Genomic DNA, 121,896 nt, shown 5'->3' with positions numbered 1-121,896 from the left:
TTTCCTATTTCTGCTCGCTTTTATTTAATTCTGATGAGGAGGTACATGGTTTTGAACCATAGGAACTCCGTAACTTTTAATCATTGGCATTGGTTTAGTTAGTTTGTTGTTGTTTTAAGCGTTTGTTTAGAAAACTGTAGCGAATTCGCGGATTAGCTTTCTTTAGCTGTTCTGAATTAAGTTGTGTAACGTTTGAGTAGTTAAAAGATAACTACTGTGAGATATTGTAATACTGTACGAATATCTGAGAAAATTTAAGTATTTTTTTTATTTATTTGTGATAATAATAAATCTTGTTCATTTTTCATCAGACTTGTGCATTCATTTCCTAACGAACCCGTACGCAAGCTACAATATTATACAAATATATACTGCACTTATTATATTATGTACATAGTATATACTTAATTATACACATTCTTTGCTATTGCTTTGCACGGTAAGTTATTTCCTCGAATGATTTTAACTTAATTAACCGATCCCTCAAGGCAAGTTGAAAATGACATCAAAAACTGCAAATTTTGAATTAAATATCCCGCTCAGTTTTTGTCGTACGGGAGTCAAACTTTTAATTTATTTTTTCATAATGAGTATAAAAATTTCCAAGAGTAAGTGTAGGAACCGGGAGACCGGGAGTTAAATTTCGTTACTTGTCGAAAATTACGTTTTTTATTTCTAAATCTGACATAGCATTTAAAACACTTCTGTAATGGGAAGATAATGACTAAAACCAACGATTGCGGAAAAAAAGGACAGGTAAGGGGGATGGATATATATGTAATATATATATATATATACTGCCAATTGCAATAAAAAAGAGAAATGCACGAAGGTATATTATAGCAGTCCTATGTACAAAATTTCAACGCTCTACGGCTAGTCGTTTTTGAGGTATGCCCATGCATATGTCTACATATATGTGCACACATACGTCATATACTAATGTCAAGACAAAATCCCTTTTGAAACCATTTTGCAATCCCTTTTTTGGGGGAAAAAAGGAAGAAATGGATTCGGTTTATGTTATTACGGCCAAGTCTTGAGGAATATCTTCCTGGAGGAAAGGGATGCTTTCGTAAAGGTCTTTCTAAGGGAAACTGATTTGTATACACGTTACGCATGGGAAAAACTACGAAGGCCCATGCAGCCAGGCCGTTCGGGGGGGGATTCCAGTGAAATATTGATAATAGAATTTTTTCGCTATTACGATACTTTCTTTACTTCGTACAAAGAAATAAAAATCTGATGTGGACACCACATGACTTCCTTGTATGGAATATTAAATTATACGCATTTTTTCTTGCATTTCGTTTAAACTTATTGGATTTAATTAAATCTACTTCGACGACAGCGCATAAACCACAATAGAATAAATGCATTCTTTAAAATTCACTCTCTTTGTTTACCATAGCGACACTCTGGCGCTAGGTTCACTTAACAGTATTATATTTCGTTCATATTATAACTCAGAATGCACAAAATTTATATCATTTAAAGAATTATCTAATCGTTGCCACGTGTTCTATCCGAATGCTATAATAAAGCTAGAAAGAAATTAAGCAAACAAAACAAACAAACAGTTTTTCACAGACGATTGATTCTCATTCAATTAATTCAGTTCTCACTTCGCGATAAGGCAAAAATACATAAAAACTCAAAATATCCGTATTAAAAATTACTAATTATTAAAAATTAAATTATTAATTATTAAAACTTAAATTATTAAAAATTAAGTAAATCTTAAACACTTATTTCCTCGAAAAAATTCCAGAAAGTATTAAGCATGATTTAATTCGCAATAATAAATGTAGGCGTTATCTTTATTCTTGCGAAGCTACGTTTCTCTAGACTGGCAACAAATTCACTACTCTGCTGTTTCAAATGTAAACAAGCAATGGCCGCCATCAAAAAAATTATTAGGCTTAGCGGCACTTAAACAATTTTAAAATTGTTGATAATTCTAAAAATATTGCATACAGATTTACTAAAGGCATAAAAACCTTAACCGGAAGATAAGAAAAACATATTTCAATCATTTTTAAAGCAAAAAATGAAAAATGTACTATTTACAAACATATAAGAGTAAAGAAACTGAGATCACTGAGCCGGGTAACAGAGTGGATATATGTACGTTTGGTGCGGCCGATTGCAACCAAAATACGAGGTGCACATCTACATGTTATAGTAGTCCTATATACAAAATTTCAACGTTCTAGGCTACTCGTTTTTGAGTTATGCGAGATACATGCGTATGTACGTACATACGTTCGTACAGACGCCACGAAAAATTCTCTTCAGAATTCATTTTAAAGCAGTTTTATAATTTTTTGGGAGGAAAAGAGTCTTTTATTCTGTCCCTTACGCACAAATATCACGCAAAAACATCGTTAAATTGCATTCGAAAGCTGTCAAAATGGATATTTTCGTTGAAATATGCTGCCTGAAACTTTTCGCGATTACAATACTTCCTTTTTACTTCGTACAAGGAAGTAAAAAAGGGAACTTTTAATTTCATCCCAAAGCTTTGTTTTCAAACAACTACTACGTACACAATCAATTAATTCATTTTATGTTGCAGGATTCAAATATTTAACAGTGCTTAAGAGCCTTTTTATAACGTCATTGATCATAATGTCATATTCTGCCAATAATTTGACATGAGATAAAAAATTATCTTCATATGTAACTGAGGTACTTTCTTTGTGTCCGCGAAAACCATTGTTAATTTTTGCTAAAGTTATCTGGATTTAATCTCTCTAAAACTAATTGAAATTGATTTCATCTTTTACAGATTTTTCCAATATCAGCTTGCGATATGATGAAAACTTCCCACGCCCTCTTTTTTTTTTTTTTTTTTTTTTTTTTTTTTTTAGTCCAAAGGGGCTTTGTCCCTGAAGGACTATTGTTTTCGTTTTGCGATTTTGCGTCGGACTCATAAACGTCGGTTCACTTTTCAAACTGTTGCCACAAAATGTTAGAGTCCTGCATTATATTTGAAGAAATTAAATAATGAAAAATCTGCATAAATGATTGTCTATTTCTCGCATTGTGATAAAACAATGGTACATAGAGCCATCGAATTTTGAATGACGAAATCCTACTGCGAATATGGGCATCTGAAATCCCAAATTTGGAATTTGTTTTATTATAGATTTTATATTTTGTAAAACTTTAACAAATTTTTGTTTTACAAACTCAATGCTTTAAAAGCGAGAAATGGCAACGTTATATAGAAAAAAAATACTTTTATCTCCAGCTCGCGGGACTGTGTATATCGGAAATTCTAAAGATATGCTTAATTTAACATTATTTTGCGATATTGCTCTTGAACTGAATTTTATGGTTTAAGTGCAAAGAACATGATATTTAATAAATAAAGGTAACACTCAAAACGTTAAAAAAACGCCCCTTTGGACGTAATTTAAAATCTGAAACATTTCAGATTTTTTTTTTTTTTTTTTTTTCCCTTACGGGTAATGTTTGCTAGTACTGTATTCCTGTCGACAACATCTGTCCTTATTTGAAGTTAACTAAAAAAGATCACAATAGTCATTATTAAATTCAAAGGAATAACAAAGCAAAATCTAAAACGGAGTTATTAATAATTGGATAATGAACAGAAGAAAATGATCTGCTGTCTTGATTTTGAGGATAATCGCTATCTTTTGGTCCACAAAAGCAAAATTTAAAATAAATCCTTCCTTATCTTTTGTATGAATTTCTGGGTAATGACCAAAATCGCATGGATATCTTTCATTTTTTACATTTTTGAAATATTGTCTGACTTTCATCACTGTTTATGACTGTAACTAAAATAATTTCTTCTAGTTCGCTTTCTTCAGTGATTGCAGTCGAAATATTTTCTGGTACATTTTTAATTCTTAAAATTATAGTTGAACAATCTGCTGCTGCATTTAAATGTTTGTAAATTTTTTATGGCTGTTCCTGTGAGCTCAAAGTTGACGCCTGATATTTTTCTTGACTAGAATTTTCAACTCCGAAGATCAGCAATTTTTATTTTCTTCATTGCCCATTCAAAAGCATCACATTCTTCTTCTTCTTCTTTCTTTTTTGTGCCCCTTAAAGCTTTCTTCTCCATGTTATAAAATTTTTAATTTTCTAGTTTATAAATAAAAAGAAATGTTGGAGTAAATAATTTAATTCATCATTTAATAAATCAAGAAGAAAATGTTAATAGTATCATTTAGTATTTTATGGCTATTTAAAACTGCATATTCTCTATCGTTTCTTAAAATCATGAGCAATTTATTTACATTTATCTTTACGTTCATTTCCAATCTAAACATTAGTTTTAATAATTTATGTACTCTTAACATTCCGTTACCTATCATCTGTGCAAGCTAAAATTAAGGCAGTCTTATCAATATAGCAAATTTCCACAAGTGATCAAATAATTAAGACCACTGAACACTAATAGTTTAGTGACATTTTTGCTTCATATGGTGCGTTCTCAGTTATTGAAGAATTCAGGAGAGATATAGTCACCAAGAAAAAAACAATGTAGATTCTAATAATGTACAATTATTTACACTTTCCGAGGACTTTTATGTATCTTAAATCCATCCATCAAACTAGCATTATCATAAATGATTATTTTTTAAATTGCCACTATGGCAACCGTTTGAAATAAAGATTATAGTAATGATATCTTCATAGAGTTTTAAAAAGTTTTTTCTTGTTAACAGTAAAAAAAAAATCTGATGTATACACCACATGACTTCCTCGTACGAAATATTAAATTATCCGCATTTTTTCTTGCATTTCATTTAAACTTATTGGATTGAATTAAATCTAATTCGCTTACAGCGCGTAAACCACAATAGAATAAATGCATTCTTTAAAACTCACACTATTTGTTTACCATAGCGACACTCTGGCGCTAGATTCACTTAACAGTATTATATTTCGTTCATATTATAACTCAGAATGCAAAAAATTTACATCATTTAAGGAATAGAATTATCTAATCGTTGCCACATGTTCTTTTCAAATACTATAATAAAGCTAGAATGATGTATAAAAGAAATTAAGCAAACAAAACAAAAAAGAAACAGCTATACACAGACGATTGAGTATTTCTCATTCAATTAATTTAGCTCTCACTTCACGACAAGGCAAAAATACATAAAAACTCAAAATATCTGTATTAAAAATTACGAAGTAAATCTTAAACACTTATTTCCTCGAAAAAATTCCAGAAAGGATTAAGCATGATTTAATTCGCAATAATAAACGAAGGCGTTATCTTTGTTGTTGTGAAGCTAAGTTTCTCTAGATTGGCAACAAATACACTAGTTTGCTGTTTCAAATGTAAACAATCAATGGCCGCCATCAAAAAAATTATTAGGCTTAGAGGCACTTAAACAACTTTAAAATTGTTGATAATTCTAAAAATATTGCATACAGATTTACTAAAGGCATAAAAACCTTAACCTTAAGATAAGAACAACATAATTCAATCATTTTTAAAGCAAAAAATGTACAAAACATATATAAGAGTAAAGAAACTGAGATCAGTGAGCCGGGAAACAATAAAAATATATTTATATACGTTTGGGGGTGCGGCCGATTGCAACCAAAATACGAGGTGCACATCTACATATTATAGCAGTCCTATATACAAAATTTCAACGTTCTGAGGCTACTCGTTTTTAGTTATGCCAGATACGTACGTACGTAAGTACGTACGTTCGTACAGACGCCACGAAAAATTCTCTTCAGAATTCATTTTAAAGCAGTTTTATAAATTTTTTGGAGGAAACGAGTCTTTTATTCTGTCCTTACGTACAGATATCACGCAAAAACATCGTTAAATTGCATTCGATAGCGGTCAAAATGGATATTTTCGTTGAAATATGCTGCCTGAAACTTTTCGCGATTACAATACTTCCTTTTTACTTCGTACAAGGAAGTAAAAATAAAAACGTAACGTAAAGTTTAAACGTAAATTTAAAGTATTTTATATTACTTTGGATGAATTTATTTATTTAGAATTTTTAATGCGTTTGTACTCCTACATTGCTCTGCCGCCATTGCCTAAGTTATTTAAAAAATTTTAACTAGTAGGAATTAATTAATTTCAGTCTCTGAATTTACTGGAATCCTTATTAATCTGCTAATTCGAGACTGTTTAGGTGCTTTTTTTTTTTTTCATTTATGTTCAATGTATCCTTTTTAACATTGGGGAACATTTTGTTTTCTTTTGCTAGGATAAAGGCTGGTTTTAACCTATAAATTGCTACACTGATTTTTTTTAAAATTTCAGTAGCGAAATATTTTGGTGTTCTTTCAGTCACCAAAAATGGCCTTTCATAAGGAGGTTCGAGTGACTTTCTTACTCTGTCTACTCTCACAAATATTTGAGAGCAAGTTTTTAAGTCCTTGTGAACGAACACTTTTTGTGAAGTTTATAGTGATTGATCTTGGTCTTATAAATTCCATTTGCTTTTAGGATTGTTTACGAATGCTTCTGGAGTTGTAAGAAGAGAATTTTCTGTGAAAATTCATCTGATAGTTTTATAGGTTGCCCATAAACCATTTCTGCTACTGCATTATTAGTATCTTCTTGTATTGCAGATCGTAATCCAAAGAGGACAGCTGTTAAAATTTCATTCTAGGCTAGGATGTTATGGGCCTATAATATGCTGCTTTGGGTAACCTAAAAAGTCTTTCTATTTTGCCATTACACTGTGGATGGTAGGTTGTTGTATTATTACGCTTGATACAGCAGATTCTTGACATGTCATAAAATATTTCGGAAGAAAATCCACGGTCTGTTACTATTTTAGACTATCTCTTACTATTTACTTACTTCCATGCAAATTTTCTAATCTAATTGCTATAGAAAGCTTTGGCGGTGGTACTGCCAATATATTATTTAACGGAATTACTTCAAACCAATTTGTAAGTCTATCTAAGCACATGAGACAAAAACATTTTCATTTGATGGGGTTTGACCCTATTACGTCAGTATGAATTTCTTGAAATCTTTGAGTATATTCTTGATATTTTCCAAAAACTGATTTTTTCTGTCGAGAAAATTTATTTTTTGACAAAAAATATATTCTGGAGCCCATCGTTGTATGTCTTTTTTAAGTTCTGCCATATGAATTTTGAAGATATAAGCTTTAATGGTAATTTTATTTCTGGGTGTGAATATACATATACTGTAGGGAAATTCTTAACATGCACCCATATAGCACACTTAGTTGCTGTGAAGTTGCAGTGACATCCCAATGTTATATTTTCGTCACATTACATTTGTGACCACGGTCCAACGTCGCAGAAATGACACATTGTGATGCGGATGCGAATGTCTCACGGACGTCACAACAAACATTTAATGTAACCACAAGAAATTTCTCAGTTCCCCCTACCCTGGCCTTTCTTGACCTTTCTCACGTAATTCTTCTTTAATGGAAGGTATTCTTGCGCTCTGACGTTGCCCTCTCGATTCATTGTTAAGTTTCAATAAACCGTCCTAAAAAATTATTTTTATGCTAATTGCTTGCAATTTTAGTTATTTTTTATTAAATGTATTGACAGTTTATACTAGAGTGTTTTTATTGTGATACTTAGAAAACGTTAAATTATATTCTGTGGTGAATGAATTCACATTCTACAGTATGTAGTGCTATCAAGAGAGGCTGACCAGAGTTTGTTGCCTGCATAGCGTTTGTTTGTGTTAAGAACTTTCGCGCAACCTTTTTTTTTTTTTCCTTCAGTTCCCTCTGTTCACGGAACATATCTTCACTGCTAAATTTTCAGGTAAGCATTGTTTATTGTATACTGATATGAATGATATCACGAATAATTAATTCATAATAATAAAAGCGTAATTTAAATGCTATGAATAAAAAGAAATAATAAACAGAAATCGATTAACTTTTATTTGTATTACAAAGAGTGCGGAAACAAAGGCATTATCAAAAGTTTACTCTCATTTTTGTCTTACTGCTAAGAAATTTTAATTTAATGGGTCAATTTTATTTGGTTTTATTTGGTAGACGTAATTCACTTTTTGTTTTATTAATGCTAAAAGGTAATGTGAAAAATGAATTTATTTTATGCATTTTACTGCACTACGTTCATCATGCTCTGCTATTGTTCAAAATTAATTTACAAAATACTTACTTACTTCCATGCGTGGTACTTCATATTACAAATGATGCCATACTTCCATAACCAGGTTCTATGTTATATATAACATTTTTTAATTATTATAACTTTACAACACTGACCTTTACTACATGTTTAAAATTTATTATATTAGATCCTTTCTTCCAGTAATTATGCCACACTTTGAATATTTAAGTTATATTGTTAAAGTAACCCAATTTCCTTATTAAGAGATTTTATTTGAGAAAAATATCTCTTAGGTTAGGTTATTTGAATATGGCAAAACACACGAACTCTGCTTACCTAACAGATGCCTTTATAGAGGACTTTCTAAAGGAAAATAGCTTGCATTCACTTTACAGATTAAGAAAAACATTAAAAACTAACTATGCAAATGTATTTCTTACTGGAGAGATTAAGGTTATATAATTATGATAATTATTTTTTAAGAAGATACATAAATTATTTAAACGATAACAATATAAAAGTAACGAAATTACATTTTATCGTTACTTATATGTGAAGGAAGTTAAAATCTTACTTGTGACAAAAGAGTGTAAATTAATATTAATTTGTCTCTAAAAGTACACTTGTGACAAGAGAGTGTAAATCAGTATTAATTTGGCCACAAAAGTACAAGTTACTTCATTTTATAAAGAAACTGAATTTCAAACTGTATTTAAAAAAAAATTTAACCTATTATAGAAAATTTTATAAATGAAATAAAAATTACTATTTATCGAGATATATACTTAAGCTTCACCGATAAACTTTATTCGAAATAATAATTTTATTTTAAATTAATATATTTCACTTCTGCAAACAATATATTTTATTTTGTTATTATAAACTTAAAAATTACATCTAACACTCTAATTACGTCTAATTTAATTATCTAAACTTATGACATCTAGTTTTGCTGTAATGTATCATTTTCAGAAATAGGCATTGAAAAGATACTAATTTCTGCAATCGTATTTGAAAAGCTTAGAAAAATTAAGAAAGAAATCTTTCACAAAGGAATTTAAAAATTTCATTGTGATAACTTGGAAATTCGCATATTATAAAACACTGATGAATTAAAGTAAAGTCTTTGCCAAACAGGGGAAGAAAAACTGATTTTAAGGTAAAATATAACTTCATGGAATTCTTTTTATTAGGACAGATCTCAATTCTTTGCCGCATTTAAATAAACAAATAAATTTCTTCGGAAATTTGTGTATAGCAGTAAGCTAATTTCTGGAGAGTCAATGAAGAATCTGAAAACTCTTAATTACTCCGCTTCTTTTTACTCTAAGACGAACAAATATTTTAAATAAACAAGTTTAATATTTTCGTTATTTTTGAATTTTAATTAGTTTAATTTCGTTATTTTTGAATTTTTTATTTTGAATTTTTTAATTAGTGGATGTACTTTTAGTTTCATAAATACAACCAATTTCCATTTGAACTTAAGTAAATAATTCAAATTCGGTTTTAATTGCTTAGATTCTAAAATGAAAGGCATATGTTTTCCTACTTACTGTGCTAAAAAAGTAAATAAAAAAAAAAAAAAAAAAACTATTTTTGATGTTAAAGAAATCATATAATCTATTTCTCTTGAATTTAAAATATATTAAGGAAAATGTTTACTTAATTCCCGTCTAGTAGAAAAACAATAAAATCAATACTAAAATACAGTGGATGGACAAAAATATGGAAACACCTTGTGAAATGCATATTTGAAAAGAAAGATTGATTTTAATGAAATATGTAGGTGGCGCTGGCGTTTTTGACTACTGACGCCACCTAGACAACTTCGTAAATGTGCTAAACAGTTCAGTTGTTGTCGGAGTACTGTTATGTGAGGTTTTCATTGCATTATGTCAGAGTTAACAGACTTCGAACGTGGGCAAATTGTTGGAGCACGTGTGTTAGGTGCTTCCGTAAGCAAGGTAGCCGAGGTGTTTAATGTTTCAAGAGGTAATGTATCGAAGATTTATTCAGCATATTTGAAAAGCGGAAAAACATCATCTGCTAAATCACAGCGCGAACGAAAGTGTGTCCTGAGTGATCGTGACAGACGATCATTAAGGGCAATTGTGACGAAAAATAAGAAGACCACAGCTGCAAAAGTTACTGCTGAAATGAATGTTGTGTTACCGAACCCTGTGAGTACCAAAACAATTAGAAGGAAGCTTCATAAACAGGGAATTGCTGGCCGTGCTGCAATTGAGAAGCCACTCATCAGTGATGCTAATGCCCGTAACAGGAAAAGGTGGTGTTTAAGTCATAAAGCCTGGACTATAGAGCAGTGGAAGCGAGTAATATGGTCTGACGAGTCTTCTTTCACATTGTTTCCCCCTTCTGGCCGAGTTTACATCTGGAGAACGCCATCTCAAGCCTATAATACAGACTGCTTGTTGCCAAGAGTGAAACATGGTGGGGGTTCTGTTATGGTTTGGGCAGCCATATCGTGGTTCGCTGCTAGCCCCATGATAACTGTGTCAGGGCACATGACTGCCAAGACTTATATGAACATTTTGGCCGATCAAGTTCATCCCATGGTACAAACTTTGTTCCCCGATGGTGATGGTGTCTTCCAAGACGAGAAAGCCCCTGTTCACACAGCTCACATTGTCCAGGACTGGTTTTCTGAGCACGAGGATGAGTTGTCCCATCTCCCCTGGCCACCACAGTCACCAGACCTGAATATTATCGAACCTTTGTGGTCTACATTGGAACGGAAAGTGCGTTCTCGTTATCCACCGCCAACATCGTTATCTGAACTTGCCACCGATTTGCAGGAAGAATGGTATAATATTCCCTTGGCAAACATACATGAACTGTATTTATCCATTCCGAGAAGACTGCAAGCTGTTTTGGATGCCAACGGGTTTCCTACACCATATTAAGCAAAGAAACATGTTTTTTTTAAAGGTGTTTCCGTATTTTTGTCCAATCCCTGTATGTATTGATGTCTTTGTTGACACTTTACAGCTTGAAGTCATTTCTGATTTTAATAAGAAAAATCAAATGAAAACTTTAAAAAGAAAGTCCAGGTTAAATAAAAAATAAATACTTAAAGAAAGTACAACATCAGAGCTTTTTCATCAGAATTTAATAACTGAAACTAATCTCATAACCGCTTCTCCTAAATATTTTTCTTGTCTCCGAAATCCTTATTTATGCTGTGTTTGTGTCCCATTACTGGCAAGTGCCTGATTCACCCAAAAATGGTATGGCTCTGTACAGATTCATTTAGATTCATTTAGATTAATTTAATAACTTTTTGAAAGCATGTATTGTAAAATATAATACTTTCATATTATTTAAATCAAATAAAAAATGAATCATGTTTACATTAGACGAGAAGAATACCAAGAATGTGCGTATCTGATGCTACCTCATATTCACCTCAAAACATATTTTCCGATTCCTCATCTTTGCTTTGTAAAGCCATATTAAAATAATTCCAAAAGCAACGTTGCAATGTGACGTCACAAAAGGAGGACATTAAGCCATATCTACAAATGAAAACTTTAAAAAGAAATGCAGTAAAAACTGCATTTCATGTAGAATATGGAATAATAAAAATTTTTCCATATTCTACAACGCCACTGCAACCGTCACAGAGTGACACGTTTGCAATGTCACTGTGCTGCAAGATCAGTAAAATACTTTCTTATACAAAATACTTAGGATATTTTAGAAACCTTGACGGTGCTCTTGGGGGTTGCTGTAATGACAATACGCATCCTGCAAGGCGCCAAGAACAGAGAATATGAATTAATTTTAGATCTAACCTGTCCTAAAGGCACAACATACACCCCCCGCTACTGAAGGGTTACTTCAATAATTTCGTACAATAATACTCATAATAACATACAAAATTTTATTATATCACAACCTTACGAAATACAGCAATACAATAATAATCAGTTTCCAATACAAAATTTTATACACAATAGAAGAATTTTCATAATGAACTAAGATAATTAAATAACTTAGGAAGCTTTCTCCTGGGGTAATATTGTAATTTCTGTAATCCCGCACTTAATGATACCTCTTGCTGTTCGAACTCTTATTACTCTAATCTTACCGTCAACTCCAATAAAAAATCTTGTACTGCGCCCTAATACCCATCTACTGACGAGAAATTCATCCTCCTTATCTAGTATCCTTATCTCCTTATCCAATTTTAATATTCGTTCTATCTGCCTTTTATTTTGAACTCTGTAGTAGTGCTATAAAATAGTCCTTAATATCAGTTGTACAAATGAGGTAGTGCTTTTCCGCGTATTTCCAAACCCTACCCTAGAGCTACTAGAGATAGTCCTTTATAGTCTATCTCTAGTAGTCTTCTTTACCCTACCCTAAGGCTACTATAAAGGATATCTCTAGTAGCTCTACCCTAAGGCTCCTCTAAACCAGGCTGAATCACCAACTTTTCTCTCTTGGCGAGGGAGGGAACGCGCTACCAATTTTGGCGCGTTTATCGCACACGCTGGCTGAATGTCTGCTGTTTTTTTTTTTAAAGATTTATTTTATAGACGCGCGGCATTCAGCGCACATAAACTTTTCGGATAATTAATTAATTCTCGAATAGTATATAGACGTTTTCACTTAAATAAAAATTTCGCGTATATTTTGTAAACATATTCAAAATAAATTATTCTTTAGATGTTTCAGTTTCGTTAGCAGACTAAAATAAATAAGATATGAATAAAAACTTTCAATAGTGTCAAATGGGGAAATAGTTAAAGCGTAGAGTGTGCAAATAAATTTATCTTAATGACATTTTAACAAAAATTTCCATAAAAACACTGTAAATTCATACTAAAAAAATAACTTAAGAATATGTTGTCATTTTAGTCTGAGGTATATGGAAATAATTGTGCAAGACTCTGAAGAAACACTTTCTTTTAAATGTGTGAAATATTTCATAACATATATGGAAGAAGAAAGTACAGCATTCTGTGTTTTGGATGACTTTCACCAAATGTAATATAAATACGAACTAGAAACCGTAATAAAAAGTCCTTCCTCTCCAATCAGATCACCTTTGTGTTGCATTGTATTTGTAATACTTCTAAAAATCCAATTTTTACCTAAATTAAAAAACAGTTATTCCATAAAAGATAATAAATTTGAACGTATATAGAATGAATTTTGTAATTTGAGTTATGTTACAAAATAATTCATAGTTTATATATTTTATTCTAATAATTTAGATAAAACCTGTCCAATTTAAGAATGTGTGTTAACCACATTCTTAAATTGTAAAAGGACGACTTAACCACATGTAATTCATTTCAAAGCATAAAAGAAAGCTTATTTTTTATTTTACACAGCAACAGCATTTTCATGCAGTCAAGTTTTTTTAATTGTTAGTTATTATACATAATACTTAATTTTTAACACATTCTTATTAGAAAGCATAACTAAGAAACTTCTTTTTAAAGCCCCACAGTAATTGCAAAGAATGTCGTTAAATTTACAAAAGTATTGAAGATATATTGAACAGCATTATAACAAGAAACTACTGTACAAAATATGTAAATTTAACATAACTTCTTTTTTAGTATTTGCATAGTTTCCTCCAAATGAACCTTAATGGGAAGTTATCTTGCAAAAATTTAAAAGTATTAAAATGGCCCCTATTTAAGATGTAACTGCATTTATAATTATTTTGTAATTGTGAATAGATTATATTATTGCAATTAGATTATGCACTTACAACATAATTGCATAAAGTAATGAAATTAAGAGTTCACAGATACAATGTAATATAATTACAAAGCAATTATCTAAATTGTAATTATAATCACTTATTTAATACCACAATATTATTACAATCACAATGTAATTTAAATTGGGTACTACATTTGTATACCCTCCACTCAAAAGGAGGTACTGATAAGCCTGGAAGTTATTATCAACAAAAAGCCTGTTCAGGACAGTTTGATGACAATTTCCACCGGGCGAAAAGTACATTCTTAAGCCCAGGCAAATCATGACAATAAAAATCATTTAGTCTCATGATTCACTATATTTCAAACCCTAAATTTGAATTCTGCACCAAATTATTTACCTATATTTTAATATACCTTATGAATTATTAGAAGCGATATGGCAAATATCTTCTAAAAATAACTGTAAAATATTTGTATCCATTAATTGATTCAGATACACACTTTTATTATTTAAGTATATCAAAATAACAGTTTCATGTTCCTGAAATACAAAAGTTATGAAAAAAGTTAAAGTAATATTCTTAGAAGCATATGATATTAGTCACCAGCTGCAAAACAGTTAATTTTTTGCCCTAAATACAAGTTTATTACACAGTAGTCATATGTGTAACTTAATAACATGGTATATAAAAAATTAATGATAATAAGTTTATCAGAAATGAATTAATTCTGCAAATAAACTTTCTGCATTTGAAAATTTTCTACACCTGAGGGGAGGGAGAGATCTAGTAAAATTAGATTTATTATAACTTCAGTTGGACCAAATACCTTCTCTCTCTATATATATATGCATCACTAAAGAAATAAATAAAATTATCATGCTTAAAAAACAGATGTACCATACCAGTTTTTTTCCCCTTGTTACCCTTTACATTGAGAAATAACAAACAGTACAACGCTGAAAAATACTATCTTTGAAATTTTATTTAAATGAAGAAACACACACCATCTTTTTATTTAAGCATTACACTTCAAAAACAGATACACATACCAATTTATTTTCACTAGCCTTTATACTAATAACATGCCATATAAAAATGAAAAGAATTATCCTTGAAATTTAGATAAAATGAAGTAACACAATGAAAAATTTATGCACACGGACATCTTTTTTCTATTGCATGTTGTCTGACATGATCCACAAGTGCCTAAAAATGTACCCAAGGAAACACATTTCAAAATTGTTTACAGATTAAAATTCATTCATTTCATACCAGTATTATAAAGATCATGCATGAAACAAATCTGCTTTCCCATACTTTTAAGTAAAACTGAACTGAAATTTTATACTGGAAAATATGCTATATTTCTATATATTAGAAACAAGAAAATAATACCATAATAATATACTCATAGCCTAGCAGAAAGTAACATATATAACATCAAACACAGAAATTTATATACTCGTAGCCTAGGAAAAAGTAATACATATTACATAAAACACATAAATTATTTAATATAAAACATACATACCTTCTAAAATTATTTTACTTTTTGTTTCTTATTGGCCGATGCTGATGAATATGAAACGTTATGGGCTCTTTTGTTGATAAGATGCTGTGTAAGGCCTTTGCATCTAGTAATAAAAAAATTATCAATAATTACTTTCTTAAGATTACAGCATTCTGGCATGGCCACATGCGTACATTTATCAATTATTCTTTCAACTAATTCTTTTGTGATGGCTGATTGTAAACGAAGGAGTACATCTTTACATTTTTGAAATTCTCGTTCAGCTTCCCTACATATTTGATACATTCCTGAAGAGATGACCTTCAGTCCACCTTTATTGCTATGTTTTGTAAGAATTGTGCAATGCTCGGGTATGTCAGGTTCCAGCATGTCCTCTGAAATGGTCATAGCTGTTTTACAATTTTCACATATGCTTTTTTTTTTCAACAACTTATTATATATGGCTCCTGCGATGTAATGTATATCATTTTCTTCCACAGCTGGGGGCAAGCGACGTTTCACTGCCACTGCAGAAGAGGTAGATGGCACTACAGAATTGGAGATAGGATGCAAGACCTCCTTTCTGATAGCAACCTCTAATTCAGAAGCATCAAAGAGGCTGTGGTCACTTTCAGAACAATAATTTGGATTATTGATATCTGAAATGAACTGTGATAGGCACACTAATTTCAGTGCTCTCTTGGCTTGCAAAGCAGTAGGCTTTGCACCCAACTTTCGTCTAATCTGTGAAAAGGCATTTTCCAGCGCATCTTGTGTCAACCTGCCTGGTAAGAAAAATGTAAACCCCTCGGAAAATAATTCTTTTGAGAGTTTCACAACACTCAATGTGCTCATAATAATGCCAGTTTGAAATGGCTTCCATGCTTTCCCAAACTGAACAGTTTCAGTCACATGAATGAATTTCAATAAAATATTAAATTTCTCATCTTGATTTTTGATAGTGATGCCTTTTTTTGGATGCCTTGTAGTCATAATTGTAAACCATTCTGCTACAAGTCTCAGCCACCATGCAGAAGTTAATGCTTCTTTTGCAACTTGGTGTAAAATACCTGCTTTTTCAATAGCAGCAGCTGTTTTTACAGAAAACAATTGCACAGCAGATGCCCTATTCATCGAGGAAAAGTGTGTTGGGAAGAGATGAACTCTGTTCAAGTGATGTAGAGATCTCAGGGCAGCATCTGCTTCTATCTCACTTGACCAGAGTCGTTTCACATACACTGAAGATACTATCCTCGATGGCAAGGCATGCTGGTGGGGAAATTCCTCTGGTAATATTATAATACTTGAAAGAAATGTATTTCTCATATTTTTAATGAGATGTGGTACATCTGCAATACTGTGAATGAAAACATCAGGTCCTCCAATGTTGTAATTTGTCTTCCTATCTCTCCTAGAGACAGACACATCCAATGACGACCACATTGCTCTGTTATTGCTTCCCATATCTGAAACAGAGGCTCTTACAGTTAAACCTATTTCTGTAGCTGCTACTACAGTTCTATGAATTAAATCTTTCATGTCAGAACCTGATGTTGAAGGCCCTGTTAATTCATTGGCAACAATCTGTTTCCATGATGTTTTAAGGCCTCTAAGCATTACAATAGTGTAATGCTTAGCTTCCTAACGTAACATTTCCAATGAATGACTTAGACGATGTATCAAAATCTTGATATGAAGCTATTTCCATTTCGTCAACTAAAAGGCAGCAGTTCCTATCAAGAGCATCCAATAAATGAACTTTTGTCTTGAGGAAAAAAAACAAATTTTCTAAAATGCCGAAATTAATTTTTATGTCCCTAATCCTCCTGTTCAAGGTACTGTACGATGGTGCTGGATATCCAGTACTTCTGAGGTAATTATATCCATGTTTGCTCAAAGCAAATCGCATCTTCAGTCCTTTTATAATGGACTTTTCTGACCAGTTCCTTTTTGACTGCACAGCAAGGGTTCCTACTTGCTCATCGGACAAAAATGATGTCAATTTTGCATCTTTTTCTTGAAGCTGTTGCTCAAGGAATTCTATTTTTTTTAACAACTCTTCATTTGAAGCAGGTAGAGTTTCCTAAATTCAAAAAGAAATAGTAAACATGTTATGCTGTGATTATTTTTTTAAACAATGGTTGACTGAATTAATATATTTGTAATAACAATGATTTTTTCAACAATTTTTTTGGAGAATATTAAATAATTTACCACTTCAGTATTTGGCTTAGGACATCTTACTTCTCTTATCCTCTTGTCAGTTACAGATGGTGGTGGATTTGGAATGCTAAAGAGTGTTGGTACTGCAGTTTTTCTTAGTTTTTAACTATCTTTGCATAGTGACTCAAATTGAGATTCCTCAAAATGATCCTGTAAATACATAAAGTAATAAAAAAAAGTATACAAAATAAATAAAAGTACAAAAAACAAACCACACGAAAGAAATGTGAGAAAAGTGTTTCACACAGTGAGGTTGTGCCAAAGGCAGCAAGCATGAACTGTAAGTAAGTATAGGCAATAAATAAATATGCAGGTAATTAAATTAGGCCCAGTATTATAAAAAACTGAAACAATAAACAAACCATGTCTAACATATCAGCAGCAGCATCTTGTAAGCTTGGGCAGAATTTAATTATCCAATATTTATTTTTTGCCTATAATTTAAAGTGTTCTTTAGAACATTATCCAAAAATTAAATGAAGTAGTGTTTTGCTATAAAATTAAAAACAACTAAAATAAAACTTTATATTTCTTGCTATAGTGCTCTTACAATAGATAAGAAAATATGAGTTCACTTCACCCAACTTTTAAGATACTAGGCCGATAAATACATTTATAATTAGAGCAGACTATGATTCTTGTTATAATTGTAGTAATGTTTATTGCTTTAATTGAAATATTTAATTTTTAATTCTCTAATCATTCAAAACATAGGCCTAATTTCGAAGCACAGTGCCAACATGCATTTTAAAAAGCATCAAGGCCAGTTTAAACGACAATTTTTTAAATTACATCCCCACAGACATATCCAATTAAAGTTATTAAAAACTCTAGAACGTAGTTCAGTAGCTTTCTGAATTTGCAGGCAATTTCTTATTTAGAGATGACAACACAAAATAACGCTTCAGAAAATATTATTTATCATGTATAAAAATCTGCTTTGTAACACATATCAGTAATAACTGTTTATCAATGTCATGAGGATTTAATTTGACGAGATCACATTCTTTAGAAGTATCAAATTCATGAAAGGATTTTGGCTTGGCCTTTGAAATTCATCATTATAGGCAGATTTATTTGATTGTTATGCATGCATTAAACACTACACATGCATTAAAAACACTACAATTATTTTTGAAAAATACACATGCAGTTTCACAAGTTTTCTGTGCTTATTCGAATGTTCTGCATCCATTTCTAAATCTTTACTCCATTGCCAAATTGTATAATACTGTGATTATAAATATATGGTACTTGCAATTATTGAAGTCAGATTATATATATTTTGTCTCATACTATTCAATTTATTCTATTGACTTCAGATGTCAATGTCAAAATTCTGGAAGTTATTTTAACCAAGAAACATTAGTGGGCACCGTGCATAAAAAACTCATCTAACTTTTTAACAATAGTGATTATAAAATAAAGAAAAAAATTATATATCATTCCAACGATATTGCAACTATAGTATAATGTTACATATATCTTTAGCAAACATTCAGATTTTATCTTGACTTTCCAAATTATGATTTGTTTTTTAATAAATTTCAATATGCTAATGATTTTCATGTTACATTAGTATAATTTCCACAATTAGCACAGGAAAACAAAATTTGCGCTTTATATTAGAAGAGAAATTTCTTTTCCACATTCAAAACATCCACATTGGCGATGTTTGGCAACGGGTACATTAACCCTAGACTAATTTAATTATAGCTATTATTACAGAAATTAGCAGATACTTAGGTTATTGTACACAAGAATTTCACTTTACTTACACATTATAAACATCAGAGAAGATATAAACTCTAAATCAAGGCGTAATTAACATTATACTTACTAAGCAAATTTCAGCGCTTGGACCAGGTTTCCAATTGTCTCTTCGGCAATTATTTACCCATATTTTTCTTCTTTCTTCATTTTTAGGGAATTTTACCAATGTATGACCTTTCCGTGAATGATTTGAACAATTAATAGCTGCACATCCGCCCATTTTACACAAAAAAAACACAAAAAATTGTTGCACCGTAACTACACAGCCGCCATTTAATCTCCCACTTGGGATAGCGAATGCCTGATGATTCAGCCTGGTATATAGGAGCCTTACTCTACCCTACCTCCACTTTTCGAATTTTTGACGTCACGGAAATATCGACTAGTTTCACCTGGCAAATAGAAGACGGCGTACCCCACTTTTGACGGCGCGCTTTCGAAAGAATTGTGGTACTGAATAGTATGTTTAGGTGCTAATTGTGAGATTTTCGCGATTAAAATTATTATGAGTGAAAATTTACGGAAAATTTTTAGTGAATGGTTATTGTTTATCGGCCTAGTGTATTTGAGGAAAGAGGAGAATAATTCATTGCTGATATCTACATTAACAGTATGAAAAATCTGGAATGTGATACTCAGTAATAAATGTGATGCATTCATCGCAAAATTCAGCGACGCCAGTAAAACAAACGAGATTGTTCGAAAAATGTATCCAGATCTGAAGTCACTATACAAAAAATTCTATCTGTGCAAATACATCAATTTTAATAAAAAAACACTTATAGAAAACTTCAGATCAAGGAATAAGAATTGCAGTGCCTCTGTGTGCTTAAAAACTACGAAGCATTCTGCAGACTTTTGTGGTAAACTCAAGTTTGAAAAATAGATTTTTTGTATGTCCAATGGTAGCAGGGGAAGGAAAGGCTTGTTCACATAAAAAGTATTGGTGGCAGAATTGATGCAGTTGGTAAAATTTGAGACTTCGTGTTCTAAATCTTCTTTGTTGGTGATACATGGGTTTCCTTGTATGGAGTTATTCAGAATTTCAGACTACAAACTTCCTTGCAAATATCGACCTTGATGTTGGAAATTTAATGGCAACACGTCTAATCTTAGTTTTCTGTTTTTGTTGTTAAAATTTAAGTATGGCTCCTGTTATGCCGACGGTAATTCGGAAACCTTTGTTGTCCGTGCAATGTGATTGGGATGAAGCCTTGAGGTAATAATATTTATAGTTAAATAAATTGTGGGGGGGGGGAACTTTAAATGAATAGTTAATGTAAGAGTTATCTCTGTAAATTTTATTTTGTCCATCGTCTAAAAGGGATAGCCTTGTTCCATAAAAAATGAATTTTAAACCGAAAGAAAATGTATATAGTACTAGGATTATAAGTAATGATCCTGAATTTATGGCTTACAGTCGTGAGTTGGACGATTTTTTGAAAAAGGAACAATTTGTGATAGAAGAACAGATTCAAGATATTCAGGAGACTTTTGTGTATTATCAGATGGTTGTAGAAGATTTAAAGTCCGATCCTACAGGACCAAAAAAACTGATTTTGAAAGCGGCAAAGGAAATGCTTTCTTCGAAGTTGAATAATTTTCGGGAACAAGAACATATGCTGATTTTTGCTTTGAACTGCGAAAGTCGTAAACTTGCTTTTGATATAGATGAAATTATGTTAAAATATGGTCTCATGTAAAATGTAAAAATGGTGAAATTTTTCGTTTTATAATATGCTGCTTATTTCATTGTACATTATTCTTATTTAATTTTGTAGCTACATCGATTCTGCTGTATGAAAGAGAATAATGGTACTGCTTAAATTCGGACCGTAAAGTAACAGAGCATTTTGTGTTTATAAGATGTATGTTTTGTATTAATGATTTATGTAAGATTTACTATGCATTAGCTAAAAAAAAGTGTTATTTGTATGATTTTTTGTGAATAAAATGTTCTCATTATAAGATAATCCAGTGCTCCTTAAACATACTCTTTGGCCATGGGACAGGAAGATGGAGAAAACATTGGAAACTGATTTTCAATCCTTTCTTGGTAAAAGTTTACAATAGTGAGCAATTTGATACATGTGGCAAGTTTTTGATGCCAAGAAGCAATATTTCCAAGATGTCTGTTGCCAAAAATATTGCAAAAATAACAGAAGTAAACAACTTTATTGTTTGTGGCTACATCTCATCCTCACTGTCAGATGATTGCGACACATACAATTCTTTTATGCAGTTGATATAATCCCAGAATGGATCCTACTCTTCCTGATCTCGGTACCAACGACACCACATAGGGCAAACAAAATGCGGAGTAGGACTTGCAAATGACTGCCGAAGACCCTACTTATGCTTAATATGGATCCACATACGATTAATGGTGTTAGCATGAATGTCAATTCCAAACACCTTTCTCAGTACAAATCTGCTGATAGCCATCTGATTGATCCTTAAGCTTAACCAGATGCATTTCTTTTGTACAAAATTAACATTTATAGCGAGAGCTAATTAAACCATCATTCAAACATAAATTAGTTATAGCTTTCTTATCCTTTTACTCTAAATCATGAAAAAAGGAGTATCTTGTCATGCATATTTTTTTGTGGAAGTTACAGGACAATGATTAATTAGAACAAACCACGTAATGAAAACAAAAGGTCAATTAATATTCCAATAATTAAAAATACATGATTTGTAGTATGTGAAAAACGTACTACAAATCATGCAACCCTCAATCATTAAACTAAGAAGTTCCAATCAGTTTAAACTTGAGAAAGATATTGGCACATAACAAAAACGTAGCTGCTCTAAACTAGGGAAACGAAAGTCAATTCTGAGTAACCAGGAAACCAGTACCAGTGTTAGGGCACATTCTTTTACACTATAGCACCTTTCTTTCCTTTTTTCAGTCCTTTCCAAAGGAAAACAAAATTTGGTACTTACCTATTATCGCAGCCACCTTTGAAGAAATCACCAAATCTTCATAATGTGCTAAAGTCTGGCAATCGTGCATGAGAATTCTTCATTTTTAACAAGAAATGCAACCATTTTTGTATATGTTCAGTTTGTTGTATTCCAAGTTCCAGTAGTTTTTAGGAACAAATTGTGATCATTTTTTGTCTTAAACTCGATTTTAAACTATGTGCTTGTGTGATTTCTCTATAGTAGAAAAAACTGGTGTAAAATTTCTGCAGAATACAATTTTTCCTTCAGAATATCTAAAGAAACAATGCTTCAGATCTTCTGAGAATAATCGCCGCAAAATTTCCACCAGAATAAAACAAATCACTTATAAGTAGGTTTGTTGATTCCTTTTGAGATAAATATGTAATTGAAAAATAAAATATTATTTGTGTAAATAATATGTATGTTTAACATTTTTAGCCCAAAGGAGCATTAGCACAGAAGGACTATTAATCTTGAAATGGCATTTTGCATTGAATTGCTCTGAAAGTCTGAATCACATTTCAAAATGTTGCCATCAGTATTATATTTAAAGAAATTAAATAATGAAGAATCTGCATGGATGTATGTATGTTTCTCGTATTGTGAAAAAACAACGGTACCTAAAGCCATCAAATTTTGAATAATATAATCAATCCTCCACCCGAACATGGGCACCTAGAAACCTGAATTTTGAATTCGTTTTGCTGTCTATTTCATATTTTGTAGATCTTTAACAAACTTTTGAGTAACAGACTCAACAATTTTTAAGCGATCAATGGCAACAGGGTATGGAAAAATATATTTTTATTTCCAGCGTGCGAGACTGTCTGTCAGAAAGTCTAAAGATATGCTGTTTTAAAATATTTTCTGTTATTGCTGTTGAATTGAATTTTATGTGGTTTAAGTGAAAAGAAAATTATATTTAATAAATAAAGGTTACACACAAAGTTAAAAAAAAATGCCCGTTTGGACAAAATGTAAAATCTGAAAGCTGTCAGTTTTTGTTTTAATAACAGCAAAAAAAAAAAAAAAAAAAAGTCCTTAAGATTTGCATAACTGCAGTAAGATAATTGTGCTAATACGTAAATATCCAAAGTACAGTCAAAAGTCGTTAATTCGGACATCCATAATCCGGACCTCAAAGCTAAAAACTTTCTGCGCATGCGCCGCGTTGACACATACGCATAGGCGTTTACGCATGCACGTAAGACCTTTACGACTACTCATATGTGTGTGCGCAAGCACAGAATACGTTTTCGCGTGTGCGTTTAATGTATAACGGATGGTATAAGCTAAAATTATCTAATTATCTATTTCAGTTGATGTTGATGATTGCGTTGTTCCTTAATCTTTGAATTGGATCTGGCTTATTATTTTTTGCAGACTGTAAGAGCAATTTTATAAAAGTAAACTTGAACTTTCAATTATGTCAAATAGAATTTCCGATGCTGGATCTCCCAAAGGATCTACAAAACGAAAGTGTGTTTTGATGTCCATCAAACAAAAAGTGGAATTGCTGCAAAAAATGGATAAAGACATGAAGAAGGTGACAGAGAGGTTAGTGAAAACGAAAAAATTTCTATTGACAAGTTAGTCGGTATTCTCGGCACAGCAATTACTTGAACAGCGGAACTTTGTAACTGAAAAAGAAATTATGTCTGTTTATAGAATTAAAGAGAAAGTATTATCACATAAAACGAAGCAACTTAAACAAATTACATTTAAAGAAATGTTTAATCAAGTAAACAAATAAATATTGAGCTTTTATTTTGTAAATTTTGATACCCTTTAGATCATAATTGTTCATTTCATAAATTACGGTTTCATATTTTTAATTTTAGAATTTCTGCATGCCATCTTACCAGATTTAAACTGATGATCTATAATCCGGAAAAATCCATAATCCGGAATCGCCGAAGTCCCAACGAGTCCGGATTAACGACTTTTGACTGTATATAATAAAACTGCATTCCAAAGAATTGCAGAATACATATTAAAAAAAGGAAAGAAAGATTCAAGGATTTTCTTTTATTATTTATTTATTGTACTACTTTTTATAATTTCTGATTATTTCTTTCTTGTGCTCTACCTTTTGCTATAACTACAGTCAAAAGTCTTTAATCCGGACTCGTCGGGACTTCGGCGATTCCGGATTATCGTTTTTTCCGGATTATAGATCATCAGTTTAAATCTGGTATAATGGCATGCAGAAATTATAAAATTAAAAATATGAAACCGTAATTTATAAAATAATGAGCAATTATTATCTAAAGGGTATCAAAGTTTATAAAAAGAGAAGCTTAATATTTATTTGTTTACTTTATTAAACATTTCTTTCAACGCGCGCATGCGTAAAGCATACCTTACGCATAGCCGAAATTAGAAAATTGCAACCAGAAAACTATTTGATTTGTATTCGTGATAATTATAATGACGAGGAATTTGATTTAAATCATATCAAAGAAAATTATATTGAGATTAAATACTAGATTTAGTAAGGAATTATAAGCCGAATAAAATAAAAACATCTGCCCTGAAGATAACGATAGTGCTGACAGATCAACTTCCACTTCATTGCGCGCCGCGACGTCCCTCCCCCGCGCAGAGCAGCGTGAAATTGATAAACAGATTTCCGAACGGTTAGATAAACAAAGGATATGGCTTTATCCATTTTTTGTAGCAATTCGTTTTTTGTTTGATGGACATCGAAACATACTTTCGTTTTCTAGATCCTTTGGTAGCTCCAGCATCGGAAATTCTATTTGACATAATCGAAAGTTCAAGTTTACTTTTATAAAATTGCTCTTACAGTCTGCAAAAAATAATAAGCCGGATCCAACCGAAATATTTTAGCTTTTTACGTCAGAACTCAATTCGATGTTTTTCCTTGATAGCAGCATCAACACAGACTAGCATCTCCTTGTACACCTTTCTGTTGAGGATTTTACCTTTTTACTGATATTATTTATGGATAATACCACAGCAATCCCACCAGATATGAAGCATGACTTTTTAATTGGTCAAATTGCATTTTGCGACACTGCTGATGGGCTCACCTGGTGCACACCAACTCCCTTTTTAGCCTGTGAAGTAAAACCACTTTTCATCACAAGTTACAATCCATTTCCGAATTTGTGTTGATATTTCAGCAGATTAATGCAGGCCGACTACGTCGGTCTTTATCTGCTTAAGTCAGCCAGCAATTGAATTTGTACGTCAAGATTATGCCATGCATAGTGTGACTATTGAATGTAATACTGATGTCTAATTTCTTAGCAAGCTCTTGAGTGGTTGCATACTAAACTTCTTCTACCAGAGCTCTCTGGTTCTTGAATATTATAGTTCTTGTTTTTGAACTTTCGGTACCAAAGTGTGATATGAATACAGCATTAATATCTAAAGCTGTACATATGATAAGGTGATGTTCTGTAGCTGACGTTTTGCAGCAGAACTGGAAGTAAATGATGGTTTTAATCTGGTAGTATGGTAATTCCATTTCAGACACCTTGTACTTAATGATAATGATATTTTTTTACAGATTTCACAACACAGTGTTCTAAAGCAAGTCTCATTCTCTCAAATGCCAAAAATCATTTGACAAAATATGATTAAACTCGCCAACACGAACTGTTTCTGCAGACAATATATAAGGTGGCGGGAAACTTAAATTAAACCCAATACTATCTTATTAATATATAATCATAATACCAACTAATAGAAATAAAATTTAAGGATTCTTAATTGTCAGAATATTTCAGTTCTGTTAGAAGGACTTACTTTAATTTAATTTAAATCTGTTAGGAGATGAGTAATTTAATTTTTGAAAGAAGGTCAACTTTTTGCATCTTTCATCTGTATTTATGCAATAACAGTAGGAGAGTATATAATATACGTAGGGATGACTAATGACTGGCATTTATTCTTATATACATTTTAAATAACATGCATATTTTTTTATGCCAAATTAACCAAGTAATGATTTTTATCAAATATATGATGATAAAATCTAAAATCATTTCAGCCTATATTTCAATTAACTCTCATTGTTTACATATGTATTTCCAATCTGTTTTTTGCTCAAAACCACTTTGTTATGTATCATTACTTTTTTCCCATCAATAAAAATAAAGGTTACAGTAGATTTAAGGGTGCCCCTTGGATTATCGCTGAGTTGTTTCATTTATGGTAACCTGAGTAGTTGAATGTTATGGAAACCCTATTACAGTCAAAAGTCGTTAATTCGAACACCCATAATCCGAAATGATCTATAATCCGGACCTCAAAGCTACAAACTTTCTGCGCATGCGTCGGTTTGACGCATGCGCATAAGACTTAAGATATGGCTGCGAATATGCATGTGTGCAAGTGCAAAATACGTTTACGAATGCACATTTAATGTATAAGGGATGGTATAAGCTAAGCTAAAATTATCTAATTCAGTTAATGTTGCAGAATGCGTTGTTCATTAATCTTCGAATTGGATCCGGCTTATTATTTTTTGCAGACTGTTAGAGCAATTTTATAAAAGTAAGCTTGAACTTTCGATTATGTCAAATAGAATTTCTGATTTATATTTACTAATATGTAAAGGATCTACAAAGCAAAAGTATGTTTTGAAATCCGAAATCTGTTTATCAATTTCAGGCTGCTCTGCGGCAGGGGGGCAGAAACGCCGCGGCGCGCAATGAATTGGAAGTGGATCTGTCAGCACTATCCTTATCTTCAGTGCAGATGTTTTTATTTTATTTGGCTTATAATTCCTTACTAAATGTAGTATTTCATCTCGATGTACTCCGTCTTTGATATGATAAAAATCAAGTTCCTCGTCATTATAATTCGCTTCCGATAGTGAAGAAAGTGACAGAGAGGTTATTGAAAACGAAAACATTTCGAATGACAAATTAGTCGGTATTCTCGACACAGCAATTATAGGACTTGAACAGCGGAACTTTGTAACTAAACAAGAAATTATGTCAGTTTAATAGAATTAAATAGAAAGTATTGTCACATGAAATGAAGCAACGTAAACAACTTACATTGAAAGAAATGTTTAATAAAGTAAACAAATAAATATTGAGCTTTTTCCTTTTTGTAAATTTTGATACCCTTTAGATCATAATTGTTCTTTATTTCATAAATTACAGTTTCATATTTTTAATTTTGCAATTTCTGCATGCCATCTTACCAGATTTAAACTGATGATCTATAATCCGGAAAAATGGATAATCCGGAATCGCCGAAGTCCCGACGAGTCCGGATTAACGACTTTTGACTGTATTATGACGTAATTGGTTGCGTGATTGCAATCAATTTGAATGATGGGAAAAGATTTGAAAAGTGTGTGTCGGATTTTGGATAAAAAGAGCGTTGTTATTTTGTGGTTTACTCAGTAAAATGGCTGAATGTGATAAGATTAATTTGAAGTTTCTGTACAATTTGGAATGAAAGGAAAAAAAGCCTTAATGGACTGGTGTGTAAATGAAGGTTTTATTTAGTAGCCATTATTAAGTGTTCTGTTTGTAGGAAGGAAATGCATATGGTCGGATGATACCGGCACTATAGAGGATATTTTTTTTTACACTTATTTTTGTGAATTTATGTGGTGATGCCAGTGTACAGATTCTAGTTCAGATAATTTTAGGAAGTTTTTGGATGCCTTTAAGAAATTTTGTTTGACTGAAGACAGGGAAATTTGTAAATAATTGTAAGTGGATATTTTCTTTATGTAGTGCCAAGGTGAATTTCCTTTTTTATGTTATTTCATTATTTGATTTAAAATGTAGTTTATTGAGATCATATATTTTTTTGCTGGCTGCTCCTTTGACTTTCTAAGTGAATATAGTAGATCGATGTGTGCATGGACAAAGTCAAGTGAGTGCACAATGCCTAGTTTGTGCAAATCTCTGATTTTTTTTTAAAGTGAAAATAGGTCGATGTGTACATGGATACCGAGTTTGTGCAATTCTTTGACTTGTAATTTTGGATTTGTGTAGCACAAAGATCACTGCTACACAAAGCCAAAATAACTAGTCAAGGAATTGCACAAACTCAATTTCAATGTACTGCCAATTTTCTCCAAAAGGCACCCGTAAATATACTTTTACCAAAATAAAAACTCAGCTTATGAGCTCCCCCCCCCCATATTTTGCAAGTAAAATATAGTTTATAAATGGGCATGCTGTGAAGGATCTAAATTCAGAATTTTGAAAACATTATTTACTGATATGGTAAAGTGCCTTTTAACCATTCATTGAAAAACATGTAACAATTCCCTTGTATGTCAGCCATATTTAGTATTTAGCCGGCCTTACGCTCAATAATTTTTGACGAAAAATCAGTAACATTCAGTTATAAAAAACTATCAAAAGTAATGCTTCCAAATTTAACTATGCATTAAGCACATTTAGATGTTCATCTCTAGAGATATGTGACTTACTCAACCTGTATATTCCTTTGACAAACCGATGCAAAATTAACTCTGTTCAATTCTGAAGAAAAGCTTATATTATATGGTATATCGAATCTGTAAATTACAAGCTAGTTGATGATTAAGCTAGATAATATCTAATTAATGATGTATTAATTAGGGCAGCTGTTTTAAATTTTTAGTATAAGTACTTGGAATGGACTTCACAATTTTATTATAATTGTGAAGGACAAAATGTAATTTTAATACTTATTTAATGTATTATATTTATGAAAAATGCTTAATTTTATTAAAAAGAAAATTTATTATTTTGTAAAATTAAAAAATATTTAATTTATCATAATATAATAAAACATTTTTGAAATTTTGACCTTTTTGTCAGTTTTGTTGCTATTGATTTAATTTTCCTGATATACGTCAGTAAAAACATACTTAATTTTATAATGATATTTTTGCCATAAAACTGCTTTCACATCAAGAAAATGAGCAATATAAAGTGGCAGAGGAGGCACTTTGCATGTGTTTTATTGTACTAATTAACTAACTACAAGCTTTTTAATATGTGAGAAAAGCCATTTGTGTCTATAAAGGATTAAAACAGAGTTGCCACACTACTGGGAAAACCAGAAAAAGTCAGGGAATATAAATGTTTTTGTCAAAATCTTGAAAAGGCAGGGAATTTGTTACAGCAATTCCCTTCCCCCCCAAAAAACAAGTTTTTCGCCACAGTTGGAAGCGTTCACTTTCTTCGAGAATTATGTATCGCGTAAGCGTCATTCAGGCAGCTGATGTAGAGCTAATTTTGCAGCTCCAATCAAATTGTCTTTCAGAAAGGAAAAACAAGTTTCCAGTAACCTCGAGAATCAAGAGACTCACATCCACATGTGAAGTACATGTTGAACTAAAGGAAGTACTTTCATTCTCATATAAAACAAAATTGGTTTGATCCTAGCATATGGCACACATGAGATTTGGCAATATTATGATGAGTAGTAAACAGGTCATTTTAGTGTTGGCGACAATTTTCAAAATCATGCTAAGGGGCCGTAGCGTATACTAGGATTTTATCGCAAAAGTTTTTAAACCTTTTTTTTTAATAAATGCCTTATCTGTCATTTTACTGTAAAATAAAAAAAATCTGATGTGTACACCACATGACTTCCTTGTACGGAAAATTAAATTATACGCATTTTTTCTTGCATTTTATTTAAACTTATTAGATTGAATTAAACCTACTTCGCCGACAGCGCATAAACCACAGTAGAATAAATGCATTATTTAAAATTCACTTTGTTTACCATAGCGACACTGTGGCGTTACGTTTACTTAACAGTATTATATTTCATTCATATTATAACTCAGAATGCACAAAATGTATATCATTTAAAGAATTATCTAATCGTTGCCTCATGTTCTATTCAAATACTATAATAAAGCTCAAACTATGTATAAAAGAAATTAAGCAAACAAAACAAAAAAGAAACAGTTTTTCACAGACAATTGAGTATTTCTCATTTAATTAATTCAGTTCTCACTTCGCGAGAAGGCAAAAATACATAAAAACTCAAAATATCTGTATTAAAAATTACGAAGTAAATCTCAAACGTTTATTTCCTCGAAAAAATTCCAGAAATAATTAAGCATGATTTAATTGGCAATAATAAATGAATACGTTATCTTTGTTGTTGCGAAGCTAAGTTTCTCTAGATTGGCAACAAATCCACTAGTCTCCTGTTTCAAATGTAAACATCAATGGCCACCATTAAAAACAGGCTTAGCGGCAATTAAACAACTTTAAAATTGCTGATAATTCTAAAAATATTGCACACAGATTTACAAAAGGCATAAAATCCTTAACCGGAAGATAAAATCAACATAATACAATCATTTTTAAAGCAAAAAATGTACGGTTTACAAACCTATAAGGGTAAAGAAACTGAGATCACTGAGCCGGGTAATAGAGTAAATATATATATAAATATATTTATGTACGTTTGGTGCGGCCGATTGCAACCAAAATACGAGTGCGCATCTACATGTTATAGCAGTCCTATATACAAAATTTCAACATTCTGAGGCTACTCGTTTTTGAGTTATGCGAGGTACGTTCGTACAGACGCCACGAAAAATTTTCTTCAGAATTAATTTTAAAGCAGTTTTATAATTTTTTTTAAAGGAAAAGAGTATTTTATTCTGTCCTTACGTACAGATATCACGCAAAAACATCGTTAAATTGCATTCGATAGCGGTCAAAATGGATATTTTCGTTGAAATATGCTGCCTGAAACTTTTCGCGATTACAATACTTCCTTTTTACTTCGTACAAGGAAGTTAAAATAGCAACAGTGCATCTAGGCTAACCATTTAATATAACTATATTTTGCAAAATATCACTGATTATTGTAATTCAATTTTTAAGTAATTAACTGTATTTTAATGTTATTTATACCATTTAATGTGGCTTTTCCCCTCTAAATTTATTTATTATTAGTTAATAATACTTTCAAATTTCAGGCAATTTTTGCTGTCATAATCCTGAAACTAATTCTATCAGTATGATGACATACTGTCACGAAATTTAATGCACATATTTTTTACTCATGGATGCTGCTAAATAAATATAAAATACCTGAATTTATTTTAAAATATCAGTAAATATATTTCTTTCATTTTGCTGCAAAAAAAAAAAAAAAAAAAAAAAAAAAAAAAGACATTTTTTAATCCAGATTGGGCAGATTCTAATCGCAATGTTCAGTGGAGAAAACAACTATTATAGTTATACAGGGTGGGACAAATAAAAGTGCCCAGGAGAACAGAGTTCCAAGTTACACAGCAAATGAAAGTAAGTTAAAAGTGGCCCGGGCGAGTGGATACTATTGGTCGTGAAAGTATGCATACAACCATACAATGTGACGCACTTATCATGTGTACGCACACCACGTTATCCAACCCGGTTCAGAGCTTTGTGCGGATTGTGTCAGTGTGAGTTGAGCAGTGCAAAGGTGAAGTTGATACTTAACAGTGCAGCATAGGGTGTTCGTTGTGGAAAGTGACATTGCAACAAAATAGTGGAAACAGTGTGGTCAATTGTTTGCTTATAAGTTTAATGGCGTCAAAGTGCTGTGCAAAGATTAGTCAGAAAGTGGCGTCAAACAGGATCTGTTTGAACAAGTCAAAAATATTCTCAAACGTTTCCGAACACCAAAACATGTGGCTGCAGTTCAGCAGAAAATGCGTCAGAGTCCTAGCAAATCAACTCGACACCTGTCGCAAGAGACTGACATATCACAGTGATATCACATAACGTTGGTCTTGGTGTTGGTGTATTTAATTATGGCTAAGCACACGAGGGCTATCTGCCTAAGGGGAGGAATGTCTTTGTGGAGGACTTTCTAAGGGAAACTGGCTCGTATACACGTTACACATGGGGAAAACCACGAAAACGCCCATGCAGCCAGCCCGTTCGTGGGATTTGAACCTCGGACCGAACAACCAGTGTTCAGCGACTTTATCGCTTGGCCGCTGGTGAGCGATATCACATAACGATTCATTACAAGAAAAAAAAAATTCACATGCTTATCACAAGTGTATGACCCTCAAATTTCAAAACTGCATGCATTACCATCTCAATGAGATAGATGATGGCATTAGCATAACTTATGTGTAGCCATGAGTGGCTTGCCAGATAAACACATTTTTGTATTATTCTTGGTTGCTGCCCACTTTGTTGACATCATCTGTTGACTTTTGTCAGGCCTGGACAGATCATGTGTTAGTGCCTAATTTTTTATTTTGTATTTGCTACTTAGCAAAGTGTAGCATTGGTTTACTATAAATTTTTGTATTATTTAATGGTAAATTGGATTTGAATATGTTTTATGAGGTTTTCTGTATTTAATTCTGAAAATGCAAACATGAATTGCCAATAGTTCAGTAATCATTATTTCGTTTATAAAGCTTCCCCCCCCCCACACACACTTGTTAAAATTTTAGACTGCTGAAAATACCAACAAATATATAATATGTAATGGTTGCCCATTATATATCAGATATGCATGCATTAGAAAACTGTGTCTCATTAAATATGTAAACCTGATGATACTTTTTCTACATTAACTCATATTATCTATCTTTAAGTCTGTAAGAAATCTTACTAAATACTGCACTTTTCATTTTTGCTGAATGCCAAGAATTCTGATTTTGTTTATAAGTTGTAAGTATTTAATGAAAATCCATTTTGAATAGAATTTCTTCTCTCTAGTGAGAAAGATGGTACTGCATGGGTTTCTTGTAAAGAATTTGGTAAGTTCTTTTATTATTATCATGTATTGAAAATTTATCAATAAATATTTATATAACAAATTCTGGTAGAATAAAAATGGTGAGAAAACGTACTTCTGTTTTAGTCTCATTTCCATTATGATTAAAGTTTGATGTAAGAAATATGAAAACCTTTCTATTAAAGCCATACCACCTGGTGTTTTATTTGATCAGTGCATACCCATGTTGATAGTTTTGGCAAGATTGTTTGACTTCTTTAATGGGCAGCAGGTATTGCAAGTTTGATTTGGCTTCTTTAATGGCAATAATTGTTTTTATAAGCATTGCTGTGTGTTGCATCTAATCAAATATTATTATTGTTATTTATTATTGCAATGGGCTTGTGATTTGCTAAGAGATTACTATCCTGTTTCTTCAAGAAAGATATGTCCTAAGAAAGATCATGTCCAAATAATCACTTCATGAAATTAAAATGTGACCTGAAGCAAAAATGGCTCTGCAGTCTTGACAGATACCGAGAAGAAAAGGTGTCCAAGCACAACTTGGTTTGTTGCATTATACATTCTTTTCATTACAGCTAAACTTCATTTACTCACAGTATCACATGTTGACATCGTTTAGTTCTGTGAAGAAAAGCTTACTTCAAGTGAATCCCAGTACAACAGTTGGTTGGAATCTGGAGGTCACTGTAAAATATTTGAGATATGTGCAGATGATAAGTGGCAGAAAAAATTAACAGTTAGGTTTGAAAATATGTTGAAAATATGAACTGTTTTACCATAGCAGACAATTTTGTATTGGCCAACTGCTAGTAGTTTAGCGCAGAATAAATTTTAGGCAGAAGGAAAAATGGAGTTGATGCGAGAACATCATCGTTCTATGATTTTAAAGTGGGATTAAATCAAGAAGAATGCATTCAACATCTATAATTAGCATTTGGAAATGAAGGCCTGTCTTTTGATACTGCATTCAGATGGTTTACAAAATTTCACAGAGGTGACAATTCTCTTCAAGATTAAGAATACAGTCAAAAGTCGTTAATTCGGCACCCATAATCCGGAATAATCTATAATCCGGACCTCAAAGCTACAAACTTTCTGCGCATGCGTCGTGTTCACGCATGCGCACAGGCGTTTAAGAGTGCGCATAAGACCTTTACGGCTGCGAATATGTTTGTGCACATGCGCGTTTAATGTGTAACAGAGGTATAAGCTAAGCTAAAATTATCTAATTCAGTTAATGTTGCACATTGCGTTGTTCCTTAATCTTCGAATTGGATCCGGCTTATTATTTTTTGCAGACTGTTAGAGCAATTTTATAAAAGTAAGCTTGAACTTTCGATTATGTCAAATAGAATATCCGATATATATTTACTAATATGTAATTTGTATCTACAAAGCGAAAGTATGTTTTGAAATCCGAAATCTGTTTATCAATTTCACGCGCTGCGGATTGGAAGTTGATCTGTCAGCACTATCCTTATCTTCAGGGCAGATGTTTTTATTTTATTTGGCTTATAATTCCTTACTAAGTGTAGTATTTCATGTCGATGTACTCCGTGTTTGATATAATTTAAATCAAGTTCCTCGTCATTATAATTCGCTTCCGATAGTGAAGAAAGTGACCCAGAGGTTATTGAAAACGAAAACATTTCGATTGACAAATTAGTCGGTATTCTCAACACAGCAATTATAGGACTTGAACCGCAGAACTTTGTAACTAAACAAGAAATTATGTCTGTTTAATAGAATTAAAGAGAAAGTATTATCACATGAAACGAAGCAACTTACATTGAAAGAAATGTTTAATAAAGTAAACAAATAAATATTAAGCTTTTTCTTTTTGTAAATTTTGATACCCTTTAGATCATAATTGTTCTTTATTTCATAAATTACGGTTTCATATTTTTAATTTTGTAATTTCTGCATGCCACCTTACCAGATTTAAACTGATGATCTATAATCCGGAAAAATCGATAATCCGGAATCGCCGAAGTCCCGACGAGTCCGGATTAACGACTTTTGACTGTATACAGAAAGGCCATTGTCAGCTGTAATCTGAGATGATGTATGTGCCATATGGAAAATGTTAATTGATGGTATTTGCTGCTCCTACCAAATGATACAGAAGGAACTTAATATTGGATCTGCCACCATATGTAAAACTATTCATGAAGAATTACATATGAAAAAAAAAAACAAGTTTGCTGTTGGGTTCCCCATAATTTAACTGAGTGCTAGAAATCCATCTAAAAGATTACAATGGTATCTAAAATTATATCTGAAGAATTTGAGAGTGACCCTTGTAATTACATACGAGTGCTATCTTAGCCTAAGGTTAAAGTTGATGGATGGAGTGAAATTATGGAAATTGGTGGAAATATATTTATGAGGAAAATAATAATGTAGGCTGTGTTCCCCCCACCCCCATAATTGGATTTTTAATGAAATTAGAATATATAATGTTCCTTCAGCTAGTTATTCTGTTTCATCTAATATCAAGCTGTAATTGTGAGGAGAGAAATAAATCAATATATGCCATATGACAGTGAGAATGTGTGGTGTGGCTGTAACCAAAACATACTAAAATATATTTATTAGATAAGCTATTTCAACAAGCAAAGAACAAAGAAGAATAACATACTTAAAAACAAGAACATTCTGCAAGAGATAAGAACAATACATTTAATTTAATGGTGGCTAATAGGCAATCTTGGCAGTTGTAGCTTTCTGTAGAAAATTATTTGTGGCATCTATGCTTGAATAGATTTATTAATTTTTTTAAATGATTTTCTGATGCTAAAAATCATAGTACTGGAAAACGTGTATTGCAATGTTCATTCTATGTTTGTCTGAATTGATATTTTATTTATTGCAGGTAAAGAAGGTAAGCATGGAAAATTAATTGTTGATAATGCTGGTGATGGTGCATCCTTGCAAGCTTCTGAGGGATTCAAAGTTGAAAATGTAACAAAGGTATGTTTTATTTAAAATGAAATGAAGTGTTTACTTGGTGTCCGCTGATAACATTGCGATGAAAACAATGCAAGGCGAAAACATCGTGGTACAAAATATCGTCGAAAATAAAGCAGTTAAAAAACTTCGCAGGTTAAAAATATGGGGGTAAAAAAAAAAGTATCTATAAATCATCGCATGTCGATAACATCGCATACTTGCTTTTTTCAGGCTTTAATAACTGTAAATGAATATTCTGATAATGATTTTTGAGCACAAGAGGGAAAAAAGGATAATTTTTACTTTCATATTTTTTATTAACTAATACATTTTTGCTGAAAAATTAAGAATGAAACTTAAGCACAGAAAATTAATGCAACTTATAGCACTTAACCCATTCAGGACTAGCGTCGCGTATAGGCAATGCAACGATTCTGCTCGTACGAGCCCAGCGTCGCATATACGTGACATTAAAATGGAATGATTTATTTGAATTTTTAAAAAGCCAGTAAATGGAGCTAACTGGTACAGTCAAAAGTCGTTAATTCGGACACCCATAATCCGGACCTCAAAACGAAAAGCTTTCTGCGCATGCGCCACGTTGACACATGCGCATAGGCGTTTACGCGTGCGCGTAAGACCTTTACGAGTGCGCATATGCATGTGCGCAAACACAGAATACGTTTTCGCGTGCCCGTTTAATGTATAACGGCCGGTATAAGAAAATTATCTAATTATCTATTTCAGTTAATGTTGATGATTGCGTTGTTCCTTAATCTTCGAATTGGATCCGGCTCATTATTTTTTGCAGACTGTAAGAGCAATTTTATAAAAGTAAACTTGAACTTTCAATTATGTCAAATAGAATTTCTGATGCTGGAGCTGCCAAAGGATCTACAAAACGAAAGTATGTTTCTATGTCCATCAAACAAAAAGTGGAATTGCTGCAAAAAGTGGATAAAGACATGAAGAAGGTGACAGAGAGGTTAGTGAAAACGAAAAAATTTCGATTGACAAGTTAGTCGGTATTCTTGGCACAGCAATTACGGGACTTGAACAGCGGAACTTTGTAACTGAACAAGAAATTATGTCTGTTTATAGAATTAAAGAGAAAGTATTATCACATAAAACGAAGCAACTTAAACAACTTACATTTAAAGAAATGTTTAATCAAGTAAACAAATAAATATTAAGCATTTGTTTTGTAAATTTTGATACCCTTTAGATCATAATTGTTCTTTATTTCATAAATTACGGTTTCATATTTTTAATTTTAGAATTTCTGCATGCCATCTTATGAGATTTAAACTGATGATCTATAATACGGAATCGCCAAAGTCCCGACGAGTCCGGATTAACGACTTTTGACTGTAATTGTATTCACATGGATTGATTCATACGGCATTTGATCTTCAGGTACTGACATTTGCTTCTGGTTTTGAGAGATTTATTGAAAATAAACAAACTGGAAATCGTGGCTCTTTATAAGTGCGACTGTGAATTAAAGGGCGTTTGTGTCTATTTCGTTAGGATTTTCTTTCTTTCTTTCTATCTTTTTTTTAAATTTTATTTATTTTGAAACTTAAGCTTTCTTGGTTAATTAAAAGGTAACATTACAACATTATTACAGAAGGGGAAAGACTATCAGCATTATCGACGCATAATGCGTCTTGCTTGTATTTCTCAGGAAAGAGCCAGCGTTTTTGTTTCTCTTACTCAATTTAATAGGTCATTATATGTAATGCCTTGAATGGTTATTATATATAATGACACAAGCATTATATTTTGGTATATAATGTATTTACATATAATGTAATTATGTATGATATATATGCTGACGTGATCAGTAATGGATATCCCACCAGTGGGGGTTCTTTCCTTGATCACTTTCCGGTAATCATGGACGCTGTTTTTGATTTAGAAAAACAGGAAGTTTTCTAATATAAACCTGATTTCACACAGTGTTTGAGGATGAAATATTTCTGAGTGTCTTTTGAAGTTTGTGACGTGTGTTGGGGTTATATTTAGTTTTATTCCGTTAGCCATGGCTAAGAGACCTTACTTAAAAATTTGTCCAAAATCACCAGACACTCCACCTTTCCATCTAACTAGAAGACAGTTTCCGAAAATTTACGTCAGCGAAGGAGATAATAAAGGTAAGAGAAAATGCATTGTGTGCGCTAAAACGAAGGAAAAGCGAAAGCATACAACGTATTTTAAGTGCGAAATATGCAATGTAGGACTGTGTGTCGATCCTTGTTTTGAATTATTTCATACACAGAATTTTTAAACTGGAATTTAATTACCTACTGGTAATTCTTGTTTAATTTTTTTTTTTTTTTTTTTTTTTTTTTTTTATATATATATCAAAATGCTGGTTTTATGTGATTTTTTTTTTGTAAAATTAGGCTTAACTTCTGAAAAAGCGCGGGCCAGTGGTGACGATCTATTTCAGAGGGTCCGGTCGCGTGACTGCGCTTCATTCTCCCGTCGCTGGTCCTTAAGGGGTTAATAGAATTTTAAACTGACATAGTGAACTAACAAAGGTCATTAATAAATCATTTTTTATAAATTTTTATTGGTAATTTTTCAAAAAAGTATAACCTAAAAAAGATTAGAAAAAGGAAGGTAAGTAACTATGACCTTATATATAAAAAAATTGCTAAGTTAATTATGAGATTATTTTCTTCACTTTTGTTAATCTAATACTCTTATAGTGAAAATTATTTCTTGTTTTGTTTCACTTTTCTTAAAGTGTGAATGTCGACTTGTTAGTTATGATGAAAGTCATCTATATAATATTTTAATAGGGTTTGTATTTATTAGATTATGCCAAAGCACACTATGGTTATCTGCTTAAGGGGTGGGATTCCTTTGCGGAATACATTCTCAGGAACCGGTTCATATGCATATTATACTTTAGGAAAATCATGAAAATCTTCATGCAGCTTTTATTTTTGTGTTTTAGAAGTAATGTATACTTGCAGTGAACTTTCTTAGTGACTATCTCCCTAAGACGAACAGTAATTTTTAGAAAAATAAACACAGGTGTTTAATCACTATGCAAGTTCAACACATCCACACAAGATTAAAAAGATATGGAATTTTGAGTCATCACTTTAAATTGGATTGCTTACATTTACTTTTAGATTTAGACATTTCTTATTAACACTTTAAAAGTATTATTTAATTTTTCATATGCATTTTATTCAAAAATTTTGCAGTTACTTATTGAACTTTAAAGACAATTTTAATGCTTTTCTTCTGTGTTTCTTAATTTTCAGAATATCTTAATTTATGCATGCCAGAAATCTGTAGTGAAATTAAAATTAATATTTCTGAGTGAGATTCTATTTTGTGGCAATTCTTTGTTCTCAGAATTCTTTGCCTAGCAACTTTTAAGTGACTAATTTTTCTGGTAAATTTTTAATTCAAGATAAAATTTAATGAAATAAAAACTTAATCAAATTTCCCTTATCTAGATTTCAAGGATAAAAACTGCACATATTTTACATTGACTTTTATTTTCAGTGACTGAAATATTTCAAGTACACTTTTTTTTATTTAAATGACAAATTATTTGTAATAAAAAAAAATGTAACATTTTTCTGTATAATTTTAAATGCTTTAGAAACATATGATTTTGAATATCGATCATAGCTAAATTTTAAAATCCGGGTTCGCTTCGTGCATGATTATTTTTTAGTTAAAGTAACCAGAAAGAATATTTTTTCAATGAAATGAAAGTATCAGGGGTGTTTGTGCTCCGGGGAAACCCCGGAATTCCGGGGATTGTCGTTCAAAAGGAAGTAGGAATAATAATGAATTATTTATTTTGATCTGGGTAATTTTGTTTGCTTTGAAAGCAGAAAACGCAAGGTCAGTGTGTGTGGTGAAAACTTTTCCTTTCTTTCTCCAAAGGCAGTGATAAGGCGTGAAAAGGGGGAAAAAACTTCTTTTTTGTTCTTTCCTTATTGCGAGTTATGACTCATTCCCCCGGTTCTCGGACATTCTCTTCTGGATTCTTTTCGGCAAGTAGGCGTGGCAGAAAAAAAAGGGAGAGATTTTGTTCGACCAGATGTGTGATCACGTGACTCTGGGTTCAAAGGTCTTATCTCTCCTGGCGTGGCGCCAATAAGTAGAGAAGGGGGATTTTTCGCCGTATTAGCTATTTATCGTTGATCGCTTCTCAACTTTTTTTTCTCCGCTGTGTAAAATTTTCGTTTCATTTATTGATGCACGTGTAAATTTTTCGTTTCGTTTATTGAAATATTTTTTTATTTATGTACGCAAGAGAATTTCACTATGAAATTTCTCGATATAAATAGTGATATTATATAATTAGAAGAAGGTGTCCGGAATGTATTTAGGTGGAATTGGATTGAACGGAGAAATGGTAATGGGGATACCATCGGCACTTGGTGCAAGAAAATAAATGTTGCTGGACAAGCATATTTTGTTTTTTGTAACTCACTGCTGAAGTATGGTGGGGAAGGATTCAAGGCTTTCACAAATCATTCTAAAACAGTGATGCACATAAAATATTCAAAGTGCATTAGACATTCAATGACTTTAAGTAATTATGCTAATTCAAAAAATACTGATGACTTACTGGGGACTAATGCTCGGCCATTGGATATAGTGACAAGAAAAGCATGCCAAGAGGTATTAATAACTTCGTTTATCGCCGAGAATTCTCTTTCTTTCAATGTAGCTCCCAATTTAATTGAACTCTGCAAACAGTTGAGCCGCGATCAGACGGCACTAAACTCGTTGGAAATGTCCAAGACTACTGCATGTTATAAGATGAAATATGGGCTCACAAAAACTATTAAGGAAAATATCATTAAAACTTTAAAGGAGACTCCATTTTCTCTAAATTTGGATGAAAGTACTAGCAATGCTCAAGAAAGTATACTGGCAATATTGGTGCACTTTTATGACAACAATCAAAATGAAGTTGTAGTTCATCATTTTGCATCTCTAAAGATGGAATCTTGCAATTCAGAAGCTGTTTTTAAAGCAGTTGTTAATACTGTTGAAGATAATAATATTCCATGGGCAAACTTAATTAGTATATTAATGGACTCATGTAACACCATGCCTGGAAAAAAAAGGGTGTTGAAACCAGACTACGATCAAACAAAGCACCCCACTTATTAGATATTGAATACTTATTAGTATATTAATATCTAATAAGTGGGTTATTAGCACCCCACTTATTAGATATTAATAAACTTATTAGATATTGATGGTGACACATGTCACACAGCTAATAACTGTGCAAAAAAATTTGCTTCATGTTTTGATAGATACTTAGAATATTTGTTTGATGACATCTATTTTGATATGAAAAGCCGCAGTAAAAGAGAAAAATTTTTTAAAATCTGTGAATCCCTTGCCATTAAAAAACTTAAGTTCTTGAAGAGACCAGACCATAGGTGGGTGTACATTTTATGTGTTTTAGAAAGAATCAAAGATCTGTGGGATGCTCTTATTGCATTTTATTTTCACTACTTGGATAAAACTGATAAAGGGGATTATTTTTCTTATGTTGAAACTGTATACAATAAAAGAAATATTTCTGCAGCTCAGAAAAAAAAAAAAAAAAAAAAATTGTTGAAGAGGTGTATTCTTGCTTGCATTCCCAACAACTCACAAAGGATGCTTTAGCTCAGAAAAAAAGAATACTAAATGGGTTATTTGTTATGCAAAACAAAACTTTATTGCATATGGCATTATATTCAGCAGTATTACCAGAGTTCAACACATATATTAAATTATTTGAAACAAAAAAACCAATAGAGTGCACATCTTATAATGATTTATTAAAGGTTGATGTCACAAATCCAGAATTCCATCTACCTAGCAAAGTAATATTTACTGGTGCAGAAGCTTCCACTCTCCTGAAGAAATTATCAAAAAATCATCCAATAGCAAAAGAATTCCAAATTTCTCTGATGAAAGCTTATACTAATACAGCACAGCATATGAAACAGAAATTACCCCTTAAAAATTCATATCTAATTAGTTTTACAGCATTAGATCCAGAGCTAAGAGGTAAAACCAGTACAATATTAGCTTTTGAAAAATTATCACCTTTTATGTCCCATATTTTTAGTGATAATGAAAAGTCAAAAGTAGAAGCTGAAATAAGGTATTACCAGAGTGATATTGATATCACCAAAGAAATGCTCTACACATCTGATGAAAGTGGAAATCAAGTCAAGTGTACAATTGATAAGTATTGGTCTAAAGTTTTTAATTTAAAAGATGATTTCACAAATGATTATAAGTATCGTACATTGGCTAAATTGGTCAAAGCCTGCCTTAGCTGCTTCCATGGCCCATTAGTGGAAAGTGCATTCAACTTAATGGATACACTTGTCACTGACTATAGAACCTCTCTTAAGATTGATTCCCTAGATGCAGTGCAGACTATTAAATATGATTTAATGGCTTCTAAAGAAACCTCATGTGAAAAATATGGTTAAAAAAATCCAATGACTGATCCTATTCACAAAGATCTCTTACTGAATATGAACAGAAGTTGGAAAACATATCAAGAGGACTTAAAAACATGTATTTCAGATGAGTCACCTATAAAAGTCTCTGAAAAACCTTCTACATTAGCAGAAAAGCAAACTGCCTATACCTCTGCATGTGCAGTTCTCGAGGAAATTTCTTCAACTGTAAATGAGGAAAATAAAAGTCAACCTTCCTGCAATTATGAAGTTCACCATAAAAGAAAGACAAGCCCACAAACATCAGAAAATAAAAAAAAGCAGCAGAAATTAGATAATTTTTTTTTTAAAGAATTAATTCAGGTAATTTAAAATATTTACATAAAATGTAGTAGTTTATATGTTTGAAAATTTATGGTTATTAATTTTGCAAAAAATGTAATTCATTGAACTTTTATAATTAGGTCATTCAATACATCATAATTGTAATTTTTCATTTCTCTCTCTCCCCTCCCCTTCTTGAAACTTCAAAATGTCGGTAGTAAGTCCGTAAAAGTTTCAGGGGATTTTTTGGGGTCCCACAAGCACCCCTGAAGTATTTAGTGCTTCTACACATTAAATTATTGGAAAAAGATATCTTGAAAGAAGGTATGTTAACCTGCGGGAAAGTGCGTGGGGTGTGTCATACCCCATGCTTACATAAAAGTGGAATATTCCTAACTTGTGAAACTGAAATTCTGTGCTGCATTCAGTAGCTGAGTTTCTAGTTGAGGTTTACTTTCAGAACCGCTTTTTATTTGCCTGTGTGTTTCAGAAAACGTTTTATCAGTATTTTGTTGAAACTGGGGTATGACACACCCCATGCACCTGTCTGCGTAAGTGTTTTTCTGACTGAATAATTAGTTCAGAAATTTATTTTTGGAGTGTAACAGTAAATATTTCTACTTGCAAGTGATTTTAAAGTACTTGACATTAAATTCTTAAAAATTTCTAACCGCATTATGGTAAAAAGAATGACTTCCTATGAATTGGCCTGTGAGATTTATTAGAAATAGTTGAAAGCGATGAAGATTGCATTTCGGAAACTGAAGATGAAACTAGGAATACTTTCTACACTGTTTTGGTTTCGAAAAAGATAAAACATTAATTCCTAATGTTCCTAAAAAAAGGAAAAACTGTTCTTATGCTTTCAACATCATATATCGATCATACTTTAGATGATAGTACTATTGGAGAAAATAAAATGTCAGCAATTATAAGTTTTTATAATATAACTAAAGGAGCAGTGTATGTGGGGGATGAAATGTCAACCAATTATTCAATTGCCAGAATAACAAGGAGGTGGCCAATGGTAATTATCTTTCCTGCACTGAATGTTGCTGTAATAAATGCTTGAATTATATTACATTCAACTGCTAATCCATCAACAGCATTACAATTAATGAAAAAAAGTATTGAACAAAGATCAGAGATTAATACTTTACCAAGAAACTGACGTACTGCGTGCAAAACAAAAGCAGAAGTTTCGACGAAGAATTAAAAACGAATACATGAAATTCGAAACAACTAAGTATGAAAGATGTGATAAATTGCTTTCGTGCCAAGGACAGAAGAAAGTGAATGCAATGTTTAAAATGTGAAAACATTCTGTGCCAAGAGCACATGAATGTATTTCGTTCAAAGTGTAAAGAAATAAAATAAGCATTGTGTATTAGAGATGCAATGAAACTTAGAGGCATGATGTTTATTTTCATTTATCTTAATTTTAACTCTATTTTGGAAATTAATTTTTTGAAACCCAATTATTATTTAGTATTTATAATACACGAGAGCAACAAACACAGCTTTAAAACTAAATAAAACTATTTTTATCGTACTCTAAATATTGGGGTATGTGATACCCCACGTGCCCACTCTAGTAACTTTTCTTAGCACGACTTCCGCTGGGTTAATTTCTATAATTTATGTTTTAAATCAAACAAAAGTATCTCTTTGTTTTAATAATTTTACAAATCTTCTAGTTTTTTCATCTGTAATTAACCATAGTTTTAGTTTCTCAGTTCATAATAATAAAAAAAGATATATTGTGAATTAGCTAAATCAAAGAGAGGTGCGTTATTAGGTAAATGTAGAATTTAGTTTATCCATGTACACCACTGTAAAGAACAAATATACTAATTTCTTGTACATATCTTTTTAATCTTGTGTGGATGTGGTGAACTTGCATAATGATTAAAACCTATGTTTATTGTTTTCAAAAACACTGTTCGTCTTAGGGAGGTAGTCACCAAGAAAGTTCACTGCAAGTATACATTATTTCTTAAAAAAAAAAAAAAAAAAAAAAAAAAAAGCTGCATGAAGATTTTCGTGATTTTCCTAAAGTATAATGTTCATTTGAACCAGTTCCTGAGAATATACTCCGCAAAGGAATCCCACCCCTTAAGCAGGTAGCCGTAGTGTGCTTTAGCATAATCTAATAAATCCAAACCCTACTGAAATATTATATAGCTGATTTTCTTCATAACTAACAACTCGACATTCAAGTAACTGACTGCACTCTGCACATGAAAATTTTAGACACTTTAAGAATAAACTGAAATAAAACAAGAAATAATTTTCACTATAAGAGTATTAGATTAACAAAAGTGAAGAAAATAATCTCATAATTAACTTAGCAATTTTTTATAGATAAGGTCATGCAGTTACTTACCTTCCTTTTTCCAATCTTTTTTAAATTATACTTTTTTGAAAAATTACCAGTACAAACTTTATAAAAAATGATTTATTAATTAACTATGTCAGTTCAAAATTCTATTAAGTGCTGTAAGTTGCATTAATTTTCTATGTTTGTTTCCTTCTTAATTTTTCAGCAAAAATTTATTAGTTAATAAAAAATAAAAAATAAAAATTATTCTTTCTTCCATCTTGTGCTCACAAATCATTATTGAAAAATCAATTTACATTTATTAAAGCCTGAAAAAAAGCATATCTGCAATGTTATCATCATGCAATGATTTGTAGATACTTTATTTTTTACCATGATATTTTTGAAGACGATGTTTTCAACCTGCGAAGTTTTTCACCCGTTTTCTTTTGACAATGATATTTTTTACCACAATGTTTTAGAACTGTGATGTTTTCTCCTATGGTGTTTTGTAGCTCGACGTTTTTGCCTTGCGTTGATTTCTCCACAACATTTTCGCCTGTAACCATTTACTTGACTGTTAAGTTTAAAATGTTAGAAGCTTTCACCTCATACAAATTACAGAAACTTCAATTACCATACATCAGTTTTGATGTTCTTATTAATTTTGTGAGCAACAAAACCACTAAATACTAAAGTCCTGTAAAAAGGCATCCCTTACCTTAGACAAATAGCAGTCATGTGCATTGTCATAATCTAAACTATCCAGTCCTATAAATCTGGCCACACATAATCATTACAGCAGTATTTTATAAAATCAGTGCATTTCCATAAGCTATTTTTAAATTTGCTGAAAGATGGTGTTGTAGAACTTAAAATGCAAAGTAAAAAAGATGTGTTAGCTACATAAAAGAATAATACAAATGTTTTATTTACAGATATGGTATTTCTTTGTTATAGCGACCTCCAATTATATTTCCTGATTTTAGATTTGCACCAAGATATCATCTATGATTTCACCTAGCTCATGAAACACGAATGTAAAAATAAACAACAAAGTATATAATAATAACAATAATACTAAGATGCTGTTTCGTAAGAATATTTTTAAGAATCCTCATCCGTATTATTATTTTATTACATGTAATTATTCCAGTCAACTGCAGCACTTTCACACATATTAAACCGTTGATTACCATTTCATGGACGTCATCTCCTCTGCCCAAGAATATACTATAAATCTAATAATAGTGGTGAATGATATTCTCGAACCGTTGAACCAATTTCCAATACGAGGGCCTTTCTCCTCTTTGCAGTTTTTAACATTGCACCTCCAAATGGTTTCGCCTATCACATGAAGTTTCATGTTGTGGCCATTTTCGCATACTCGTTTGTTAGGTAAAAGACCTCTTAAAAAAATTATATGGCATCCACCTCATTATTCGGTAAATTAAAAATTGATCATCCTATTCACACACACACACAAAATGCAATGAATATATTTTTAAATAAACAATGCAATTTCAAGAACCTCATAAAAAATAAATAATATGGGAACATGTGGTGAGGCCAAAAATGTAACATGGTGCTGATATATGAGTGCGTGCTGAGGTATATGAAGACACATTATTAGCTAATGAGCACAAATCAAGATCTAGCTTGCTATTTTGTTCATCTTATTGCTGAGCGATGTGAGTGCACGTGCTTTCGAGAAATAAATAGCTTTAAGAAATTAGTCTTTTGTTTTAGCTATGTGTGTGTGTGAAAAAGGTAAAATACTCATACAGTCAAAAGTCGTTAATTCGGACACCCATAATCCGGACCTCAAAGCTAAAAACTTTCTGCGCATGCGCCGCGTTGACACATGCGCATAGGCGTTTCCGCGTGCGCGTAAGACCTTTACGTGCACGCGCATATATATGCGTGTGCGCAAGTGCAGAATACGTTTCCGTGTGCGCGTTTAACATATAACGGACGGTATAAGCTAAAATTATACAATTATCTATTTCAATTAATGTTGATGATTGCGTTATTCCTTAATCTTCAAATTGGATGCAGCTTATTATTTTTTGCAGACTGTAAGAGCAATTTTATAAAAGTAAACTTGAACTTTCGATTATGTCAATTTCCGATTCTGGAGCTCCCAAAGGATCTACAAAACGAAAGTATGTCTTGATGTCCGTCAAAAAAAAAGTGGAATTGCTGCAAAAAATGGATAAAGGCATCAAGAAGGTGACAGAGAGGTTAGTGAAAACGAAAAAATGACAAGTTGGTATTCTCAGCACAGCAATTACGGGACTTGAACTGCGGAGCTTTTTAACTGAACAAGAAATTATGTCTGTTTATAGAATTAAAGAGAAAGTATTATCACATAAAACGAAACAACTTACATTGAAAGAAATGTTTAATAAAGTAAACAAATAAATATTAAGCTTCTTTTTTTGTAAATTTTGATACCCTTTAGATCATAATTGTTCTTTATTTCCTAAGATAAGGTTTCATATTTTTAATTTTAGAATTTGTGCATGCCATCTTACGAGATTTAAGGTGATGATCTATAATCCGGAAAAATCGATAATCCGGAATCGCCAAAGTCCCGACGAGTCCGGATTAACGACTTTTGATTGTATTACTTTACGAAGATTGTATACAGATTACTTCCCTTGTACTGTTTCCTCAAGGAAATGTAATACATTTATGATATGTACCATTTGTTATTGCAGTTTTTCAATTTTGCACAGAGAAGGGCTGATGTTCTCAAACATACACAGTGTGCATACACAAAAACACAAGGACAATATGAGTTATATTGAAAAAAAAAATAATAATAATAATTAAAAAATATCTGAAAGGTTTCAGATTTTAAATTACGTCCAAAGGGGCATTTTTTTAATGTTTTGTGTGCTACATTTATTTATTAAATATCATGTTCTTTGGATTTAAACCATAAAATTCAGTTCAAAAGCAATGTCACAAAATAATTTTAAAATGAGCATATCTTTAGAATTTCCGATACATAGTTCCGTGCGCTGGAGATAAAAAGTCCCCCTTCCCTGTAGAGTGTTGCCATTGCTCACTTTAAAAATTGTTGAGTTTGTTACTCAAAAATTCGTTAACGTTTTACAAAATATGAAATCGATAATCAAACAAATTCCAAATTTCAAATTTGGTCTTCCACATGTCCATATTTGTAGGAGGATTACGTCATTCAAAATTCAATGGCTCTATGTATCGTTGTTTTATTTGGTGGCAACAGTTTGAAAAGTGATTCACCGTTTATAGTGATTCAGTGCAAAACAAAAACAATAGTCCTTCAGGGGCAAAGTCCCTTTGGACTAAAAATGAAAAATTAAATTTTTCTGTGGAAATAAAGTTATTGATGCATAATGTGTGTTCTTTTCCTTTTTACTGGGGCACAAATAGCCCCTGAATATGTCGGATCATGCTGCAGCTTAATTTAGAAAAATATTTCCTGGCAGCAAATATTCACATGCAGGGACCAAAATGGCTGCAATTGTTAAAGGAATGTGAAAAAAATATTTTCAGTTATTGATTGCTTTAAAACAGTTCCATTCTACCTCTCTATGCATGGAAGCAATAATACCAATTCAAAACTGTATCTAATCGTTGTTTAATCCAATGTCTTCAGAAATTGAGTTTAGTTGCTTTCTGTTTCCACTTTAGAAGAACGTAAGGACAGAATAAAGGACTCTTTTTTCCCAAATGAAATATAAAACTGATTTAAAATGAATTCAGAAGAGATTTTTTCATGGTGTTACACATGTATCTCGCATAACTCAAAAACAAGTAGCCTCAGAATGCTGAAATTTTGTATATAAGACTGCTATAACATGTAGTTGTGCACCTCCCTTTTTGTTTGCAATAAGCTGCACCAAAAGTATATAAATAAATCGGTTAATCTTTGGATTATGGTAACTTGGCGATTTTTTGGCAAAAATTTGGCAACAAACTCTGCTACAGCAATCCTCTATTTTTTTTTCGCCACCATTTTGTCTTCACGAAGTAAAGACATGTTTCTTTTCTTTTTATTTACTCAACACTTTTTCCAACAATCTGCTAGCCGAATTACACTTATGCTAGAAATTTTATGGAACAAAACTACTTAATCATGACAAATATTAACTGCAAAATTGGGAAAAAGTGCAGAATCGCAAACTCCTTGCCGCGTTTTTCAGAATCGCACATACACAGTAACCATGTACACGTCGACTTATTTTTACTTAGAAAAATATCCCAGAATTGCACAAAAATGGCATTGCACACACTCTTAACTTTATCCATCTACACTGCTATTTTCTCATAAATTACAAAAATATGCACGAAAATGCGGGAAAATTTTGTGAATCTTTAAACTCGGTAGAAAGCACATATATAAAATTACCTGATCGTGAAAAAGTATATACCCTTTCCAAGGATGAACATTTCCACGTATAATATAAATATAATATCCAAAAACTTTTACCTCTAAATTATCTATTATAAACGTCACCAACGAATTTATAACGCAAACATTAAAAATTGTTACAAATACTTAGTGTCAAATATTTAAATTATTTCCATGCACGTTTACTTGCACTGAAACATATACCAAATTGCTACAAACATATAATTCACAAAATAACTATCATTTAATTAAAATATATTAAACCATGTACACGTCGACTTATTTTTACTTAAAAAAAATCCCAGAATTGCACAAAAATGGCATTGCGCACACTCTTCACTATATCCATGTACACTGCTTTTTTCTCATAAATTAGAAAAATTTCACGAAAATGCATGAAAATTTTGTGAATCTTTAAATTCGGTAAAAAGGACATATATGAAATTACCTGATCGCGAAAAAGTATACACCCTTTCCAAGGCTGAACATTTGCACGTATAAAATAAATAAAATATCCAAAAACTTTTACCTCTAAATTATCTATTATAAATGTCACCAACGAATTTATAACGCAAACATTAAAAATGGTTGCAAATACATAGTGTCAATTATTTAAATGATTTCCATGCACGTTTACTTCCACTGAAACGTATACCAAATTGCTACAAACATGTAATTCACAAAATAACTATCATTTAATTAAAATATAATATAATTAAAAAACACTACTTAAAATATAAATAAGCACATACATTAAATTAATAAAAATTAGCTTACAATCCTAATTTCATTTAAACTAAATCATTGCTAATAACAATTTTCCAATAATACCATATTAATTTATTTACTCCTTACATTTAGAACAATGCATAAAAATAATATCCTCAAATAATTAAAAATACTAACTTACCTAATCTTCTTCCGAATCTTGATTACGTGGCGGATAAACTTTTCTTATTTCCCCCGCTAAATAAAAAGCAAAATTCTCTTTATCATAATGCTTCGGAATGGCGCTTTTTATAGCACTCCACGTGCCCTCTATTGTATTCGTATGTGCACCTGTTTCAGGATCTTTAAAATCATACTTATGGTTCACAGCAAGATGTTGAAAACCTTCATCCTCCAAACAGACATATGACTTCCAGCAAAAAGATATTATTATTGTACCAGGTAGAATATATTGCTTAATAAAACTTAATAAGCAATCTTTATTTCTATCTCGCACAACCTTAAAAAAACACTTATTACTACCCCTTTCAATCCCACTAAATACCCATTTCGAATTCACTTTAGATAGGGCCATGGGATCCAAAAATTAACCAACACTATTTCACCCAACACAGAATGAAGCTAAATACGAAATACTATAAAGTACTGCAGATATTTTTCCAGATTTCCTCCCTTTTCTAATTAAAGAACTGTAATTCGTCCATTAATGTCACATGACATATCTCATGATCTCTCATTTCCCTCACACAAAATAATGCGTAATCGGAACTGAGTACTTCTCACATTATTCCCAAAGTCCTAGGTAGTAACCTTTATCGCCTACCAAAATGTCGCCAAACTACCTGTTACCATATTCCAAAGATTAGCCAATAAATCTATACATATACTCACTCTGTTACTTGGCTCAATGAGCTCAGTTTTTATTCTTATATATGGATAAATTGTGCAATTTTTGCTTTAAAATGTTTGAATTATGTTCTTATCTTCCGGTTAAGGCTCTTATGCTTTATTTAAATCTGTATGCAATATTTGTAGAATTATCAACAATTTAAAAGTTTAATTTTAAAGCCTAATTTTATTTTTACCATAGCAGCCATATTTGTTTACATATGAAACTTGGCAAAATAGTAAATTAATTTTTTCATCACCTTCAGTATCTTTTTGCCGAGTCCGACCAAAAGGAAAATTTTAGATTTTGTGCATCGAAAATTCTGCCTTCTTGCCTGCTGGCCGAATTGCTTGTTTTTTTTTTTTTTTTTTTTTTTTTTTTTTTTTTTTTTTTCTCCATAGAAACTAATTTTAATTGTAAAAGTTGTTTTTTTTAATTGTTTTTATGTGTTTCTATATCTTTTAATTTTTAATGAAAATATTTTGAGTTTTTATGTATTTTTGCTTTTCTTCGAAGTGAGAAATGAATTAATTGAATGAGAAATATATCTCTAATGAAATTCGAGGAAATAAGTGTTTCATATTAGCAGCAAATATTATTGCCAGTCTCTCTCGAACAGAGCAGAATGTTTATGAGTAGCGCATGCGCTTTAGGTAAGCAGCACTGAATTGTCTATGAAAGACCGTTTCGTTTTATTTGTTTAATTTCTTTTGTACATTGTTTTTTATTAATTATAGTATTTGAATAGAACATGTGGCAATGATTATCATATAATTTTTTTGCATTCTGAGTTATAAAATGAATGAAATTTAATGCTGTTAAGCGAACCTAGTGTCAGAGTGTCGTTATGATAAATCAATATAGTGAATTTTAAAGAATGCTTTTATTTTATTGTAGTTTATGTGCTATCATCAAAGTAGATTTAATTCAATTTTATAAGTTTAAATGAAATGCAGGAAAAAAGGCATATAATTTAATATTCCGTAAAAGGAAGTCATGTGGTGACATCAGATTTTTATAACATGAAACAAAAAATAATTTCAAAATCTCTATTAATACATAGAAATTGCAGATTTGTAGAAATGTATAATATTGTTAAAACAAATGTAACTGTTATACATTTAGTACAAATGAAAGTTAATGTATCATGTGTGGTTTTTTTATATAAAAAAGACCATGCTTTTTTGGTTGGAAAATAATTATTTAAGGCATTGTCTAATGCACTCTAAATATATATATTATTTCTTTTTACCTCCAGAAATCTCTTACTCTTTCACATGAAGATCCAAACTGTAAATGTGACTTCTATGCACCAAGCAAAGTATTTTCAAATATCCATAAAAAAAGTGTAAGTGTATTATTTTATGTTATGAAAAAGTTAGTATCAATAATTCATTCTGTCTTTTAACATTCCTTAGCACTTTACTCATCTAGTGGGTAATTAAATTATGGGAAAATACTCATGATTTTCTGCTTAATAACTTAAGGATTATGTGCATGTATCATTTTCTGATGTTCCTATGTAATAATTTCATTGCAAGAAGATACCATATATTCCCGTGTATAACATGCACATAAATTTCAAACTATATCTTTAATTTTTAGGTATATTTGCTGTATAATATGCACCCATTTCTTTATGAATAAACCTGAAAGATACATGTGTGATGGTCTTATCTATCGAAGTCATTCATTCAAAGATTTTTTCCCCCACTCTTTTGAACAGTGGTATATTGAATCAACAAGTGATAAGGCAAACAATATATGTGTGGTGGAAATGCTTGAGAGTGCATGTGCTTTTAAATAATTTTCCTAAGAAGGTGGCTTGTATTCAGTGCAGATATGCATGAGAATGTTATTATAGGATTTTGAGAAAAGAGGGACATAATTTGATATAAGAATGTACTTTTGAGTCGAATGAATTCGTGGAATTAAGCGTCAGATGTTTTCTCTTTCTGTAATCATTTGAAGCCGTGATTTTGAAGTGAACATCGGAGACTTCAGTAAATCACATTGCTTTAGTTGAAATAAGGGTGATCTAGTATTCCTTTTGGCAGTAAATATTTCTGCTGCCAAGCTAAACAAGTACATTTCTGATTTCAAATGCAAAGACATTCAGTTTGCAAAAGAAAATGGAAATTATGCTGCAGCAAGTGTGTTTCATGTTGGGGAAAGCTCTATACATGAGTGGAAGAAAAATGAAACTGCAAAAATTAATGTGGCTTAGAGTAAATGGCCTTTGCATAAGAAGTAATGAAATGGCCGACCCTGTAAGAAAGTGCTGAAAACTGGGTTCTAAAAATCCGTTAGAATAGATTAATTCTAATAAGAAACAGCGCATGTGTATTTCCCTTAAAGTGGGCAAAAAGGAGTCCAAAAGGAACTGAAAACTTTAAAGCTACTTTGAGTTGGTGTATTTGATTTATTTCATGAAATAATTTAGTTCTATTGGGATGGGGAGAAAGTTCTGCAATTGTTCTGAAAGACTGGCACAACAACCTGATAAGTTTCCAAAAGTATGTGATTAACCTATGAAGGCCCCCTCCCCCAAAAAATATTTACTGTCATGTATCGCAAAAACGAATAAAACTTCAGCAGTGTTTGGTATGACACAAATAAAACAATTGATGTCAAAGGGGGGGAAGTGGTTCACATAAAAACAGTAAGTCACGAAAAATCTCACCGTAGCATAGTGATTTCATATTTAATGGTACAAAATTAAAACCCATAATTATTTTTTTAAAAGAAAGAGGTTGCTGAAATGCAATTTGCCAAATGATGTTTTCATTTGTGTTCGTAAGAAAAGATGGAGGGCAAAAATGATATATAATTTTAGAATAGAAATGTTTGGCAAAAGCGTGGGTTATCTCATCTAAATGATAATATGAAGAAATTCATGAAAGAATACAACACAGACATGGCAGCTATTCCAGGTAAATTATTATTCAGCCTTTAGATGTATGTATCAATAAACCATTCAAAGAAAATTTAAAATGACAGTGGAATACATGGATGTTAAAAAGTGAAAAAACATTTACAAAAGGAGGCCAGATGCATTATGCCAATCTAGAAAGAGCATGTGAGTGTATAATAAAAGCACAGAAGGAAATTTAACCCATTATTCAAATATTTAAAAAAGAGGGTATATCTGACAATCTAGGTAGAACAGAAGATGATTATTTATTTATGGATCAGAGTAATAATGATGGTGAAAGTGAAACAAAATTTGATGATGTGCCTGAAAATATTTTAGGAGACCAGTATAAGTATTCAAAATTATGACTGCATTGGTATTTGAATATTTATTTATTTACCAGTTAAAAATATCTTAAGTACAGGAAAGAAACATATCATGATGATACAAACTCAAAGAACAAATACATAGTAATTGTTGTTCTGAGCTTATCATTACTATGGCAACTCGCTACTATGCAATGAATTTAGTTGTTGCCACAATATAATGGAAGATGCATGCAACAAACTTTTCATATTATCCCACAATGAAAATTTTGTAAGTTCATAGAGTATGTCATTTCTTTTAAATAAACAGCAATCTAAATTTTCTATGCTTATCTTTCCCTTATTTTTAGGTCCAGCATATAATACACACCTGTAAATTTCAGTCTTATTTTTTGTAATAAAAGTGTGCATTATATGCCATAATGTACAGTATATTAAATTTATAACTGCTAATTTCAACAATTAATTATAAGTAGTAATTTCCGAATTTTGGAGTGGAAAAGGCTTTATTGTATTGTTCAATACTTACAGAATTTTTATAAACAATTTAAATGAATGAACATTTAAAATTAATTTTTGTATATAATACTTTTTAACTATACCAATAAAAGATCTATACTAAGTATAACTGCTGCTTTAATTAAATTTTATATTATTTTATAAATAGGCATAAAATTGTAATCTGTCCAAGAAATTTATGAATAGATAAAAGACTAAAGAAATTAATAAATGTTCTTCATGAAAGTCAGTAACAATGAAGTAAGCAGAGAGCAAGGAAATTAATAGTTTTTCATATGAGAAGTCTATAATAAGTAATTTTATCTCTTTATTTAAAGCCATATGTTAAAAAATACTACTTAACATATTTTCCTATTGACCATGGAAGTTGACAGATTAGACTGAGTTTAGGCGAGTTCCACCAAAACTTTGCCAAGCATTCCAGTGACTCTTTATTTAGTTAGATATAATAACCGATTACTATTTATTTAATTAGTTTATCAAGAGATAGAGGCTTGGGGAAATTTGCATTTCTCTTTCGCGATTGCACAGTGCTGAAGATACATAGAATCCAGCACTTGTAGTAAAACCCAAGAAGATGTCTGTCTCTGTGTGTCTTCCTGACATCCTGGTTAGTGATGTGGCCAGTAGCCATAATTCTCTTCAGTGTAATGCCATGATCTGATGTATCGAATCCTGACATGGAAAGGATCGGTCGAAGATTACTGTGGAAATAGGAAACTAGGTATAGGTCGAAGATTACAGTGGAAATAGGAAATGCTCCAGACAGCATTTTATATGAAGTATCATAGGGAATGGCTGCAGCCAAGTGTCTGTCGATATACCAATCAGTTAATCATTGTTATTTAACTCTGATCATTTCATGTTATGTTTATTCTTCACAAGTCATAGGTTGATATATCCTGTTCATCGGTTATGTTAAGCTTGAGAAAAGTACCCATTAAGTTTATGTTTAACTTACAGCACGTATGCTCATTTGGGTTACAGAAAATGAGGGTTATATAAGTCTAAAAGCAAAGTGTAATTCTTATGAATGTTCTGTGATGTCATGCTTATCCATTGTTAATGATAAATTGCACCATTTAAAAGAGTCAGTGGCAAAATACATAAATCTTAAAAAAAAAAAAAAAAAATAATGAATGCATTTAAATGTGCACATTACATCAACATGTTTTGGCGCATTTAAAAAATCTGCAAAAATATCAGTAGTTAAAAGTAATAAATTGTTTAAGTAATTTTGCATTACCACCTGAAGGATCTGAAATTTAATCATACATTTCTAAAACAAGTACAGCAATTTATTATTTAAGATTTGGTATATTAATTCTTTTAAAAAATTATTAAAATATATGTGCTGAAAAATTGAGATTAAAAGTCATAAAACAGTTAATCGTCCATGATTTTAAACTTTCTCCATAATTTTGGATAAGTTTTCTTTTGGTGTGGGGAAGGGAATGAGTATAATATACATAGCCAGGAAGAAGAAGAAGGAAAAAAAAAAAAAAAAAGGTTAAAAGCAGCAGCATTTGAAAAATAATTCTTGCTAGCGGAATACTTTTTCCCTTGAGTGTACACAGATGGCACTAGTTGTCCAGTATCAGTTCTGTGGATAGGTAGAGTAAGTTCTCAGATGCGTCACAGTGATCCAAACGTAAAGTCTTATGCTGCAATCATAATACCTGCATCACCAGTCAATTAACAAAATTGCTGATATCTGTAGTATAATTTTATAATCCAGAAAATATCCTTTTGGCTTTAATTTATGTAATGATGATTCAGAAAATTATGGAAAATACCTTTCTTAACAAAATATGAATATAGAATATTTTTAATTTTATAAATTCTATATGTCATCTAACTAGATTTAAAATGATAGTCTAGAATCTGGAAGTTTTTGAAATCCAGAATTGAAGTTCCGACAGTTCTGGATCTGGGACTTCGTACTATGGAAAAATTCTGTGCAGAAATTTTGATGAGTTTAAAAATTTTTCATCTGTATTTGGAGACATCAGTAGTTGAGAATAGTAGGACAGTTATAACTTTCAGATTAGATGCAGGAAAGCAATTTCTTAAACATTTCAAGCTCTAAGCACGTTTTTATTCTTATGTTTTCTCTTACTGTTGTTATAAAGTATGTGGAGACTTTGGTTATTACAAAAATTACTAATACTTTAATAGTACTTTGTTCTTATGACTCAAAATAAACAGGCTTTACCAAGAATGATAAGATTTATAAATAGTATTTTATTTATTAATATTTTATCAGTACTTTTAATAAAGCTGCATTTTTGTCTAGTTGTATATTTTGCCATTTATTTTATGAGTTTGCAGCTGTAGATTAAAAATTATTATTATTATTTAGATTCGGAGTTTAGATGTGTCTGGTGGAATTGGTGTTTCTGTTTGTGATGAAAATAAACTTCTTATTTGGGATTCAAATAATGGCTGTGTTCGTGTAAGTAAAATGTAATTGGTACTTATGTATTAGTGCAACTACTTTGAAATTTCGGTGAACTGTTACAGAAGAAGATTGATGATTTATAATTGAAATATGTATATATTACATGCACATTTTACATTTGAATTAAATATTAATCCAAAACATTAAACAACAGATTAATTTACTTTTGGATTTTTGTTTCTTTTGTTCTGGTAAATATTCACAATGATCGCTTTCAGAATAGATTCAAAGTTTCCTTTAGCAGTTTTCCTGCAAAATATTTGTTCCTGGAGAAAATTTACTGCAATTTCTTCTGTTTTAGGCAAATTCCATGAGTGCATATTTTAACATGAGTTTGAGGGAGAAACAATATCAGCATTAAATGTATAAAAGCCTTTGAACTTCGGTTGCAAGAAAAAGAAGGCATACAGAAATGGCCAATTTGGGTACATTTCTGTTATCGGGACTGGATTAAGAAATCTATGTATGTATGTGCATACACACATATACATATATACATACATGAACACATCCATCCATCTATACAGGCATACATGCATATATTTCTGAATCGGGTCCTGATAACAGAAAAGTACCATAATTTGTTTCCTTTAGCAATTTTGCAGCAAAATACATATTCCTAGAGAAAACTTACTGCAATTTCTTCTGGTTTAGGCTAATCCCATGAGTGTATATTTTAACATTTTAAAGCAAAAAATATCAGTATTTATGTATGAAAATCTTTTGAACTTCGGCTACAAGAAAAAAGAGGCATACATCTTTCTACTACTTCTAAGATGGTTGCAATAAGTAATATATTTATTCCACATATTTTGATAATATTTTGAAAAAATTCATGACAGTTATTAATCTTGTTTTTTATATATATATGTATCTTGATATTGTCAGATCTGACAAATTCTAGAAAAATCATACTTATGAATTCAGTGAATATTTTTCTACTTGTCTTTGTGCACTTCTCACATTTTGGTCATTATTATTTATTATAAATGTAGTAGCTTATCATCTGAACATCTTAAATTTTTTGCAGTATTTAAAATATTTTCTGCATCCTTGTAAATGAATTAACATCAGTAATTTAGATTTTATGCTTTGTAGCTCAAATTTGCCAATTACAAAATAAAAATCATTTCAAAATTTTTTATTCTGAAAATTTTATATCGTTGTCTCAATAAGCTAAATCTCTTATTATTTATTCTAACTTTTGCAATTCTTATTAAAGAATCTAATTAAGTTTAGTATTTTTTTTATAATATCTAAATGTACCATTAAGTATGTGGATTTTTTTCAAGAGTGAAAGCCTTTGAATTAATGGAGAGAAAATGAACAAAGAATTGAGTCATTGTCAGTTTCTTTTGTAATGTAAAAGAATCTCTCTTGGGTAACATGCATGCATTCTATGATTACCTTTTATATTTTTAACTTCTAATTCAATTAATTACATTATTCTGTGTTGAGGTGAAGATTAAAAGTCAACATTAGAAAATTCTGAGAATTTATTTCAGTTATGTAAATGAAAGGTTAGTCTTAATGTGGCTTGAATTACTGCAAAGGCGATAAATGCTTATTACATTTCAATACATAATTTCCAAGCTCTTTTCCTTCGGAATGATATTTTACAGAAGTTTTGGATACTGTTGCAAGGATTTTAATTGTGGGATTATGCAGAATTTTGTTTATTAGGAAGAATGTGTTGTTAGGAAGACATCCATTGAAATTACTGTAATCCCTGTTTTTATTTTGTATTACACTGAGGTATTTTTGTGTATTTATTTTTATTTCAAATTGAGATGCTTACATCTGTTTAATTTCCTTAGAACAAAAGGAGTGCTTATTACATGCGATGTTGTCTTATGGTCATTTTGCTAGTATTTACATTCAGTTTGTTCCTTTATGGAAATTTTTAGAGGAAATGTGCAGTCTACTTTGAAATATATGGGCTTAAAACATGGCACTTGAATATAATTTTATTAAATAGATTTATTAAAGCCCATAGTTTGTTTGGAAATGAATAACTATTTCTTTTTTGTTGCTCTTTATATTATGCTAATTTAAGCTGATTTTTTAAAAATTATTTATTTATTTTTATTTGAAGTTGATATGCTTACATCAATTTAGTATAACTAAATATAAATACTAGTAAGCATGAAAAAGAAAGCAATGACATAAAGAAATTTTCTTCGCATTTTTTTAAAAATATTCTTATGAGCAAGTTTAGTTATCAGTAATCTTTAAATTTTATTTTTACCCAATCTGACAGAAGGGAAACAAATCTTGCTGATAGAAAAGGCAGCCATAGTATTTTTTATCATTTCTTTCTATTTTGCATGCAAAAGGAATTACTTTGTATTACACAAAGTAATTATATAATTTTGTATTGCACATTGCTTTCTATCTGTTTTGTGTGTAAATAAAAGGGAAGGGACAGAAGATACGAATTCATAATTATGTTTTTACATTCAGTCTTTCTTTTTATCTTAATAATAAGATTAGATAAAAAAAATCTTGTGATCAGAGTTAAACAATTTTAAGTTAAATTTTTACCTGCTTTTAATTTGAAATGGAAGATAATTTTTTTTTTGTTGACTATTGTAATATGTATGTCATTACATTTACAATAGTCACCTACGTTTAATTTATTGATTCTTGATGTGTTCATCAAAAGAAATGCTTTCTATACTTTCTTTCTATACTTAGCTGAAAGCTACTTGATAATTGCAAAGTCTGGAACAACAAATTTACTTTAACAGTTTTTTCTTTCATGTTGACCCATTATTTTTAGAAAATTGGTGAACTACATTTTGACGTGTATCATTTTCTTCATTTCACTATATAAAGTATGTTTAATATTATTTCATTTTGCTTATTTCTTAACTATCATGTGTTTTTCTCTTTCCCCTTCTTTTGTGTATGGGAAATAAAGTGTTATTGCCTGACTATTAAAAAACTTTCAAAGCAATAATCTTTGACAAGCTGTGGGTTTCCTGTGTGCAGGTAACTGTATGGAATTTATGTGGCATTGTAATTTGCAGCTTTTATGGAGAAAGTAAAATTAAATAAACAGCCTATTAAAAATAAGTTTAATATGTTCTGAAGATAACAGTTTTATTTTGCATATTGGGGGGGGGGAAGTTTGAAACGAAGTCTGATGTATATATTGTAAATTTTATTCCGACATCAAAATGCAAGTTATAAATCTAAACAAAAGCATAAATGTAAATTTTAATGCATAATTTATGCCTTGGTTTTATTTGTTAATACTTATTTTAGTACTTGAAGCTCTTCTTTGCTGAAATTTCTTTACAAAATATATTATTTGTTGGATGTGTGTCATATTTGCATGTCTATATTACTTATCAATTTTAAAATATTTTTACAATTCATTATAATTTTAGGTCAGCTTGATTCAGAGCATGTTTGCATAATATTAAGAGTTATTATCAAAACTGCTTTATTATTTCAAAGCAAAGATAAAACAAAGACTATTGCAATTTCAATTAAATCTTTTGAGTAGAAAATACACTCATGGACAAAAAAATTAGCGCACCAAGAAATAATTGCAGGATCGTAACGAAACTTGCCATGAAGGTATATGTTGGGGAGATATGCAAATGATTAGAAATGCAGTGTGATTGCGCATTACGTATAGCCGGTAGAGGGCGTTGAATCTCGTACTCTGTGGAGTACAAAACAGGTAACCAAAGCTTGTTTGAGGGTGCTGAATCATTTACAAACATGGACCTTATAAGAGATAGACTAACCCAGTGGGCGGGGCACGCGTCACCGACATGTCCGCAAGAAAGAGTAGGGACGATCTGGTTTACTTTAACACTGAAACCTATGGCGTTTGTATCACATAACTCTTTTTAATTATTAAATGTGATACGTTGTATAGTGATGAGATTATGAAAGCCACAGTTTTTTTCCAAATAGGATTTAATGTCTCATTAAAGCACTTTTTACTGCATTTCGCTCATCTTTTTCATGCGTAATTCTTCTAAAAACATCTTTACTTTGAAGCTCTTAAAACTCTAAGCACAAAATTTATGAACTTAATTTAGCTTAAAAATAAACTAAAATTAAATAAGATTGATAGTACGTGATGCTTTGAAATAAATAAGGTAAAATTAAACAAGATCTGTTTTTTTTTTTTTTTAATTATTTAATGAACATTTTCAGGCAGTGATTTTTCAAACTATAATAACATTACAAAATGTTCATATTTATTTGATTATATGATCATTAAATTATTAACATTAAAGTGGATTAGTTATTTTAATAATTCTTAAATTTCTAAGCATAAAATTTTCTAAGCGTAATGAAGGGAAAGAAAAAAGATAAAATAAAAACTAGAAGCACTCAGATTTTATATTACGCCCAAAAGGAAATTTTTTTTTAAGTTTTGTGTGTTACCTATATTTATTGAATATCATGTTCTTCGTCCGTAAACCACATACATTTGAAAACAGCATATCTTTAGAATTTCCACACTGGACATAAAACTGTTATTTTCCATAGAGTGCTCGCTCTGAACTCGTTGATTTTGTTAATAAAAAATTCGTTAAAGTTTTACAAAATATTAAATAGAATAAAACAAATTCGAAATTTGGCCGTCCAGATGCCCATCTTCGAGTGGAGGATTACATTATTCAAAATTTGATGATTCTAGATACTGTCGTTTTTGTCACAGTGCAAGAAACAAACATGTATTCATGCAGATTCTTCATTATTTAATTTCTTAAAATATAATACAGGACGATAATATTTGGTAACAACAATTTGCAAGGAGACACGGACATTTATAGTGAAACAGCGCAAAATGCCGCTTCAAGCTAATAAATTAAATTATCAGTAAATAAAAAAAATCTTATGCAGAACTAAAAATAAATTTAAAAAATAATCACTATAAAATACAAGCAAAATAAACTATTATGGTTAAATACAGTTTTAATATTAGAATTAAATGTATAAAAATTAAGGAGTCAAAAGTGTTTATCACTATGATGTATTATGAAATATAATTGAAATAAAATTCCTTTATAGAAATTGTGCTATAATACTCATCTATAATTTTAAAAAAGCAGCACAATTTAGAATTTTATTCAAAACTTTCAAAAATTCGTTTTTAAATATTTTAATATTTTTTACTTATTTACACCAATAAAAAGCATAAAAATTGCTAGAGAAAATTTCTTGTTTGAAATTTTCTATTAGTTCAGATTTAAAATATAATTTTCTAAAAGAAGTAGTTACAAATTTCCTTACTGCATAGAAAAAGCTAAAGGAATATCCAGCCCTGAAAGCATGCAATAGCTTTAATTATTTGGAAAGTTAATTATGCTTGATAAATATGCTAAATTTTTAAAAATCAATCTCAATTTCAAAAATAAAAATATGTAGAAATTCTAATTTGTGAAATGAGGCGCTACAACCAGCTTTTTCTTGACAATTATACATGCTGCAATAGGCAACCAATGTTAAATTTCTGCAAGTCGTCCCTACTCCTTCGGATGTGATCAAAGTGACAGCCGGCAACGCCTCAGATGAAGGAGAAAACCCGTTTGGGTTAGTCTATTTCTTATAAGGTCCATGTTTACAAAGGAAGAGCTGAAGTAGACATGCCATTACGCGGTGTTCGAAGACAATATGAGCAGTTGTTGCAGTTTGAGAGGGGGAGAATTGTCGGGAGGATGGGTGGTCAGCTAGGCGAGTAGCTCATGAATTAGGCCACTCTGATTTTGTTGTGAGGAGGTGTTGGGACCAGTGGACCCGAGAGATGTTATATACACGAAGACCAGTTGTCGAGAATGCCACCACATCGCAAGAAATGCACGCGTACAGCCAACTGCTTCATCGGCCAGCCACCATCCAGGCAGTAAGCCACCACATCGTTAGAAATGCAAGCATACAGCCAACTGCTTCATCGGCCAGCCACCATCCAGGCAGTAGTAATCCTACCTTCAGTAGGGGCCCTGTGTCTTCTCGAACCATACAAAGGCGCCTGGCTGAAGGACAGTTGGTATCGCGGCACCCATTATGTGTGCTGCCCATGATGCCCACCCATCAACGCCTCCGTTTGGAGTGGTGTCGAGCACGAGGAAACTGGACTGCAGTGGAATGGAACCAGGTCGTCTTTAGCGACGAATCCAGATTCAATCTCGGCAGTGATGACAATCGTGTTTGTGTGTGGAGAGCCCGTGGTAAACACCTCAATCCTGCCTTTGCTGTACAGCGACACATTGTTCCCACAGCTGGTGTGATGGTATGGGGTGCCATTGCCTACAGTACACAGTCACCCCTAGTATTGTTCTGTGGCACCATGACAGCCCAGCTGTATGTTCATGAAATCCTGCAACCACATGTATTGTCACTCATGCAATGGCTCCCAGGAGCCATTTTTCAGCAAGACAATGCTCGGCCTCATACGGCAAGGGTGTCACAAGACTGTTTCCTCACTGTTACTACCCTTCCTTAGCCTGCCCAATCCCCAGATTTGTCTCCAATCGAGCATATCTGGGATCATTTGGGACGACGAGTTGGGCATCCCATGAGTTTGAATGAACTAGAGGCAAGGTTACAGCAAATATGGAACAAAATGTCTCAAGACATCATACAGAACTTGTATGACTCAATGCCTGATCGTATCGCATCGTGGATTTGCGCTAGAGGGGGTCCAACGGAGTATTAACTCCTCCGTTCTTTTGCCTTCTCTGAAATAAATTATCCTTTTTCTTTGATTTTCTTATCATTTACTTATATCAAAGTAGTCATTACGTATGTAAAATTTCGTTTCATTTTGACGACTCCTTCTTGGTGCACTAATTTTTTTGTCCATGAGTGTATATTCCTATCTTTTATATTAAACACTCTTTTTTTAATTAATTTCGTCTCCTACTTTACTGCATTGATTGGGTATCAAGCCCTCGTGTATCATAAATTCTGATTGTTATTTTCACGTTTTCTGCAGCAATCTGTTTTGCAGTAGGTCTGAAAATAATGCTGCTTTATTATTTTTATCATATTTACATCTCTTTCAATCTTTCTGAATTTTTGCCTTTGAATCGCTTAGCATCAAAGAAAGAAAAACAAAAATTATACCCAATATGAACTTTATTCTTTCTGTTTAAATTAATTGTAAAACTCATATAAAATTTCATGTGTCTGAATTATGAGAGGCAAAGTATTTGAGATAAAATGCTCCTTTTTCTAGAAATATCTGCTGCATTATTTATTATATTAACAGTTAAATTTTAAGCTAAGCATTTTAAAGTAGCAGGAATATATTTTTCAGAGAAACTTAGAAGGACATGTATGGGATGTTTATTCCTGTCGATTCTTTCCATCTGGCATAGTAGTCTTATCTGCTGGTGCTGATATGCAGTTGAAAATATGGGCTGCAGATACTGGCCAATGTCCTGTAACACTGACTGGTCATACAGCAGGTATTTTTTCTTACTCTTCATTTTACTGGTAACATAGTTAAACATACCATTCCCAAGTACAAATTTAGTTTAAAGGAGAATGTATATTAAGGTTGAGACAGTGCTTTTTAGAACAGTTATAACTACTGCTGCAAGAGTGTATTTAGTATAAATGTTTTAATTCTCAACTGCTTCATGCATCAATTACATAGATATTCATTTAATGCAATTGAAATTAAATATGTCTAAAAATTTTTATACCATGAACATCTAACTATATTTTAGCATAATATTAAAACATTGTTATTTTCCTTGTACAATAAATGCAGATGGTTATAGGTAACTAGAAAGCCCAATGGTCATATGAAATAATCACTGTTCTAGATATTATAAATTGTAATTAAAATGATTTGTGCAAAGGTGTCTGTTAATTCAAACTGAATTATCCAGGGTAGGCGGCGAGGACACCCCTTTGCTTACTGTCCCATGGGGTTTCCCCCTTCTACTTGCTTAATTGCTTAAAGTAGAGTGCAATGAAGGAAACCACTGGCGGTACATTTCTTAAGAGCCACCGCTAGCTCAATAAATAAAGGTGATTTAAATAATAAAATGTTAATTCACATGTCAAAGATCTCTTTGTACACAACATTTCTTGCGTAGATCTCTCCATCATTTTTAAGCTGGCCTTGCAGAAGACCATCAATTATTTTTAATTTTACATCCATTCTTTCATGAACTCTTGAACAGCCAACATAAAGTTCACCATGACCAAATGCAGGCTCAGGTAAAAAAATGCCAACACGCTTAAGCGTTTGGCCCTGAGACTTATTGGTGGTCATAGCAAAGGCAAGTTTTACAGGAAATTGCCTATGCCTCAATTGAAACGGCAACCCTGTGCCTTGGCAACTTCACCCCATTGGTTAGTACAGTTACGCGAGCAACCAATAAACTATCGGCGACAAACAGACACTTAAGCTGCATATAATAAAGATATTTATTTATTCCATTTTATTTGTTTTTCATCATTGCCGGTTTTTGCCGGTTGCATATTTCTGAATTCTATTATATATAGATGTTAAATTTATTTATTAAATGCACATGCTCTTGTATTTTTAATTTTTCTGGCTTAGCTTTCTCATAATATTTGTCTTGCGCTGCACTGCATGGGGAATAAAACAGTTTACAGTTACACAAGCAACCAATAAACTATCGGTGACAGACACTTAAGCAGCATATATATATAAGATATAAGGTTCTATAATCTGTTTATAATTAATAAATTAACTATTAAAGAAAATTGTATAATTAATATTAAACAGATTAGGAATTAAAAATACATTTTTATTGATTATTTTCTTTAATTTAATTTCTGAATAAAAATTGTCATCATTAATATGACTGTGCATTTATATCTTTTAACATAACAGAAAATTTTTGAAAAATAAGTTGCTAAAATTTTATAAACTAGTAAAGCTAATACAGCCTATATTTATTCCTGATAAAATGATTAAATAAAAAATTGCACATTTTATTTGTTAACTCTACCTGATTATGAAATAAATGTGATATTTAAATTTTTCCTTATTTCTTATTTCAGTATTTGAATATTTATGTGTTTTGATTATTCATTTATTTCATTTTTATATTTATGCTATAACATAAGTTAATAAAAAACATTATTTGAATATTTGCATATTTTAGCTATTTATATATTTCATTTTTACTTTCTTGCAATGACATAAGTTAATAAAAAAGATATTACTAGCCCCTTTTTATGGATTATTTTGAATAATAATTCACAATAAGTTTTTCTCCTGTACTTAATTTTTATTAATTCTCATAATAACAGTGGTATGACTATTATTATGACTACTAGTATTATCAAGAGGATAGCAAAATTTTATACCAATATTGGCATATAATTTATTCAAAAATGCAAATTGTTGTCTTTTTATAGTTTTATTTGTTATGAATTTTGTATTCATAACAAATTTTAGTGAAATTACATGTAAAAAGCTTTATCTAATATAAAATGTAACATAAAAGATCTCAAAAATCCAAAGCTCCACCGAAAAAATAAATTACTGTTTATTAAATCCATTTAAAATTGTGGTAAATGCTTATTTCGTTAAATTGGTGAAATGGCAGTGGTTTTGGTTACTAAATTTTATCCTTGAATTTGGCAAAAAATTGCCAAATATAATTATCAGTTGTCTTATCTGTATGCAATTGTAACTGTATCTGGCCATATATAACTGTAACTGTGTATGCCTTCTAGAATTTTGAGCAATTGAAGGTACTGGAAATTTTTTGGTGGTTAGGGGAAAACTGTAGAAGATCGGAGGGAGCTTCAGTTCTCAGTTTAGTTCAGGGTATTAAGAGATCACTGTGGGAGTTTAAGGCACTTGAGGCTTTTTATATTGTTTTCTGCTCAACGTTCTTAGTAGTGTGAAGTGCTAAATACTGACTGGACTCCGTCCTACTGAGAAGAGCTTTGCAAGTATTTTTGTAGAAAATTCTAAAACTGAGAAGTGTTTCATTTGGGACATGATTCATATGCACGTAACAGTTTGGTGTTAGAAGTGGAATTGAATGCCAGTGACAAAAGCATTGTCACAGGCATTCAATCCCACTTTACCAGTTGCCACTAGTTTTCGTAGGAGCAAATATGACAACTGGTGACAGACTTTGTTGTATTTAAAGAAGGGCCAAAAAGGATGGAAGGAGTCATCAAGTTTGTTAATTCAAGATGAAAGCAGGCTAAGGAAAGATGGAAGGGTCTAGTCTTTCTTCAATTCCCCATATTTTGCGTGAAACAAAAATCTAAGTTTATAAAGGAAGTTCTTAATTAAGTATGTAAGGTATTTATGTTTAATCACTATAATGATTTATTTTGCTCAAAGTTTGACATAATGGATTTATGTGTACACAAGCAATGGTTTTTATTTTTCCATCCTCCAGCTATCACAGACACTGCTATTGTTGATCGTGGAAGAAATATTATTTCTGTATCTAAAGATGGTACTGCTCGTTTATGGGACTGTGGAAAATCTGCGTGTCTTGATATACTTACCAAAGAAAATGGCAATATTAATTGTTGTGCTATTGCTGCAGTAGATATAGATGTTGGTCATTCTGAAATTCCCCCAAGTGAGTTCCTTCATTTTATGAATTGTTTCATGTGATGTGTTTTTTATGTTTAATCCATTTTAAAGTTGTCAATTTTTTTGCAATGGTAAATAACTTTTCTGTCCACAACTAAGAAAATTACTGATAAATTACTAAATTTAAGAGTAGCCCATTTAATTCCTGATTTTAATTTAGCTGCATTCCTTTCAAAGAATATGTACTGCGTTACTTTCATCTGCAATGATCCGCAATGCTATTAAAACTTTTAGGTAATCACCATTCGAAACTTAAACAAATGATTGTGATCTTATTTATAGGCTTTTCGAAAGTGCACATTCTCATTTTCAACTTGCTCCGAATAGTTTCTTTGCTTAGCTGTATCTTGTATTATTTAAAATGTGGTCAGTGTATATAGAATTAAAGGGGCTTGTTACACTCACAGTGATTTGAAGAAAAGAAAATGTTTCTTAATTATTCTTCGATGAAATAAAATTATGTATCGTTATTATCTGCAAAGTATTCAATGTTTGCAAGTTTTTTCTTCTATCGTGTATGTTGTTCATGTGCAAATGACATCTCTGTACAACATCTTAGCCATGATTAAGAAAAATAATGCATTCCTTCTCTCTTCAAGTCATCACTAATAAAAAAAAAAATCTGATGTGTGCACCACATGACTTCCTTGTACGGAATATTAAATTATATCCATTTTTTTGTATGGAATATTAAATTATACCCATTTTTTCTTGCATTTCATTTAAACTTATTAGATTGCATTAAATCTACTTTGTCTATAGCGCATAAACCACAATAGAATAAATGCACTCTTTAAAATTTGCTATATTTGTTTACCATAGTGACCCTCTGGCCCTAGGTTCACTTAACAGCGTTATATTTCGTTCATTTTTTAACTATGTCTATGTCGTTATGCAATTAAGAGGCAATAGGTTTAGTGCGGCCTTTACCAATATATTATAATTTGGGTGTCTTTAATGATGAGTTGAATTCAGTAAGATGGATACTTTTTGCACCTAGTGCATAGTCTCTAGAAAAGAAGTAAACGTGGCGCCATCTTTTGGCGAAAATTGTAAGCGTGAGCGGGGCTGAGACCCGAACTCACGATGTGAAGATCTGTAGCTTGAGGATTTCTGCCGCTCAGTTATGCTTGTCTTGGGAGAAGTGGCAAATCAATCTTCATCTGCAAAGTTCAAAATAATCTCGATGGCTTGAAAGGCTAGACAAAGTTTCTGCATATTTGATTTAGCTGATTTAATTCTCTGAGCTATTGTGGTTATTGATTTCATGAGATAAAGGGTTTTCTGATCTTTGAAAATGTTAATGATTTCTGCTAAATTTTTCTGCAGGTTTTTCTGCTTAACTTTGTCACTGTAAAGTTTTTTAGGCATTTCTTGATCAGTTAGGGCTGAAGCTTGAATGAATTCGTAAGTCATCTTTAGTGGGAATTTCTTGTGGTTTTTCTATCTTCTCTAAATGATTGAATCTTTTTCTGTATACCTTACAAACACAATAAGAAGAAACGTGATTTTCGTGATAGTAAATGCAAGTGGGTTTTTCATCTGGTTTTAATTTACAGGTATTGGATCTGTGATTTTGTCCGCACTTACAGTATCTGACCTTTTTTTAAAGCAGTTATTTTGGGAGTGCCTGAACTCCTGGCAATTGAAACATTGAATGGGGTGTTTTCTGGGCTGATATTTTTCTATATTGATATTGAATCCAAACATATTGTTTAATTGATGAATTTTCTCTCCTGCAGAATTTCTTTTTAGTTCAAGGAAAAATATAGGCAAATGGATAATTTGGTCTTCTGCTTTCTTCATGAATTGCTTTACTTTAATTATAGGGAAGCTTCTGCATTCTAAGTCTGCGTAAATTGCTTGCTCTGTGTAGGATCTTGAGATATTCTTAAGTATAACTTTAATTGAAGAGGCTGAGGAAATTTGGTAGGTATGAAAACTAATCTGTGCTTTCTGGAAATTATCAACTGTAGCTTTATAATCGACTTTGGTGGTAGTGTAAAGGAAAATCTGTCTGGCTTTGATTGTAACTTCAAATTCGTTTTTACATATTTCCCTGAGCATTGTGTCTATTTTAGGCCAATCAACATCGTTTTACAGAATAATTAATAAGGGAATTTTCGTTTTATTTTCTGGGTTATTCTGTGTTGTAGTTGTCTGCGTTTCATCTGTAACTTCCATAGCTTCGTTATTTTCGTTAAGAGTTTCAAATCTGTTATTTTGCGGAATATCTGGTGGTGGGATAGATTCCTTATTTTTCGTTGTTTTCTTTGGAATTTGCCAATCGTTCTGATTTATTGTTTTATCATCTGTTTTAGAATTTGCGAGCTTCGGGGTGTTCTGAATGCTTGCTAAAATTGACTGATTTTATTGAATTTCTTCTTGTAACATTGAATGCATTTCAATCACTGGTGGGGAGGTAAATGTCTTCATAGACTCAATACAGTTTAATTTATCGGCGATTTCGTTTTCTAATTTGAGTGCGAGATCTTTTGGGCTAGTCAGAAGCTGAGTATTAAGATATTCTTGCAAGATAGCTTCTGTTAAATTAGGAAACACTTTTCTGTGTTTGTTAACTACTGCTGCAAAATTTGAAGGGGAGGGTTTGAATTTCTTAGTATTATCGACTATTTTCTAAGGACTTCCTGCGGTTTTCTTTTTTTTTCTCTGGGATTTACTTTTTTTAGTTTAATCGCAAGCTTCATATTATAACTCCATCATTTTTTAACTCAGAATGCACAAAATGTATATCATCTTAAGAATTATCTAATCGCTGCCACATGTTCTGTTCAAATACTATAATAAATCTAAAACGATGTGTAAAAGAAATTAAGCAAAGAACAACAACAAAGAAACAGTTTTTCACAGACGATTCAGTATTTCTCATTCAATTAATTCAGTTCTCACTGTGCGACAAGGCAAAAATACATTAAAACTTAAGATGTCTGTATTGAAAATTATGAAGTAAATCATAAACACTTATTATAAATTCCAGAATGGATTAACCCTTTGACACGTACAATATTATTTTTATAATTTTTTTTAACTAAAAACTCTAGAAATTGAATATTATGATCCTAGAGACAAATAATATATGAATTTTAAAAAAATCTACTCTTGCCCATTGTTCTGTGGGTGGTGGTTGCACTGTGAAACCACCACGCGTCTAGGACTTTGAAACTTAGTGAGATAGTAGGGAAAAAAAACTTACCTTTCTCCGTGTGCGTTTCCAATAAATGATAAAATTTAAGAATTTAAGAAAAATGTATGTCAGAATTGCATTATATATATTTTTTTACATTATTTTAATTATTATTATTAAATAGTAAAAAAAAAATAAACATTTATGTAATTTTTCTATAGCAGTGAAAATATAAGTACTTACATAATAAGGACGTTTGGCTAAATGGATAAAAAAAAAGACTCGGTGCTGTTTTTTTTTTTTTTTTTTTTTGTTTGTTTGTTTGTTTGTTTGTTTGTTTGTTTGTGTGTGTGTGTGTGTGTGTGACACTGTTCAAAGCATGTTTTGTCTTTTTGGTACATGCATAGACCCACATTGCAAGTTTCGCACATGTATCTTCTTCTATGGTGTTTCTTCCTTGTGCTAGCAAATGTATACTGCCTGGATTTAAATTTCACTGGTATATGTCCTGCGTTATTTAATTTCTTTTCATCTGGCATGTGACATTTTTTTTTTAATGTTAATTGGGGGGCAGGGGCTTGGTCTTTGGCTTTGGCACGGATCATTCGTTTCCCATTCATATTTATTTTATTCGTATTTCATCCCAAAATATCCAGAAAATATTTTTAATTTAAATAAAACTTTATGCAATTTCTATTTTTAATTATAGCAAAGTATATTTACATTAAATTTAAACCACAGGAAATAATTTATAAAATCACAATACTTGCTTCTTGCTATCCAGGTAAAAGTAAACATTCCTATTTGAAAAGCAATCAAACGCCATTTTGAAGAGCAGTGGTTTCAAGGCTCGACCACCGAGCCTTTAGAGGACTGGGAGCATTGTGGTACAATGCTCTAGTGGCGCAGTTGTCGTGCCCTGAAACCACAAAGCAAATGGCATAAATATAGATAGGCTTTTTTTTTTTTTTTTTTTTTTTTTTTTTTTTTTTTTTTTTGCAGTTTAATTATTGCAATTTTTTATTGTTCACGATAGAAATCATGATGTGTGATGAATAACTTTTGAAATTTAAAGTTGTTTATACGGTCAAAATTCGTTAATCCGGATAAGATAAGGATAGTGCTGACAGATCAACTTCCAGTTCATTGCGTGCCGCAACGTTTCCCTCACCCCGCAGAGCAGTGTGAAATTGATAAACAGATTTCAGAATGGTTAGAGAAACAAAGGTTATGTCTTTATCCATTTTTTGCAGCAATTCCACTTTTTGTTTGATGGACACTGAAACATACTTTTGCTTTGGAGATCCTTTGGCAGCTCCAGAATTGGAAATTCTATTTGACATAATTGAAAGTTCAAGTTTACTTTTATAAAATTGCTCTGACAGTCTGAAAAAAATAATAAACCGCATCCAATTCGAAGATTAAGGAACAACGCAATCATCAACATTAACTGAAATAGAAAATTAGATAATTTCAACATATACCGTCCGTTATACATAAAACGCACACGCGAAAACGTATTCTGCACTTGCGCACACGCATATGCGCAATCGTAAAGGTCTTACGCGCACGCGTAAACGCCTATGCGCATGTGCCAATGCGGCGCATGCACAGAAAGTTTTTAGCTTTGAGGTCTGGATTATAGATCATTCCGGATTATGGGTGTCCAAATTAACGACTTTTGACTGTCATAATAAAAAAGAAGTCATTTTGTCTCATTGAAAACGAATTTTAAAAGGCATCCGATTTGAAGTACTAAGACTTAAAACATGTATATTTCTGCAGTCATTTTTTGTTATTTAGTGGTCAAAGACCAGTAATCAATTCATTTTCACTCAAAAGTTTCGGAAAGAGGAGAAAAAAATTCAAAAATTGGTGGTTTCAGGGCACGACAACCACACATTAAAGGGTTAAGCATGATTTAATTCACAATAATAAAAGAAAACATTATTGGGAAGCTTACTTTCTCTAGATAGGCAACAAATCTACTATTCTGCTGTTTCAAATGTAAACAAGCAATGGCCACCATGAAAAAAATTATTAGGCTTAGCGGCACTTAAACAATTTTTAAATTGTTGATAATTGCATACAGATTTACTAAAGGCATGAAAACCTTAACCGGAAGATAAGAACAACATAATTCAATCATTTTTAAAGCAAAAAATGCACAATTTATAAACATATAAGAATAAATAAACTGAGATCACTGAGCCGAAAAATAGCCGAGTAACAGAGTGGATATATATATATATATATATATACATGTATTTATATACTTTTGGTGCAGCCGATTGCAGCCAAAATACGAGGTGCACATCTACATGCTATAGCAGTCATATATACAAAATTTCAACGTTCTGAAGCTACTCGTTTTTGAGTTATGCAAGATACTTACGTACGTACAGACAGCATGAAAAATTCTCTTTAGAATTCATTTTAAATCAGTTTTGCGATTTTTTTTGGGGGGGAAAGAGTCCTTTATCCTATCCTTACGTACAGATGTCATGCAAAAACATCGTTAAATTGCATTCAATAGTGGTGACAATGGATATTTGCTTTGAAATATGGTGCCTGAAACTTTTCGCGATTACAATACTTTCTTTTTACTTCGTACAAGGAAGTAAGAATATCACACATTTATATAAATTCGTATAAAAAAAAGTGAAATTCTTACAAGACTTTTTTTTTTTTTTTTATGATTTTATAAAAATGTGATCTTTTTGCAAATATGATCTCTCTGAAATGGCTGATTAGAATTTCAACAAATTGCATAAACCTTATATCTGTATAAAATGACCAGTTTTTGTGTTCTGATATAAGAACTTTTAAGACTATACTTAGATTTGAAATCATATGAAAGTTTAAAGTTATTACTCTTGATTGTCTCAAGTAAAATTATGATGACTATATGTGCAATGTAGTTTAAATACAAGTATGTAACTGTGCATGCCTACAAATTTTAACTAATAAATATATTTTTATCTTTTCTTTACTGATATTAAAAAATATGCATTTACAGAATTTGAAAGTACTTTTATCTTTAAATTAAGTTTTCTCGAAATGTAATTTTCTTGATTGCATGCATAGTTTTCTGAAGTTATTAATTAGAATTTCAAAAACTTTTGACCCATTATATAAACTATGTATGAGTATAAAATGACCAAAACTATTGTGCTTCTTGCATAATAGCTTAGAAATTATGTTTGGTTTCAGTTTTGCATTTTCAAATATTTGGAGAAGAGAATAACTTATTTTTTGTATATAATTTTAATTTTACTTTTGTTCCTAATTTGAAATTTTCCATTATGCATCTGCCATGCATTTTAGCAGGTGTTTCACCTGTAAGCAATTTCTGGTTACAAGAACAGTTTATATATACACACCAAAGCTGTGTTTGGCTTCTCTGTCACAGATGTGAAAATGTGTGGCAGGTGCATAATGGAAAAGTACCCAGTTTCATATCAATGGCAAAGTAATTTATTTTAAATATCTGAAATGTAAACATAGCAAATACAATATAATGGGTATCGAAGTATGCATACAGAATTTCTTGATCATAGTCAGTTAATTATAAAGATGTTAAGTTTTAAATTAAAATTGAAAATTTGATGTATATTTTGATGTTTTATAAGTACTTGACCAATTAGATACATCTTAAATTTTGGTACATTAAAATCATCAAATATCAGACATTAGAGCAATAAAATATTTAATCCCTAATTTATATGTAGCATATTTAGACCCCTGCTGTTTTCATTTCTCTACCAGAAGCATTTAATTTTTAAGCTCCTTCGACCTAATGTGAGTATGAGAATTTAATGACCTTACATTATTTATTTTAAAATATTTGTGTACCCATAAAAATCATTTGAGAAAAAAACACTTTAAATTTACAATATTATTTGTTGTTTAGAAAATAAATATTCTGTAAAGCCTGTGAAATGTTAGATTTCTAACTGGTTTACCATCTTTACTGTTATTTTTATTAAAATAATTTTCTGTTCATAGCTTCAGGAAATCAGTCAATTACTTTCACTTTTGGGAGTTTATTATTACACAATATTAATATGTGGTGATTTAAATTGGGAACAAGATCGTTTGATAGATGTTGATTTGAAAATAGATTTATTTATTGCTATGTAGTATACAGTAAAATAAATCAGAAACATTTACTGGGTTCCCCCCTTTAAATTTCTATATGAAAACAAGGATTACAGAAGTACCTGCTAGGAGTATAATGATAAATTGAATAAAAATGAGGTAGAAAATATCAGTCATAAAACAAAGAGAAAGTCATTTTATTACTGTAAGATTATTTCTAAGGTTACCCGAAACATTTAACCCTTAGTTGAGGACTCAAAGATTTGAGTTTAACTAGGTTGAATGTTTTGGATTTGCTAAAATTTGGCCTCACACACCAATTGAGATAATAAAATTCGATCACTTAAGAAGTATAACTTCAAGTAATGCAAAAGTTTGCATTCTGTACTGTTGGGCAAAACAACACTTTTTTCATCAGCTGACAAACTCCACAGTTTCATTACAATTCCTTACCCCCCCCCAAAAAAAAAATATTGCGAAAACAAATGTGAATCAGAATAATTACTGCCGAATTTGAAAGTGGAAATTTGCACTTTTCAGCTGTGCTCATGCATATTTTTGGGTTGCCAGATAAATATATTTTGCCAGTATTCCCTATTTCAGCAACATAGTGTATTGTGTCCTAAATATGTTTCAGTGAATAAGAGTAATCAGAAAGAAACATCATAACCTTTCAAGTCTTTTAAAAATTGGTGACTTGTTTCTTGTTGTGCTTCATTAATACAGTACCATGAATATGATTATAAATAATCTATGGTGTGCATATTTTAATATTTTTCACATCCACTTATGAACTTTATTTTTACTCAGTACAGATGAACGTGAGATAGCCACAGAAGGAAAGCTTTTATTATTGGGTTGCGAAAGTGGAGTTTTGAAAGGTATTGGATTACAGAGTCGTAAACAGGTAGTTTTTAATTTTGATATCCTGCTTGTCAACTGCTGCTAACATTCTTTACATATTAATATATAAATCTAATCTTGTTTGAATCTATGCATATCACATTTTACAAGTTGAATATTATACGAATATCATTTGTTTATGTGTTAGTCATTTAATTGAATTTTGATTGACATCAGTTTCCAGAAGTAAACAAAGCGTATTGCATTGAGGAACTCTACAAAATATGCAATGGTGGTTGTGTCCAGTGCAGTATCTGCTGCGCATTGGTCCTACTTCTAGTGAATATTTTTAATAATTTGGTTAAGTCACTGTGAATGATGTTAACTATGTTGTGATGATGCTCATTAAATTATCAACAATTGGAAAATTCTTCCACCATTTGTAAGGAATATCTCAATTCATTCTTGGATAATTAGTGTCATTTTGGATCATCTGGAACAAATGGCAGATCATACCTAAATGAATAAAGACGTATAATGAACTGCACTGATGTCTGAAAATATTTTATGTTAAATTCATATATACCTTGGCTCCTATCTAATTTGAAATTTTAAAAAAGATTATGGCGATGATGTTCATATGAATAACTATTATGAGTTAACAGGTAATGCTTTCATCCATTTTTGATTCTAGCAATATGTTGCAATATAAATATATGACTTTAGACTTTTGAAATCATGTTGTATAAAAAATATTTCACTACATTTTCTGATATTTTATTTGTAATCATGAAAGTTTAATTTAGTTTTTGTTTTTTCCCCTAAAAGATGCTAAAGAAATTTATACACATTGAATAATACAAAAATGTAAAAATTAAATATAAATTTCATAAAAATTTGCTGCTACTCAGTCCAGTTTATAAGTTTGCATTATTTTCAAAATAAAGTCGTAGCATTTTATGCAGTAGAAGCATACCAATTTGTAAATGTAAATTTAGAGGAAATGCAGCCTTAAATTGACATCTATTTAAAAAAATGGGAGGGAGAATGACATAGGTCTATCACTTTCAGAGAACAAAAATTAATGTCTCAGGATTTAATCAAATCAAAAATTATTTTAATTTATTACAAACAAGAAGTTTAATATTTTCTGTGTTTTTTCTATATTTTGATATTAGAAATATCTGTAGAAAGTGAATAAACTTAATTTAAATCTAAGTACATCATATACATAAATAAATTTTTATTCATTGAAAATTTACTTATGAAGCACTAATAATAAAAGTCCTTTACATCAAAGCATGAAATGGATTTTGAATGGCCATGGTAAACTATTGATTTGAGCATCCATTCAAACTCTTCAATGCCTGCTGTTTATGTTTATATTATTTTTAAATTAGTCAAACAGTTTTTGAATGGAAAGAAATGTTTTTAGTAATTTAATTTTTTTTTTCATTTTTTAATTAATTTGTTAGTTATAAACCTTAATTCTTGTCATGTGTTTTCTTTTCACCCAGAAATGTGTATTATGATAGACAAATTTTAAGCTTTTTTGGAATATGCTGATTTCCCCCTCCCTTGATGAATAAACAAAGCTTGCTTAATTTCTAGTTTTTTTCTCCTTTCGTAAAAGTAAATGGAATCTAAAGAAGGTGTAATTAACTTCCCCCCCTTTTCTTTGATGACTCAATATATTTTCCCCCAATCAATCCCTAACACAACAGGTAGAAAATAAAACAAGTATAATTATTTACTCTGACCTTGTGCACTTTTCTGGTGAGAGCAAGTGTCACAAGACTGCATATTGAGGAGGAAGATCTGAAAATTATTTATAAATGTTTTAAAATAAATTATCTACTTGCCATAGTTTTTGCTTCAAAATAATTGGATTGATTTATTTACATTATGGCAGTTCACAAGACATTTCTTTGCCTAAGGTAAAAGATTTCTTCGTGGAAGGCTTTTTAAAGGAAAATGGCTGGTATTCGTATTAACATGAAAAATTTCCATGCAGGCAGTCCGCTTTCTGGTATTTTAAGCTGGCTTGAATTATCAGCAGTTTTACCACCTGTAATAATAATAATAATTTTTTTTAAATAAAGCTTAGTTTTTCCCTAGAAATTAACATGAGAATCAGCATATGGAGATTGAATTCAGTATTTAATCATTTAACTGTTTCATTACATATAAACTAAACCCCAAATCTTTTTTGCCTTGCTAATTTCTGTAATAATTTTTTAAAAAATATTTTCTTTTAATGTTCATAAAATAGTTTTGCAGAAGTCTTATATTTTTTACTATAGAATATTTAGGATGTTGTAAAGAAACTAAATCTTTATCTAAATGAAAATACGTTTAAAAGGATGTATTCAAATTATATTATTTCTTCCCTAAAAATAAAATTTAATAGTTTGTTTAATAGCAGTCTTGTCTGTAAAATTTATTAATCTAATTAAATAATTAAGGCTTTGTATTCCTTAGTAACAACAATTTTCTGATTTAATTTGTAAGCAATAATTTCATGTACTGATTTACAGTTAGCATATTAATTAACACTTGTTTACACTTTGCAAGTAAAGCACTTGCTTTTGCCTTATCTCAATTATGTTGTGTTAGTGTTAATTAAAATTTATTATAATTGTAATTAATTTTTCTTTTGTCATAGATCTTTGAGTATAAATGTGATTCTGCCATAAACTGTTGCTGTTTCACCTCATTTACTGCTGTTGCATTTGGCACACAAGATGGAAAAATGACTCTTTTTGATCTTCGTGCTAGGTGAGTCATTTTGTCAATAAAGCAGCTAATTTAAAGCAGTTAAATTAGCGTGCAGAAGTCTCCATATTTAAAAACTAATTTTTTTTCTTAATGTCGTCTTTTATTTTTTGGTACCTAACCACATTATATTTTTTTAAACGCATAATCACATTTCATGTTTATATGAATTTTCAATGCAATTTTAATTCATAGTTTAGGATTTTTTCACCCATTTCTTAATTATCAATTAATTCTTTTCAAAATTATGATGTAGTATATACAGCATTACTTAAAACCAAAAATAGGACTAATAAACTTAATTTAAATCTAAGTACATCATATACATAAATAAATTTTTATTCATTGAAAATTTACTTATGAAGCACTAATAATAAAAGTCCTAGGAATAAAAATAGGAAAAATATGGAAACATGAAATAAAATATTTTTCAATCTATGTGAAATCTCCTGTCATAACTAGTTGATATGGCAACAGTCTGGTGTTAATTCTGCAGTTTTATGACAGTCAGTCACATATGATATATAATGAAAGCGATTATATATTAATGTGTATCTTGCTAAATGTGAGAAATAGTCCGTAATTTAAATTTAGGTACAAATATATACACATAAGTTGTGTAGGTGTATAAATTAGCCTTTTGGGTGCTATGTTTTGCTCCTACTTTCCTCCGTATAAATGAGATTTTAAGGATTTAAGTAACTGAATAGTCAATATCTTATCTGCTTGGCCACTGATTGGCACTACTAATCAAAAATACTTAAGATGGGAAGAGAATGATAAATACATATGATGTGGACTGATAGCAATTACAATTAATTGTAGTTAGGCTCCCCACATATAATCTATAGATCTCACTAAGGGACAGGATTTAAAAGGATGAGTTCCACTCCTTATGGACAAATATGCTGGCAGCAGGTTAATATGTATTTAACTGATGGTGTCTAAGGAAAGATGATGATTTAATACTGAAATGAATAATCATGAATAATTAAATGTATGAGACATTAAAATATATTATGCCTAGAATCTGTTTTGCATTTTGTTTAATTATAAAAATATATATGTATGTATTTTCTCCCCTCATACAAAATTATTAAAAAATATCCTACACGATTTATATGCTCTTTAAGCATTTAATATAGCTTGAAAATGTTCTTTTGTAAGGAAGGAAATTAAATGAATATCAATTTCCTTTGATATATGTCTAAGATTATATAGTAGTTTCTGATAAATTTTAGCTGTATAATTTTTTATATTTTAAATTTCATCAAACTATTTTTCAGGTGTGAAAAAAAAAACACTTTATGATAAGTGTAGTTTAACGGTTATGGCAAAGCCATGAAGGCTATCTATTTAAGAAGGTTGTCTTCATGGAGAATTTTCTGAGAAATTCACTTTGCACATATTCACTTTCCTCATACTCATTTTGCACATGGTGAAAACTAACCATGCAGTCAGCGTGTTTCCCTGGGTTTGAACTCAAACCAGGTCAATCCGCCAGTATTCGGTGGTCTTAACAACTTGGCCATTGGTGGGGCAAGTGCAGTTTAAAATGCATGTGAAGGGATGGAGGGATATGACTCTTTTGTGAAAAAAAAAATGTGGTTGATTAATCATTTAAATTCCAGACATTTCTTGAGCTAAACAATTAATTTCTGATTTAAAAAATTTTTTTTTTTTTTATTTTTATTTTTAGGATTAATACTCTTGTTAAGAACTTATATCCAACTCCTTTAATTATCTTGCAGCATATCAATATTTTCTACATCTGTTGCTGTTTTGTCTGAATTAATAACTATCATATTTTAAGTATTTCTTCTTTTAATTGCTTATGTTACACATAATCACATAAGTAACTTTTATTTACATTTAGATGATTTTTTCTATTTATGTCTCATTTTTTTAAATCTCTTTTTTATTAAGATTTGTAATAATGCTGTCTTGCTATTTTAAAAGCTGATTCATCTTTGAAATGTCTTTAAGGTTACCTGTAACTGTTTGGGAAGAATCTGCATCACCAGTACTTTGTCTAATTTCTGTTAAAAACGGGCTATTTTGTGGAAGAGGTAGTGTATAGCCATTTTATTTCTATTCATAGTGTATCTACCTTTTCAGTTTCAAAGATAATTTATGCTTTAGAGAAATATATATATATATATATATATATATATATATAATATGACTCCCAGTTTACAGATTATGTTTTTATTATTAATTTTAATTGGATAATTCATATATAAAAAAATAATGCTTTCTTGAGAACATTCAATTTTTCCTAAATTCCTGTGTTTATTTTTTGATAAGCTAAAGTTTCTGAATGAAAGCACAGATTTAAAGAGATATGAAATGAACTCCAAATTTTTTAAACTATATCAAATGTACTGGAAAGAGTAAATTTGAAAGAGTGCATTGTAGATGATTTAAAATAATGCTATTCATATCACTGATGTAATATTTTCAACTTTTTCTGTAGAACAGTTAATTAAGTACAGAGTGCATCTGCAGAAATTTAAGACTAAATAATTATTATTAAAATCACAATGGAGAAAGCAGTATTTTTACTTCTTATCCTTCAGTATGTAACCCCTGTAGATCTGTGCAATGTTTGGCATACAGCTCCTTGATTTTTTCACAGAATTTATATTTTAAATTATTGTTTAAGGTCCTGGTCACCATTTTCTGTATATCTGCAGTGTTATAAAGACATCCGAAGTGAGACTTCACTATAAGGAAGAGAAGGTAGACTGCAGATGCCATATCTGTTTAATGAAAGGCCACAGTTAAGAATTGTGATACTTCCTTTAGTAAGAATTGCATTGTGAGAAAGGAACAATGTCAGTGCATTGTTGTGCAGGGAAAAAAAAGTTATTTGAATCAGTTTCTTCATACGTAATGTGCTGAATTTTCTGGACAAGTCTGTCCATTATGTGTTCATAAAATATGGAGTTTCATCATCTGGCTCTAGTGTAAAATTTCTTGTGAATTATTCTTTTTTAATCAAAGGGGGGGATGGTGGTGGAGGTCACCAACATGTCTTAAGATTTATGGAACTGAAATAAACATCTGTGGCTGTAGTTAAGCTTCTCCAGTTATTGATGATTTGCCATTTTGTCTCAGGATCATAAGCAAACACAAAGTTTCATCTCCAGTTACAATTTATTTGGAAAATAAGGGAATTAATGTCTGCCGTTTGGTTCATATCATGACATGTAGAAATGATCTTCTGTCTGTTCTGCAGTGAATGTATGAGGAACAAAATGAGAACAATTTTTTTCCTTCCAAGACCTTTCATGAGGAATTAAAGAGCAGTTCTTTTACTGGAATTAATCTTATTTATCAGATCTTTTCATTCAGTATTCTCATCAGCCAGGATTGCAAAGGACTACCCTCTTGGGTTCATTACTGGCTTCTTTTCATTGATAAAAAAAATATTGATTCATGTTAATGTTGATTCCTGTATGCGTTACACAGCATTTCCGATATCTCTATTGTTGTTTTTCTGCTTTATAGCAAAACTTTGTTACTATTTAAAATCTATATATTTTAACTTTCAACTCTATGACAGTATATGTTTACTGAATCAAAACAAAAAATTAACTGCAAAGAAAATTCTCTCTGTCAACATACATTATTTTAGGAAAAGCAAGTTAAAATGTTATTGCAATAAATGCTGTTAGTTATTTGACAAGTTTGCTGAATTTATTATTATTAGTAGTAGTACTAGTAGTCCTAAAATTTTGTAAATGCGTAAAATGAAAGATATAGATTTCGAAGTATCTTAGCATTTTTATCTGTTTTTAATTGTATTACATTTATCAGTTTATAATAATAAAAGAATTTGTGTGAATTGCTTAAGGCAGTGATAGAAACTCCCTATATACAAAATTTGGTATATGGTTTCTCAAAAGCGAGTCTGCATCTGAAAGTAATTTTATTTAATATTTTAAACTGAAATGATTTTCTTAATAATTGTTTGCACATTTCTTTGCTTAATAATCAAATTAATGTTTTTCAGAGTTTCATTCTTTTTACTGTTTGGTAGATTAGAAAATAGTGTTTCAAATGTAATTTATTCTAAATCTCTAATATAATTCATTGAATTTGGAGTGAATTTTCTAAAATCAGTCAATTTTTTCAATTATCATGTATCTCTTAGAGACTGGAAAGCTTTGAACTTATTAAATTTTTTCAAGCAAAAGTAATATTTCTGTAATAATTAAGTAATATTATGATTTTTAGTTTGTAAAACTCTTCATATAGAACATTCAAATTATATTTATTCTGTATTACACATTTTAACACCTTCGGTTCAAATTTTCTAATAATAATGAATACATATTAATCAATAAAAGTGCTTGGTGAACCAAACATTAATTACCAGTTGAAGCATATATAAATCTGACGGTCCTTTTGGAATATTAGCATGCCACATAATTTCTACTCAAAATATTTGAAGTTCACTGGCATCAATTGAATCATGTACTTTTTCTGTAGTATATTGTTTTAAATATGAAATTTGCATTGAAAATGTGCATAAAATTTATTTAATTCTTATTAATTCAGAATTGTATATTTTAAATATGTTTCAATTCAGTATATTAGTCATAAAACAAGTGATAAATTATTAAGTATAATGCTTTAATATATCTTATTTTACTTTTAATTGGTTTGTGATGGATTAAAAATTTCAGTAGAAACATATGAAGGGGTATTATGAAAAAAAAGGAACAATAAAATACAGATTTGGAAATCAGCTTAAGAGGGACTTGTAGTTATTCACCTAAATACATCATTCAATTTCATATCGTTTAGATAGTCTAACTTTATTGCTATTTCACATTGGGAAATATGTAGCTTGCAACATCCGGAAATTTTCAGTTATATAGCCTCTTTAAAACTCAGAATGATTTAAAAGTGAAAAATACAAAATTTGTTCAATTTTTTTCCAATGTGTTACATTATATTTCACATGCTCACATAAACATTTGCCCCTCAGGGGGCTCACTTTTGTGAGTACGGGTGTGGCAATTCCGAGGTACCCTAGCCCTTCAGGGGATCATCTTCTTGATGAGACGGGTGTCACGATCCTGGAGCCCCAGTGATCTATCCTCTTTTCCGTCTCCTCTCCTCTTGGCTGGAACTTTTTCCCTTTTCTTCTCCCTTGTGGTTTCTCTCTACGGAGTTTGGGGCTCGTTACGAGAGATTGGAACAGACCTTGTCTCTAGTTTTCGAGTGGCAAGAAAACTGCCCACGTGTTTGCCGTGCATGGAGACCAGTGTCGCTGGAAAGGAGGGTCCTGGTAGTTGAGGAGCGAGGTACTGTCCCCAACACACTGCTTGGCCTCTGCTTCAGCTAAACGGGAGGCACCTTAGTCGTCCTCACGGGTGTCAATCGGCTGGTCACTAGTCCTTGTGTCAGTGGCTTGGGGTTAAGCTCTTGAGAGTACCTGCTTTCGGGAAAGCCGACTGTGGGGCTTCAGTTTGCGTATAGGTCTGGCTAGCCCTAACACAGGAATCCGTGTTCCCTTGTTGGGCTCCGTGGTGGGCGGGGCCATCGGACCCGAATTTTTTTTCCTTAACCTCTTCGCGACGGGCGAATCATATATGCATTTCGTACGGACGCATGTGAGGCCCGGGCGGTTCACCCGTGCACTCCTGGAGAACTGGCCAAGTGAGCGGGCAGTGCAGATATGCATTTTAAGCTGAAACAATTTTTAATAGCCACTGTATGGCACTCTGTGTCCATTACATTTAAACTGAACGTAGTTTTAGTATTCTGACCTTCAGATTGTTTATATTCTGGCTGTTTTTGGTATTTTGCTTGTCAGCTGTGGCTGGGGAGGGGGGAAATCGTAATGTAAACAAACGCAGCTCGGCTCTTTAAATCGCTGCGTGCTAATAAAAACATTCTCGTATCTGATTTATATCCAATTCCTTTTTTATTCTATTTTTTTCCTCTACTTTGTACGGTCTTTTAGGGTTACTGTGCGGAGTTTTTTTACGTTTTGCATTGCCTTCAGATATATTTCCGTTCCTTCTTTTTTTATTTAGGAAAGCCTCACCTCCAGTCTATTATGACGGGAAGGAGGCACTATTTATCAGAGGAAGAATACCCTAGTATGGTTAGTGAACCATTTACTAACGCAAATGAGAGTACTGATTCATTTTCTAAGGAGTTAAAAAGTGATACTTTTTCTAAGAGTTACAAGGTGATACTTCTCTGTGCTTCGAAATTTACCACGCTCGTTTTCATTTTAAATTTTGTTACTTCTTACTGTAAATAGTCTTTATTGTGTTCTTTTTAATAATTTTAAACTTTATTGATGGATTTATCAATCAGTATTTATCAATTAAAACTTTAGAATAATTTGAATAGCTCTTCCGAAAAGTATTATGGAAGATAAGCAATTTTTGAAGTATATTTCCATGTAAAATAAAGAAATAAATGTTTTAAGGGCTAATTTTAACATATATAAGAGCTCAAGTAATAATCTAAAATGATACCAAAAATTACGATGCTAGAAGCGAAACTTTTGTTTTTCTGATTTTTGTTATAAAATTAGGCTTAACGATGCAAAACCTCCGTCCTGTACGGTGACTGCCTTCGATTCTCTTCCGTCCCGCACGAGCGTTTTAAACAAAGGTGCGCCGTCGCGAAAAGGTTAAATATGGCTAATTCACAAATTTTTCTGATCAAAGACTTCGAAGTCACTCAAGTCGCTCAAAGTTCTAATTGCAAAAAATCTACTGCAAAAAAAAAAAAAAAAAAGTACGGACAGATGCAAATAATCCTAATAGTAGTCTCCATTTTCTTGTTATGTCTAGTCCTTCTGGTGAGCTGCAAAAGATGTCACCTTTTGTAATAAACAAGTATATTCATTCCTGTATTGGTGAGCCGAGAAATATAAAGCGTCTCTGCTCTGGAGACTTACTTGTTGATATGATTTCAGCCACCCAGTCTGCTTCTTTACTTCAAGTCACCAAACTTGGGCAAGCAAATGTCACTGTGACAGCACATAAGACCTTGAATTACTGTCGTGGTGTAATCTCGGAAATCGACCTTCTGTGTGTTCCCGAAGAAGAGATCGTATCCGAGCTATCTAGCCAAAATGTCTGTGGTGCAAAGCAGATAAAGATGCGTAAAGAAGGTAAGTTGATCGATACGAAACACGTGATCCTTACCTTCAACATGCCTGTTCTGCCGAAGAGTATTAAGGCTGGATACTTAAATTGTCCTGTAAAACCTTATATTCCAAACCCTATGCGATGCTTCCAGTGCCAGCGCTTCGGGCATTCTAAGATGTCTTGTCGTGGCAGCCCCACATGCACCCGATGCTCACAGATTGGCCATGATTCTAAAAATTGTACCGCTGCGCTGTTGTAAGGGTGAACACGCAGGATTTTTTTGCTTGTGCCCAAAATGGAAATCCAAAAAAGAAGTACAGACTGCAAAAGTAACTAGGAACATCACATATGCTGAAGCCAGAAGATTAATCCAAAGCACACAGGTTACACCAAGTACATCTTACGCCAGTGCTCTTAAAATATCTCGTACAGTTGCCACCCAAACTTCAGTTGGTACGCAGACCCTACCAAACAAAACTCAACAGATTACAAACAATAGAAAAAAAGAAAATGCGACCCATCTAGTACAAAAAAAAAAAAAAAAAAGAAAAAGAAACTGTAATTCAAGGCAAACCTAAAGTTAAGACTCAGAAAATAGTAAATAAAAGTAGAAGCACCAGCAATAGCTCTTTTGATGACATAATATCTGAATCTGCGGATTCAGACAGTATGGAAGTAGAAGAGGGTCTAGAAGTTCCCAGGCATCTACTTCCACGAAAAACAAAAGAACAGCACAGAAAGAACAAAAACCATTCATAATGGCCACCCTCGTATCATGGAACTGACGCAGTTTCCACCGAAATTTGCTCGACATCAAAGCTATAATCAATGTTTATCATCCTGTATGCTTCGCAATACAGGAAACAAATCTAAAACCGGAACAACAGGCAAAACTTCGGAGGTTTTCTTTCGTCAGGAAGGATAACCTTGCAGGTGAGCGTGCCAGGGGAGGTAGAGGTCTCCTCACCTCACTGGACTACCCATCAAGTTCCTTTCCTTTGATGACACCCCTCCAGGTTGTCACTACTCAAACAAATCTTGATATTGCTGTTACAGTCGTTTGATCAGGAAGATTTAATTGGTCTTATAGAGCAGCTGCATGAGCCATTTATCTTAATAGGAGATTTTAACGGCCATAGTCCGCTCTGGGGTAGTAAAGATACAAATTGCCGAGGAAGACAAATTGAGCAGATGATCGAAGATCATAGCCTTTGTCTCCTGAATAATGGACAGGATACTTACTTCCATGAGCCTTCAAGGACATTCCACTCTCTCGACCTTGCCATCTGTTCACCATCTCTGTTGCCATTTTGCACTTTTAGTGTCGGATATGATCTTTACAACAGCGATCATTATCCCATTTTTGTGTCTCTTGCACGAAGAGGAGCAAACCCCATGTCGAGACTCCCTCGGTTTATACTGGACAGGGCAGACTGGGAACTCTTCTCTTCCTCTGCTGAGCTCACAGAGAAAATGGTAGATGTGCATATCGATGATGCTATTGAAGCTGTGACTAATACTATTATTCAAGCAGCTATGCTCTCCATTCCTAGAACATCAGGGAAAATACTAAAGTATACGAAACAATGATAGAATCGCGACTGTCATGAAACACTGAAGAAACAAAAAAAAAGCATGGGGAATTTTTCGTAGATATCCGACTCTGCGAAACCTCATAGCATTTAAAAAAGCGAAAGCAAATGCACGAAGAGTAAGAAGGCAGAGCCAGAGGGATTCCTGGATTTCATATGTGTCCTCAATAACATCCTCTACGCCTAGTAAGCAGGTTTGGGAAAGAGTTCGAAAAGCATGCGGAATATATAAAGACCACTCACTTTCCTTTCTGGAAAAAGATGTCCGAGTGATTAGCTCCATAGAAGAAATTGCGAATACTATTGGTGAGACATTTGCTGCCGTTTCTTCCAGCAGAAACTATTCACCTGCATTTCTCTCTATCAAGCAGCACTCTGAAATAAATCCCATCGCATTCAACTCTTCCAAATCTGAGATATATAATACAGACTTTACTATGCTTGAATTAAGGAAGTAAGACACATAGGTCTTGTCCGGGTCTGGATGGCATGTATTATGAAATGCTAAAGCATCTGTCCTGTAAGTCACTGACTGCCCTTCTCACTCTTTACAATAGAGTGTGGAAGGAGTGTACTTTTCCCAGTGCATGGAGGAGAGCTGTTGTAATTCCCATTGCTAAGCCAGGGAAAGATCCAAGGAATCCCTCCCACTATCGGCCAATTGCGCTTACAAGTTGCGTATGCAAGCTGTTAGAAAAAATGGTAAACAGCCGCCTAATCTACTTCTTGGAAAAGAATAATATTTTGTCGTCTTATCAAAGCGGTTTTCGAAAGGGGAGAATTACCATAGATAATATGCTCCTCTTAGAGACATCCATTCGTAAAGCTTTTGTAAGAAGGAGTCACCTTGTCTCGGTATTTTTTGACATTGAGAAAGCTTATGATAAGGCATGGAGGTACGGTATACTTCGAAATCTTCACTAGAGTGGCTTGCGCGGCAACCTACCAATTTTCATTCAGAATTTCTTGAATACTAGAACTTTTCAAGTAAGGATTGACCCTGTTTTGTCGGATGTTTTTCAACAGGAAGAGGGTGTGCCTCAAGGCTGTGTGCTTAGTGTAACTCTGTTCAGCCTAAAAATAAATTCTGTATTAAAACAACTTCCTCCCACCATTTCAGGATCTTTATATGTTGATGACCTACAAATTAGTTGTCGAGGTGCAGATATGAGACATGTAGAGAGGCAGCTCCAGATCGCTTTGAACAGGATCCAGGAATGGGCAAAAAGACAAGGAATACAAATTAATAATTACGTTTTCGAAACAGAAGACTGTGTGCATGCATTTTTGTAGAAAGCGAGGTCTCCATCCTGAGCCTAAATTATACCTCAATGGGTCTGTGATTCCAGTTGCACCTGAAGTAAAATTTTCAGGGGTGATGTTCGACCAAAAATTGACTTACCTTCCTTGTGTCCTAAACTTGAGAAAAAAGTGTATAAAAGTTTTAAATATTTTAAAAGTCCTGGCGAACACCTCCTTGGGTGCAGAGCGTTGGTCCATGCTTTCGCATTTACAGAGCTCTAATTCGCTCTAGACTGGACTACGGCTCAGCTGTTTATGATCCACTCAGTCTTCAGTATTGTTAAAACTAGATCCTGTTCATCATCAGGCTCTGCAGATTTGTTCTGGAGCATTCAGGACATCTCCTGTGCAGAGCCTTTATGTTGACTGTCACGAGCCATCACTCCGTTTGAGGCATGAGGAGTTGTCACTTTTACAATATTTTAATATATTGTCTCAGTCTGACCATCCTTACAAACTGTGTTTATTTGATGATGGCTGTGACCTTTTATTTGAGGCGTGTCCATCCTGTGTGGCTTCTTTTTCTGCCAGAGTTCGTCCACTCATTGAAGAATTCTCCCTGTCTGATATGTCCCCACAAGCAGTACAGCATTTTGAAATCTCACCTTGGGAAAATGCACAAATCCAACTTCTTGACATTTTCCACAGTTATGGAAAAACAACCACTAATGACATCATGTATAGACAAATTTTTGCTGAGCACAGGCATAGTTGCAGGAGTTATGTTTCCATATATACGGATGGATCAAAGTCAGCTTGCCATGTAGGCATGTCATTTATAATTGGTGACCACATGGAAGGCAGACGTTTACACAACGCTTCCTCTGTCTTAACCTCCGAACTGACTGCCATATATTATGTGCTTTTGTACATCTCGACGCTGCACCATGGAAAATTCATTTTATATACAGACTCCTACAGTGCATTGAAAGCTTTAGAATCTTTTTATAGCACCGAGAATCCTGTGATAGTGGATGTCCACAAATTGAATATTAAATTGACAAGGTGTGGATATGAAATTCTGTACTGCTGGGTCCCCGGACATACAGGAATAAAGAGCAATGAGCTGGCGGACATCACAGCGAAATCTGCTGTTGAAATGACTGACCGCCTCATCCCTTTTAGAGATATACGTTGTGTCATCAAAGAGAAGATCAGAAATAAATGGCAGCAACTTTATGACATTGAACTTCATAACAAGTTGAAAAGGGTGAAAGCTAAAATAGAGCATTGGCAAACTACTTGCAATCGTAAGGAGGAAGTTCTTTTGACGCGCTTTAGAATTGGGCACACTAGAGTGACACATAGCTACCTTCTGAGAGCTGAGAATGAGCCTGTTTGTACAAATTGTAATGTATGTCTCTCAGTCTATCACATTTTAATTGAATGTCCATATTTTAACAGTCTTCGTGAGAAGTATTTTAATAGCTGCGACCTTTAATCGGAAGAGAGGTCAATACCAATTTGTTTCACTACCTGAAAGAAACAGGTTTCTATTATTTAATTTGATTTTTGTCCTGAGATTTTATGTTGGAATTTTAATTAATCAGATGTTTTAGCATTTTATATCTATACTGCATTATCAGAGTCATAATCAGCATTTTCATCCCATCATTTAAATATCTTTTTACTTGCGTCGATTTTAAAAAATGTGCTGTTGTCTTTATATTTTTTTCCTTTAGTTTATATTTAAAAAAAAGAATCCTGTGTTTGGCGCATATGGCCTATTGAGCTTTGTGCCATAAATCTACTACCACCACCACCACCACGTAAACATTTGTGAGTTTTATTTCTTCATTGATCATGTTAAGTTCACTTGGAAATGGTATGATATCACCTACTTCACTGCTATGTTGAGTTTTAATATTTGAATGTATAATACTGCTATCCCATGGTCCAAGCAAGTAACCTATTTTGGTGTTATTACTTGACCAAACATTAACATGGAAGTCCCACATTACACATGTAATCTCTAAGTTCTGGAAGTGTAAAGCTACTCTTCACTTTTCCCCTTTCCTTTTCTTCCTCCCATTTTTACATATAGACTTTAGCAATACTTCATGTGTATACTGTAAATAGTGAAAAAAGAATATTTTTTAATTTCTAATAAATAAATTCACAAAATTAAAATTTCATTGTTTATAAGTAAGGCATTTGTGTAAAGTAATTTAATGCATTTTGTACTGATTTATTTTCAGATTTATATGTAATATTAATTTTAAAAATTTAAATCAGACTTCTTTATAATCTTTCTAAAAAGGGTTTTTTTTTTTTTTTTTTTTTTTTTTTTTACTAAGGTTTATGATTTCATTTGGAATTGTGATTTTTATTTTGTTTAAATGAAAATCTGAAATATGAATACTGCTTTAATTGCCAAACTAAGCATTAATACTATATTTGAATTAATTTTATAACAGAAGAAGTATGAACATACTCCAGTTTGTTAACATTATTGTACCTAGCTAATGTACCAGCTTATATATATTCTCTTTCATTTGGTTTGAATCTGAACTTGATTTGTAATTTGAACTTTATTGTTATTTTTAGGTGATGGTTCATGCATTTTTACTGCTTTCAATCGAGATCAATGCATCCAGTTAACAGGACCTGGTTTTGATCCTGTTTATTGCATGGCTTCAAATGGAACATCTATATTTACTGGTTCTAGAGATGGAATCATAAGAAAATATGATGTACAGCTTACATAGAATTCTGATGTTTAATTTCATTTCATTCTTCTCCTTGTATTATGCTTTCAACCTGTTCAAAATATTTTGATCCAGTTTTATTGGTCTAAAAAAATATGTAATAAAGCTCAACTGTATATTTTTATATATCAAAAATAGTTTTCTCCTTTCTTAGAATTTCAAGAAATACTTAGAACAAGAATTATATAGGAACCAAAATGTGCACAGTTTAATCTTGTGTGGAAGAACAAAAGAAATTCTTCTATTGTTTATTCCTGAAATAAAGGGTGATTTCTCTTTTATCATATATCATTTTCATCAGAATTCAAATTTTCACTATTAAATTTTACTATGGATCATCGGGAAAGTTCTGTGGTTTTTTTTTTTTTTTAATTTTTTTATTAATGCAAATGAAGCAGTACAAAAACATAAGCACTATTTTATTCTTTTTTTTGGTCATCTCTCGAGTAGCTAGAATATTCCTTTTTGAGAAAAGTCATGAGGCTTAAAGAACTGATTGAGGTGCTGTTTGATAGTCTACATAAAAATAAATGTAATGGAAGCCATTCAGAAAATTTTGAAGTGACATGAGGAGATAAAAACCCTAGCAGGTGAATTCTATTGAATATGGGGAGTGACACAGAACATCTCAGCTATACTCAACAAGTCTTTGTGCTACATTCATCGAGATGCAGGGTCCAGTATTGTCAAGATGGAAGACTACAATTAATTGATTGATTAATCAAGTTTGGGTGTTTTTTTTTTTTTTTTTTTTTTTTTTTTTTATTTCTGCCCTTAAAACTGCCATTTGGGAGCAGTATTTTTCTGAATATACTGCCTGATTTGGCGACAAAAACTCTTAGTATACAATTCCTTTGTTTACTAAGGATACTATACTGAAAACATTATTTTTTAAAATGCAGCTTATCTCATAATGTTACTAAAGGAAATTTATTTGCCTTAATCCATGACTTACCTTTTCCCATTTTCTCATCTTCAGTAAAGATTTGTTTAAAAAAAGGAGCATCTTTATTTCTTTTCTACAAAGAATTGCCTGCCAAAACTTGAGCAAGCATATTCTGCTCTGTTAAAAGCATGGGGGTAGCCATGCATAATAGCAGCTCACACAGCTAATCTTCTTCAATTGATCATGTACTGTAATTTTTGGATGTATAACATGGTTTTCATCAAAGCTGCTTTTAGTAGTGCCATGTTTACAAAGGATGGTCATCCAGAGCAGACATCTCCAAGTCTGAAATTTCCACACTTAAACTTTTCATACCATCTTCAAACTGTATCATTAGAAATAGCTTTCTGTCTATATGTAGAAGAAATGATATAAGCAGTCTGTTTGGCATTTTTCCTTTTTTTTTTTTTTTCCTTTTTTTTTTTTTTTTTTAATGAAAAAACATTAGAATAAAACTGAGCTTTTGCTTTCTTAATTCTTAACAGTACACAGAAATGAAAATTAGGCTACAACAGTTACATCAATTATACAGCATGAGCAGAAAAAACTATATTTAAACATCTGCATTGATTGGAATCACTCCCATCAGCAGTAACAAAATAACTGGAAAAAAATGCACTTTGATTTGGAAATTTTAATATATTATAAATCACATGAACTCGTTGCATTATAAATTATACAACAGATTAAAATATTATTAGCGTGATTTAGTGACCATCTTTGTTAACAAATAATTTCAAATAATTAATTTTACAAATAATTCAGCCTGAAACTAGGTTGGAAAATAAGCTGCATGCTGAAGATTAAGCTTTATGATATGAATATAAGGGAGTTCGATTTTTTTTTGTTAATTATAAAAATTCTGCAGATGCTCATAATTATCAATTTATTAATTAAATGTGTATTAGAAATGAAATGTATGCCAAAGTGAAGAATAATAGAAAGGTAGAATAATTGGAAAACAGAATAAATATTTAAACGTTTCTTAGTATTAAAATATGGAATTTGTAAGAAAGTTAAAATAACTTCAATGACTAAAAATGGAAAGCTTAATACGGCAATGTATTGCAATAATACTAGTGTGAATTTAGAACTAAAATAATTTTAATTATTTTAGTTCTTAATAAATTAATAAATAGTAATACTTAATAAATTTTTTAGATTTAATAAAGAGAATTGTTTAAATTAAATTAAAACTGTTACCTAAAATGGTAAATTTGATAGTTAAACCTATTCTGCTATCCAAGATTTATTAATATTTATCTAGACAAGAAGCTTACTTAAGGTGCACTACAAATTCGATATTTGATAGGTTGATTATGTATCAGTTTTGTGTATGTCATTAATCTATCAATTTTATTATTCCAAACTGATTGATATATATATCAATGACTAAAATCTGCAACTTGAAAAGTTTTTAATTCTTATAGAGAACAAAAAAGATCTGGCTCGTTATTCTTTTAAGCATCATAAAACTTTAAAACGAGTGTAAAAAAAATTCATTTTTACTTTAGCACATGCCAGACATTTAAATTAATATTTGTTTTGTATGCACAATTTTTACAATATTGATAAACGGAAATAGAGGCTTACAGTCTCAATGACTTTTTGTAGCACTCATCAGCTTGGGAATTAAAGTTCTTAGAAAGATGGGACAGAAAAACGTCGCCACAGTTCGGGGATTAGATAAGAGGGGGATCTTCGATCAATTTCGCGCAGTTCATACCCTACCATTGGAATAGACTTTCTTTCTTATAATAATAGTCTTTCTTTCAAGTAATAAGTAAGAAAGTCTTTTTTTTCTTACTTTTTATTCGTCAGTAAAAAAGGAAATTAATCGATGGTACCACCGCACTGGCGACTAGAGGTACTTTATGTAACAATGGCTTCATTCCTAACACTTTACGAAACCAATATAGAGTTATTTTAAACAAATTTCCTAACTTATTTAAACCAAACATAAAAAATAATAAAATTAAAGAACATGACGTGCAGCATTTCATCGAAACCAAACAAAACCCATGTTCTCTAAAGTCGGAATAATTTCTTAAGCAACGTTGATTGCTGCAAAAAAGGAATTTTATTATATTCTGCAAGAAGTTCTTTGCAGACCATTCAAAAGCAGCTGGTCTATTACATCTCACTTGAAAAAAAAATTCGGCGAGTGCAAGTCATTGAAAAAACGCTAAAAACACAAAAGTAATATTCGACAAATATTTATTAATAATACTAGCAGCTTCGCTGCCAGCCTTCGTCTGGCTTTTAAATGTATTGGAAAATGGCTGAAGAGAACGCCAAACGTTAAATTTAAAAACTGCGTAGAATTTTACTCTGCAGAACAACTTCATAAAAAAAAGTTTCTACGTATAACAAAATTACAATGAAATAAGCAATATCCCTTAATACAAATATTAATTATCCTAATAAATAAATTAACCAACTTCCCTTTGCAAAATCTTAAGAACTCAAATGGTACAAAGGAGGTTAAGAACTTTGTTTCCTAAAAAAATCACCCAAAACTTTTCAATATCTTAAAAACAGTGAAATGAGCAATAAATAACATAAAAGAATACGAAAAACAAAAAATTCTGAAAAGCAAAGTATAATTAATGATATTTTATCGTATATTTTCAAGAGAAAAAAATTACAATGAAATAAGCTATATCCCTTAATACAAATATTAATTATCCTAATAAAAAAATTAACCAACTTTCCATTAAAGAAAAAAAAATCATGCAAAACTTTTCAATGTCTTACAAACAGTGAAATAAGCAAAAAATAACATGAAAGCAACTCAAAAAACATAAAATTTCGTGCAGAATTTTACTCTGCAGAACAACTTTATCCAAAAAAAAAAAAAAAAAAATCAATAAAAATATATTGCAGTCAAAAGTCTTTAATCCTGACTCGTCGGGACTTTGGCGTTTCCGGATTGTAGATCATCAATTTAAATCTGGTAAGATAGCATGTAGAAATTATGAAATTAAAAATATGAAACCGTAATTTATGAAATAAAGAGCAATTATGATCTAAAGGGTATCAAAATTTACAAAAAAAGAAAAAAAGCTTAATATTTATTTGTTTACCTTATTAAACATTTCTTTCAACGCGCACATGCGTAAAGCATACATTTTGCATAGTCGAAATTAGAAAATTGCAACCAGAAAACTATTTGATGTGTATTCGTAATATTTATAATGACGAGGAATTTGATTTAAATCATATCAAAGATGGAGTACATCGAGATGAAATACTACATTTAGTAAGGAATTATAAGGCAAATAAAATAAAAACATCTGCCCTGAAGATAAGGATAGTGCTGACAGATCAACTTCCAGTTCATTGCGTGCCGCAACGTCAACCCCCCCCCCCCACACACACACACACAGATCAGCGTGACATTGATAAACAGATTTCAGAATGGTTAGAGAAACAAAGGATATGCCTTTATCTATTTTTTGCAGCAATTCCACTTTTTGTTTGATGGTAATCGAAACATGCTTTCGCTTTGTAAATCCTTTGGCAGCTCCAGAATCGGAAATTCTTTTTGACATAATCGAAAGTTCAAGCTTTATTTTATAAAATTGCTCTAACAGTCTGCAAAAAATAGTAAGCTGGATCTAATTAGAAGATTAAGGAACAACGCAATCTGCAACATTAACTGAAATAGATAATTAAATAATTTTAGCTTAGCTTATACCGTCTGTTATACATTACACGCGCCTGCGTAAACGTATTATGCGCAGAAAGCTTGTAGCTTTGAGGTCCGAATTAAAGACTTTTGACGGTATATACATAAAAATGACAATTAAATAAGCCAATATCTTAAAAGCAGTGACATAAGAAATACGATGAAAAATTGTTCCCAAACCCATATTTCTAAAAGAATGAAACTATTCAAAATGATGCGATTTCATCAAAAATCTATCAACAACAATAAGAAAGGAAAATTGTTGTCAAAATCACATTTCTAAAGTGAGATGTGAGAAGTGTATTTGGAAGCTTCATTTAAAAAATTTTTTTAAAATGCAAAATATTATCATTTTTCCAAAATTCTTTTTGTAAAAGCAGTCGCAAGGATGAAAGTTTAACGCGTCCAAAAATCAAAGAAAAATAAACTGTACATTTTAAAAAATAAACTTTTTTAGAAAAAATCCCCTTGAAAAGGTGTTAAGCTCCCTTTGTTAAATAAATTCGTATTTAATCGATTTATTGAAACACGAAATTTATTTTAAGTTCGTAAAATAGTTAAGTGCCTACGTTTCACGACGATGTGAAAATGGAGTGTGTAAAGCAAAATCTCGCTTTCCTATAGCCCATTATATTTCAAAATGACGTGATTTCTTCACAAAACATAAAATAAAAAAAATTTGAATTTCGAAAAAATCGCTTCGATGCGCACTGGCTCATCTAGATGCACCTATGTACCTATGCTAATAGACCGTGGGTCTATTAGCTTACGTGCAGCGCGAACAAAAGACACACATACAGACAGACTCTTTCTTTTATTATATGTAGAGATGATAAAGTATGCCATTTTTTCAAGTCAGCAGAATTTTGAGGATGTATTTTATGTCACAGCAGACTTTTCAGTACTTCACTGCATTTATTTTTATGTGATAATATACCACTAAATTTGCTTACGTTGCCAATAGGCAATAGGTTGTTTATTATCAATAAACCACCTTAACAGAAACACCTTACTAGACAGTTACCCACTATAATTTCTAATGACTGTACAAATATTCTGGAAAAACATTTTTTTCCAACCATAAATATGATAAGGGCCTCTCAACAGATCCCTGTTCATAAAGCTCATATTCTGAAGACCGCTATCATAACACCTTTCGGACTTTATAAATTTTGTTATGTAATATTTGGTTCACTTAATGCTGCACAAACCTTCTAAAAGTTTATGAACATTGTGCTGAGAGGCCTAGAATATGTGTTCTGCTACATCGATGACATACTCAATGCTTCTTTGGACATAGAAACACATTAAAAATATCTTCAATTAATCTTCAGAAAACTCGTTAACTATGGACTAACCATAAAGATTGCAAAATGTAAATTTGGTTCAAGAAGTTTAAATTTGGTTTGGAAGTTGAATTTTTTGGTTATGAAATATCAACAGAAGGAATTAAACCTTTTCCATCAAAAGTTGATATTATTAAACAACATCCTAAATCAGAAAATTTTACAAGTTTAAGCAGATTTTAGGCAATGGTGAACTTTTACCATTCCTTCATACTGAACTGCAACAACCGTTGACAAAAGGAGTAAAGAAAAACAGGAAAAAGACTTTTAATTCAGAATGATGATGCGCAGAATGCTTTTACTCATATCAGAAGAGCAATGCGCAACTCAGCAATGTCAGTTAACCCTGATCAAATGGTCAAGAACATCCTAACACATCAGAACTATTCTGCAGTGATCCATCAGAACTATATAATCGTGAAAACAACCAGTAAGCTTTTTCGCCCGATCCCTATCATCAGCACAGAAAAACTGCAGGGCTTGTGATCGAGAATTACTTGCAATGTATCTAGGCATGAAGCATTTTAAACACATTCTGAAAGGATGATCATTTCTGTTTTCACTATCATAAACATTTCACCTTTGCCTTCCAGCAGAATTTAGATAAAGCCCTTCCAATATAACGGAAACTATAGCTGCTCTAACTCTCTAATTGATTATATATTTATTGCAGGGGGGGATTGCCATGCAGGATGAAGACCTCAAGATTCCTAAATCAAAGTCCATTTTCAAAATAGTATAAATTCTTACCCCAGATAGTAGCAAGGAATTTTTTGTGATACCTCCACTAATTTTAACCAGCCATATATTCCTAAAGAATTTCGCAAAAGAATATTTTTCTCTATTCATAACTTATCCCTTCCTGGAATTTCTGGTGACAAGGTTCATTTGGCCTGGCATAAAAAAAAAGTCACTTGTAGACTACAGCAAACCAATGAGCCAGACTTTACAAACATACCCTTTATCCAGCTGCTGAATTCAAAGTTCCAAGTGAATGTTTCAAGCACCTTAACATCAATATTATTGGCTCTAATCTTGCAAAGGTTTTAGGTAGCTGCTTACTATCGTCCATAGATTCACTTGGTGAACGGAAGCTGTTCCTTTGGAAAACCGAACTGCAGATTTCATCACAAATGCCCGTTTCCAGATTTGGAATACCAAAGATGATAACATCTGACCAAGGTCAACAGTTTGACAGCCAACTCTTCCAATCCTTGAGCAAATTCCTACGTTACAGAGCTAACACCACCGCAGCTTATCACCCAAAATCTGATGGTTAATCGAACTTCAAAATCAACCTTCAATCTTTCGCGGCATATGTTCTTCTTGGTATTCGCTCCCCCATTAAAGATTTGCATTGTTCTTCTGCTGAACTTGTGTACGGGACTTTGCCTGAAGAATTTTTCAGTAAATCCTCAAATGTATTCAGATTTTATAGAAAATATCAAAGCGACATCTAAATTCTAAAACAAACTCCAACAACTAGTTATAGGGAAGAAGAGCAAAAAGAAAATTTTCGTAAACAAGGACTTGGAAAATTGTTTACATGTATTCATTTTGAATAATATAATTTCATGTGAATATTTAATTTCAAAAAACATAATCTTCAGCCAGTCTATCTTGGACCGCATTTAATTAAATAATGGTTTAAGAAATTTTTCGATGTGATAGTTTCAGACAAAATTCAAAGTATATACCGATAGATAGACTGAAACTATGTTTCAGACTCAAAGATAATGTAACAACTGATTTTCAGACATGTGAAGCCGAAAACTCCAAAATCTTACAACCACTTTTTAGTAACAAAGATCCTTCCAATAACGTTGGCCCTAAAAACACAAGAACTGGGCAAAGAGTGAGATTTCCTGCATATTTGAAAAACTATGAGGTATAACACTATTACTGGAAAGGGGGGTGTTGACATCGTTTGCAATACTGAAATGCTATCTGTCTAAAACTCTTCGTGTTATGATTTTCTTTGCGTTTAAGTGGCAACAGGTAATGAGTTCTGAATAGAAAATACACATTAGAATTTCTTATCAAAAAATTAAACTCATTATCATTTGTTTCATTCCACTTCTCTCGTTAATAAATTTATTTAAAAAAGTTTGTTCTCTATAGTATACTGTTAACACTTTTGTTCTTAATCAATGAACCTATACATCACTTGAATATGCTAAAAGCCATTATTTTACTAACTTTACATTAGAGATGTCACTAATTATACAAAATACATATCTTAATTATGCATTTATATTAAATTGTATATATGTTTTAATATCTGATGATCAACAACATTTTTCATTCATTAAGTTCCACTTTTTTTAAATATATAACTGCATGATTCAGAAGTCAAAAACATAAATCAGCGTTATATTTTCAAATTTTCACAGGACTAGTTTTGATGGTTCTACTGAACCACCATCCTCAGCTGCGGAAGCGCAAATGAATGAGATAGGATATAATGATCAGATAAGATAAGAAAGCCTGGACAGAAAATAAGCTAGTGGCGCCATCTGTTGATGAAATCAGAAAAAAAACATAATTTCTTTAAAGGCCGAAGGCAAAGATGGATTGGAATTAGAATCGTTAACTAGAACAGAAAGATTTTTTTGAATGTGAAATGCCTCTAGAAAATCCAGTTCTCCAATGGAAGATGTTTTTTGAATAATTTTGGCAGCAGAAAAATTCAAAGTGTGATTTTCGGACCAACAATGTTGGGCAACAGAATACTACTGTGTTTCCTTTTTTCTAACATAACCCAACATTGTTGGTCTGAAAATCACACTTTCAATTTTTCTGATTCCAAAATTATTCAAAAAACATCTTCCATTGGAGAACTGGATTTTCTAGAGGCATTTCACATTAAAAAAAATCTTTCTGTTCAAGTAACGATCCTAATTCCAATCCATCTTTGCCTTCGGCTTTTAAAGAAATTATGTTTTAGATCTGATTTCATCAACAGATGGCGCCACTAGCTTATTTTCTGTCCAAGCTTTCTTATTTGATCATTATATCCTATCTCGTTCATTTGCGCTTCCACAGCTGAGGATGGTGGTTTGGTAAAACCATCGAAACTAGTCCTGTGAAAATTTGAAAATATAACGCTGATTTTTGTTGTTTGACTTCTGAATCAGTATTTGTTCGGTGTGTTATTGTGTTTTAATTATATAACTGCATGTTTACAAAAAGATGTAAAATGAAAACTATTGAAAATAACACAGGAATGTTATCATACTTTATTATAATAAAGCATGTTAAATCTAAAAATGTCATTAATTCTTCTGGCACATTTACAAATACATCTTTGTAAAAAAGTATGCAAGTCACTGGTACAATTTCATAAGTAAAAGCATATAATACTCTTTAATAAAAAGAAAATAATAATTAAAATAAAATTTAAAAAAATTACAATAACACATAAAATGGGTGGGGGGAGAACAGCTGTTGTGTGAAATTTCAAGTTAATGAATTTTTATACAGCATCAGGGAATTTTAAAAAAAATATTGAATGATGATCTAAGAAAGACAAAATTAGTTATTATGATTTAATTTTAAATGAATTTTTTGATTTGGTTAAAAGATAAATCTAACTGCTACTTTTCTTAAGCAACCAATCAAATCTATGGTTAGCAATTTCAAGTCAACAGTACAAGTTAATATCCAATTTTATCACATAATATGCATCCTATTCATTAATCAATATTTAACATTCTAAAATCCAAAGGTTAAAGTTACGCTCAAGTGCCTGACCACACATTTAAAAATGCACATATAAAAAAAATTGTTAGTTTTATAAAGTCCTCCACAAAGGCATTCCTATTTTTAGGCAAACAGCTATTATGTACACTCGATCAGAAACGAGGGAAGGGGAGGGGAGAGTTCGATATCTTCTGTTCTACTAGGCTGATGGACAAAACTCAACTTGCGTTTTTCATGTCTTGAAAGCATGACTTAGGATATTTAACATAAACATATTTTTTAAACACAGCAGGCTCTACTAATAACAACACTCGACTGCCAGTAGCTCTCTGAACGAGAGATTCAAAACCCCCCAGCTTAAAGCTAATTTGTATTCTGGTAAGGAATACAGAAAGGAGAAGTTATAGTAAAGACTTAATAATAATAACTGGTTCATTAATATGAGATACTTAATTGAAATATCTACTATTGATTAACATAACATACAAATCTAATAACCTGGCACTTAATTTAAGTGGTCTCACTAGTGGCCGAGCAGTTAAAGACTGTTGATAGTTTGTTCCACTTATGCAAATAGTCTCCATATATTTTGTCATATTTAAATAACCAAGCCTAATTTATGTGCAATTTCTAAACTGGAAAAAAAAAAAAAAAAAAAAAAAAAAAACAGAAACTCACCAAACCCAAGTATAATGGTTAGAATTCAAGTCCTGACGAATCACAGATTTGTTTTTAAAAATGTGTTTATTATCCTATGTTTATATAAAAATATATTTTTCTTTTAAAAAAGGGTCTTTGATTATAAGTAGGGGCCCTCTCAGTCATGAAATATGGACATAAAACATTTTCAAATCATTTTTATTTGTTGTCTTTGCCGCATACAGAAAAGACAATAAAAATCTTATATTTTACCAAATTTTACCACTGTCAAACATTTTTGAAGTAAGTGCCAGCACATCTTATTTGTATTTTTGACGCATTCAGAAGTATGAATGCATTATGATGCATAATTTTGAAACCAATAAAATATATTTCATTGTATATAAAATGAAATTAAGTAAAATAGCAGAAGATAAAAATTTATTCTTATTAAAGGGGGAAAAATTTCAGCTTTTCAATTCAGTTTTCTTTCTTTCAATTTCTGATTAGTATCCTTTACAAATTCAAAAAATAGCTTTCCATGTATTATTAGTAAATATTTATTAGCCATAATTAATAAAAATGAAAATGAAATTTCCCATGAATGATCCCCAATAAAATATTATTTGGAAAAATATGGTGAAAAATAACTGTTGCAATTCACTGAAGATTACCAGTGAATGAGCGGTAAAGTCACTGAACACTAATTCAGTCCCAGCAAATGGGCTAACTGTATGGGCATATTTGTGATTTTCCCCATGTGTAACATGTATACCATACAGTTTCCCTTAAAAAGTCCTCCACTAAGGCATTCTTCCCCTTAGGAAGATAGCCCTTTCATGCTTTGCCATAATTAAACCAACCAAACCATTATAGATTATAACAAAGTGCATAAACTAAATTTGGCATTATTATCGCTTATAATAAATATGCCCAATATTTCAAAACGTGCCAATATACAAATTCACATGTATCTTGGGAAATTGTGAATAAACAATTGTAATTTCTCCTGGTTAACCTAGAAATACACCTATTTTAAGATGATGGTAAATTAAAAAAAATAAATTATAAAAATATTCAAATTTTATTTGAATTGAACCTAGATTCAAATTCTGAAGGAAGGAATCAAATAAACTTAATTAAAAAAAAAAGAGAGAGAGAGATGTTAATAAATACCAAATTCAATTAACATCAGGGAGCTACAATTTTGAGACCCAAATTTTTAAGTACTTGCATGATTTTTATTCTTTTGGCACTTTAGCATAATTTGAAGCGTAAGATTGAAATATGCAAAAAAAAAAAAAAAAAAAAAAAAAAAGTACTTGCAGAAAAACTCAGATTTTGTGTCAAAACACCTATGTTAGAACAATGCTATATATATAAATCTAATATGTATCCCAAGTCGTGCTTTCGAGATACGAAAAACCCATGCTGAATTAATCAATTGGTCCAGTAGAATGGGAGATTTTTTTTTGGGGGGGGAAGATTTGGTGTACCTTGTCATATTAGAAAATAACATTTTTATAGTTAAGATATCACTTAAGAGGAGGAGGGATTAAAAACATTTCAGACAATTTCACTGACACCTTGAAAAGCAGCCAGACTGCTTAACAACAGAAATAATTAAATATTTTTAAATGTTAAAAAAGAGTTTTGTTAGATGACACAAAACCTAAAATTGTGCTCAACCTGAATTTTGCAATGATACTTTTTATATTCATTAAAATAATTTTATTATATTCAAAAGCAGAAAAACCTTCCCAAGAAAAAATAGTGAAAGATTAAATTCAAAAGCAGAAAAACCTTCCCAAGAAAAAATAGTGAAAGATTTTTAAGATGTAGCCACACATAATACTGAAATTTTTCATTTGAAAATGCATGTAAGTTATGCAAAATACATATGTAAAAAATTTTTAATATGTTTGCTGCACAGCACTGAACAATCCAAAGTATGTGTTAATACTTTTATAATAAAAATGATTTTCAATAGGTACAGAATTAAAAAAACATCTATATCTGTGTAACTAGTTTAAATTTATAATAAATCTTAATTTTTTACAAATGTAACATTTTAAAATTTGATACTTTAAACTATGTAAAATTATAACTATATATAATACTATTTTAGGTAACTATTCAGTCTCTTCAGATGGATTCTAAAATTTTTCTTTACAAAAACAACTACTTAATGATATATAGCTTGCCTAAAATAATTATTTACAACAATATTGAAATAAAGAAACAATTATTTCAAAAACAGATAAAGAAGCTTTCATGTCTAGTTTTCTCAAAATTTAATTAGTCACTTCAAAAATTTAAAAACTGCTTAGATACCATAAATCTAATCTTGCATAAGTCCTTATAAAACCCTTCGGTAACCAAATTGAATGTAATGGTTTCTCAAGTACAGTTTGCATCAAAAACTTTCATTGATTACAGTCACAGGTTTTGCTACACTCAGTATGAAATAACTATAATTCTAGGTACAGATAAAATTGGGCTCTGACAACAGAAGTATGCAATATAAAGTATTATATGAAAAGCATGGTATACCATTCACTTACACGATTACAATATTATTACAATATTCAATGATATGCAACACCCTCTTAGTAAGAAGATAAAATGTTTCATAAACAACATTCAAGTTTTATAAAATTTGCATACACACATCAAATTCTTTTTAATGCTCCAAAATGCAACTAAGATGAAAAATCTGAAAGTTGTTACATATTTATTTTATAAAAAACTAAATCCTGAGAGTTTTTAATTAATTATATTCAATGGAATGTTATTCAATGATTTTAGTAAATTGGTAATTAATATCATTAGAACAGATCTACATATACATATATAAAATTTTTTACTAGACATTTTTGGGAAATTACTGTGAATTTTTCCTCTTATGAAAAATCAAAGAGTACGAAATAATACATGCATAAAACAAGTTTTTTCCCTATAATTTCTGTCATTGCTTCATGCACAAATTTTAATTAGAATACATAAATTCCCTTTTGATAACTCAAATGTGCCACCTTTAAAAAAACTTATAAAAACAGATGAATTGGCTGTTTAATACGGAAAGAGGCCCTGGCAATATCTGAATACTAATTAAAAAAACAGTGATAATTACAATAAAATCTGAATAATAATGTCTTACAGCACTACAAATTAAAAATAATTTTGCTTTAAACCATATGTTTCTGAAAAAATCTTTGTTTGAAAAAAAAAAAAAAAATTCCCTGTGATGGCATTTTGTTCCAGCAAGGAAAAATATTATGCTATAGCTAGGATAAGAAAAAAGAAGCAAATTATAAATATAACTTATTGAATTTCCATAATGCATTTTAGCTTGGAAGATATTTTACATAGTACCTTTGGAGCAAATCAAACTCTCGACCATAGATATTTTGCTCATACATTATGAGAACTTTATTCTAAATAAGTTTATGAGAACTTCTATTCTAGTACCTAAAATGTGTTATATATTTTGCATTCAAACTTTGGAAATCATGGTCTACATTTTTCATACCCTTCCCATAAAGAAAAAATTAGAGATTGTAATCAAAGAATAGCTGTAATACAGTACAAGGTCCAATATCTAGACAACCAACAATAAAAATAAAAATAAAAATAAAAAATCATAACCCCCTTTACAAAGTCTAACAACAGAGAATATAAAAACAAACAAAGGCAGGTGAGTGGTAAAGGTGATTTTTCTCAGACTAACTGGGATTTCTGCATATCACTTATAAGGTATTTCTCCCGCCTTCTTAGCGAGCCTTCGTGGTGTAGAGGTCTGCATGCTTAGCGTGTAATCGAGAGGTCCGCGGTTTGATTCCCGACAAAGGCGGTGCATATTTTTCCTCTTGCCAACTTCCAAAAAATACCTAATGTCTCTACACATTTCCAAACACCTGTTGGCTAGACAGTCATGCCATGGCCAATAACAATGCATTGATTGAAACTGTATCAAAGAACTCTGACTGTACTGATGTTGGTTAGAATCACACTTTTGGTTATGAAGGGAAGCAGGTCCGCACTATGGAATTTCACAGGTGCAATCTCTACACGTGCTAAATACTGCTAACCTTTATCTCTAATTCTAAAAATGTTGCTGTCTTTAAATTCTACTGCTCGGTACCCGTTCTAAATTCTAAAAATTTTCCCTATCCTAATTTTGACAGCCGGTTGAATTTGCAGCAATTGCACCTGCTCTAGACATTGGGGGGGGGGAGTTAGCACTTTTCTCTTTGTCATAAAGAATAATTCCCAGTATTACTGTATCTACATGTCATCTTGCTAGATTTAAACTGGTTGATCTAATATCTGAAATTTCCAAAGTCTTGAAAATTCTGGATTTCAGGCTTTGTACTGTAATTTTATTTTTTCGTTAAAAATTAAAATTTAAAAGAATAAGTTGAACTAAGCATTATTTGCATTAAGTAAATGCAAAAGAGTAAATAAAATTAAGTAACAAATATAAGCAACAAAGTGCATTCTAGGAAATAATAATACACTTCAACCAGTTTAAAAATATGAAATAGAGCAAGAGCTGAGACTCCAATAAATAAAAATAATTCTTATATTATATTTGGGAGACAAATAAAATATTCCATCCATTAAAAAAATAACACAAAATAATTAAAAGATGTACATATTTCAATACTGATCACATGTAAACAAAATATAAGAATTCTATACAATTGATTAAAATACTCAGTTAATTTTTTTACAAAACAGTCAATGTTTTAAGAGTTCAAATGAATAATTTCTTCATCGAAGTACATTTAGGTACACACATTTATTTTTTTTAACTCTTTCAACCAAACGCTCTCCAAGATCTTTTCGAATCTCAAGCCAGGCATAGTTAGAAGATACAGCTACATCTTCCAGTGCTGATTTACAAGATATGAGGATAGTCATGCATAGACCATCATGCTCTGCAGATACACCTGCACAGTGTTCAACAGATAAAATACCATGAGGCTTGTGAGGAGGTGGCTTTGCTCCAAACAGGATCTATACAAAAAACAATGCTTGTAATTCACTCGTTTTTCCAAGTGCAAATAAAGACTGACAGCTTTTGTTAAAAGCAGCATACATTCTAATTGGTTCTTACGAAGTATATGCAATCAAAAATCATAGAAATTAAACATTGCAGAAGATTTGGCAATAGAATGAAAAGACATTTCAGATAATTTATACTACAATAACAAATATATACATTAAGCAATAACTTAGAAATTAAGTTTTATATGAATGTAGCTTATATACTGTGATCAACAAAAGAGAAAGCAGATACATATATGCAGTTCTCTTCAGTAAAGTCAAATTTTAACATAAATATAAATATATGTGTATTTCTCTTGCTATGTAAATACGGTATGCATCAAAGTACATTAAAATATTTACACTAATGCCAACTGAAATAAATTATTAACTTTTGCATTAAATATATGTGATGATTTAGTATTAAAAAAATCAAGTATTTAGCATAAAGTCAACTTTCTTAGTATAAAAGAAACAAAATGTAAAATAAATCATTAAGTCCGAATTAATATATCAATAAAATCAAAATATTTGCATTCAGAGTTTAATATCTATTTGGTTTAATTAAAAAGGCTTAATAAATATGCTATACATTAATAATATGTGCAAAATAAAAAGCACATTTTAAGCGATTTACTATCAGTTAATCTACAATTGTATTTTTCTTACATTAATTAAAAGGATTTAATATTATATACATTACACTTGTAATGTATATTATGTTAATAAACAAGCTATTAAGCTATTAAGTCTTTACTACATTCTGCTGTTAGTATTTTTAGGTAGCTCTACTTAAAGTTCTATTGTGGCCTTTCTTAATATTTAGTCTTAACAGAAAAGTAAATAACTAACATATGATTAACACAAAAATTAAACTCCAAAATACAAAAATTTAAATGAAATATTCAGAGTTACCTGAATGTATTTTTGCATTGTAGAATGAATACTTTTACATGGATTAATTTCGCATGTTGGAAAATGAACACCACCCTTTTCTGATATTAAGACATGAATCCTATTACTAAAAAAAGAAAAATATATATAAATATATTAAAATTAAAATAGTAGTAACAAGTAAAAATGATTATAATATAAATTAAATAAAAATTTAATTTCACAATATTAGTATTTTCCCCTTTCTTTTGGAAAACGGTATTCAAACTGCAAATCAGTCTAGGGGAGATAATTTTCAAAAGCGTATGTTATTTAATGACCAAAAATGTTAACAAGTCATTAAATTATACATATTTAGATATTTAATTATTCCTGATAATATTAAGGTCTGATCATATTCAAGACTATTAGGAACATGAATGATAAAAGTATACAAAATACTGTACATTAAAAGAAAAAAAAATATAAACATTTAAATAAGACTAATACAATAATGTTAAGTAAAATTTCAAAGAGCTATCATGTCATATTTAAAAAATTGCCAATTCATGCAAAAGCATCATTAACTCTTTGTAATCAAATTAACACTTTGTAGTTAAGCTTGAACTTTTGACTCAAAATTGAGAGCTCATGCTTTTCAAAATTTATATCAAAATATTTTTAACTTTAATGCAAACAAAATTTATTTAAGAAAATTACAGTGCACTATTACTGACATTCTATAACATACACAGAAAGATTTTCAGATAATACTGTTTCATGCGTACGGTTCATAATAGATTGGATGCACAAGTCCGATAAAAGGTTAAAAAAATTTATTCTTATCCAAAGAAATATAACAGAATGCTGGAATTTTCCTCAGAGATATTCATACAGGTGTTCAAAATATCCCAAAATATAATCAGTAGTTATACTTTAAACTACTAAAATCATTAATATACAATGCAAACAGAAAGCTAATCCGATCTCATACTGAACTTGCATAAATAATAACAGTAGCTAACTAAACAACTGAGCTGAGATGTTCTCTGTCTGACTTTTTATAGCTTCTCATAGCATGATGCTTTTGCATATAAATCGGTCACGAGGAATTTCTAGTAATTTCTGCTTCTCAAGATTTCTGGAAAGCAAAAGAGTAGAATTACGGTTACATAGTGGTCAATAACATTTATTCAAATTAAAAATAAATTACCAAGATAAACTTATATTCAATGTTAAATGCATGTGCTCCTGTATTTTTTTACCTTCTCAGCATAGATTTCTCTTAAAACACGCCTCATGCACAGGGAAATAAAACAATTTTAATTATAATTGTACTAACATTAGCTATTTAGATACAAAATTCATAACAAAATATACAGTCAAAAGTCTTTAATCCGGACCTCAAAGCTACAAACTTTCTGGGCATGCGTTAACGTATGAGCACATGCATCTACGCATGTACATAATACGTTTAGGTATGCACGTTTAATGTATAACGGACGGTATAGGCTAAGCTAAAATTATCTAATTATCTTTTTCAGTTAATGTTGTAGATTGCATTGTTCCTTAATCTTCTAATTGGATCCGGCTTATTATTTTTTGCAGACTGTTAGAGCAATTTTATAAAAGTAAGCCTGAACTTTCGATTATGTCAAAAAGAATTTCCAATTCTGGAGCTGCCAAAGGATCTACAAAGAGAAAGCATGTTTCGATGTCCATCAAACAAAAAGTGGAATTGCTGCAAAAAATGGATAAAGGCATATCCTTTGTTTCTCTAACCATTCCGAAATCTGTTTATCATTTTTTTTTCCTTTGAGAACATACAGACTCCCCGTGCACCACATACATACAACATGGGGCTTACAGAAGTAAGTTAACTAGAACATTAAAGGTTACATGTATAAATAAACATTAAAAATTTCACGCTGCTCTGCGGGGGGAAGGGGGCGTTGCGGCACGCAATGATCTTCCAGTTGATCTGACAGCGCTATCCTTATCTTAAAGTAAGATGTTTTTATTTTATTAGGCTTATAATTCCTTACTAAATGTAGTATTTCTTCCGATGCACTCCGTCTTTGATATGATTTAAATCAAATTCCTCGTCATTATAAATATCATGAATACACATCAAATAGTTTTCTGGTTGCAATTTTCTAATTTCGACTATGCGTAACGTATGCTTTACGCATGTGCACGTTGAAAGAAATGTTTAATAAGGTAAACAAATAAATATTAAGCTTTTTTTGTAAATTTTGATACCCTTTAGATCATAATTGCTCTTTATTTCATAAATTACGGTTTCATATTTTTAATTTTATAATTTCTGCATGCCATCTTACCAGATTTAAACTGATGATCTATAATCCGGAACAACCGATAATCCGGAATCGCCAAAGTCCCAACGAGTCCGGATTAAAGACTTTTGACTGTACTATGTATGTGTGTGTATGTGTATGTAAGATAAAAATATAAAAGCGAACTTCCAAATTTATTTCACTATAACCTCTCTTATTTTTTATTTTATTTGGGAACTTCATCTCTCTGTCCTAAAAACAGCGCCATAAATTTAAACTGTGTCATTCAAATTAATCATGCGATCTTATGTAACCCTTAATGCAGATCTCTCTCGCCCATTCAAAATAGTTGTAAATGAAAACTAACTCGAATTGAAACTTGACTTCCTCCCTTCTTCCTCTGAAGTACTGCAACACTCTCTCTTCTGGCTTATGCTTTCATCCTGTTAAGACGCTTTGCTGCAATCATCACTTATATCACAATAGTATCCCAATTGTTCTGGAAATAGGCACAATTGGAGTGCCAAGTGAATTGTGGCCACAAAATGTGAATTTAAATAAATGTAGAATTTTATTTGGCTCGATTGTTTCTTCATCAAAATGGATGGACGCTCTAAGCATCAAGTATCAATGCCATCAGCATTTCTACGCATCTACATCTCAGTGTTCTTACATTCAGAGCCTCCAAAATTATTCTATCATTACATTTTTTAGCCAGTTCTATTAATGAAGAAATCTACACGAGTTTGTTATTCTATGTTCATAGTGAATCATGGGAAAAGTCCTGTTTCACCGAAAATTTTAATGCAAGTTTGTGCTGCATTCATGTGGTGTCATCAAACCGCAGTTTCATTATATGTATATAACTGATTTTGAAAGATAAATATTTGTTTCTACATCTGTGTAATATATTATAATCCATATTCACCTTGAAAATTTTACACCCCCACCACAAAAAAATACACAGTACTGCAATTTTTCATATTCATTTTCTTATTTTAGAATTAAATGCCTTAAAATAAAGACAAACAAGCTACTATTAGGAGATATCTATTTTGAAAATTTATGGCTAATTTTGTCAGAAGCTAATTTTGAATTTAATTTGTCCCTTTAGCACAGACCCAATAAAAAAAATCAATAAAAGGATTAACATGTCAGTGTTACATGTTAACCCTTTAAATGACCAACCCAACATCAGGCTATCAAGAAGAGCATTTTAGCTCCCTTTACACCACAGATAAACTAGGCTTATACTGCAATTCTATGCTTTATTAGGAATGAATCAGCCTATCTTGCGGCCATTGATTTCACTTCTATAGGACATGATGAACTAGACATAAGCTTCCTTAAATACTCCTACCTTTTATTGTAAATTGTTGTATATATATGTAATGATATTTTTAAATTAATTGATTAAATTAAATTCTAATAATATTGCTTAATAATGTGATGGCGATTCTCTACCTAAATTGCATCCCTGTTCCTAAATTTTGGCGAAATCCTTTCTTTAGTATAAAATATATTAACCTGTTGGCGCCCGCCAAATCGCCAAACTCATAAATCTGTCATATTACATAAAGTACTTAAGAACACTCCTGATGAGAAGATAGCGTCACCTCGTGATTTCAATTAATATCGCTGATTGGAGGAGCCTCGTGACGTACACATAGGTATAAGTAGGGCTTCTGCTCGAGGTACGAGGAGAACGCTTGTGAGATGGATGCTAAAATAAACCTACCACTTTATATTCCAAAATTTGTCTCATTCCTGTTGCCCCAGCTGCACAAAACAAATAATGTATGAGAAATTACATTTCATATATATATATATATATATATATATACATATATATATATTCAACAATATACATACATATTTACATATTTTGGATCCACCAGCAGCTGAATGGTAAAGTCACTGAATACTGGTAGTTTGGTCTAGGGTTCAAATCCTGGTGAACAGGCTGGCTGCATTGGCATTTTTGTAGTTTTCCTAGTGTGTAACATGTATACAAGCCAGTTTAGTTTCCCTTAAAGCATCTCACTCCTCACGCAGATAAGAGCAGAGTGCTTTTCTCCATAATGAAATAAACCAAACCTTCACTTTTTCAACCACAATGCACTTTTTTAGCTCCACAGATGGCAGCACTTGGCTACATCTTGAAATAACATTTTAACCAGAACTGCAGGTATATTTCAGAAGTTTTATTTGGTTTATAGTAGTTTTCAAACATGTTTTTTCTAGTTTTCTTGATTCTTCTAGTAAATCCAATTATGATATAATTATTTATTATGAATACAATAAGAGCTTGATAATTTGGAACACTCAGGTAATGCCAAATTCTCGATGTGTAAAACTTCCAGACAGCTGAATGTATATTGTTGCGTGCGTACGGGTTCGTTATGAAATGAATGCACAAGTCTGATGAAAAATGAACAAAAATTTATTATTATCACAACAAAAATGCTTAAATTTTCTCAAATTATCATGCAGTATTACAATATCTCACAGTAGTTATCTTTTAACTACTCAAATGTACAATAGAACGTAATTCAAAACAGCTAAAGAACGCTAATCCACGAATTCGCTATAATCAACAACAGCAGTTTTCTAAACAACAACAAACTAAGCAACTACCACGAACTGAGATGTTTTCCTCCTTTTATAAGATTTTAAAAATCACGCGCTAGTATTTTCCAGTACTTTCTCGAAATCAAAAAGAGATATTTATTTATTTAATGCACACGCTCTTGTATTTTCAATTTTCCGGAGTAGCTTTCTTTTAATATTCGTCACGCGCTACACTGCGCTAGAAATAAAACCATTTAATTTATAATTGAACTAACATTAGCTTTTTAAATACCAAATTCGTAACACTGCCCCCTTCCCAAGGACTGCACGTCCCGGGCAGTACAATCCCTGGACAGGAAGCCAAACTTACAATTGAGGCATAAATGCATTAATAAGCATAACATTACAATAATAAACAACATGAACAATAAATGCAATAAATAAAACAAAACAAATGCTATCAAATGCAAATCAAATACAAAATACAAATCAAATGCAAAATGCAAATCAAACACTAAATACTAATCCTTAGAAACACTAATCCTTAGAAACAAAAAGGACCATGGTCTTGCACTATTTACAATTATTTACATTACGTACTATGGCCATAGTAATGAGCTAACCTGTTGTAATAAACGACTTTAGGTTTAGAGTTCGAAGACTTACGGATCCAAACCACGACGTCATTCAGCCTGTTTAGGACCGTGTACGAACCATCCCAAGGTGACTGTAATTTTAGACAAAGTCCTTTACATCGAGTTGGATTCCACAACCGCAGCTTGTCTCCTTTGTGGAATCGATGTTCAGTAGCTCTTATGTCGTATCGGGTCTTCATCTTCTCCGTCGCTAAGATGACTCGCTCTCGTGCAAAGTTGTGCATCACTTCAAACCAGGCCTGGAGATCTTGAATATATTCCTCAGACGATGAAGGAGCATCCGGAGGGCGGCCAAACAATAGATCACAAGGCAGACGAAGGTAACGACCGAAGAGCATCTGTGATGGAGAATAGCCGGTAGTCTCGTACACAGTACTGCGGTAAGCCAGTAAAAACAGCGATAATTTCTTGTCGCAGTCCTGCTGGTTTCTGGAAACCACTAATGAGAGGTTATTAAGAATGGTTCGATTGAACCTCTCTACCATGCCGTCCGACTGGGGATGTAATAGCGTCGTTTGGGTCTTGTCAATGCCAAGTAGTTTGCATAGTTCTTTGATTACTACCGAGGTAAAATTCCTTCCCTGATCGGAATGTAACTGAAGAGGCACTCCGAACCTGGAAATCCAGTGCTGTATCATCACCTCAGCTACTGTAACAGCCTCTTGATCAGGAATAGGATACACTTCAGGCCACTTGGTGAAGTAATCAATGACAACGAGTATGTATTTGTTGCCATCAGCAGTTCATGGCAGAGGTCCCAAGATATCAAAGGCGATACGTTCAAAAGGCATACCTACGTTGTAACGTTGCAGTTTGCCTCGGCTGCGTCTCTTCGGTCCTTTCCGAACTGCACAGGCATCGCAAGATCGGCACCACTTTTGCACGTCATCCTTCACATTATTCCAGTAAAAGCGCTCACGAACTCTCTGCAAGGTCTTTATTATTCCAAAGTGACCTCCTGTTGGACTGCTATGTAATTCTTTAAGGACATCAGGAATGCGGGATCTTGAAAGTATAAGTTGCCATCGGAACGTCTTCCCATCATCCGATTCGAATTTCCAGTATAAGACGCCGTTTCGAATGTGAAGTGAATCCCAGAGTGCCTATTATTGTTTGGTTGTAGGACTACAGATAGAAATGTCCTGCCAGGTAGGTTTTCTGTTTGATGACTCCATTAAATCAATTATGGGTTTAATATCGCGGTCATCCAGCTGGTCTTTCCTGACTTCATCATCACTCTACGTTTCTCGATCAGCCGATGTTGATGTTGTAATTTGTCTTGCGACCGGAGTCAGCAGCTCGTATTTCGCTTCCACCCTGGAACAATATCGGCAGCTTTCTTGGTAAAGTCTTCTAGACAGGGCGTCGGCGTTTCCGTGTGATGATCCCTTATGATGACGGATAGTGATGTCATATTCTTGGAGTCTCTGTATCCACCTGGCTATTTGACCCTCAGGATTCTTGAAATTTAAAAGCCAGATCAATGATGCATGACAGGTGCGGAGCAGGAATTTTCTGCCGTATAGATAGTGATGGAACTGTTCTACAGCTTTGACTATGGCAAGCAACTCTTTCCTGGTGACACAATAATTCCTCTCCAGTTTAGACAGGCACTTGCTCCAGTACGCCACTACACGTTCTTGGCCGTCTATTTCTTGGGACAAAACAGCACTGACACTTTCATTGCTCGCGTCGGTGTCGAGAATAAATGGTCGGTCAAGCTGAGGATACGTCAGGATTGGAGCTGATGTTAAAGCCTCCTTTAAGTTGTTAAATGCATCCTCGCATTCTTTTGTCCACAAGAACTTTTGGTTGCTCTCTGTCAGCTTGTGTAGGGGTCTTGCGATGGAAGAAAAGTCCTTCACGAATCTCCTATAGTAGGTGCAAAGCCCTAGGAAGCTTCAAAGCTGATGGACATTTTTGGGACGTTTCCAGGATTTAACCGCTGATACCTTTTCAGGATCCATGCCCACACCTTCTGCAGAGATGACATGTCCCAGGTAAGTAGTCATTTTCCTTTCGGAACAATTTGCATTTAGCGGGACTCAGCTTCAGATTGGCTTCTTTCAGTTTCTGAAGCACCTTCCTAAAATTTTCTAAATGTTCTTCAAAACTCTTTCCGATGATGATGATGTCGTCCTAGTATATCAGGCAGGCTTCTTAGGAAAGGCCTTTCAAAACAGTCTCCATAAGACGTTCGAATGTTGCCAGCGCATTACACAGTCCAAACGGCATCACTTTGAATTCCCAAAGCCCTTGTCCCGTAGTAAATGCCGTCTTTTCTCGGTCTTCAGGCTGTATTTCTACCTGCCAATACCCACTCTTTAAATCAAGTGTTGAGAACCACTTGCTTCCAGAAAGAGTGTCTAGAATGTCGTCAATTCTAGGAAGAGGGTAACTGTCTTTCTTCGTAACCTCATTCAACCGGCGATAGTCGACGCAAAATCTTGTTGAGCCGCCTTTCTTTCTGACTAGGACGATGGGAGATGCCCATGGACTTACTGAAGGCTCAATGACATCGCTCTCTTCCATATCTTTTAACAGTGTTCGCACCTCTTCCTGTTTAGCAAACGGTAGACGTCTTGGATGTTGCCTGATCGGGGGATGATCGCCGGTATCTATTCTATGTTGTGTCAAACTAGTTCGACCACGTAAGAAGACGAGCGGGAGAAAACAACTTGAAGATCTTTAATGACGCGATCGGCAGCATTCCTCTCTTTATTGTTTAATTGCACATTCTGCAATAACTCCGATGTAATGCTCTCTGAGGACACGGATTCTTGGATGTTACTCTTTCTTTCAACGGTGGTTACTGGAGTACATGCTGCAACCACTTCACCTTTCTTAATAATTCTCCCCTTCTCAGTTACATCGGCGACTCTCACCGGGATAACCGTTCTGGATAGGTCGACGAGTGTTCAGGCTACTAGTACTCCTTTTGGGCTATTACAGTTATTGGGATATTCTATGATGCCGTAGCGGAAATTCCTGTTTTCGGCTATAGATCCAGGAAGTAAAATTTCTGTTCTCGCCGGTATTGTGATATTGTCTTGTGCTATGATTTTATGGACAGATTTAACTTCTTCATCATTAACTCAAAATAACGCTATGTCCTCAGATGCAGAATGCAATTCGTTATTTTTAAAGTCCAAGGAAAAATTGTATTTCCTTAGAAAGTCCAATCCAAGTATGCAAGAATCAGTGATCTCTGCTACATATGCCGTGTGATGGTAAGTGGCACTTCCAAACGTGATGTTAACATTTACTTTTCCATCGATGTCGATCTTCTCACCGGACAAAGTCTGTAGGGTAACACAGGGCGGCGTCCAGATAAGTTTGCTTCCCAGTTGTTGAGCCAAATCTTTTCGGATGACAGTAACGTAGGCTCTGTATCTATCGTCATATTGCAGGGAACTCCATTAATATGTCTTATTATGAAAAGTCCATTACTGCCGCCTCTCACTGCAGAAATCTGAAGCGCTTTAAACTGGGGCTTTTCATGATCTGGCAACCTGCGCCCCGCGAGATGGCCACTAATTAGTTTCCCTGCTATTTGTTAGGAGCGATCTTAACATCCGTGCCCTGGGGTGTTCTGCAGTTTCGTTGTATGTGTCCTTCAGCACCGCAGTTCCAGCACTTTACGGTCGGTTTCTTGTCACCAATATTCCGTCTCAAGGCATTCAGTTGTCTAGTTAAATCGTCTAGACGAGCAGTGACTTGATCCCCTGGCTCCTGGACTTGAGCAGCTCTGACTGGATGGCGGTCTCGACAGGTGGCTTGCTGGGCTGCCTCAAATTTCATGGCATACAACACTAAAGCGCTTTTCAGATCTTTAACATCCACCATTCGCAGTGCTTTCTGTATTTCAGGGTCCCGGATGCCATCGATGAAATATTGCAGGGACAGGATTTCCGTTGTTTCTGTCAGGCACTCTGAAAAGGCGTGATGTGACAACCTTTCAACATCCATGGCGAGCTCCTGAAGTGTTTCGGTGAGCTTCTGTTCACGAGATTTTAATTGGAGCCTGCTGTAGTCTTTTAAACATTTCTTGCCGAAGCGCAGCTCCAAAGCACCGGATAGAGCTTCGAAATCTAGCCTTTGATTTTCAGGAAGCGTCTGCAGGATATCCGCTGCATCTGCTCTCAGAGAAGCGGCGAGATGACAGGCCTTAGCTTGGGAATCCCATCCATTCGCATCCGCAACGATAGAAAATTGTGTCCTATACACCTGCCAGAAGGTCTTCCCATCATATGTAGATAGTTTCAGAACGGAACGAGCAGGCATCGATAAAAATTTGAAACCTTCAGAATTGTTTCCTGCCGTCGCTATGCACTTCTTTAGGCTGTCAACTTCTTTGGCGATGGCAGCAGTCACCCTATCACCAATTTGTTGTTCGATGGCAGAAACTCTCTCTTCTATATGTTCTTTTACAGAAGAAAATCTTTCTTCCACTTGTTCTTTTACCGAAGAAACTCTTCTATTTGTCCAACTTTAGTTTCAACCGCGTCTATTCTGCCTTCCATAGCCTCAAATTTATTTTCTATTACGCAGGTAATTTTTCTTTTCATTTCATCCTGACCAGCTTTCATCTCATCTTTAAGAGATTTCATCTCTTCCTTAACGGATCTGTCCCAATTTCATTTCTTCCTTAACGAATTCCTGGCCCAATTTCATTTCTTCCTTAAATGCAGCAAAGGCTGATATCAGCTGTCTTAACTGTGATCGCTCTTGTGATTGGCATTCAAACCCCACTCCTGACACCAAAAATTGTTGCGTGCGTACGGGTTCGTTATGAAATGAATGCACAAGTCCGATGAAAAATGAACAAAAATTTATTATTATCACAACAAAAATGCTTAAATTTTCTCAAATTATCATGCAGTACTACAATATCTCACAGTAGTTATCTTTTAACTACTCAAATGTACAATAGAACGTAATTCAAAACAGCTAAAGAATGCTAATCCGCGAATTCGCTATAATCAACAACAGCAGTTTTCTAAACAACAACAAACTAAGCAACTACCAGGAACTGAGATGTTTTTCTCCTTTTATAAGATTTTAAAAATCACGTGCTAGAATTTTCCAGTACTTTCTCGAAATCAAAAAGAGATATTTATTTATTTAATGCACGCACTCTTGTATTTTCAATTTTCCAGCTTAGCTTTCTTTTAATATTCGTCACGCGCTGCACTGCGCTAGAAATAAAACCATTTAATTTATAATTGAACTAACATTAGCTTTTTAAATACCAAATTCGTAACAATATAAATGCAATTCATAGTAGAAAAGGCATGAGAATGCAGAAAGAAAGTTTCAGTCTAAAATTCCAAAAAGAATCATCTTATTTGTTATCAGCTTGAATGTCAGAAACCCACATTAAAATTTAAAAAAAAATTTTTTAATTGTTTTGAAAAAAAAAAAAATGCATTTTGTACATAAAATCCAATATACTTTGTTGTCCTTCAACATGTGAAATCATTTTTCTTATCTGATAATAAAATGTTGTTGACACTGAAAATTGGCAGATATGCCGCCAAATTATGCAAAATTCCAGTAGAAACTTAGAAGATCACTCTTTATTTAATTAGAATCATATGATTCAAGTTTGTTAAAAACTGTGACCAATACAACATTCAACTTATTTCTAAGGCCAACCTGACTCATATCTTCTTTAAATGTTAAGGCCTGTTACTTTACTGACTGCCAGTGTTAAATGCACTAATGAGAATAGTGATCATGATAGATAAACTAAACAACTATTGTAAACTTTGAAATCTCTCTCATGCTTCTATACTGTAGTAATAAAAAACTTTATTGGGAACTGTACAGGATATTAATTTTCCATTTCTATTTATATGAGGTGTATCCTATTCCATGGATGAATTATAAAACAGTACAATGGATACAATGATGAGGGAAGGGTGTAGTTGTAAGCAACATCTTCAGAAAGAGTAGCCTGTAAGTCTATTCACATTTTTTTAGAAATTATCAGTGCAGTTTCTAGTATCCTATACATGTGCTTTATAATGGTTTGAAAAGTCTCCTATTTGCCTAATGTTTTGAAAAGGATGTATTAAAAAAAAATAAAAAAAAGGAATTATAAAATTTTCTGGTTACTTGAGATAATCAGGTAGTTGAATGCTGGATAGTTGGGCTTTTAACGAGTAATAACTGTTTAAATGAAGATACTGAAGATCTTTTATCTGGTGCTAGATAATGATGTCAGCTACCTTCTCAAGGTTTTTTTACCAACTATATATAGCAACTCAAGAATAACATTTTTTATTTTGGAAAGTATACTGCAGAGTACTGAGTATAGTACATTTCATTCAGAGAATACTGCAAAGAATGTGACGCTGCATTATGTGAAATTATTTGCTTTAAAATTTATGATATATAAAACGAATTTTAATGTTTTATTATAATTAAAAATGCTAATGTATGTGTTATGCAAGCATAAATAACATTTGTATAATAGCATATTTTTAAATTTATGTACAACATATTAAAGGTTTAAAAAATTTAAGCAATATTAATTGAAAAAAAAAGATATGTATAAACGAAAAACATATATTTTCCCAAAATATGTATAGCACTAATTACAATTAATTTATTAAGTGTTAATCAAAATTGTTAGATTGATTAAAACAAAAAGATGTTATGATTAGAGAAATCTGCTGATTTAAAATTCTCAAATCACAGCAAGTATATTTATCCCATGAAGTGAAGTTCTGATCCAATAACCTGTCTCATGATGGAGCAGTGTGCATATCTGATGTGTCTTTATGAAAATGGTGAAATATGTTATGAGCAATCACTTAAATGGTTTTAAAAAGGAAAAAAAAGGAGGGGGAGAAGAGATCATTTGCCTAAAATTACTCACTTAGACTTTTTCCTGATTACAACAATAAGTCTGATGATGAGGTGTTTATGAGGATGTACTGCTGGTAATAATGGACGGTGCCATGCTTCTGGCTTTGCAGCATGAAACTCTTTTGTTCTTTCTATAAGAGGTAGAATGTCTTCGCCACGCAAACTTAACTGGTTTAAATCATCAATCCAGCTTGCTTGCAGTGATTCTGCATCAGCCCTTGCTACTGTTTTTAGAAGGCCCCCTTCATACAATAGAAAAAAAAAAAAAATGTGCATGTGATTACAAATGCTCATTAACGAATCCAAATATGGCACATTATTAAAATACAATGAACACTTTTTTTTTTTTTTTTTTTTTTTTTTGTAAAACAGGTTAAGAGACAACGAAACAAAAATCGGTACAATTTTAAAACTACGCTTTATCAACGAAATTGCTTCAGATAGATATGATTCATGATTAATTCTTTCACATATGTTAAGAACTTAATACTTATACAGAAGAACCTTTAAAAATTCCTAAATGTGAAATGTTCTCAATCAAAATGTTTCCTTTATGTATTTCAATAAGACTGTTGAATAATGATAGTTTCATCTGTGTTTGAATTCAAGCAAATAAGATAGTTACATGAGAGTTTTTGTAGTTTTTCTCAAATATTATGTGAATATGAGCTAATTTCCCTTAAAGTGTCCTCGACGAAGACATCCCTCTCTTGACAGATAAACCTTGCATGTTAATTAAATCTACCAACCGCCTTTTATGCATTTCATTTATACATGACCTAATATGATTATAACACATACAAATTTAAAAAATAAAATCTCAGATATATAATTCAAATGATATCCAATTTCAAATTATTTCTGTATTCAATAAATTTTTATCATTCTTTAAATTATCCTCTTTGAAATAAATTTTTTTTAAAAAAGGTAGTTTTTCTAAAAATAAGATTATTGCTTTGAAAGGAATGATGTTATAAAAGTTTTACACCCATCATATGACTGAATATATTTTACTGCTGCATTCAGAAGCAGTAGCACAATGCACGCACAGCAGAAGTACCAACATAATGCATGTAACATCAAAATCGCGTTCATTTCACCATTTATATGTAAAGTAAAAATGTAATGTATGTAAATAAAAAAACCTATGTCTCCAAGACAGAAAAATGTCATCAGCGGCCATCAGAAGTGACCTGAATGATGCTGGTGTTTCTGTCAGTTCAAGAACAATCAGGAGAAGATTAACAGATGTTGAACTGAGAGGTAGAATTCCACGAAAAAAGCCTTACCTTAATTTTCAGCAACGAAAAAAAAAAAAAAGACTATAGTGGGCAAAGGAACACATTAATTGGACAGATGATCAGTGGTCACAAGTTATATGGAGTGATGAAACTAAGATATCGCTATTTGGCTGTGATGGGCGAAAATATGTAAGACGTAGAATAGGAGAAGAGCTACATCCTGACTGCATTCAAGCAACTGTGAAGAACCCAGTTAGTGTTATGATTTGATCATGCATGTCAGCAGATGGTATTGGTCGCCTTCATGTCATCGATGGGACACTGAATGACAGAAAATACATTGACACTATTCTAGAACCAAAACTTCTACCTTCTACCAGAGACCTCTTTCCCAAAAATGCTTTGTTTATTTTTCAGCAGAATTCTGCTCCTTGCCACATGGCCAAAATATCGAAAGACTGGTTTTGTACAAACAGCATTTAATTGTTGTCATGGCCAGGAAACAGTCCTGACCTCAGTCTTATCGAAAATTTGTGGCACT

At 31.8% G+C, this 121,896-nt stretch overlaps 3 protein-coding genes across 4 annotated transcripts in view; 1 reads left to right on the top strand and 2 right to left on the bottom strand.

Annotated features, from left to right (window-relative positions):
* Positions 1-17,561: 17,561 nt before the first annotated feature.
* LOC146995378 (THAP domain-containing protein 10-like) lies at positions 17,562-19,643 on the bottom strand. The gene is made up of 2 exons (XM_085823569.1): positions 19,390-19,643; positions 17,562-17,699 (listed from the first exon to the last, which is right to left on the bottom strand). The coding sequence occupies exons 1-2, from the start codon at positions 19,540-19,542 to the stop codon at positions 17,652-17,654; spliced, it is 201 nt and encodes a 66-aa protein (XP_085679695.1). The 5' UTR covers positions 19,543-19,643; the 3' UTR covers positions 17,562-17,651.
* Positions 19,644-20,278: 635 nt separating this feature from the next.
* Positions 20,279-91,746, top strand: LOC118186857 (proteasomal ATPase-associated factor 1-like). 2 transcript variants are annotated; one of them, XM_085823567.1, is made up of 12 exons: positions 20,279-20,541; positions 23,712-23,831; positions 32,963-33,003; positions 35,860-35,957; positions 52,326-52,415; positions 57,189-57,281; positions 64,579-64,729; positions 67,670-67,858; positions 75,934-76,025; positions 78,627-78,739; positions 80,723-80,805; positions 91,305-91,746. In XM_085823567.1, exons 1-12 carry the CDS (start codon positions 20,468-20,470, stop codon positions 91,463-91,465), a joined length of 1,305 nt encoding a protein of 434 aa, XP_085679693.1. In that variant the 5' UTR covers positions 20,279-20,467; the 3' UTR covers positions 91,466-91,746. The 2 variants fall into 2 exon arrangements, with proteins under 2 accessions (XP_085679693.1, XP_085679694.1); XM_085823568.1 differs by lacking the exon at positions 23,712-23,831 and having other exon boundaries at positions 20,286-20,541.
* Positions 91,747-100,664: 8,918 nt separating this feature from the next.
* LOC118186858 (8-oxo-dGDP phosphatase NUDT18-like) overlaps positions 100,665-121,896 on the bottom strand; it is a 96,499-nt gene continuing 75,267 nt past the window's right edge. The window contains exons 4-6 of the mRNA XM_035357021.2: positions 120,125-120,356; positions 107,757-107,862; positions 100,665-106,811 (exon numbers count right to left, since the gene is read on the bottom strand). Of these exons, the coding sequence (XP_035212912.1) occupies positions 106,566-106,811; positions 107,757-107,862; positions 120,125-120,356 (584 nt within the window). The 3' untranslated portion in view covers positions 100,665-106,565. The remainder of the gene's footprint in view (positions 106,812-107,756; positions 107,863-120,124; positions 120,357-121,896) is intronic.

This window comes from Stegodyphus dumicola, chromosome 9, assembly GCF_044657685.1.
Source record: "Stegodyphus dumicola isolate Sdum_Otavi_A_Nest chromosome 9, ASM4465768v1".
NCBI lineage: Eukaryota > Metazoa > Arthropoda > Arachnida > Araneae > Eresidae > Stegodyphus > Stegodyphus dumicola.
Note: the sequence above shows the minus strand (reverse complement) of the source record. Positions and strands in the feature narration are given on the sequence as shown.

Excerpts from the sequence above, each read along its gene's own strand:
- LOC146995378 (XM_085823569.1), bottom strand. The coding sequence starts at position 19,542 with ATGGGCGGATGTGCAGCTATTAATTGTTCAAATCATTCACGGAAAGGT. Across the intron at positions 17,700-19,389 it reads CAAGCGCTGAAATTTGCTTA|GATCATTTTGAGGAATCTCA; the intron begins GTAAGTATAATG and ends ATGTATTTACAG.
- LOC118186857 (XM_085823567.1), top strand. The coding sequence starts at position 20,468 with ATGGCTCCTGTTATGCCGACGGTAATTCGGAAACCTTTGTTGTCCGTG. Across the intron at positions 20,542-23,711 it reads GATTGGGATGAAGCCTTGAG|AATTTCCGATGCTGGATCTC; the intron begins GTAATAATATTT and ends TATGTCAAATAG. Across the intron at positions 35,958-52,325 it reads AAGTTGAAAATGTAACAAAG|AAATCTCTTACTCTTTCACA; the intron begins GTATGTTTTATT and ends TTTTACCTCCAG.